The sequence below is a fragment of the Nyctereutes procyonoides genome, unplaced genomic scaffold (genome assembly GCF_905146905.1).
Source record: "Nyctereutes procyonoides isolate TBG_1078 unplaced genomic scaffold, NYPRO_anot_genome, whole genome shotgun sequence".
Lineage (NCBI taxonomy): Eukaryota > Metazoa > Chordata > Mammalia > Carnivora > Canidae > Nyctereutes > Nyctereutes procyonoides.
The window spans coordinates 46,476,194-46,618,431 of NW_026575120.1; the positions used below are offsets into that span (position 1 = coordinate 46,476,194).

Below are 142,238 nucleotides of genomic sequence, written 5' to 3' on the forward strand. Positions count from 1 at the left end.
GCGGCTTCCTGCTCCACCATGGTCTTGGCAGTTGGCTTTCCTTATTTCTACTTCTGTCTTCTGCAGCATTTTTGTATGGGGAAGAAACATCTGCCAATCTCTTCCAGGTTATCAGGGCATCTGAATGGAAAACAGAAGCCACTGCTCCCAATACAAGATAAAGGAAACAGAACCCTTCCAGAGAGACCTGAAAAGAAAAAGAAGGTTAAAAATTTGTTCACACACCATTTCAGGAAGACTCCAAGCACGAGTCATCATCCCTTCATAAATCCTTGAAGGGGCACCTGGGTGGCTCATTGGGTTAAGCATCTGACTGTTGGTTTCAGCTCAGATCATGAGATCAAGCCCTGCCTTGGGCTCCCTGCTCAGCAGGGAGTCTGCTTCCCCTCTACTTCTCCCTCTGCCCCTCCCCTAGCTAGTGCTCCCTCTTTCTCTCTGAAATCAATCAATCAATCAATCCCTTGAGGCAAAATCTTCTTTCCCAAGAACAGGGCTCTATGACCATGATAATTTTGACATGGGTGTGACTTCTCATAGACAATTTTCTGACGAAGGTACTGGCTCTGCTGTGTCTCTGTGCATACTTGTTCTTGAAGAACCAGATAGCTGGACACTCTAATTTGTGGCAGAGTGACTTGGGTCACTGGATGTGTTCAAGGGGAAGGCTGTTGAGGGTTTTGTGCAAATGTGTCTCTACCCCAAGAAAATAAACTAGAGACCACTGAAGGTCAGTAGTTACCAAACAGAAAAAGCAACCCAGAGGCCGTTTGTTTGCTTTTCATTCTCCCAAATTATCTGATTCATTGAGCATTTGAGCTTAGGTGAGAAGCGAAGATGCAATGAAAGGGTAATTATTGCTTTATAAACATTTAGTCATCTGAGTGCTATCATATGAACATGGCAAAGTTATACAAACGAAATTTACAGTATTATTTCATATTTTTTGCTGTTTTCTCAAAACCTTCTCTCTCTTCTTCCCTCTCTCCCTTCCGTCCTTTTCTTTATCTTTTTTTTTTATCTTTTTCACTTCTCTTTTTTTTTTAATTTTATTATAATGACTGTAAATGTCAAGACAAATTAAAGGAAGGAGTGGTAACCAAGTGAATGATGCTAAAGCTCACCCACACTCAAAAAGATGTGACAGTGAACAATATACTCCTGATGATTTCCCTTGTAGAGAGACTACACAGGAACACACACTGGCAAAAGCTTCCAAGATGTATGGAATGGGAGCCCTAGTCCTATTATGAGTTTCTCTAGGTGACTGAAAACCCTACTGATTCTAAAAGGATATAAAAGACAGCCAGGATTTCTATCCTTGGAGTAAAATGAACCCTATTTCTACTTAGGAAGGCACGGTACTTAGGCTTTAAGCATAGACACTTTGGTCTTGCCATGAAATAGCAGTGGAGCGTTACCCACCGATTTAGTCCGTTAGGCTGAGTTGAGAAAAAAATGAAACTGAGAACTCCCTTAAGATCTTCTGCACCTTTCATGGTAAAGGGAGAGTATTTAGTTGGAATGAATGATTCAGATAATCTATTTAGTCTGGAAAAAATTAGTGAGAAATTTCAGTCTATCTGCAAATTACTTCAAGCCTCTTAATTCTCAGGTCCCTCTTACCTGGAGCAGGTGACGAGAGTAAAACTGGTAATATGAAGAAGAGACAATGGATCTTCATGGTTGACAAACTCAGGGACTAGCTAAGGATGGAGAGCAAGGTGATTTTCTTTCATTTTTTGTAAAGATTAAGGGAACTTGGTTACTTGCAGAAGCAATGTTTGCAATTCTAGTAAAATTACACGACAATGAAAAGGTTGTATCTTTCCTTCTGTCTCTTGTGTCTTGACAAGACACATAACACATCTCCTGAACCACAGGATCCTATGCCTCAGAAATTGCTATCATGCTTCCATTTGGGATGCAGAAAGCATATGCACAATTGGATTCTTTCTGGCAGTGGATCCAGATGGTGTGGAGCTAGGCCTGGTCTGTCTCCATTTGGTAGCCATCCTAGGATGCGGAGCCTGGGTTTAATCTGTTCCATTGTGGTTCTTCTATGCTCCCAATTTACTGTGCTCCCTGCAAGGGACAGGAGGCAGAATGAGGCCAAAATGGTTTTCAATTCAGTATGCCTAGGGGATAGTCAAGCCTGGCTGTGAATCAGGACTTGGTCAGACCGAGTATCTCTATGGATACTCTGGGAGTTTGGGCAGGACAAAATAGGTTAACTATTGGAGCTGAGAGAAGACAGGAAAAGTAGGTTACCTTCAGCAGGTAAAGGACCCCATGACACCTGAATTTTCATATATGATTGAATTTATGTGAAGAGCCTCTAAAATTCACCACCAATTACTATACAGACTATGAATTAGGATGATATCTTGTTTCTCCTCTTCAAAGAAATACTGTTGGGCCAAAGTAACTGGATTGTTACTTCTTGATGTCACTTCTTGATGACACTTTCTATGCAAATGAGGATTCTAGGAACCTGCCTTTGTGACTTCAGGTTATTCGTAGAGTATGATCATTCTTGTTCAGATCCCAAGTGGCATTTGAAGATGTTGAAGGTAACATGGTGTTTTGTGCGGCAACAGTTTGTTTTTCTTCGAGTAGCCTTCTGGGGGTATGTGATGAATTAATAATTAAACCTCCAATCGTAAGAACAAGGCTTCAGTGGTGTAGACCTACCGAGGAAATGCTTTTTGGGGGAGAGATCTTCTTGGAGATTTGAAATCGCAGGACAGAGCGTGTGCTCCACCTCCACCAGGGTGCACCTTTTCCAAATAAATACAAACTACATACCTGAAATAAACAGGTCTTTTTTTGCAATGGTGAGTGCAGGGCCCTTACTCAGGGAAGGAAATCTGACACATGAACCATGGGCATTTCTATGAAAAAAGATACATAAATAAAATGTTGACAATTTTTGCAATTTTTTTTTCACTATACAGTGTAGCTTTGGATCTTTTGTGTGGCTGATGAAAGGAGGATGGGACTATGGCTAGATGGACCTCCTCAGAGCCTGAGGATCACACAGAAGTGAGTGGCCATGGAGACGCTTGTAAGCCCCACTTTACTCGATTATTCAGGCAACCTTAGCCATTCAGGGTCTTTTGTGGTTCTATACACATTTTATGATAGTTTTTGTCTCTGTGAAAAAATGCCATTGGAACTTTTCTAAGGATGATCATTTAAGGTTAATTCACGTTTTTCATAGGAAAAGGAATAACATCTTTGTTGGAGTTAACCAAATTCATCATTAATACTCATCTGATAAGGTAGAAATAAGACTGAACATTAATTTGATCATAAAGACATCCCTGAGTGCTGCAGACCATCTTTTTCAGTAAGTTGGGAAATCTGTATTTCTAACAGCATTTTATAGCCCTCAATCTATTCTATTTTGTTTTTTAAAATAAAAATTATATATATTTAAAGTATACAAAATGATTTGATATGTATCCATAGTGACATGGTTACTACAGCCAAGCTAATTAACAAATCTCCTCACATAGTTACCGTCTCTTGGTTGTATGGCGAGAGCACCTGAAATCTATATTCTTAGCAAATTTCTGGGGCTCAACACTGTATTACTAACCCCGGTCATATGCTATACACAGGATCACTAGACTTTCTCATCTTACATAACTACCACTCTGTACCCTTTGGCCAATATCTCCATTTCTCTCAGGACCCCACCCCTAGTAACCACCATCTGACTCTCTGCTTCTAGTATCCAGCTCTTAGATTTAGATTCCACGTGTCCGTAACAACAGGCAATAATTTTTCCTTTCTGTGTCTGTCTTATTCCACATAGCATAATGCCCTCAATGCTGTCCACATGGTTGCAAATGACAGGATTTCCTTCCTTCTGTGTGTGGCTGAATAATATTCCATTGTATGTATAGCACACTTCTTCACCCATCCATCCACTGATGGATGCGTAGGCTGTTCTCATATCTTAGCTATTGTAAATACCACTGCAATGAGCATAGGAGCACAGATAGCTCTTCAAGATTCTGGTTTTGTTTCCTTGAGTCTATACTCAGAAGTGGGATAGTTAAATCACCTGGTTATATCTTTTTCTTGAGGAATCTGCTTACTGTTTTCCACTATGGCCATATCATTGTGGTCATATCAATTGACATTCCTATTAATAGTGTACCACAGAGGCCCATGGTGGCTCAGTTGGTTGGGCATCTGCCTTCAGCTTGGGGTCATCATCCTGGGGTCCTAGGATCGAGCCTCGTATTGGCTCCCAGGGAGCCTGCTTCTCCCTCTGCCCCTCTCCTTCTTGCGCCCTCTCAAATAAATAAATAAATAAAAATCTTTAAAAAAAATAGCATACCAAAGTTCCTTTTTTTTTTCCTACACCCTTACCAACATCTGTTTTATTTTTATTTTATTTTTTTATGCTGGCCATCCCAGCAGGTGTGAGGTGATAGGTGGTTTTGATTTGCATTTCCATGATGATTAGTGATGTTGAGCATCTTTTCATGTGTCTGTTGACCACTCAGAGCAAAGGAAACAACAAAATGAAAAGACAACATACAGATTGGGAGAAAATGTTTGCGAATCATATATCTGATAAGGGCTTAATATCCAAAATATGTAAGGAAAACATACAACTCATTAGTAAAACAACATACGAGCTGATTTTAAAATGGACTGAGGACCTGGATAGACATTTTCCAAAGAAGAAGTACAAAGGGCCATTGGAGTTTTGATATTGATTCCATTGAATGTGTAGTTGCTTTGGAAGCACATCTTAAACTTAAGAGAAAAAAGGGGGATGTGACATGCCCTTGCAGGAGGTAATGGTGAGGGTGTGAATTACCATCACCTGGTGGCAACTCTTTGTCTAACTCACCCCAAGATGCATACATGTTTTCGTTTTCCTGCCTGCTTAAAGGGAGTGTGTATATCCAAGGCATTTTATGAGTTCCCCCTTTTTTTTCTTTTTCCCTCTTAATAAACTAACAATGTCATGGTCCTCTCAAAGATTACCAGGTGTCCATTTTCTTTTTATTCACTTTTATCCTCTTTACTTCGGGTTACTTCCCTTTGTTCTAGCTCTTTAGGGTAGACATTTATGTGGTTGATTTGTGGGATTTACTCCCGTTTACCTTAAAAGCATTTGGTATTATAAATTTCTCTCTAAGCACTGCTTAAGCTGCATTCCCACAAATTTTGGCATACTGTTTTCATTTTTAAGGAGTTTAAAATATTTTCTGACTTCCTGTGTGGTTTCTTCTTGTACCCATTAGAAGTATGTTGATTAATTTCCACATATTTGGGGATTTTTCAAGATATCTTTGTAAATTCCACTGTGAACACACACAGTGTAACACTGAATAATGTTAAATTGTTTTCATTTTTGAGACTTGTTTTATAGCCCAGTATGAGCTATATTGCATAACATTTTAATGGATTCTGTGATTATTGGGTAGAGTGTCCTATAAATTTCAATTAGGTCACACTGAATGGTAACGTTGTTCATGTCTTCTGTATTATTGCTTATGTTTTTGTCTGCTTTTTCTTTTCATTACAAGTGAAATAGTGGCAATATCTAATTGTATTTATGTATTGGCTTTTCCTCTCATTTATATCAATTTTCCTTTAAGACTTTTGGGACTTTGTTATTCAGAGCGTTCTAATTTAGTATTAATATATGTTCTTGGAGAATTAACCACCTTATCACTGGGGAAAGTATCTCTTTTTATCTCTGGTAATGCTCCTTCTAAAATGAACTCTGATTTATAGGTAATTCGCCAACATGGCCAATTCCATTTTCTTTAGATAAATAGTTTCCTTAGCATACTTGCTTCCTGTCTTTTATTTTTAATCTATCTTTGTCTTTCCATTTGATATCTCAAGTGGGTTTCTTATAGACAGTACATATCTTTTTTTTAAGGTTTTATTTATTGATTTGAGAAAGGGAGAACGAGTGGTGGGAAGGGGCAGAGGGAGAGAGAGAAGCAGACTCCCCACTGATCGGGGGACCCCAACGCAGAGCTCAATCCCAGGACCCTGAGATCACAGCCTGAGCTGAAGGCAGGCATGTAACCAATTGAGCCACCCTGGCACCTCTGTATCTTATTTTTTAAGAAGTTGGCAATCTCTTCCTTTGAGATAGAATCTTAGCCACACTCTCTTGTGCAACCTATAGAGCCAAGTTTCCAACTGTCGTTATTTTTCTTCTGCCTGAAGAATTATTATTATTATTATTTTTGATAGTTGAGGTTGTCTGGTGAGGAATTTTCTTAGCTTTTTGTTATTGTTTAAAAAGTTTTACCTTGGGCAGCCTGGGTGGCTCAGCAGTTTAGCACCACCTTCAGCCCAGGGCGTGATCCTGGAGACCCAGAATTGAGTCCCATGTCGGGGCTCCCTGCATGGAGTCTGCTCCTCGCTCTGCCTGTGTCTTTGCCTCTTTCTCTCTCTCTCTCTCTCTCTCTCTCTGTGTGTGTGTGTGTGTGTCTCTCGTGAATAAATAAAAAAAATCTTAAAAAAAAAAAAGTTTTACCTTTGGGCACCTGAGTGGCTCAGTCGGTTAAGCCATTGCCTTCAGCTCAACTCTTGATCCTGGGGTCCCCATATCGAGCCCCACATCAGGCTCCCTGCTCAGCTGAGAGTTGGCTTCTCCCTCTTTTTCAGCTCATACTCCCTCTCTTGCTCACTGCCTTTCTCAAAAAGATAAATAAAATCTTTAAAAAAATAAAAGTTTTACCTTATTTTTTTTAACAGATTTTATTTTTCAGGGCAGCCTGGGTGGCTCAGCAGTTTAGCGCCACCTTCAGCCCAGGGCATGATCCTGGAGACCCAGGATCGAGTCTCACATCAGGTTCCCTGCATGGAGCCTGCTTCTCCCTCTGCCTGTGTCTCTGCCTCTCTCTCTCTCTGTGTGTGTGTGTCTCTCATGAATAAATAAATAAAATCTTTTAAAAAAATAACTCTCAGATTTTATTTTTCAGAGCAGTTTTAGGTGCACCACAAAACTGAGCAGAAAGTACAGCTATTTCCCGTCTACCCTCTGTCTGGACACATGCACCGCCTCCCTCAAGATCCATATCCTCCCAGAGGATCTATTACTTACAACTGATAAACCTATATTGCCACATCATTATTCCTGGGAGTAGTTCCAGACTGGTTCCCTTTAGAGCTCAACAGCGCTACTACAAAGGCAATCCCTTTCTGAGGACTCTCATCATGTTGCTGTGGGAATGCACAAGTTCCAGCCTGGTATGTGTTCCTTGAACTGTCCATCCAATCCCTTTCAGGTGTTTTTGTTTCCCTGTGGGTTTGCCAAGTTTTACCCCAGACGTGCTCAGACCAGCACTCAGGCCAAGATTCAAAGGAGCCCTTTGCTGCACTTGGGAGCTCCACCCCCATCTAGATGCCCCTTTCTGCTTTTCTGCCCCGGGAATGGGGGTGCTATGCTGCCTGAACTTTGATTCCATCTCTTGGACTCAGAAGGATTGCTGGTCTGCTTGGGTTTTCCTTCCCTGTGCTTTGGCCTGGAGTCTGCTTCCTGCAGGAGACTGGAGACAATGGATCTCACTCATGTGGCCCCCCTTCCAGCAGCCACAGTCCCATGCTGCTGGCCGGCCGGTGTCTAGAAGGCTTGTCTCACATATCTACTTCCCTAGTTGCATCCTGTTGGAGGGCAGTTTCCACAGAAGTGCATGATTTTTGATAAAAAGTGGGATTTAAGTTCTTCTTTTTGGGAATTTGCTCACTCCCCTCTTCCTGAGAGCCTGGTTCTCTTGTCTTTCCATAGGGCTGATGTGGGGCAAGTTGGGCCTCCCATGCATCTCCTGCAGTCCTTCCGTATCCACATGGAGAGGACACTGAAGAGTTAAACTGCAGAGCCTCAAACTGCTGGAATGTACTTCAGTAAACACTTTCTGCACAGCTTTTATGCTCAAGACACTTTCCTAGGCAGTCCAGCAATGATTAAGACAAGGTCCTTGCCCTTAAAAAATGATGCAACCGAATATAGAGATTGGAAATATGCAAATATATGCACCGCAGAGGTCAAACAGATTCATAGAAGGAACACTCAGTCAGAACCCTGCAGTGAATCAGGGGAAAGCTCCTATTCTTTTGGGAAAGCGGCTCTCTTTGTAGGGAGGAGGTAGGATTTGTGATGTTCCCCGGGGGATGGGTGAGAGTTGGAAGGGCTACTATATGCCAGGTATGAGGTCAGCAGGAGCAGAGGCGTGGGTGGTAGGAAAGCAAGGGGAATATTTCGGGAGGAATAGGGAGTTCAATCTCACTGGGGCACATAATTTGCAAAAGAGGAGTCAAATCTGATAACGCTTGTAAAATGAGTTTAGGCCCCTTTGGAGATTCCTCCAGAGATTATCCTGTGTTTGAATTAAAGATGAGTCCGTGAACACTTTCTAAATTATCACGTGGTAACAACTGCCACAATAACCAGACTTTAAAAAGAACGATCAAGCTTCTAATTCTTTTGAAAAAAATATTTAATTTGGTTTTTCTTCTATAAACTTCCAGGAGGCATTTTCACACTTTACAAAACTCCCATCCCATTTCTGGATTTTTTTATTTCTTTCTTCGGCAGCATTTTCGGCCAGTGGAAGAACAGCGGCCTATCTGCTCCTCCTTTGGCAGGCAGCTCAGCAAGGCGCACCGACCGCTCCTTATTCTGCAATAATACCTCTGCAGGGTATTTATAATTCCCCCATTTCCTGCAAAGAAAAATAAAACAGAACGTGCCGGAAAGCTTTAGGAAGGCTTTGGTCCGAGCTTTTGGAATTCCCCAGATAACTGATGTCTTCCTTTTCTCTTACTCTTCCCCTGAGCCCCAGTACACACTTCTCCTTAGGGTCAGGTAGGGAGTTCAGTTATAATCCTCATTGTACACCTCACAAGGATGAAGACATACATCCATTTCTTTAAATTAAGAAATGAAGAAACACATGGTATAAAGATACTGGTTAGGATTTGGTAGATAGGGATCCCTGGGTGGTGCAGCGGTTTGGCGTCTGCTTTTGGCCCGGGGCGCGATCCTGGAGGCCCGGGATCGAGTCCCACATCGGGCTCCCGGTGCATGGAGCCTGCTTCTCCCTCTGCCTGTGTCTCTGCCTCTCTCTCTCTCTCTGTGACTATCATAAATAAAATAAAAATTAAAAAAAATGGTAAAAAAAAATTAAGAAATGAGGAAACACATGGTATAAAGATACTGGTTAGGATTTGGTATATAGGGATCCCTGGGTGGCACAGCGGTTTGGCGCCTGCCTTTGGCTCAGGGCGCGATCCTGGAGACCTGGGATCGAATCCCATATCTGGCTCCCGGTGCATGGAGCCTGCTTCTCCCTCTGCCTGTGTCTCTGCCTCTCTTTCTCTCTCTGTGTGTGTGACTATCATAAGTAAATAAAAATTTAAAAAAATAAAATAAAAAAGGATTTGGTAGATACCAGTTTGTAATTTCCTTTACACATAAAATATTATTCTGATCACTATTAATCCTTCAAGGGAATTGTTTGTTTTTCTTTTATTTTAGGGTGTTTTCTTTCTTTTTTTAAAAAAATTACTTTTTCTTTTTTCTGTAAAATGAGAAAGTAGAGAAAGGACTATGCAACCAACTGTGCTTCTATAGGCTTTTATAGGCCACTGCTCAGCCCCACAGGGGCGGTGGGGGAGGTGCATGGCCACCCCGGGGCCCAAGCCTTGGAGCCTACAGGTGCAGGGGCTGGTCACAGTGGTCCCCTGGGGGCTTGCCAAAGACTCTCCTTGCAGTCACTAAGCTAGTAAGTGGAAGTCTGTGCTTCTGATCTCAGATTAAATCCATCTCTCCTGTTGGTGTTAAAGTTTTTGTATCACTTTCTTTATGTCTCATGAGTAGGTAAAATGGTTTTTCCATAAAGGGGTGGTCTTTGTGAGCTATTTAGTCTCTGGGAAGATTGGAAAAATAGCTTCAAGATCCTTGATGAGTCTCACCAGAAAAAAAAGAAGATGATGATATCTGTTCCCATCCAACAGATATACCTGGTCTAAAGTTCCCTGAAGAATGGAGAAAGGCAGACTCTGAATGACATATTTGCGATTCCTTCACCCCTCTGGCCTCCCCACCCCATCTTACCTGGAACAGGCATCAAGAACAGCAAGGGCAACAGGAGGAGAAGGTAATAGATCCTCATGACCAACAGGCTTCGCGACAGGCTGAGACTGGATGGCAAGGTGCGTGCACTCGTCCACTTTATAAGGTTGCAGGACACACAGCCATAGGTACAAGTAAGCAGCGGCTGCAATTCCTGTAATAGTACAATGATGACAATATGACGTGTTTCCTGATGCTTCATGCCAGTGTCTCTTACTCCACAGACCACACCCACTCACCCCGAGTTAATTGCAAACCAAAAGGGTGAAGCAAACCTGATGTGAGCACACAGCTATCCTGATGCCCTCTAGGCTCCAGGAGTGCATCCAGGTCTGGCTCAGAGCTCGCTATAGGTGTAGGTGGGAAAACCCCCTTCCTCTTGGGAGCAATCTTAGGGCATGTAGTTGAGAGCTCCTTGCCCCCACTGTGGTACTTCTAAGCTATCTTCTGAAAGTCCTGGGACCATTGCAGTCCAGCTTTGGACATGTTCAGAATCCAGGTGTAAACTCAGGCTGGGTCACACCTCAGGTGCGCCTGAAATGGAAATTAGATATAATCAGCTTCTAGGCAGTAGGAAAGGGAGGGAAAAGTGGGCTACTTTCCAGAGTCCCTGACCCTATGCTCCTTGGCGTGTGATGTGGGCTATAACATGGGTGAAACATGGCTTACATTTCATCATTATCTGAAAACTGTCAGATTCATGAGTCAAGGTGTCTCATTTTCCTTCATCAGAGGAGGAGAATGCTAGGATGATGTATCTGGTGGACTGGTACCTCCTCCTTGTTGATGACACTCCTTATACAAATAAGGGGCTTAGGAAGGTACGTTCAAGACTTCTGGTTACTTACTCATGGCTTGGGAGCATTCAAGGAAGTCCAGAGATCAGGTGATTTCCACTGGATATAGATTCAGTGTTTAAAGTTTCAATGTTTTAAAAAAAATTATTGGATTTAAACGTTAAGGAATCCATTAGTGGTTTGTATTTGTTGAAAGACAATTTAATTGGGAGCTGAAGTCACCATGATGTAGCCTGGCTGTGAATGCAGTTATAGCGGATCCACCGAGGTTCCAGGTATATTAGTTCTAGGAGTGTGTATCCAGGACTACAGTACCCATGGAGTTCTGTAAGCAATCTGAGCACACCTCCTACCAGATAGACAAGTGCCGTGTGCTTGGGGTCAGTGGGAGGCAAGAGGGTGAGATGCAAAGAGGGACCAGATTGGGTTCTTTCTCTCAGAAAGCACCTGTGATATGCATGCAATTAAATAAGCTATAGAGGGGGCATTTTGACAAATGTCATAGCAAGGGTTCTAGCACAGGGCTATGGAAACGTAGAAGAAAGGTAATTCACAGTGAACGGCAGGTTTAGATGATTTAAGAAAAGTCTGGAGTTGTAGGCACTTCATCTTTTTTTTTTTAAACAACTTTATTTTTTTAATTTTTATTTATTTATGATAGTCACACACAGAGAGAAAGAGAGAGAGGCAGAGACAAAGGCAGAGGGAGAAGCAGGCTCCATGCACCGGGAGCCCGACGTGGGATTCGATCCCGGGTCTCCAGGATTGCACAGTGGGCCAAAGGCAGGCGCCAAACCACTGCGCCACCCAGGGATCCCCACTTCATCTTTTTAAAAGCAAAATTTCCTCAGAAGTTCAGAATTTAAGACAAGGCAGATATTTTTAATCATTATTAGAGAGAGGAGGGAGGAAGGGCAGAGGGAGAGAAAGAATCTTAAGCCCACGCGGGCCTCAGTCTAATGACCCAGAGATCATGACCTGAGCCGAAATCAAGAGTTGAATGCTTAACTAATGAGCCGCCCAGGTGCCCCCAAAGAAGGTATTTTTAAATGAGGGAGGAAGCGAGTGTGGGGCGGGATGGGTGTTGGCTGTGCAGACAGCCTTGCTCAGTCTTACTTCCATAGGATAAAAGAGAGGGCGGGGTGGGTGTTGTAGAGAAAGACAACCTGCTCTCAGCCCGGGTGCTCGGAGTCATCTGAGCATCAGGTCACTGGAGATGATTTCCACATGGAAAACAGATCTCCACGGTGAACTCTTGGTCTAACTGGTTCTTTCAAAGACTGGAAGGCATTTTAAAGGCAATGCCACTATTTTATGAAGTTCTTTAGAAGCCCTTTACCTCATCAGCTAATTTGGAAGGTGGGGCTTGGGGATGGGGCTCTGGCAGTGGCTCCCCACACCTCCCCAGCTACACAATGAAAAATTCATTGAGGAGCATTTTGAGAATGTTTACAAAGTCATGAATGTTTGTGGTAAAAATTCAAATAGAAGAGTTAGACAATGTTCTTCACTTTTCCTCTACTGCGGGAGCCACTGGTAACTATGATGTGCCTTCTTTTTGGCTTATCATACCTTTTTTTTTTTTTTTTTTTTTTTAATGTCAAACAACTTCTAGCTTCTCCAGTCCCGGCAGTTACAGATCTCCCAGCTGATAATGAATTCGGGCCTGTGGTGTCTGACACATGAGAGAGAGTTGGTGCCACTGCCTGGCCCTGGAACCTCGAGTCACGGAGCTTAAAACAGCAGGCCGCACACACTGAGGTGCCGGGCGTGCTCGATTTTTTCTCAGCCTTGACGGCAGTTTCCCAAAGTTGATAAGGCTGACGAGGAGAGATATCAGTTATTTAACTTTTTTTGTGTTAGACTTTGTGCTAGCCTTTTTTTTTTTTTAATTCTGTTTTGAAAATATGAAGCAGAGATTTGGTTGATGCAAGTTTGGGGTCCAGGAGCAGCACGAGGTGGAGGGCAGAGTGCTGGAACAGGGTTTGGAGAGTAGAGTTAGCAATTGAACCGTCAGCCCTTAACACTTCTTATTTGGGTTTCCCTGAGTAAGTGCCTTAGTCCTCTGAGCATCTGCACCTCAGCAGTAAGCCCGGAGAGGAGCGGTGGCGCTGGCCGATGGTGGAAGCCCTGGGAGTGAAGGCTGTGGAATTGACTGGAAACTGCAAATTACCAGGTGACCCAAGGATCACCCTTGCGGCCCTCAGGAAGCGTAACCAATGAGGGGATGGTGAGTGATGTTCAGGCAGCTTAAAGATGATGGTCTGGGCTCCCAGCAGGGGAATCCAGATATCCACTCTTTTCTTTATCTTATCATAGTCGAAGGGTGGCCCAGCCACTCTCCTTTATGGCCATTTTAGTCTTGTCATGACCACTGCTGGGGGAGTCACCCAGGCAAAGAGACACATTATCCCAGTCTTACAGCTGAGGAACCTGAGGCAATGGTTGAGTGACTTGCCCTAGGCCACCCAGCTAGTCAAGGCCGTGCTGTGAACTGCAGGGAACTGTATACATTTTCCAATAACCTCTCAAGGTACCATATACATTGGCCAAAGAGATGCCTCGGCATAATAAGGGAAGGCAGGAGGTGGTGAGAAGCCAGGATATTCCTCTACCTCTATGTTAGGAGGCATCTCCTCTGTGCCTCCAAATCCTACCAGAAAGCTGCTTCATCAATGGTCCTAACTTCCACCAAACAGGTCTGCCATGACCTGTTGGGTGCTCCATATCCTAAGGTTTGGAGATATTATCTCCATCCTCCTTCAGCCCCTCTGGTCCTAGGGAAGAGTAAGAAGCAGGTGGGGCTAGTTAGGGAGAGATAAGTAGGTGGCTATGGGATCAGGCTTACAAAAGTCCCCAAAATGTGGAGGTGAAAGTAAACCCGAGATAAATAAACCAGATCATCTTGTCCCAGGTGTCAGAGGTGGGGTCTTGTTAGAACAGCTACTTATGACTGACAGAAAATCACCAGACCCTAAAAGGGAAATGGGCCATTAAAGAGGTTATCACCAGTCCTTACTCAGTGGTGATATCAATAGAGACATTAAAAGGATTTAGGTTCCCTGGTTGGCTTTCAATAAAAGACCAGCCCTACAAGCCCCCATTGACAACCCTGTTGGGACCCCTCTCACTCCTGAGAGCTCTCTCTGTACCCTTGGTTACTAAATTTCTATCACTTCACTCACTCTCCTTTGTCCAGGAGATTCGTTCTTCGACTCCGTGAGACAAGAACCTCGCTCATCCTGCTTCAGGGACAGTAGTGCCTTTCTGCTGTTGCAAATTCTGAGGTGACTCACCATACATTTGGCTTCTTAGCTCTCTTAAATAACTGTCTATATTGAGTTCTCCCCATTTGAGGTTCTTAAATTTTTTACAGTTTCTCTGGTTGGACCTTGATTATACTCAAAGTCCATGCTCAACATTCACAATATTCAAGTCCTGTTAATTCTGCTTATGATATTACGGTATTGTCACTAGCTAGAACAATGCTTTGCTCTACAGTGTCCTCCTGTATACCTCATCAACATCCCAAAATGTAGCATAAAGTAGGATCCTTGAGACAGTGGTGGGGGGTTGCACATCAATGCCAGCTTGTCATGGTCTCTTGTTGACCTGTTCTCTCTCATAATCCTGTATGTTTCCACTGTAGGTGTATGGTTTTTTGTTGTTGTTGTTGTTCCTTATACTTTTTATTTAAAATATCTTTACAATTGACATATGTATTATTTGTAAAGGGGAGAATCCAGTGTTTTCAAGGGAGAGAGAAAATCATCTGGATTAGTAAAATAGAAACTTCTCACTCAAACTCTATTTCAGGCTTATATGGACCAACATCATGAAAATTAGTCTGTTATGTTTAATTGTGAGTTTAATTTGCTTTAAATTCAGGAAAACCTGTAACTTCATCCACAGGGGAGAATGGACGACAGCAGTTAACTACTTTACAGGTTGGACTTTGTGCTTACATACACCTACAGTGTATCTAGCACTCTGATTTATCACCGCTATTTTAGATTAATTTTTCTACAAAATAATGTAAGCAAGGAAACAGGAAAAAGAAAACCTGTCTCCAGCTATGTAACCATAGATTATCTTTACTTCCAGAAAGGTAGCAAACTGGAGGCCTCTAGTTGGGGACCATCCATGGGGGTACTTTGTTTTGCAGGTGAATTAGGCCTCCAGGGAGGTATTAAAGCACAGCTGAGCATGTGGTCCCACCTGCCCTGCTTTGTGCCTTGATAATGTTTGCAGAGTTCCTGTGGGCATCTGAGCTCTGCCTTCCTGCTTTAGGAGATACTGTCTTCCCTCCAAACCCAAATCAGAGAGCTACTTCTCTCTGGGCTAGGAGAAGCAGAGGCTTAATTTCACACAGGCTAACTGGGTTGTCTGTTTTCACCAAATCATCCAGTGTGGACAAATATCATCTTTGCTAGCCAACTCTTGTATCATCTTTGCTAGCCAACTCTTGTCCCTTCTTTGCACGCTTCCCCTTGCCTTTCTGTTGATATTTTCCCCCTCTTTTTTTGGTACAGCAGATAGAGCACAACAGAAAAGTGCTCACAATACAGTGAGAGGGGTCCCAATAGGGTTGCCAATGGGGATTTGTAGGGCTGGTCTTTTATTGATACAGTAATAGCATAAGCAGAAGAATTAACAGGACTTACATATTGTGAGTGTAGAGCATGGCTTTGCTAGCCAAAGATGACACGAAGTATTTGTCCTTCTTGGCATTTTTATATCTAGCAGACATGAACAAAGATTGTCCTTCCTTCAGCTTCTGGTAAATGCCCCTGTATTGTGAACACTTTATTTTCTGTTGTGCTCTATCCACTGTACAAAACAAAAGGGGGGGGGATATCAACAGAAAGGCAAGGGGAGGTGTGCAAAGAAGGGACAGGAGTTGGGCCTGAGTGTCTCACCAGGAGTCACAGGATGTGGTTGGGTTGATGGGGTGGGACAGAGAGTCAGAGCCACCACCTAGATGGTGAAGCATAGAGCCAGTTAGGGAGCAGTGAATAGTCTAGTTTGGCCAAAGTCAAGCAGACGAGACTGTGGACAGGTTTGCATTTGATTGGAGAGATATGCCGTGGATTTATGAGAAACTAGATCTAGGATTTAATTTCTCAAGCATGCTGACCACCCACTGACAGCTCCTTCAAGAAAGGCTGAGGGGAAGGGTTGAGAATGCTGTGCACATACAATCCGGCCAATGAGCCTGGTGGTAACTCTTTCCCAAATTCTTGTGTCATAAAGGGATTTACATCATCTTTCTGCAAACGGTGTCAGTAATGGCTCTGGGAGCTCAGCCACTGTGAGGTGGATACTGATGCCCAGGCACCTTCACTGGGTCCCCTGCTCCTCTACACCACAGCAGGAATGTGGTTCTCTAGCAGCGAGACACAGTCTGGAGGAAGAAGGTCTCGGAGAGGCGCTGCCAATTTTCTCTGCCCAGAGGCTGTGATTTGGGGAACAAAGGCAGGAGGGAATGTGGTAAAATTAACTTTCCTGACAACCTGCAGCCCATCGACGACTCCTTGAGACAGGCAAAGTGTGACATTCCTCCAGGAACACCAACTGTCTTCAAATGAATGCCTTAGCTTGAGGATAGCCAGACCTCCAGGATCCTGTGAGTCTCCTTTAACAAATGCAAGTCTTTTTGGAAACTTCCCGTTGTCTTTACCTTCCCTGGTTCCAAAGAGCCACTGCTCACAACCCCAGGGCAGCTCTTTCTGCCCAGGGGTCCTGTTCTTTCTCAGGAATTCTTTCTTGGCCGAGTCTCCAAACCCCAACATTTCCACATCAGCTGTGCCAAAATTCTGACTCAGAGCCTGTTGGGGAGGCCAACTGAGCATACCACCTCTGCCGTGGTCTCACACTGAGACTCACTGAGGCCCTGGATATCATCCACAAATTAAAATTGAGGCAGGAGAGCGAGGTTCTTGTCTCATGGAGTCAAAGAATGAATCTCACAGACAAAGGAAAGCAAGTAAAATGATAGAAGCTCAGTAAGCAAGGATCCAGAGAGAGCTCTCAGGAGTGAGAGGGGACCCACAGGGCTGCCCACGGGGGCCTCCAAGGACAGTCTTGTATTTAGGACTGACCAGGGAGCTTGTGGCCTTATCATCCTTGTGATGTCTTGGTTTGAGTAAGGACTGGTGATAATATGTTTAATGGTTTCCTGCTTTTTAGGGTCTGGTTATTCTTTCTTGGTCACAGGAGATTGTCATAATAGAAGACCCCCCCCCCCCCGTTTAAAAAAAAAAAACCCAACCCCCTTCCCCACCTAGGCCAGGGTGGTCTGGAGTGTTCCCTTATCTCTGATTTCCTTAACACTCTGTATTTTAGAGATTTCTGTGAGCCTGATCCCGTAGCCCCCACCTCTCTCTCCCTCCCTAGCCCTGCCTGTCCCTTACTCAACATCATCCTACACTGCCATTTCTAATCCTCATTTCTTTAGATGCAGAATAAATTGCTTTGAAGAGACGGTGCTGCTTTTCTACTTTCCCCACATCCAAGGTTTTACCTTCACATAGCCATGGCCATTTCCCCATTCTTCCTAAACTGGACCACTCTAGTCCAGCCAGGATCCCGGGCTCCCCATCATTGCCCATGCTGAGGGACCATCCCTCAGGATGTTACTCATGGGTCTAGCAGACCCAGGGAGATGCTTAGCTCTGGGGAAGGGAGAATAAAATAAAGTGAGTCCATATCCACATTCCGCACGAACTCTCCTCAGAGAGACCCTGTCATTGCTTCCTTGGGTTGTAAGTCCAAATCCCCCCAAATTACCCTCCTTGACTGTCCTTTGAGTGGGTGCCAGGTTCACCTGATGCCATCTGAGAGTGTTATGAGAACAAGAAGAAATGAGAGTCCTTGTGTGGTAAAATGGAACCTCTCAGGAGACTAGAGTTAGAAGATTGTGTTGTGTCCAAAGGGAAGCCCTTCACCAGAGCCTGCTGTGTGCTGTGCTGGAAGCGCCTTGTGGCCAAGTTCCTGGGCCCACCACCTTCACGTTATATTCAGGGAGGGACTTGAAGGGTGGGCTCTTCCACTTGTGCACACACCCAGGTCAACTCCTGCAGGAAAGAGAAGAAAATGTCTTCTGAATGAATACAGCTTTTTTTTTGGGGGGGGGGGTTGGATGGCTCTTCCTAGCTTACATAACTTGATGATACCCTTTCAGAGAAAGAAAACACCCAGATGGTCCAGAAGGCACAATTTTAGTCAAAGATGTAAAAGAGCTATACAGGGCTCTAAAAATTAATTCTTCCCAGCTAATGGGGATAGAAGGAAAGAGGAACAAATCCTCTCCCTAGTGGGTCACCATGTTCCAGACTCTCCCTTGAATTTTTCTTCTTTTCACTTATTCTTATTTCCCCCTCTTGGTTAAGAGGAAGTTTTTCTCCTTCCTTGGCTCCTCTCTCCATGCTCTTTGAACCCACTGCTTTTAACCACACACCATTACGTAAACCCTTCTTTCACCACTCTCTTACTCTTGGCTCCTTCACTGTAGTCCACACTCACACTCAATTCTCTATTTAAAAATAACCTGTAATTGACCCTTCTTCTCTCCTTAAACCATTATGTCACCCTCTTCTTTCATTCGTTACCAAATTTCTCAAGAGTGGTCTGTGCTCATGTGGCCTCCTGTGCCCTCCACCCATTGCTCTCCAGTTGATTGCTTCCTGGTATCTGTCTCAAGAAATTCATTCCAAATAGAATGAAATGGGGTTGGTACTAGCATTTACCCAAATAATGAGTGGAAAGAATTAAGGTGGTGATACCCCCAGGCACTGAAGGGAGACGTGCTGTGGAGAGAGAGCCAAGCTGAAGAGAGGACACCTTTTAGCAGGCTCAAACTAGTTCAGGAATTTGAAGCCTTAGCAGTGATGTGGTGCTGTGTGCCTTTCCCAGAGCCTAAAATCACACCTAACAAGGTAGGGGATGAATCTCCTGACTCCTGAGGGCAAAATCAAGAAGGGATTAAGTACATAAAGATTCATATGAAAGGCTACCGGACCATCCTCCTACCTATCTGTCAGCAATTTTTTATTTCCAAATGGAATGATGTGTGTATGATGCATTACTTTCTGTTTATATCTTTTACACTCTAATCAGATTCTTTGACTGCATTTCATGCTCAGTCCCAGTGAAAACTCATCACATAGCAACTCTTGCGACAGGCCTACATGGTCTGCTGCCTGCTTCTTTGGGAAGGACTTTTAGGGTATAGGTGGCTCTTAGAACTCATCAGTGGGTTGGGGGCTGGGATGGAGGAAGAGCTGTACCCAAAGGCAAGAGGTGGTACCGCAGGGGAAAAAAAATTAAAAACCTAGGACTCCTGCCACTATTAGGTAATCAGAACCAATGTTTTGAAATAAATCTATCAGCTGCAGTTGCCATAGGCAATGGGAAACCATCAGATGTTTCATAAATAACGAGTGGCATCTACGGAACTGTCATTATGTCCCTAGTGGATGTACATGTTTGTAACTGGCACTTTAGTGCATTTTTGTGACAAAAAGGTGTGTGGTCATTATTATAATCTATATTTTTATATTATAATCTATAAACCTATTTTTATATAATCTACATTATAATCTATAAGGAAATTGAGGCTAAGAGGAATGAAGTAACTTAGTACAGTTCAAGTTTGGAGCCTTGATCCGTCAGGTTCACAGATTATGTTGAATTACGGTCATGCCACTCTATCACTTGAGGTCATTATAACTATGGGTTTTTGGTTTGTTTGTTTGTTTGCTTTTATTTACATTCCAGTTAGTTAACATACGGTGTAATACTAGTTTCAGGAGTACAATTTAGTGAACCACCACTTACATATAACTCTCCGTTTTTTTTTTTCCCAAAGGTTTCATGAGTGGGGTTTCCAGTAGAAAAGTGTATGATGCTATGAGGTAGAAAAGAATGCAACAGGACTGAGGGAAGTGAAGCCATGCCTCACCCACTTGACCCAGACTACAGAGCTGCTTCTGCTTTGATAATTCCCAGATAAGTGTCTATGGAAGTGTTCATCATGGCATTTATGATGCCAGAGCATCGAGTGAAATGCAAGCAAATGATGAATTTGGCATCTCTATTTCAATTTCCTCTTCTGTATTAAAAAAGGGGGGGGTTGGTTGCATGAATAAGGAAGCAACAAACTTTTTTCTGTAAAGGGCTATGCAGTAGAAAAGTATGAGGTTTTGCTGATCATAGTTTCTGTTGTAACTACTCAGGCCTGCAGGTGTGGTGCAAAAGCAGTCACAAGCAATATGCAAACAGACGGGGGCATGGCTTTGTTTTAATAAAACTTTATTTCTAAGAACAGGTAGTAGCTGGCTTCAGCCAGTGCACCATGGCTGGTGGACCCCTGGCTTGCATTTGTGAGACCATGAGAGCTGAGATGGCCTCTGGCGATTCCTAGCTTCTAGTATTCATGTTCTTGTGTCATCCCCTCTTTTTCCTTGTGGACTAGCCTTATTGACTCATTTCTAACACATGGAGTAACGCAGTAGTGATGGATGCCACTTCTGGGCTTAGGTTATAAAGAGACAATAGATTCAATTTTGGGTGCCCTCTTCTCTCTGACTTGCTGACTTTGAGGGAAGCTAGATGCCATATTTACGGCTGTCCTATGGAGAGGCCCATCTGTCAAGAAACAAAAGGAAACTTTTGGCCAACCCAGCAAGGAATTTAAGAGACCCTTAATCTAACAGCTTTCAAGGAATCTACTTCTGCCAACGGCTGCTTGAGTGGGCGTCACAAAACGGATCCTTCTCTGCTGAGCTTTCAGATGAACTACAGCCGTGGCTAACAGCTTGACCAGAACTTCGTGAGTCCCTGGATCCAGAAACGCCAGGCCAAGCTGTGCACAGTTCCCACAACCCACAGAAACCCAGATACTCAACATTTGCTGTTGTGCAATGGGTAACTACTACACCGAGGTCGAGGAGAAACATTACAAGACATTCAGAGGCCTGTGTTCTGGGGCCAGGGTTTGTGTGAATCGAATTTAGGTACTTACCCATCTGGGCAACATTTAAAGGAGTAAAGATGGGGCACCTGGGTGGCTCAGTAGGTGAAGCATCTGCCTTTAGCTCAGGTCATGATCCCAGGGTCCTGGGATCCAGCCTCACATCAGGCTCCCTGCTCAGTGGGGAGTCTGCTTCTCCCTCTGCCTCTGCCTGCAGCTCCCCCTCCTTGTGCTCTCTTTTTCTGTCAAATAGATAAATAAAATATTTTAAAATACAAAAAGAATAAAGGAGTATTCTATATAAAAATCCATATCTCTGGCTTCGTTAGAAAAACTTAGTGATTTTCACCACTAGGGCCCACGTTCCTACATGGGAACGTCAAGGTGTATCCAAAGATCTCTTGCCCCTTCCCATAGAACAAAAGCCCCCTAAGTCAGAGCCCCCACTTGTTATCTTTCACTGGTTTGTCGCACTTCTTCGAAATGCCTGGCTCTGATGAGTCTGATTTGCTTTGAGATCTTTCCTGTAATAGAACAAAGGTGTTCTCTTACCTCCCGGTCATGTCTTGAGTCTGGAACATTGGCCCTTTGTGCGATGCTGGCTGTGTCACACTGCCCGTGCCCACAAGTTCTGCTGCACGGGCCTCAGGGAAGGCCCAGCTCAGAGCCTGGGCATGAGGTACGAGTGGTTTGCCTCTGCGCCTGTCCTTCGCTCTCTCTTCCCTTCCACATCTGGAAGACCTCTCCTCCCTCGCACAGCCTTTAAGGAAAAACACTCTTCGGCACTCAGGTGTGTGCACACACGCACCTACACACAATTGTAGAATTCACTGTCACTCAGAAGCTACATTTCCCTATATTCCCTGTTCTTGACATATAAGAACTAGAACAACTTTTCCTTCTTCCACCTCATGCAAAACCTCACTGCCCCTCTTACCTGATGTCATTTATCTCTGACACAGTCTCTGTGAACCCTTAACTCTCTTCCCTTTCTCCACCCGCCTCCTCCCCTTCACCTTCTTCAATCGCATGGTCTCTATTTTTCTGTGTTGCCTGTGTTTGGATTCTCACTCTTTTGAGTGTCAGGTACTATCAGCTCATTAAAAGCACAGTCTACCTCAGATATGGATAAATGTACCTACTGATTTAAACTACCATGACTCAAAATTTATCTTGTGTGGAGGACATATTTGTGTTTGTGTTATAAGAATTTCACAAGATGCATGTTTTAGGTAACACTCTGGCCTTGGGCCAAATCTTGGCTTTAGCATGCTACTTAGGTACACATAGCTCAGGACACCTGCTCAGACCTGCCTACCCAGCTACGGAACTTGTCCACCGGACGACAATGTATCAAAACTGGGGTGTGAGGAGGGGAGGACTAGCAAAGCTGTTGTCACACGTAGTACATATTTGAGAAAAATAACTTAGATAATGGCCTGGATTTTATTTCTCCTGGAGACTGACATTTGGCGACCACCCTCCCTTGTGTTCATAGCGCTGTGAACATCATGGCTCACTGGACAAGGGAGACCGGGTGGCCAGGACGGGGCGCGCAGCTTTCCAAAGGGCTAGCGTTGCTTCCGTCAGTTCCCTGTAGCTTCTTGGGAACTAGATTTTCTTCTAGAGAATTGGTGCCGAGAGTCACAGTTTGCCTTGTTCAGTTCCCCGACATTTTTTTTTTCTTTTTTAAGATTTTATTTTATTTGGGAGGGATAGGGATCCCTGGGTGGCGCAGCGGTTTGGTGCCTGCCTTTGGCCCAGGGCGCGATCCTGGAGACCCAGGATCAAATCCCACGTCGGGCTCCCGGTGCATGGAGCCTGCTTGTGTCTCTCCTCATTCTCTCTCTCTCTCTCTCTCTCTCTCTCTGACTGTCATAAATAAATAAATAAATAAATAAATAAATAAATAAATTTATTTGGGAGAGATAGAGAGAGAGCGTGAGAAGTAGAAGGAGCAGAGGGAGAGGGAGAAGCAGGATCTCCCTGAGCAGGGAGCCCAAGGAGAGGCTCCATCCCAGGACCCTGGGATCATGACCTGAGCAGAAGGCAGACGTTTAACCAATGGAGTCACCCAGGTGCCCCCTTTACTGACTTAATATTTGCCTCTTCCTTGGACAGATGTGGAAGCTCCAAGTATGAGCCTGCAGACCCACAACATAGCTGCACCCACTTTTTCAACAAACAAAAACGATGCATTTCTTCATACTTTGGAGAGAGTTTCTTACAAAGAGGAAAACCCTTTCCTCTAGTGTGAGAGATCTATTTCTATTTTTCTTTCTACCTGGGCAAGTAAGCAAGACGGCTATTCATTCTCCTCCCCCCCTTATTTTATTTGCTCTTCTTTGAAGTTCCCAATGTTCCCAATGTGCCCTCCTCACCTTCTCCAGGAGGACAGACCCGCTGGTTGGATCCTGATTGGAAGAATCCAGCTTCACTTCCTGGGACAAGAAGGGAGGGGAGATGCTCTTCCCTGATCCCAGGGAGCCTCGAGGTGGAGCAGGGCAGAAACCAAATGCTGCTTTGTTGAACAATGAGCTCCTGACTCGACGGAAGTGAGAAACATCTTAGCAATTAGGGAACTGTGTCCTTCCTCCCTCTGAGTTAAGCCTGCGTCGTCCTGAAACGCTGATGTCTGGCCTGGGGAGCCGTGTGTCTAACAGGGTCAGGAGCTAGAGACTAGCTGTGCGCACTTCCCCTGCAGGCACCCACGAGCCAAGCCTGAGGTGTGCGGCCACCCACACCTTCCTCGGGAAGCCCAGCCCCTCCCAGCTTAACGTTCTCTGGAGCACAAGTGTCCCCAGTCTCCCTGGTTGTCCTGTTGCTGCCCAAGGGGCCCGTCCAGCATGTTCCAGGGAATGGGAAGAGGTGATGGGTGGAAAGAGGGACACCCCTCATTGTAGGTAGGATTGGGGGAGAGCTTGAGGGTGGGCGGGAGGATGACGAGCTGGGTGCAGGAGACTGAAGCTGGAGTGGGAAGAGTACAGTGGAGTAAGACTCCCTTTTTAGTTGTTTATTTTTTTATTATTTTTTAAGATTTTATTTACTTATTCATGAGAGACAGAGAGAAGGAGAGACACAGGCAGAGGGAGAAGCAGGCCCCAAGCCCAATGTGAGACTCGATCCCGGGACCCCAGGGTCACGACTTGAGCCACCCAGGTGCCCCAAGACCTGCTTTTTAAAGGATCTAAGCGAAGGGACTTTCCTTCTGGAATGTGGGGAAAACATTAATTTGCCAGACTTTAATTTTTTGCCTTTCTCTGGTAAAAATTCTAGAAACATGAGTAAAATATCCTATTGGTACCTGAAAGGTCCATTGCAAGAGCCTAAGGGGGTCAGCAGGAGCATCGGTGAAGGGAAGGGCCTGGAGGCCCATGACCCCCCCAGCTGTGTGCTTGTGCTTGTGTGCATCCCCCGGGGCGTGGAGGGGACAGCAGCAGGGACCACGGCCAAGGGGCGCTGCGTGCCGGAGGGACACCCTGGGTCTCAGCCCTGAATGCACAGCAGCGTCACCCAGGACCTTCACAGAAGCAGCGAAGGACCAGCCGGATCCCTGCAGGTGGTGCCTGGGGCGTGATGAGTAACTTGGAAACGCTGCCCGCACGGCACCAGGAACCACTGCTCTAGAGGAAGACGGTTTCCCAAGGGGAGGCCACTCCCCTGGCTTAGGGACACACCTCACCTGTGGCTGCTCACCACCTGCACGCCTCCACGTCCCTCCCTGTGGCGACACAGGGACAACGATCAAGTGAAATGTGCAGCTTTTCCAGTTCCTTCGGTCATGTTCACCTGTGACAGGGACCGCACCCAGCAGGGAGCATCACCCGACACCCAGCTCTGTGAGTCACTGCGACTCCAGCTCCTCCGACTCCAGCTCCTCCGCGAGGCAGGTGTGAACCAGGGCGCTCCGGGCTGCTGCCCGCATGGCCTGTCCGCTGGGCCTCTGCTCCCTCCCTCCGGGGTGTGAAGCTGCATCCCTGGTGCCTCGGGTGGACGCCCTCCTGCCCTTCCTCCCCGTCATCCTGCCTCTGCAGGCTTTGTGCACATGGAGGGAGCTGTGTAGACAGCCAGCTCCTCCTCCAGAGGCAGAGTCAGTCTGGAAGGCTGGTCTGATCACCCTTCAAGATGCCATCGAGTGGGTTCATCCTTAACTTCCTTCATTTCTTCCTCTACCCTTCCTCCCCCTGCTCCCCAGACACACTCACTCTCTCACTGGTCATTTACCATCACTATGTTCCATCTTCTGTGGGATCCAGTTCTGCTGTAGAGGGCCCCATTCCCCCTGGGGACCCAGAGCCGCCACCCCCAGCTCCACCAACTTCGAGTCTGTCCTCTTCCCCATCTGTGCACCTGCTGTACAGACCCACCCCGTGCCCTGAGAGCTGCTTCCCTGCGTCGGCTGCCCTGGCAGGTGGCTCTGGTGCTTGCACCCACCTGCCCCCTCCCACCCACTGTCGGAGCTGCAGAAGGAACACCGGCTTCTGAGGACTCCCAGGGTAACAGAGGGCCACACTCAACCCCTGTGGTTGGCTCAAGCCAGAGTGTCTGCGTCTCTAGTTCCTTTCAGGTTCCCAAGAAGAGAAATGCAAACAAGATTCGAGCGTGTCCTTGGATGCTCAGGGGGAAGGGTGAAGCATGCTCATGCTGAGATGGGACAGGGAGATGGAGATGGTTCAGTGTAAACTCTAGAACTCACTTCCTACCTTGTCCACATTTAGGGATACAGGAGCCTTGGCAGTACCCCAGGCTCCTTTCACATAGTCACCCAATGGGCAGGAGAAGAAAGTATGTCCAGCAGCCCCTTCCTGCCCCTTCGTTAGCTCTGTGGTCTGGGAACTGTCTCTTCACTAGGTAAGTTTTAGTTTCTTCCTCTCTAAAATCTGAGTAATGACACACACCTCAGTGCAGATCGAGGGTGTAACATAAAAGGCCATTCGTAACGGATGGACTTCTACTATCACTGCTATGACCACACTGATCTTCACATCATTATTTATTAAGTTAGGGAGAGCTAGAAGGGACATTGTGGGTGGATACTGCTTCCTCTGTTTTTTCTAGGATGAGGGAATGGGGGTGAGGGGAAAGGCCCATCATCAATCTTTCAGCAACTCACTACGTGACCTCAGGCAAGCATTTGAAACCTCAAAATAATATACCCTAGTCTGCTGGCTCCCTGGAAGATCCCAACAGAACTTCCTCCCTTAGAGCTGTGTGGCTCTGGGTAAGCAGCTTCACGCCTCTGAGTCTTGGGGATCTCCTCTGTTTTATGAGCACACTCACATCTGCTCCCTAGATGAACCAAGAGAGGTGCGTGTGGAGCCCTTAGCATGGGAGGTGGCACCAAGGAAGCATTTAGTAAGCACCAAGTAGCTGCTGTGAGGTGGTGCTGCCGAAGCCAGAGAGCAAGGTTCTTGTCTCATGGAGTCAAAGAATGAATCTTGCAGATAAGGAAAGTGAGCAAAGTGATAGAAGTTCAGCAAGCAAGGGTACAGAGAGAGCTCTCTGGAGTGAGAGGGGTCCCCACAGGGCTGCCACTGGGGGCTTGTAGGGCTGGTCTTTTACTGAAAGCCAAGCAGGGAACTTAATCCTTTTGACACCTCTATTGATATCACCATTGACCAAGGACTAGTGATGACATCTTCAATGGCTTACTTCATTTTAAGGTCTGGTTATGTTCTGTGGACCACAGAAGACCATTATAAATAAGACTCCCCCTCCCCCCCATCACCTAGGGCAGGGTGGTCTGGAGTGCTCCCTTATCTCTGGTTCCCTTACACCTTTGCATTTGGGGGATTTCTGTGGGCCTGATCCCATAGCCCTACTTTCTCCTTACCTAGCTTTGTCTGTCCCTTACTCATTCCTCCCCCTGGAATAGTAACCCTAACTCCTGTTAGGGAATGGGACGATGACCGCTCTGGCTGTTTCCTGCTGAAATGGGGCTGTGGGCTGTGCAACAGAATCTATCCAGGGATTAGTCCAGGGCTTGTGGTTTGGCTCCAGGGGCTCATGATGGACAAAAAATGGTGCATGCATTAGCATTAGCACACGCAAAAAGATAAACATATGTAAGTATGAGGCCCAAAATTATGATTACATCCCTTAGATAAGATCCCCAATTACCAATTCTGTCAAATAGATTAGTGGATATCTTGATCTCATTTAATTGGTCATGAATGTCCCCTATTAATTGGGACACATTGTGGGAATTAACTGTAATGTCAAAACAACACATGCGAGGAAACTCCTCACACCCCAAATGGTGTAGCAATAGTAGACAGTCAATAGTGGCGCGGTTCCTGAGAAGTCCTTCGCTGACTTCACTTAATTCTTGGTTGAGTGTATCTAGTACCTGGGAAGTATCATTCAGAGTCCTGCTCAGCAAGCATACTGTTCTGTTTATTTTATGTTGCAGTCCTATCATAAGTTCTGGAAGTCCCGTAGCAAGTGTTGAGTCTCTTCTTACCAGGAGGGTTGTTAGATGCGTGGCTAATGCCTTTATAGAGGTAGCTTCTAGAATAAATATGACTAAGGGATAAAGCCATCAAGAAGCCCTCTTTGTTTGAGGTCTAGCCTTAACAATATCTTTTTTTTTAAGATTTTATTTATTTATTCATGAGAGACAGAGAGAGAGAGAAAGAGAGAGGCAGAGACATAGGCAGAGGGAAAACCAGGCTCCAAGCAGGGAGCCTGATGTGGGACTCAATCCTGGGTCTCCAGGATCACTCTCTGGGCAAAAGACAGGCACTAAAGCACTGAGCCACAAGGCATCCCTAGTCTTAACAATATCTTAATTATGAGGAATCACTGTCAAGTAGAAGAAAACTTGTCTCAAGACATAAGGGCATCCATCCCGAAGTTCATCATCCAATCCAATAATAAAGAAAGCGGGGCCATCCATTATCTGCCTAAGTCCATAGTGAACTCCATGCAGCGGGGTATACTCTGGCTTTAAAGGAATGATTTTGTCATCCCAGCCACACTGAATTGATCAAGGTTAGTTGAGTCATACAATTATTGAGTAATTAATCCGATTTTCTAGTTGTTTAAATAATCACATGCCCATGGGGTTCTGTTACAATCCCCACAGAATAAGAAGCAAGAAGACTGCCTGTATATGAGCTATTGTGGCAATTTCTCTGCAGTTTACCTCAAGCTGTCTAGCTTAGGCAAACAACAAACATTTGAAGACAATCAGAACTAGAATTTAACATCTGCCAAGATATTTTATTGAAACATAATTTTTCTCTCTAAAATCATCCTCATTGGACAGCCCGTGTGGCTCAGCGGTTTAGCGCTGCCTTCAGCCCAGGTTGTGATCCTGGAGACCCGGGATCGAGTCTCACATCGGGCTCCTTGCATGGAGCCTGCTTCTCCCTCTGCCTCTCTCTCTCTCTCTCTCTCTCTCTCTCTCTCAGTCTGTGTCTCTCATAAATAAATAAATAAATAAAATCTTAAAAAAAAGTTTTAAAAAAATAAATCATCCTCATTTTTAATCAGAGATAGCCAAATAAAGACTATTTCATTTGCAAAACAAGTCCAATTTTAACAAACTTGGCCTATTTACATAAGCTGAGCAAGAATAATGGTTGACCATATAGATCTTTTAGAATCTGCTTTGCTGGAACTTTTTATAAGGGATCTCTACGTTGAACTTTCAGTAGTCTCCTTAGGCCAGAAGCCAAGCCAAGTACTTACCGTCAGACATGCCTGCAATACCTATAGATGTGGGCGGATTCCTCTTTTCGAGGTTCCCAATATATCTTGAGGTTCCCACGCCTTCCAGGAAGTGACATTCTTTACCCACCTGGTGAGGCTGCTGGGAACTCTATAAGCAAGGTATCAGGCCAACATTTTCAAGGGGCTTTATGGCTCCATGTTTCATAGGGTCAACCTTAGTTCCTTAAAGCTGTCTAGTCATATCTGAGCCTACACGTGTCTCTTAAATACGACATTTCAGTCAAAGCCTTGGTAAAACAACCAATGTTTCCAATGGTGTCCTGCTATGAAGACAGATTCTTACTGAACTTAGGTGAATGACTATGCTTGCCATGGAAGAAAGAATACTTACTGAGACCTTCAGAATTTCAGAGGGTTCAGGTAGAGAGAAAAGTTAAATGCTACAATTTGTTCACAAACGAATACTTTATCACATTTCTGTGAGTCATAGATATCTCAAGAGAAAGTTTCCTTAGTCTGGGAGAGCAAACATTAGAGAATTAGCAGTGTTTCAAACAAGAGTCACAATTCAATTAATCCCATGGAACTATTCTTCTTTAATTTGAATGCAACTTTAGTTAATTTTGGACATTCTTACCCATTTCAGTTTTGATTTTAATGATCTCAAAAGCCTGTATTTGTCCAAAAGTCCTTTTTATGAACCCCCTTGATGATGAAACTCATTTGGCAAGACAGTAAGAACAATTATACATGGCAAAGACTCAGAAATGGACATTGTTCATGACTTAATGAGAATTTACAATACAGTTGGCAAATAACCTGATGAGGTTATTTCTGTGACACAGAACACTTCAATGATCAAAATACCAAGTGATGACTTTATATTGAAATATATTAAAACTTTAGGAATTGCATATCATCTCTAGAGTAGTTGTAGCATTGACCCAAATGTAAGGCTTACTATTTGTTTAATAGTGCTTCCAGAGTAACTTAACACATCAAATAAAAAGGCCTAATGAGCCAAAGAGATTTCATTTACAGTTTAAATCTTGGGAAGTTTGTTAAAAGCTTAGGTTTAAAGCACATGCCTAAATAAAATTACAAGTCATTTACGAAACAATTTATTTAACCAAGGTGACAGGGAGAGATTCCAAAGGCAAATATGGAGGCTTATAAAGTTGTTAGCAAAACTCATTTGCTTTAACATTGAGAAGTTTTAACTCAGTGACCAAACAGCTGATAAAACATAGAAACTAGTTTTCTGGGCAGGCAATGAGAAAATGTAAACAATTTTCCTATCAAGAGCAGACCAACAATCCAACAAGAACTTGTCTTTTGAACAGAGAGAAAAGCATAATTTCAATCTTCCAACTGTGTACTTTTAAAATCCCTTCATTTTAACCTTAGTCTGTCCTGACCACGCGTAAAATTCCAAAGATTTCCCTACAACAAACCTTCTACAGTTTTCCTTTACATTAAGATTTTGTCCTAAGCCATTTCTCTCCAAACAATCAGTCTTATTTAGGGTAAAATTACCTTCTTTTACCTTCAACAAAAATGTATTTCCATTCCTTGAATCTTTCTTGCACATAGTGTTGTTTCCCTTATTTCCATCAGTTTTCATTACATTTAGCAGAATTTTAACTCTTAGAAGCCTTAGTTTCCAGTGAAGACTACGCAGTTGTGAACTGTCACACCAGAGTCCTTTAGATGGCAATTTATGAATCAATTAAGCACAAAACATGTTTACAAACAGATTTAAATATCCTTAGTTTCTCTGCAATAAGAAGTCAAAAGCACAAACCTACATCCAGTAATCAATGCTTTAGCACTTTATCCTATTTGGGAAAGACCTAGATGTCCAATGAATTTAATCCCATTTATCATCCAAGCAAAATTTTTAAAGTTTCAGGTGAGTAAAGATGGTCATGACTTATTTTACCTTGCCTTGAAGAACCTGCCATTTTCAACCCGTGGAAAACACTAGAGGAGTTTTACAAGGGAAGATTACCCCATTTTGCAGTCCCCGATCCAGAGGAATCCCCTCACAGGATGGTCTGTTTCCCATCTCTCGATTCTGGTGGGAGTCTTTTACCCCACACCTGTTAGAGAGAGGTGACTAGGAAGGCGTCCTGCAGCTCAGCTCTCCCCTGTGAACCGAGGCCTACCTGGTTTGCCTCTCCAAGGTCAAAGAGTGGTCTGACATCTTGGGTTGGGAGGTGTCAGGCCAACGGTAGTAGCCACTCTTACCCATCCGTCATCTGATCCTCCTGGTCTCCTCTGGATTTTCCAAAAAAAAAAAAGTCTGGCCTAATTATAGGATTTAGCAGAGGTTAACAACTGAACTTTGATATTCTCTTTAGAAAGCTAAGAATGTGAGCAAAACAGCTAAAGTCCCTCAGTGGGAGGTGTGTGCTGCCTATGGATAAGGCTTCCCCGGGTGTGAACCCCAGGGCCAGCCTCCATCTTTTACGTGTCTCAGAGACCCCCCAGGTCACAACCCCAATGGTAACCAAAGGGCAGGTTCAGAGCTCTGGATCGTCAGTCCTTCTGTGCACTCCCAGATGAACCTTAAACAAAGAGGGAACCCTTTCAACGACCTCATTCTTGGGAGCTCCCCTGAAAGAGCTCTCAGTGTTTGGTCATGTAAATTCACTCGCATTCCTGGCCCCAAGGGGCCGGATTAGACAGGCCAATTACAAATCAACTTCAATTGTGCTTCCTTGCCTTCCCCCTGGGCACTTCTTCTGTCCACATACCTGAGGTCCTATTTGCAAGCATGGCTCCGTTGAGGGATGTGGACCCCAAGATTTAGCATCACCATATTTTCATATTTTTGTTGTTGGAGCAAGAAAGCCTCAACTAATGACCCATGGAAGTCTTGGCCGCTAATGCAACAAGTCAAAGACTTGGCTGGGGGTTTGTAATTCCCTCCTTGATGCCAAGGGGGAGAAAATGCCCAGGAAACATCGGACTTCCTCCAACATGTCATTAAAGAGATAGCTTTAATCCTTCTTGCTGATTAATTGGGTTTTAATTCCTGGCTGTGATTAAACCTAAATTATATCTAACAGAAAAAAAGTATGTCTTAATCGGTCAATACATTAATCTGCAAAATGAAGAGAAGATTTTCCTCCTGAACTAAATTCTCAAGAAAAACACTTTTAAGTGAAAAAGCCTTATATCTACATAGGCAACATTCGTCCTGAAATGAATCCCTGATTAAAAGGGCACACGGAGGGATCCCTGGGTGGTGCAGCGGTTTGGCGCCTGCCTTTGGCCCAGGGCGCGATCCTGGAGACCCGGGATCGAATCCCACATCGGGCTCCTGGTGCATGGAGCCTGCTTCTCCCTCTGCCTGTGTCTCTGCCTCTCTCTCTCTGTATGACTATCGTAAATAAAAAAAAAAAAAGGCACACGGATCATCCGGGATTGCAAGTTCCCTACTACAGGCAAAGTCCCCGAGGTGGGAGAAAGTCATTCAAGAAAAGCCAGAGGACAGAAAGCAGAAAGCAGAACCGGGTAGGGTTAGGCCAACATTCTCTTCTTTTGAGGAAGGAGGACTGACCAAATCTTTCTCCGGAAGCCTGTCACCTGAGACTCTAGACCAGTGACTGCTCTAGTCACTTGTGACTGGCCTCACCCTTCCGGGGGAGTGATCGTGGGTTTTGGCACCAAAAAGAAGCTGGAGAGCAAGGTTCTTGTCTCACAGAGTCAAAGAATGAATCTTGCGGGACAAAGGAGAGTGAGCAAAGCCACAGAAGTTCAGTAAGCACGATACAGAGAGAGCTCTCTGGGGTCCCCACAGGCCTGCCCCTGAGGGCTTATAGGGCTGGTCTTTTACTGAAAAGCCAACCAGGGAACTTAATCCTTTAACATCTCTATTGATACCACCATTGACAAGGACTAGTGATGACATCTTCAATGGCTTACTTCTTTTCAGGGTCTGGTTATTTTCTGTGGACCACCGGAGACCCTCATCACCTAGGGCAGGGTGGTCTGGAGTGTTCCCTTATCTCTGGTTCCCTTATACCTTTGCATTTGCGGGATTTCTGTGAGCCTGATCCCATAGCCCCCTCTCTATCTCTCCCTCCCTAGCCCCATCTGTCCCTCACTCACAGCCTGGGATACCTTAGGAACAAAGCTGGGTCTCCCAGCATTTAGCACAAGAATTCTTCTGGACCTGGATGCCAAGCAGACCCAGCCTGAGTCGTGCATCCCCCCGGGGCCCCAAGCTGATGTTGTCTGTACCCTCCCAGGGGCCTCCCTCTGGTGACCCTGGTGATCACCACCTCACTGACAGGCCCCTCCCCTGTGTGAATTCTCAGACTTAGCCAGGGCAGGCACATGTTTCCCTGCAGATGAGACATGTGACAGTCTCCTGTGGAGTCATCTGGGGAATACCCAGCAGGCAGGTGAGATTCCACCTATCTGGCCTCCAGCAAGGAGGAAGCCTGCAGAGCACAGGATCTCCTGGCATCCAGCCACACTGAGGACACTCTGGACGGCAGATGCGCCTGCCCTTCAGGGTTTCTGAGTCTGGCCGATGCTTCCTTCTCCCTCGAGTGGGGGAGGTAGCCCAGGACCATGGGTGGATTTCTGAACCCCCAGCTGCCCCAGGGGTAGGGGTTTAGTTTCCTTGGCTGCTGGAGTTGCTAATTGTGTTGAACTAGATTCTTTCTGAGCTTTATGGAGGAGGATTGCAAAGGCATTTCCAAAAGAGGAATTTTAATATGTTGAGCGATTGCAACATTATTGTTTAAGTGTATGGCCTGTGGCTTTTCCAAAGGACTCTTTTAAAAGGTGTTCTTGTTTGTTTTGTTAAAAACCCATTCCATCCCTGGACTGTTTCATTCCTCCACAGAGAGGTGATGTGTAGACGGTAGGCGGTCCCTCTGTGGGCGCTGTGCTGCCCGACTCTGCCCAGTGTGAGGACGCAGGGGGCCCGAGAGACTACTAATCATATCAGCCTGCTTGTCTCCCTTGCTTAGGGTTGTCATGGCACAGGGTCTGGTGGCAATACCTCACCTTCAGAGGTGGCCATAGGGCAGGCTTCTCACCTTTCTCTGCAGCTTATCTGCACTGTTTGGTAGAGTTCTAGTTTTTTTTTTTTTACTTTTTTAATTTTTTAAAAATGCCAGTTCTTTGAATTGTGGCTTTTCTCCTGTTCCCATGGCAGAAGGATCTGTTCCGGGTCTCAGCGTTAATTTGGTGTGTAGCATGGAGGAGGTGCATTCAGAGTCTTCCTACATTGCCATCTTGAACTGGAACTCAAACCAAGCGCAGCTGTTTTGGTTCCTCCTCCTAGAGTCTCCCCACAACACCATGCTGCCTTGCAGAGGACACGGTCTTTATTAGGTGATCACTCGGGTCCCTTTATTGTCTAAGGCTCTGTGACCAACAGACAGGGGACAGCAGATGAATGCTCCTTGTGGAGACTCCTGAGGCTTCTCCAACCCTTGCTCTTTCCCTCCTGCTGCCCTGAAAAGGAGTGGGCTTGGAGTTCAGTGTCACAGAGCAGGGCTAGCAAGGCTCCGTCATGCTCCCTGGCTGGCTGTGATGGGAAAGACAGGGCTGCAGGCTTCAGGGGGCATCCGGGTTCCCCGGTGGCCCCACGTTCTGCCCTTGAGCCAGGAAGGATGGTAGCAATGGACTGAAGATCGGTGTTTGACAATTGTATTAATTTATTCATTTTTCCCCACCCATTTCACATTGTGCTTGGCTGGTTTAAATAGGAGTAAGGCCCAGACCTCTGTGTGCAGGATTTCAAAGTCTAGAGGGAGACCCAGACATGTGGCAGATGGGGGCAAAGCCTATAAGAGGAAGGCACCAACGGCCAGAGGGTGCACACAGGGGCAGCCATGGGACGCAGGGCAGGGGCCAGGGAAGCTTCCTTGGGTTGGAGGGGCGGGGGTGGCATTTGAGCCTATTTGATTGTAGGGAAGGAATGCTTTGTGATTCCTAGTCATCTCCAAAGTACGGGGGCTGAGTCTTGGAGAGCTACCTTGAGGAAGACTATATTTGTCTCAGGAAAGGAGCTATGGGGAGGGTATAAAGAGTTGCCAAAACCCTGGACTCTTGGACCCGGCCTGGCCCCCCGCCTCCCGCTGGCCGCTTGGGGTCCCCAACCATCAGGAAGCTCAGTCCCTCCTTGGCTCAGGAAAGGGTTCTTGCTCTGAACACCATCCCACCAAGAGAGGAGGCTTGCACTCCCCTGAGGCCGCTGCACCTCCTCCCCGCAACCCCTGACTGGGTGAAGCAAGTGTCTCAGAGCAGAATCCCGGGGTTGGAACAGATCTGGGGCCCACCGTGCAGGATGCAGTGCATCCAACTGTTTGTACAGGGATGTACAATCCTACCGCAGTGTCTCCTATAAATCCCTGGGGGAGGCCGTCAAGGAGCACAGCTCGGTGGCAGACTCAGGTTAGGACCCAGGGACCCTCTCCTGAGTGCCTGCCTTTCTGTTGCTTCCCCAGAGCAGAGGGTGCTCAGGGCACAGCCACTGTTGGCGTCAAGACTCCAGGCGACAAGCGGCAGCAGGAGGCAGGCGAGCTCTGCTTTCATTATTCACAGTTCTACGACCACCTGCCCCCTCCCTTAAGGAAGAGCTGCCAGGTGACGCTTGAGTACCTGTTCTGATCCATTCAGCTAATCCCCACAAGCCTGTGGTTGGTACTACAGGGCAGGAGTGAATGAGGCCCTGTAAGTAATGCCAAGAAATGCAGGCTAGAGGGTTGGCCCTCAGGCTCCCTTTGTTCTCAGCCCAGATTTGACTCCCACCTGCTGCTTTGTGTAGCTAGGGGAGCAGCTCCACACCTGGTTAGGGAGTCGGCAGGTTCGCACCCACTGAAGGCAGGAGCGCCCCACCTCGTGGTAGGTTCTGGTATCGATGGGCTGCCTGCCCTGCCAAGGTGGCTTCTGGCTTCCGGAAAGGAAATGGCATTTGGGGGAGCTCATGTCATCTCAGAACCGTACCACGGCTCTTAGGGACCATGCACAACTGGGTAACTTCAAAAATGACCACGCAGATGAGGTAATTGGCTCAATATTTCGGAGAGGCAGAGCAAGAACCTGAATGCAGGTCCTTGGAAACATCCAGGCACCTGTGCATCCAGGAACCCCGGGCTGGTTCCTTCTCAAGTCTTCCCCAGAGGCAATCTTTACAGAATAAAGTAAAATGAAGGGAGACCACCGAGGACATCCTGGACCCCTCACCCTCTTCCTGGTCCTCCTTACCTTCCCCTCATATGTGCCCCTCTGAGCCTTGGCAAACGCTCAAGGAGTCGGCTCTGTGCCAGGCAATGCTGTAGGTTCCGCTCCCATATCTCACACATCCTCCTTTCACATAAGTTTCCCATCCAAGAGAGATAACATTTTCCACGTTGAAAGCCAGACCAGGCCCAATTTCCCTTTTAAAAATATTTTATTTATTTATTTATTTATTTATTCATTCATTCATTTATTTATTTATTTATTTTAGAGAAAGAGAGAGAGAGAGAGGGTACAGAAGGGGGAGGGAGGGACAAGCAGACTCCCCATTGAGCATGGAACCCCACATGGGGCTTGGTCTCAGGACCCCGAGATCACAACCTGAGCTGAAATCAAGAGTCAGACTGAGCCACCCAGGCACCCCACACCAGGCCCAGTTTCCACTAGAAAATGTTTCCATCAGGAAAATGTGAAGAGCAGAGTTTAGGGCTTTGGGCAAAACCCCTGCTGACCAGTCCTGGACTCTGCTGCGGGTTCCCAGTGGCTGTCACCCAACAACACCACGGAGGAAGGAGGCAAGGCTGGTCTCTCTCCTTGCTTCACTTGGTGGAGCAGAACCCCCACCTAGGATCACGGGTGGAGTACCAATTCGACCCCCACAGACTGGTGAGATGTGATGGGGTCTCAGGGGTCCAGAGCAACTCCCACATTTTATTTTTGAGGAAAATCAGATCAAGAGAAGAGATTGTCTGGCTGAGGGCACATGGTCAGTGCAAGAGGTAGCAGCAGGCTCCAGCTCCCCAGCCTTCTGGGCACTGGCCCATTCCTTCGTATATTTATGGAATATTTTGGTACTGTCTGGTGGACAGATGTTTTGAGCATGGGGTGCTGGTGCTCCTGGCAGAGCGTCTGCTTGTCTGAAGCATGAAGCTTTGTTGTGTTTCACTGAAAACCTAACTGTGGAGTCCACCTCACTTCCAGACAGGCATTCACACCAGGTCTGGAACAGGACCTCAACCCTCTGAGGAGGGGCTCCACAGAGATGCCTGCGATCAAGAGAGGCTCCAGTCCATGCCACCCACAAGCCTGTCTGGTTATATTTAGAAAATAAAAAAAAAAAAAAAAACAAAGAGTGAGTTAAAAGGAGTGTGAGGAGAGGACCAAGGCAATACTCCAAATGTTAGTTGAAACTTGACCTGGGAATCAAGACAGGAACCCAAGAGTCTATTTTCCAGGTGACCCTTCATGTTCAGCTTATTGAGGAACAGACTGGATTTAGGCAGTGAGCAGGAATACTGAAACGAGGCCACTTCTTAAGCTATTAGTCTAGAAAAACCTTTGTGCAGGGTTTCACACATCCAACAGCACATTTGCTTCTCTTATTTTCTGACATTTCTTTTTTTAAAAAAATATTGGTATTTATTTATTTGAAAGAGAGACAGAGAAAGCACGAACAGGGACGGGGGCAGAAGGAGAAGAAGAAGCAGACTCCCTGCTGAGCAGGGAGCCTGACATGGGACTCAATCCCAGGACCTTGAGATCATGGCCTGAGCTGACAGCAGATGCTTAACTGACTGAGTCACCCAGGCACCCCTATTTTCTGACATTTCTTACCTGTGATTACTGTTCACTGCTCTTGGGGTGCCTGGCTCAAAGATGTGGTATAGACAGCATGTGTGAGTGGGATCCAGAGAAAAGCAAAGGGCAGTGAGTTGTATGCGCTCAAGAAATCTTCATGAACAGAAGCTCTACCTCGCTGCAGGTGCTCAGAAGTATGTTGTTTAGAAATCACACAGTGCTGTGAGTGCATCGAAATCCCTCAAACGAACTGCTGACCTGGGCAGTCCACTTAACCTTTTGGTTTTCATTTTCCTTCCATCCTCCAAATAGAGCTGCTTATCCATCCTCCATGAGATTGGGTTGTGTTCATCAGGTGGGATAACCTAAGAGTAAAGGTTGGGTTCGGTTTTTGCAAACTAAACTCCTATGTCACCCAACGTGATGATTACCTGAGGAGGCCAGGAGAAGGGGACAAGGCTCGTCAGGACTGGAGCATCCATAGGTAGAGGCTGGTTTGGGTTTGATGAGAAGGCAGATGGCATTTGGTGGGAAAGGGGCCATCAGACTGACTGCATTTCTGTCCATCTATGGATGAGATCAGCCTGGACCTTGATCTCTAGTCTACTCCCATCTATGGGTCAGCGAGAGACTCTCAGGAACAAGGAAAGGAGGTAGGCTATTTTATAAAATTCTGAGACTCTTTAGGAAAAACAAAACAAAACAGAAAAAGGTAAAGTAAGCAAGCTTTTAGGAAAATTCTTTCATCAGACCATCACCCTTGCTGCTGGATTCATTCAACAAACATTTATTGAGCACCTGCCATAAACCAACATTCTTCTAAGTCATTGGGATGCTTCAAGAGCCCTCCTGCCTTCCAGAAGCTTACATGTTAGGTCTTAGCTTTGTTGTTCCTGTCATTTGTCTCTTGTTTATTTTTAATTTCTGCTTCTGTACTTGGTAGGCAGCACCTGTTCCAGGGATCGGAGCAGATTTCAGCCTTTCTCTCACCAAAATGGCAGAAGAAAAGTCTACATGTCCCATGTTGTGTAAGGCAGATAACATCTCTAATTCCAGGTGGCATATCCCCTGTTGATACAATAGAATAGAGTTGATGTTGAATTCATATTGTACAGAGAATAAAAGATGACCCTGGCCCACAGCCCAACTCTGAATACTTATTATATTTTTCCAAAGTTCAGGGTCTTTGGACAAGTTCTAGTTTAACCAAGCTTTGGTTTCTTAGTTTTAAAACAGGAACAATTATCTATACCTCAAAATTTTTCCAGAAGGGTGTATATTTTATCCTATATTATTATATCAGGATTCTCAAGCCTCCTGGTGACAGGAGTTAGCGGATTAGGGGAAAGCAAAGGGAATTTCAGAGAACAGAGTAGAATAAAGGAGGGGTGGATGTCAGTCTCTAGGAAAATTGGGAATAGCTCTGATTCCCAGCTTGTGGCTTCATTTTTAGTTTTATGTCTTATAATGAAAAGAAGAAAAGAAAACCTTTTTCTTCACCATGACTTGTGAAATTGTAAGTCAAACACAACTACCCATTTATGGAAAGTGTTTTCTATTTGTCCCAAGAAAAAGACAAGTGTAATTATGTGTGGTGATGGACATTTACTAGGTTTCCTGTGGTGGTCATTTCACCATGCATACAAATATGGAATCGTTATGTTCTATGCCTGAAACTAGTATAATGTCCTATGTCAATTCTGTCTCAATTAAAAAAAAAAGCACCTCCTATATTTGGGAATGAGATGGTTGAATGAAAGCTCTTGTGTCAGGTCTGCAAATGTCACCTATGATGAGTAAAAAAAACAACGAAAACCACAAAATGCCCATAGTGTTGGTTTTGCATGATTTAAAAGACAACCTTGTGCAAGATCTCAGCAACACCTGGGGCCTAGCCTGTGACCCCGTATCACCTGGGCTATGGCATGGCTTGGGGAGGGCAGCCAGGTGAAGACATGAGCCCCACAGCAATGAAGGTACCACAAGCCTGGGAACCTAGAGATCTGCATTCTAGTCTCACCTCCTCCAGTAGCTAATCAGCTCTCCTTGGATAATTTGTTTAACCAGCCATGCCTCAGTGTGCTCCTGTAGAACTGACCACCCGAGACAGCTGGAGGAACACTAGCCTAGGTCTGAGTCACGGCTCAGGCTGTAATGGTAAGTGCACAGCCATACACTGTCACTCTGCTGTGAGCTGGGTTTCCTCTCCCTGGAGAGCGCAGGACTGCCATGAAGACTATGGGCCCCTATGATGGGACCCATAGTCCCTTCCAGCTCTGATATTGGTCCGTCATTACCTTCTGGAAACTTTTTTTTTTTAATTTTTATTTATTTATGATAGTCACAGAGAGAGAGAGAGGCAGAGACACAGGCAGAGGGAGAAGCAGGCTCCATGCACCGGAAGCTCGACGTGGGACTCGATCCCGGGTCCCCAGGATCGCACCTTGGGCCAAAGGCAGGCGCCAAACCGCTGCGCCACCCAGGGATCCCCCCCTTCTGGAAACTTTTATCAGACTGTGGTGAGTGTTTCCTATGTGTCTCAGAACTACGGTGCTCCTCTGTCTTGTATTCTATGACCTGGTAACCCATATTTCACTTCTTAAAAAAAAACTCTTCAGAGGGAAGATCCACATGGTCCAGAGCTGAGCCCCAGAGGGGTCCACCTGCACCCATTAACAACACAAGACACCCCAGCCTTCCACATGGGCAGTCATCCACGGGGTTCCTGCCCTACCTTCCCTGGTCACCACAAGCAGCTCTCTGCACTGGCCAGGAGACATTTACCTGAGTTGCCTTGGACCAGACAGAAGAGGACAGCAAAAAGAAAGAGGGCCTTCATGTTTCAAGGTTCTCTGAGGTCTCCCAGCCCTCCTGTGCAGAAAAGCCAAGCCAAAGAGACAGTGGCGTGGTATAGAGGACACAAAAATGGGACATTTATAGGTTTTTGGGAACACTGATCAGGAATGAGCATATTTATCTGGTCTACTGAGTAAGGTTGTGGGCAGAAGGTGTTGAGGAGAAATTATTTGGGAACTAAATGTTGCTTTTCTCTCTTTGCCAACAAAAGGTCACCCTATCAGTAACTATGACTAAGCAATCATAAAATAGATATCAAGGTGTGTCGTATGTGGGGGTCAAACAGTAAAGAGGAAATCTGTTAAAATTTGGAATTCTTTTTTTCTGGAGCATTTGTTCTGAACACTTCTATGTATTTTGCCATTGTGAAAAAGGCATAAGCATCTTGATTCGATCCTTGAGAAAACGAACTTCCACACCAAGAACACATCCTGAGTTCATGATTCTCAATGAATGATTGTAATTCTGAATCCACCTCCATGGATGGGGAAAGGACAGCTCTACGGTACAAGAATTACTTTCAATACAAACTCTAGCATGTATGTATCCAAATGTATGGGTCATTTTTAAAAAGTCACCTTGGTAGGTGAAACCATAAAAGCATGTTTTGTACTTTGCGTTCTTTCCTGCTACTTAGACTTACTTGATTTAGAGAAGATTTAAGATAAATGTGGATGATATATTTTTTCTAGCAGTCTAGCCAGCACTCACATAGTTGTGAGATTATAGCTTAGAAATTGTTTTCTATATAGTTTGGAAATTTCATGAGCTATGTTGGAAAAGTAGCTCACCTGGGAGAGAAACACATGAACAGTATTAGAATTTATCACCCACTTTTCTCTTTACATGCAGATCTATTATTTCCAGGTCACAGATTCAGATGCAACCACTAAGGAAGAATTCCATAAATAGTGTTGGAGACTCAGGCATGTCATTCCAACAGCATACAAACTAGGATATCCAGCTTATTGAACAATCTCATTAATATGGTCATAGGGTCATTGGTTCTTATAATTACAGGGCTGAAAGGAACTAAAGCTCAGTTTGTCCCAGCACAGAAGGTAATTATTCTGGTGTGCATTATACTTATACAGAAGAAGATGGCATTAGGAAAGATAAAAGATACCCTTGGGTTTGAAAACATTTGAGTGTGGCAAAACATTTTTATATATTAAAAAAAATACCTTGATACAGTTCAACAATAATTAGGTAAACAAGTCCATTTAAAAGTGAGCAGAGGACTTGAATAAACATTTCTCCAGAGAAGAAATGCAAATGCCCAAAAAACCACATAGAAGGTGCTCAAAATCATTAATCATTAAGGAAATGGAATTCGAACCAAGAGATGCCACTTCCCAGGCAGGCACTAGGATGTCCATTGGAATAATAATGATGATGACAACAATAGCAAAGTGATGTTGTTACTTAACGACTTGGAGAAATTTATTTCCAAATTCAGTCTAACTATTTCACTAAACGAGTACTAGATGGCTAGAATTTGGCTGGGAATCCCATCCACCTGCCATCCTGTGACTCTGAGATAGGGTTCCACTGCTCTTAAATAAACTGTGAGTGAAACCATTTACTCTTTCCACTTACTTATTTACCCCATGAGAATGTAAGCTCCATTCAGGCAGAGGTTTTGTGTGGTTGATTCTTTATCTTTAGGACCTAAAACAGTGCTTGTCATACAATAGAAGCTCAATGGATAGTTGTTGAATGAATTCACACATTTCCCACTAGAGATAGAATCAAATCAACACAAAGCATAAGAAAAAAAAAGTACAAAATAGAGGTCCGGGAATATTACTGGAAAGACTAAGCAAGCCAGCTGTCTTGGGGAAAAGATTCAGTTGTGGAAATCAGAGGACAATTCTGTCTCATGTATTAAAAAGAAAGAAAGAAAAAGAAAAAATAAAGGAAGAAAATAGCCATTGCATCTACTAGTTAGAAGCAATTATCTATAAGGACCAAATAAGGTGAAATAGAATAGAAGGCTAAGACAAAAACAATGAATTGGAAGAGTAAAAAAAAGTATGATGGCAGGGCGAAATTGATACTTTAGAAGTTGAATTACATGGCATGACGGTCAAATTTGAGTTGGTATTCCAGGTGGAGGGGAAAAAGACACCGTAGGAAAGTTATTAGAGAAGATGAGACACCATAGAAAAGCAGGTGATCCCTGAGGTGAGAACAAAGTTTTCAAAGAAGAAATGAGGTGGAATGGTGGTTATGAGGGGCTAGAGGAAGGGAGAAATGGGGATAAATGATCAATAGGTATAAAGTTTCAGTTATGCAAGATGTATAAGCTCTAGAGATCTGTTGTAACACTGTACCTAAAGCCAACAATAATGTACCCTTAAAATCAAAGAGGATAGATGTCGTACAAAGTGTTCTAATGACAATACAATCACAAATTTTTAAAATGCAAAATAATTTTTAATGAGAAATGTATAGGGGAAACCAGAAGAAAGGAAGCGACTTCTACTGAATTATTACTGCATGTTTGCTTAGCACTGGGCTCAATGTTTATATCTCAACAACTGTTAGCGTCTCAATTGTCAAATACTTTCTAGCCTTAGTACTTTTGCAACTGATTTTGACCATATGATTCACCACTTCTCATATTTTTATTTTTTTAAAGATTTTATTTATTTATTCATGATAGATACAGAGAGAGAGAGAGAGAGAGAGAGGCAGAGACACAGGCAGAGGGAGAAGCAGTTTCCCTGCGGGGAGCCCAACATGGGACTCGACCCCGTGACTCCAGGATCACGCCTTGAGCCAAAGGCAGATGCTTAACCACTGAGCCACCCAGATGTCCCACATAGTTTTATTTTTAAAATTTTAAAAATTGACATTTTTCTTTTAAAAAATTAATTCTGGTATAATCCACATATAGTATTACATTAGTTTCAGGTGTGCAATATAGTGATTCAATAATTCCATACATCACCCTGTGCTCATCATGACGAGTGTCCTCTTAATTCAGTTTGCCTACTTCACCTATCCCCTCAACTCATCTCCCCCCTTTTTAAGAAAATAATGTTAAAATACACTTTTTATATTGTTTATAAATGAGAATGTTATCAGAGTAAGCCAATTAGAGGGTTTAGTAATTTTTCAGATGAAACTAATAAAACGAGAAGTTAACCGAGAAGACGACGAGGAGTCATGGTTAAACATGACTAAATGAAAAAAAAATAAACATGACTAAATGAAATGTTAGAAGAATAAACAAAAAGAAAAGAAACCCACAAAAATCAGGTATCCTGCAACAGAACAAAAGCAGACCTGCCTCGTGTGTGTTTGGCGCTTCTGACACTTTAAGATGAAAAGTGTGTTGCAAGAATTGGTTTCATGACTGATTATTTTTCACGAGTAAAGGAAAAAATCGTCCTGAAATATTCAAGGAGTCAGAAAATGTTTCATCCAAATGCGTTCTTGAAAAGATGATAACATTTACATTTGTTTCTATTCTACGTTGTCTTTTTTTTTTTTTGCTTTCTTTTTTTTTTAAGAAAAGGAATGCCAGATGCCAGTTTCTTCCTTTAAATTTGCCATGTTCAAAGCCATGTTCATGTGTCCCAAGGACCAAAGCATGGCTGTACCCTTTAAAGGTTAAGACTCTGTGGCTTTGCCATTCTGTGGATTCTGAAAGTTACATCCCTTAGTGAAAAGCAGACAGCAGGTTGGCTGGATTTGGCCTTTCCCTTCTCAAAGTAAGATTTAACATTCATACTTAAGTTTCCTCAAGCCAGATTGGCTCTTCAACTTTACAGAACCATTTCTTCCTCCCCATGTGTCTGTTTCACTACATACTGTGATCCATGTCTTCCTTTTTATTCCTGGAGCAATAAACAGAATTTCCAGCCTCTGCTCTCCCAGTGGGACCATCTCCTGCTTCCCTAAAAACCACAGGGGAGTGTCTTGATGGTCTAACGTAAGACCACTGTCCCCATTCATTAGAGGCTTCACCAAGGGCACGGTTCCCAGCCACTTGAATTAGGTCAACACAGCCCTTGGGTTTAGACCAAGAGAAATAATAAACTGGATCTCCATCACCCAACTTGGGCTGCAGGTAATTGTTCTTACTCTTCGGCTAATGATTCTGACCACAATATCCCCTTGAAATGATCTTCCCACCAACTTCCTCTTATCCAAGAATCTATGTAGGCCCTTGCTCACATGTCTTCCTCTTGTCTTTATTCCTGCAGCTTCAAATAAAGACAAAAGTGACTGATAAGCATAACCAACCTTCTTTCCTCCTAGATCTGGAAACTCCTTTGGGACTTTCTTTCCACTATCCTAACTCTATTCTGTTGTTGGGCCTCTATATGACAGCCCCCTGTGTGGCTAACAATCTCACCAGAACCTTGGCTAAACCAACGGAGAACGTTTGCCATTTTCCCAGAATCCTACACCAGATTCTTGTCTCATTTACTTCACAGGACTGTCTCTTCTAGGCTCAACATAATTCATCACAGGAGAGAGAGCATCAAGCTCCTGCAGTCACACTCCTTTGTCTACTGTACTTGGGTCACGTACAGAAATAGCTCTCAGTTTTCCTTTATCTAGACACGCTGGTTTTAATTTTTTTTTCTTATAAATACAACCTGTTGATTGTCATGAAGAGCTTGGGTCTAGAAGGGCATGTTTGTCCACTGTGCTCATCAGGAGTTATGCAAACCAGAGACACAATGATTGCTACAGTTGGGGCTAAGATCCAAGCATCAGCGTTCCTGGGGAGTGCTATTTCCTCTGCTCACCCACCCACATCTAGTGGCATCTGGGACTCACAGAGTCGCATGCCCACCTACAGGGACAGGGCCTTCCCCCAGAGCTGGAGCTTCGTCCTGACCAACATCCATCTCTCTGAGGTTGTGGCCAGGAAACATTCTGAAAAACAGATGTATGTTCTCTTAAAAATGTCAGGGTTGTGTAAGACAAAAAAAAAAAAAAAGCCCACACTTGGACTTTTCTTGCCTGAAGGGAGCTGTGTTAGTGTCCTGGATATGTCATGTGATCACCACCTGATTTGGGTTGGATCACTTAGTTCTCTGCCGTTAATTTGTCCAACAATGAAATAGGAACAATGACTGGTGCATTACAGGTGCCTTGGAGAGATAGGTAGGAAGTAGTAATAGATTCTCTAAGGGAGAGATAGGTAGGAAGTAGTAATGGATTCTCTAAGGGTGTTCTCAGAGCCCCCAGTGAAGAAGAGCAGAATGAAGGCAAATCACAGAGGGCACCCATAGGAAGCAAACGGAAGAGACTGAACAGACCCTGATGCTTTCCAGCTCTTCTGAAAGCCACATGTTTAACCACAGCATCCATTGATGCACGTAGACCCAACAGAGACATTTAATCAGACTTCTCTGCCTCCTAACTGGGCTGGACATCCTTTCCCTGCAGCCAGGGTTGATCCCTATCCTTGCTGTCCTCACAGGCAATGCTAATACTGGTCATCCGACTCCCAGGACTCCTTTTGGTCTATCAAGAAAGAGGCAGACACCGTGTTTATGATCTCAGTTTCCCTGAGAACTGGACATACTAATTTTTGGACATACTAATTTTAATTTTTGTTCTTATGATGAGGGGCCTCCCTGGGTCTAGTAAGGCAATTTGCTATGACTAGAGAGCTAAGTGGAGTCAGTCCAAGCCTGCACGCTGTGGTGACTGCCACATGTGTGGACAGGTCGAAAACACTTGGGGTGGCTGTTATTAAAGTTATGAGAAGTCAAGTCATAGGATTCAACTGACTGAGCCTGCCCCCGCAGCGCCCACCCCAGCAGAGCTAGAGTGTCAAGGAGAGACTAGATCCCCTGAGGTAGGGGCACTCTGTGGGATGGATAGGTCTCAGAGATCAAAGCTCACAGAAGGTCCAGGGATGTGGTGGGATGCAGGACGCTCTGTGTGCAAGGTGGGTGTGCAGAGCAGAAATGGAGGCAGCCAGGCATGGTATGACTGGCCCTGTAGTGACCTAAAGCAATCTCTGGCTCAAGGGTGTCTTCCCACCAGGGGTACAACTGGTGTCCATAAAGTCTCACCCTCCTCGGGGTGCTGCACGAAGAAGGCTTCTGTGAAAAGAACAACACAAGTGTAACCAACAAAGCTGATGACTCAGAACTTGCCTGGAGAGCCCAGGGTGCTCATTCCCTTGTCTCCAAGCAGGACTGCAAAAATTACTGTAGGGGGTAGAAAAATATCAGTTGTTACCTGATGCTTATGAATTCCAACGTTGGTTCCAAAATCTCTGGGGAATGAGCTTGAATGTTTTATAGTCTTAATACCCAGAAGTTCTGTCTTATTGTAGATTTAGAACTTTCTTGGTACAACGTCTTTGCCTATAATCAAAGTACACCTTTGTTTATACGTACATGCATACTTATCCTCAGGCACATTCATTTAAAATGTAAGAGTCACGCAGTACCTTGACAGGATATTTTCAAAGATAAAATAAAATCACCAATAATTTTAGTATTTGAATCTGACATCCTTTTTTTTTTTAAGCTTTTGGACATACTTTTCACAATTAATTTTACATCAGACATATGAAATTTTTACCTTGTATCTTCTAAGAAAAATTGTCTTAAAAATCATTACCTTATGCATTTTCATGGTTTTTATTTGCTTTTCTGTTTATTATACCTAAGGGATATATAATAGCCCTTTAAGAAGATATACCATAGTTTGCTAAGATAACTGTTCTAGTCTGAACATTTAGATTTATTTTAAAAAGTTTCTCAAAATATTTTTGTTGTTTCCTTAGAACATTTACCTTTTTTTTTTAACTTGAGGTAAGAACACGTAAATGGAGACTCAATCTGTTAATAAAAGTTTAAGTGCTCGGCACAGTAGTTCAACCACAGACACAGTGTTGTACAGCAGCTCACTAGAACTTACTCATTTTGCATAACCGTAACTTTGCACCCACTGAAGATGGGTCATTTCTGAGAATCAGAACAACTGAGCCAACAAGCACAAGTATCTTGCATACATAATTAAAAAAATACTTCTAAAGAAGTTACATAAATTGACAATGCTTCTGGCTTTACATGTAAGTAGTGGTTTTCAACATGCCCTCACTACCCCTTAAGTATCAGCCTAGACTGAGTGTGTGTGTGTGTGTGTGTATTAAGTATGAAGCACATTCATCTGGAAAGAAGCCCAGAAATGCAGCATTTTGGAAAGATGTCTATTTATGTACCTAGCTTTATCTGTATGAGCTGTGGATGCTGGACTGTAACCCAGATAGATACCCACATGCAACAACAGTACAAAAGATTTATTCATTATTTTATACACAGCATCTCCTTTATTTTCCTGCTTTATTGAGATATAACCGACGTCAGAAATGATCTTTTTTCTCTTTTTTCCAGTTTTATTGAGATATAATTGACATATACATATAATTGACGTACAATTGACGTATAATTTATAGTACAATATAAATTTAAGGTGTACAACATAATGATCTGACGTGCATATCATAAAATAATTACCACAGATTTAGTTAACATTCATCATCTTATATAGAAACCAAAAATTGAGAAAGAAAAGAAAAAAAATGAATTTTTCCTTGTGAAGAGCATAGGAGCATAGAGGATTTGTAACTCATGAAAGCTAAAAAAAGATGCAGAGAGAAGTAAGGGCTCAAAAGTTTGTAACATGAAAAACAGTTTGTAGCATTAGTAGGCAGCTTACTAATAATTACTTTGAGCCTAAAAATAATCACCGCATCTACATATTTCATAGCAAATTCCTTGATTTCTTCACTATGGATCTATTTTTTTTTAAAGATTTTATTTATTTATTCATGGTAGATACAGAGAGAGAGAGAGAGGCAGAGACACAGGCAGAGGGAGAAGCAGGCTCCATGCAGGGACTCGATGTGGGACTCGATCCCGGGTCTCCAGGATCGCGCCCTGGGCCGAAGGCAGACGGTTAACCACTGAGCCACCCAGATATCCCAATTATGGATCTATTAAGATGTCCCTGAAACTGCTTTTGAGTGGGGATGCTCCACATAAAACTCTAGGACAAACAGCAGAGGGGGTGCGTCCATGGAGCACATCCTGCGCTTCCTACTTAGCTGCCAAGAAGACCTCTATGGCTTGGGTTGGGAGAGTAGAGTTAGTGGCTGGTATGAAACTACTACAAGTTTAAGGAGAACCAGCGTTTCAACAAAGTAGGAGAGACTGAACTGAGCTGGAATAGGTGCCATTTCAACTGAGAAAATGCAGAGAATTTTTTTTTTTTTTAGAGTTAATGGGTATTTATTCTTGATGAGATTTGAGAAGACATAGTTTGATCAATAGAATGAGAACGAGATCCCATGAGGGAGACATACTTCGAGAAAGAGGAGGACTACTTGCACACATAGCAATATTTCAAAATAAATGAAAATCTCATATCGGAACCTGAAAAATCCCCAAATAGTGAAACACAGAAAGGCACTACCAAAGAGAGATTGGTGATCTTAAAAAAAAAAAAAAAGAAATTAATGGAAAGTTTTGAGCGAAAATGGAAAGACATGGAATATGGGCGAGAGATGACACATGGGGAAGATGGTTCCAGGATGGCTAGGGGGTTAAGCTCCTACCTGGCCTTGTGCGGATGTGACGTCCTGTCACCTCCATGGCCCGTCCGCTCTTGGCTCTCACCCGGGTCACTGCAAGAACCTCCAGATGAGTTTTCTGCTTCTGCCTCTCCCTCCTCTCTCCTCAGCACGGAAGCCAGCAGTTCCTCCCTGGCGACCCTGCGGTGGGACCCTGACCATGGAGGTGGCCAAGGGGAGGCGATGGGGAGGAGGAGGGGGGTGCTGGGAGGGGGGCTCTGCAGTGGCCCCTGAGGCAGGCAAGAATGTCTGAACTGGAAGAAGCCCTGACTAGACTCAAGAACCTTGGCAAGAAGGGTGAGATGAGGTGGTGACCTCCAAGTCCTGTTGTCACCTGAACCCCTGTGAAACACTTCAGGGGCTCGTTAGACTCCCCCAGAGCGAATCCCAGTGAGGATCTCTCCCAGCGTCCTGCCTGTTGTCCCAGCCCCAGTCCCTTTCCTGGACTGCCCACCCTCCGTTCCACCAAACACCCCCCCCACCCCGTGCTCATCTGCCCTGAGGCTGCGTCGTGCCGTTCATGTCTCCTTGCAGAGCCCCACTGTGTCCCCCAGTGGCTCCCCCTGTTCTGTGCCTCCCTGCACCATTAGCATCGCTCAGTGTGCTCCCTCTGGGACCCGAAAGCTGCCCCTGCACCATAAACGGCGAGTCTTCCACCCTAATTGCTTCTCTCCATGTCTCTCCTGGAATCCGCATGGGCCCCTTCAAGTCCCCGTGGACCTGGGGAACATCTCAGGTCTCGTCCACGTCCCTCCTGCTTGTCCTCCTCCCCAGTGTGCTGCCTTAGTTACCATTATTCTTGCCCGCCCCACGTCCTGCCTTCTTCTCCTTCACCAAACCTGTGACCTCCGCATCCTTGGGGGCCCCCGTCCCCAGTTCTTCCATCTTCCTAGAGAGGACCTCCACCTTGATCACTGAATGGCTGTCCCTGGGCTTGTCCTGTTCCCTTCAGCTCTTACCTGGTATTCCTGCCTCTGGCCTCACCCATTTCCCATCCATCCCCAGTTCTTTCATTAGAAGGAGCTTTCTAAAATTGAAATTATGATACTGTCACTCTCCTGGAGCACCTGATAGCCTCTTCTTGCTTAGCAGCCCAAGGTCTTTAGCATACTTGTCGTCTTTGACAACTTCACACCATTTTCCTACGCCATAGGAACCAGTGATCCTTATAACAAATCCCTCTCTTTCGGAGTGACATTGAACTTCTCACATCTGCTTAGCAAACCACGTTCACGTCTCCATGCCTTTCTTCAGACCATACCCTTTGCCTGCGAATCTCTGCCAGTCTCTTTCAATTAACGCACTCCTAGTCACCCTCCAAAACCCTGGTCACATTTCCCCAGGAATCCTTTTCCTAAATCTCTTATATTTATCTGCTCCACCTATTGCCTTGGATATATGCATATTATACAACATGTGACATTTTATTGTTTTTATTCATTTGGGTGTTTATCTCCCCACTTATTTGTGTTTCCAATTTGTTACATTTCTCCCTGCGGAGGGGGAAAAATGGGTACTCAACAAATATTTGTTAAACAAAAGAGGGAATTACTTGAATGTTTTCCTGTGAAAGTTTATTGCATTAAAAGCTGTGTGATTTTTGGATATTTTGTCCAGTTCCTGCTAAGCCACTTTCTCTATAGTCAGGCGGAGCTGGTTTTTGTCCTTTCTTTTGCTACAACAAAATGTCCAGACTGTCTGGATCAAATGATAGCTCTGCAGCATGCTTGCTTAACCTCTTCTCCAAAAACACCTGTGTCTGGGTCAGTGCTATGGCCCCAGAGAGCAGCCATAGGGACCGAGCTTTGGCTTCTATACCAACACGTTCTGATGCAAACAGCAGGCATATTTTTTTTTTAAGCAGTAGCCTACTTGTGTTTCCATGTAATTACAATATTCTTGACAGTAGCCTTCACTTTTCTTGCAGTTGACAATTTTGAAATCCGGTTCAGGTTCTGTGTAAAGAAATTTCCAACGTTAGCATCTGAAGACCATCTCAAGAATGGAAAGGGGGTCCTTTTAGCCCAAAGGGATATGATGGAGACCAGCAACAAGTAGGACACAGGTTTTTTTTCGTAAATGAGCATTCGTATCTCCGTGCAGCCATCCTGACCATGCAAAAATCAGATCTTTGATTCTGGCTTAAAAGTTACCTTTACTCTCCCTGAAAAAAAAATGAGCTGCCCGTTCAGAGGTGGTTGGGAAGAGAAAGAGTAATAGATGTGTCACAGTACAAATGTTCTACTTAAACCAATTTAGGATTCGGTCCCTTAAGGGGACCACTGGGGACTCTGTGAGGCAGACTCGGGATGACCCGGCCTGACCAAACACGTACATAGGGGAGATGGCCCTCTGGGCAAGGTGGCTTGGAGCTGAGCCGTCTCTGTAAGGGAGGTGACAGGTAGCTGAGGGTAGGTTGTAAAGAGTGAAAAAAGATTTCTTTCCCCCCTCATCCTGAGGGAGCTTGTGGGAGGCTATTTGGGGCCTCATAGATGTGCCAGTTACCTCACTCTCCAATTCAAGTACTGAGATTATTAAACATGAATTCTTGTCTTAAATTATATATTATGAAGACAATTGATAGAAAAGGCAAGGGGCAAGGGTTAAAACAAAGAAAAAGATGGATGAACACCGTGAAAGCAGAGATACAATATTAGACAACGTGCAGTACGTGGCTGGCTGGGGACCCTGCTGATGGACCCCACGCTGAGGCTCCTCTGCTCATCACGAGCTCCGCCACCGATCTGAGCTGGGACCTTCAGACGGATTAAATGCCTAGATTGATGAATCAATTGATCAATTAAAATTATTTTCTTGTCACTTCATTTTGACCAGTAGCCATCCTTCCCTATAGATGCACATAAATGTACAAAACCTGCACAGGTTGAATGTGAACAATCGGATGCATTCGGACATCTGCACAGCCCCATGGTACCATCACCACCACCAGGGCAGCAAACCTACCTATCACCTACAAAGGTCTCCTTTTGTCTCTTCATTTCCATATTTTGGTTTATTTTGGTTTTTCTTGTCATAAGAGCACTTAACACAAGATCTAGCCTCTCCACGTAGTTTCAAACACACGATGCGGCATTGTTAACCACAGGCACTTGTACGTACGGCGGGTTTCTAGAATTATTCATCCAGCATAACTGAGACCCTGTACCAAGCAACTGACAGGCCTATTCCAAAGTAGCACCAGCTGCTGGTGAAGCTCACCTGAGCAACAACTACTTGTGGGTTTTGGAGGCAGAAGCAATGCAGTCCTCCTGTAGCCTCACCCTACAGCAGGAGACACATGTTAAGTTCTCCAGGAAGCCTTTTTAAATAATATTTTATTTATTTATTCATGAGAGACACACACAGAGAGAGGGGCAGAGACACGGGCAGAGGGAGAAGCAGGCTCCATGCAGGGAGCCCGTCATGGGACTCGATCCCGGGTCTCCAGGATCACACCCTGAGCTGAAGGCAGCGCTAAACCACTGAGCCACCGGGGCTGCCCTCCAGGAAGCCTTTTGAAACCCATCTCCCTAAGAGCAGGGGCTCCAGGCCTTTGCCCTCAGGAGAAAGAGGGGCCTCTCCATGAGCGAGTGGCCCTAGGATTTAAGGCTTGTTTCGCTGGATTTTGTTTACCTCCTCCCTGGGGGGTGGTCTGCCTCCCTACTGACCAGTGTTCTGACTCTCATCTAAAAATTCTGTTTTCAACTTTGTTAAACATGTTGTTACATATGGAAAGTTAAAAACTCTTGAAAGAGAGAGGAGGTCATAGAGAGAGAGACAAGAATACAGATGGACGGGGCCCTACAGATGTCTATTCTCTTGGTAAATTAATTCACTTGCTCATTCCTTCAAGTTAGAATGATGTAGAACATTGTAGCCTGCTATGACAGTTAGGGGACATCCTCTGGATCAGGAACTCTTGGTCTGGCAGGGGAACAGACACATAATCATATATTTAAATTCAATGTAATCAATGCATAGTTGAGTGTGCACAGTGATCTGGGAACATAGAGAACAGAAAAAAGGTCACAGAGATGATTAAATTTAAATGGATGTTAAATGTGGCATCTAAATGGGTCTTGAACTAAGGCTAGACATGCTCCACAGAGCTGTGCAAGGACGTGAAAGACTGGAGGGACACCTGGGTGGCTCAGTGTTTGAGCATCTGTCTTCAGCTTAGGGCATGATCCTGGGGTCCTGGGATTGGGCTCCCCACAGGGAGCCTGCTTCTCCCTCTGCCTGCGTCTCTGCCTCTCTCTGTGTGTCTCTCATACATAAATAAATAAGATCTCGAAAAAAGACATGAAAGAGAGGAGTGTTTTCTAGGAATCATAGGCATGGCTTGAGGACTATGGCGATGATGGATAATGGTGGGAAATGTGGCTAAGACAGCTTGATGCCAGTCTAACAGAGACTTTTACAGCTCACTAAGCATTTTAGGATGTATTATCTTACTTTACTTATCGATATTTAAGATACTCTTGGGGACGCCTGGGTGGCTCAGCAGTTGGGAGGCTGCCTTGGGCTCAGGTCGTGATCCCGGGATCCGGGATCGAGTCCCGCATCGGGCTCCTGCGAAGAGCCTACTTCTCCCTCTGCCTATGCCTCTGCCTCTCTCTTCTCTCTCTCTCTCTCTCTCTGTCTCTAGTGAATAAATAAATAAATCTTTTAAAAAAGGATCCTTTGGGGATACTGTGTTTTCTAGACGCAGATTGAGGTATTATGCCAATATAGGAAGTAATTGAGACTCTTTTTCCCAATTCAGAGAAGGAGCAATTAAGAGAGAGAATTTTCTTCATAATTAATATTTTTCCAACACTTTCAAATAAAGTGGGAAATAGAAAACCAGTAGGGAAATAAAAATGTTTAGGAAAATTGTACTGAAAAAATACTTGTTGTGGAGGACATTCTCTCTCTTAATTGCCTCTTTTCTGAGTCGGGGAAGGAGGCAGAGGTGGTTAGTGTTTCATTCCGTGTGTGTGGCACTGGACTGGAAGGGACAGATTCGGGCCAGCGTGAATGTGACGAGTCTCCACACACAGGATGGAAATTACAAGTAAGAAGAGCAAGTAAAAATGCACCGTGAGAGACCAAGGCAGGAAGTGAGCACGGAGTATCCAAGGGAAGAGAGAAATGGGTAAGTGTTCGAAGGAGTGCATGGGGACAGCTTCCTAGAGGAAAGCACTGGGAAGCCTGGCTTAAATTCTTGAAGGTTCTACCCTTGACTACCATTCACCATTGACCTCGGACAATTTATTTTACATCTCCTCAACTTTCACATAAATCAAGTGGGAATAATAACCCTGTCTCATAGATTTGCTATTAGAATTAAGGACCATTGCCTCGTACTGTTCACATATATGTTGTGCAATCATAGTATTTTCTCGTTCCCTTCCCTCGGGAGGAGAACCAGACTAGGGAGTCCCTGGAAACCCAGGGCCACCTCCAAAGGGATCAAAGTGAGGAGAAGACAACGCAGGGAACGAGGTTGCAGGATTTGAATCACTGGCTTCCCTTTGCCAACGCCCTCATGTGGGTTCCCTGCTCTTGCCCACTGTGTGTCCAGCTTCTTATTCCCTGGTTCAGGGTCAGGAATGAATTTGGGATTAAGGAAGCATTTTGGAAATGATTGCCTCCTCTAGGCCCCTACGGATTGGAAGCTGGTTCCACACGGGGAGTCAGGACTGACCAGAAAAGTGGCTGAGGGCTCTTTGGATTTGTCACTTCCTGTACTCCTCATCCCAGCAGCCCATCCTCTGCACCTGTCCTGGGGCAATCCCTATGTGGTCATTGCTCACCTGGCACTTAGCAAGTATCCAGCAAATTCTTGAGGGCCAAAGGAGTGGGGTTCCCACCTAGCAGGAGGAGGGTGTCTTGCTTGGTATCATCTCCTCTGGCTATCTGGTGTGGGTGAAGTCAGAGATTATTGAATACTTTTACCTCTTTGGCCTCATGCTCCCAAGTCTCATGGGACCCTCAGTCATCCTTCAGAGGAGGCTGTCAGACTCCTAGACCTTTCTAACAGATGAGGCAGCCCGAGCCATCTACCCCCTATTTTCATAAACACAGTCCATCCTTATCTCAACCACTGCGTGGCCCTCCCCACCCGCCCAGACACCTTCCCATCTATCCATTCATCAAACATTCCCAAAGTGGAGGGACTTATCACCCCCCCCCTTTTTTTTACTTACCCAGGTAAGGGGGGGTGCGTGGTAAGAGGCGACGTTTTTCTCGGTGGTGTAGTAAGTAAGACTCGTTTTTTCCTTGTCCAGGAGACTCTTCCCAAGGTTCTCTGGGACCCTCCGTACCTTGGTGGTTAATATTTCTGGCCCTGGATGGTCCTGTTTCGCAGTAAATACACAGCAGAGCATTTTCAGAGCTCTCTCTTGAGCAGACCCAGGAAGATGTGGTGCATCAGTCTAGGGGGTGAGGGAACGTGGAGGGTGGAGGGGAGACATGCGGTTGCTGCTCGATGGGTGTAAAGTTTGGATCCTGCAACATGGCTGTGTGTCAGAGATCTGTATAGCATGGTACCTGCAGGTAATGATGCAGTATTGTGCACTTTAAAGTTTAAGAGTATAGATCTTTTGTTAAGTGTTCTTAACACACACACAGACACACAGAAACACACACATGCAAAGGGACACAAGAAAACTGTGGGAGGTGTTGCATGTGGCTATTTCCTTGGCTGTAGTGATGGTACCATGGGTGTTTGCAAACAAACTGACAGAACTGTACGCATGAACTATGAGCTCATTTTTGTACACTAATTATACCTCTATAAAGCTGTAAAGAAAAAGAGCAAGTGGACAATGAGATGAAAGAGGCAAATGTTATTTGTGTGTGTATGCATGAGACAGAGGAGAGAGAGGTGAGTGACGATCAAAGAGGGTGGGCAATGGAGCCTGAGTACCTGATGGAAGCCAAGCGAAGCCTTCCCCTAGGTTATCACCAAATAGTCATTGAGACTCCCTAAAATTTAAGGTTCCTTGTGATGCAGCCTGTCCTTCCTTATAAGGAGCAGGTGAATATTAAAAGGATAAGAAAGTGTAGTCAGGGTTGGGAACTGGTCTCCTGGGAAGCCAGTGCCAACAGCATATTGAAATTGTCACTTACAAACTACAAACCCAGCCAAGAGACTCCTAAACCCCCAAACCCTGCCAGAAAGCTCACTTGCAGGGCTTAGCACCTCGCTGCCCAGCCAGGACACCCAGCCTGAACATGGTCATTGAGGAGAGACCCCAGGACCGGGTCACAATTCCCATTTACCTGGAAACATTAGGGCCACGAGGAGAAAATTGACGAGGGGAGAGAGAGGTGACTTCATGTCGCCAAGGGAACTGCCGGCTGAGAAGGTGCTGGGCAATGGGCAGCAGGGCTCCCTTTATAGCCCTGAGCTGTGTGGAGGGGGCCTGAAGCAGGGGAAGAGCTGCATTCTGGAATAGTGGCTGGGTCACAGAGGACACATGGGGATGCATTATTCTCCCACTGCTAGCGGAACAAACAGTGGAGCCACTTCCCTCAGGAAGTACATAACATGCCTGAGTGCCCTGGGTGGGTTTGGTGCATGAGAACTACAGGGCAGGAGAAGAGGAGCAGAAAGAGGGAAGAGGTCAAAACAGGTGCCCTTAACCAAAAAAGCACCACTTCCCTCAAGTGCTTATTGGAGGGTTATTAGGTGTCGAGATGGAGACATGTGACACCCAGAGCTCATCCCATCACATGTCCTCCTTAATGCCCATCACTCAGTTACCCCATCCCCCACCCACCTCCCCTCCAGCAAACCTCTTTATTTCCCAGAGTTAAGAGTCTCTCATAGTTTATCTCCCTCTCTGATTTTTTTCCCCACTCAGTTTCCCTCCTTTCCCTTATGGTCCCTTTCACTATTTTTTATATTCTATATATGAGTGAAACCATATGATAACTGTCTTTCTCCGACGGTCTTATTTCATTCAGCATAATGCCCTCCAGTTCCTTTCTGATGGCTGAGAACTATTCCACTGTGTACACAGACCACATCTTCCTTATCCATTCACCTGTAGATGGACATGTCCGCTCCTTCCACAGTTTGGCTATAGAGGACATTGCAGCTATGAACACTGGGGTGCAGGTGCCCCTTAGGTTCACTGCATCTGTATCTTTGGGGTAGATCCCAGCAGTGCAATTGCTGGGTCGTAGGGCAGGTCTATTTTTAACTCTTTGAGGAACCTCCACACAGTTTTCCAGAGTGGCTGCACCAGCTCACATTCCCACCAACAGTGCAAGAGGGTTCCCCTTTCTCCACATCCTCTCCAACATTTGTGGTTTCCTGCCTTGTTAATTTTAGCCATTCTCACTGCTGTGAGGTGGTATTGTGTTGTGGTTTTGATTTGTATTTCCCTGGTGACTAGTGATGTGGAGCATTTCTTCACGTGCCCGTTGGCCATCTGTAGGTCTTCTCTGGAGAAATCTCTGCTCATGTCTTCTGCCCATTTCTAGACTGGATTCTTTGTTTTTTGTCTCCCTCTGCTTCTTGGTCTCCTCTGCCTCTCCTTCATCTCTTTTTATCCTCCTCATTTTTGCTTTTAATCATTTCCATTCTTTTATTTTCAGACACCTGGCTATTACTGCCATGGGGTCCAATTCAATTCTGCTTAAAACTAAAAATGCTGTAATTGATGCTGAGTTTTCTCTTCTGGTAATAACTACGCCAAAGGCTCTTCTTCCTCTTCTCTTCCATCTTCTTCTTTCTAGCAGGCATGAGTTTTATGTTGCTGCATTATCTCAGGTGCACACACCCCAGGAAATGTGTCCTGGATGTGACCAGAGAAACATGGACTTTGGTTTGACTGTGTTATAACCATCAAACTTTTGATACAGCTCCAGAGATGTTGGAAAGGGTAGTGCTTGTCACATGTGTCTTATTTGCAGGCACACTTTGGTCCAAAGAAAATGCCTGAGATCATTAGTGTAAATGAAAATTATTATCTTCTCCCTGGAGACAGGTGGAAGCAGATGAAGAAGGCAACAGTGGCCCCAGTAGGAGCTTGAGCATCCAGGAAAACAAGAGGGAAGTAGAGAAGGTTTGGAGTTACCAATAAATGTGCACAGGGCCCCAGTGTGATCATGCTGTGGCCTCTTCTCTGGGGCTTGGGGCAAATTCAATATTATAGAGCACAGAGGTGCTAGCATAAGATCATTCACATTGTTGATTTTTAGACATTAGAAAATGTTCAATTCACAGAGGATGTTGAAGACACTAGTAGAGACAGGAGGCAATGGGTCCCTGATAAGAGTCGCTAATCACCAAGGCCACCAGGTGCTCACAATTAGATGCTGGGAGAAAGTAGATGATCAAGCAGGGGATGAGAAGTTTCTGTGATCCTAACTCCAAATAAAGATGCTCTTATCCCCTCACCTGTACCCCATTACTTTTATATTCTAGCCCAAAAGCTATGTTTACAGTTGTATTTATATTTATTTCTAGGAATTGGAATCTCTTATCAAAGATGCAAATTTTAGTGTATATACCCAACTTATTTCTACAGATGTTTGCCTTCCCCGTAAGAAGAGAAAAGAAATACCAGTCAAATATCCAGACATAAAGTGATGAATCATGAATCATATAACAATATTTTGATAACCATTACTCTGCTAAAGGAATGTTCTAATTCATTAAAATCATTACATCTAATTGGATGAGGAAATTGAGCCAAAGATAGTCACATCTCACTTCCTGTGTCCAGATCTGAAGATAAAAGAAGTCCTGCCCAATACTTGATAAAAGAACAACCTTAAAAAGGAGGGGCTGGTGAAAAGCTGGTTCTGCTCTTTGATCAACAAAGCTGGGTGAAATCATTAGAAAGGCAGTTGGTGTTACATTTGTGCCGACAGGACCATGTTCTGGGCTCTAGTCCCCTTCTGCTAGCATTCTGTGTTCTAGGAAAACCATAAAACAGTTTACCTACTGAAAGCCACATCTATCCCGAGGAGAAGGATAGTAGAACCCCAAATACTCTAATTATTCATTATTATTATTATTATTATTATTATTATTTATTTATTTATTTTTGTCCATGCAACTAATGAAGAGTATTGTTTTAAACTGCTTAGTATGGGAAATCTTGATTCATTTGAACGAGGTAAATGGGCCAAATGAAGTGGAAGCTACATCACCAGAGATGTTCTGCAGGCACATCCCTCCACACCTCATATCCGTGTCTTACAGGATTTTATGGAATACCATGTGAGTGAGAGGCGAAAAAGGGAGAGGCCAGGGCTGATTGTTTGCAGGCTTCTTTTTTCTGGTAAGGGCCCAGTGGCAGATCTGCTTATCCAGATGTTTATCCCACTCTTTCTCTCAACTTCAAATCATACATAATATATAAATTAGAATTGCAAAATGCCCCTTGAACTCCTTTATTCTTTCTGTTGATCTTCATTAGGCTAATTTCACACGATTATTGGTCTTCCATTTTAAACCTCAGCCTTCAACTCTGTATCCACCCTTCAGAAAAGTGGTGATGTTTTTGAGTTTCTGGATGTGTGTATCTTACCTCAAATATTTCTTGCTAATTCTGCGGACAGCAGAATAAAAAAAAATCTGACTTTGTTCTTTGGCTATTACTCCAAGAAATTAAAATAGTGTGACTTTGTAATTTCCATCAGTGCTTAGAGCAGCAATTCATCAATGTGACTATATGGATTATACATGAGCGTAGGGTGGGGGCTATTTCAGAATCCAGTCCCTTTCCAAAGTGAAAGGTTGGGACACCAGGACAGCAAGTGAAACCTGAGGCTCCTCAGGACAAACCAGGTTGTAAGGTCACTCTAATTTTCTCTCCTGATGGTGAGATAGTTCTTCCCTCTGTTTGCTATCATCACCCTGACCATTACTATTTGTGGAGTTAATAAAAGTCTGCGTCTCTCTATTGTCATAGGGAAGCACAGCATGGCCTCTCTCTTGAAAAAAATGTCCAATTGAAAATTAAAGAGACCAAAGGAAATTGTAGAAAGGGGCCAGAAGGTGACTCTATGCTTGTACATGTTGAGTGGCCGTATCACCCATGGAGGAATCAAGGTAGAAACTATCTCGAGGTGATCTGCTAAGTGGGAGCTGGAATTCCAGCTCAGCATGCTGTGCTGCCTCAGATTTGAGCCTGGGGTGTGGGAGTGATCCTGCCTGGTCCTGCCTAATATCCTGACCGACTGGGAAAGGCACTCGCCTCTCTGTGACTTTGTTTCCACATCCAAAGAAGGTCGGGGTGATGTCTCTTGTCTCACTAACTTATCACGAGGATCAAAGGAGATTATGCACATGAAAGTACCTCGGAAAATACAGTGTGTGAAATTCATGAAGGGCGACACCAACGCAGGACAAGAAACAACTTAAAATTGATGTTAGATTGTCCTAAAGCACATTCCGCAACCTGGCATCTAGGGTGTTGCCTCCCCAGGAGCTGCTTTACAGGCTCTGCTGCCCCCGTAACTGCCCTGGTGAGATCAGAGGCTCATCTCTGCACGGAATGTTCAACACAGAATTTTACAGGTGGAACAGCAATGGTACGACGCCCACAAAGGAGGCCTCGGAGGCAGACAACCACAGTGTGTGGACGGACCTTTTAGTGCCCCAAATCTAAGAAATCAGTTCTGACAAAAGCACTTAGGAAACAACCAGGACCATTTGAACACTGATTGACTATTCGGTTGTAATAAGGGATTTGTTTTGATTTTTTTCCAGCTATAGTCATAGTACTGTTGTTTTGTACATGTATTGAAAATTATATATATAAATATATAATTATAAATATATAATATTATATTGTATATTATATAATATATAATATTAATATATATTAATAGTATATATATTGCTAATTTTGGGGACAGCAGAATAAAAAAAATCTGACTTTGTTCTTTGGCTATTACTCCATGAAATTAAAATAATTAATAGCTGAAGAAATAAGTCAGATTTTTTTTATTCTGCTGTCCCCAGAATTAGCAATATATATATATATATATATATTAAAAGAATCATTTTCTCTGAATTATATATTCTGAAGTATTTTCGGATGAAGTGACATGGCATGTTGAATATTCTTTGAAGTTATCTGTGAGGGGGAGCTCATTAGGAAGGGAATGAGATTAATCACATGAGTCTGGGGGATATTTACACCAAGGTTTGGTGAACTGTTTTGGTAAAAAGAGAGCAGCTTAACCGCTCCTGTGTGGTTGTGTGTACATCCCCAGAGGGCCGTCAGGTGGTTGTTCTTGTTTAGTGAGGGGGGTTATTGGCATTCATGGGCTAGATGATTATTTCTCTAGGTGTTTGAAAATAATGATGTTCACCTTATGTTATCATTCCTGGTCATTTATGGGGCGGGCTACTTTTATAGAGAGAAGCTTCTCCCCACGGACCATTTGCTCATCCTGAAAGAAGGTTTGGAAAGGAAAGCCAAATATTTTATGACTCCCTTTTGTTTATCAGATCTCAAGGCAGTGAGTGTACATGGTGGCAATTAAGCAGGACGAGCGAGGTTCTTGTCTCAGGGAGGAGTCAAAGAATGAATCTAGAAGACAAAGGAGAGTGAATAAAGCGAGGGAAGTTTAGTAAACAAGGATACAGGGAGGTCTCAGGAGTGAAAGGGATCCTCACAGTGCTGCTCCTGAGGGCCTGTAGGGCCGGTCTTTTATTGAAAGCCAACCAGGGAACCTAAATCCTTTTCACACCTCTATTGATCTCACCATTGAATAAGGACTAGTGTTAACACTTTCAATGGCTTACTTCCTTTTTAGGGTCTGGTGATTCTTTTGTTGGTCACAGTAGCTGTTCTAACAAGACCCCACCTATGACACCTAGGGCAGGATGGTCTGGTTTGTTTCTTTATCTCTGGTTCCCCTTCACATTTCTGGGATCTTTGTGAGCCTGTTCCGATAGTCCCCTACGCATCTTTCCCTCCCTAGTCCCGCATGTCCCTTAGGAGAGCTGCTCTGTGCTGCTGTCTGCAGGACGTGAACCTCTAGGGACATGGGGGGGGGGGGGGTGTCAGCCTTTGGTTATCACATAGCATCTCTTCTGTTTCGCTTCCTGGAAGTCTGTGCTTTGAATTACAGCGTATGCCAAATGAATTGCAACTTAATATTGATTTATTTCCCCATTTTAATTAACAAAAGACATACATAACTGCTGAGCAAAAATTCTGATTGGAAAAGAAAACTAATGCTATCAAGGTAAGTTGATACAATTCAGGTTTAAAAAAAAACCAAGATGTTCACTTAGGCTTGTGGTCAATGAAATGTATTTTTTCTGGTTTGACTGTTAAGGTGTTGAAACTCTCACTTTAACCCACGTTGCTTTTCTCCCTTATCCCAATCGCAGAAGGCCATCTTGGGGCTCCTATATTGGCTCTGCACTGGGTGAAGGTACAGCAAATTCTCAATTATCAAATTAGTGGCTGCTGCTGGGAATATTCTAGCTGTGAGGTCTCAGGAAGGGAAGGCTCACAGATCCAGCTGTCAGCTGCTCTGAAGACCAGGCACCACTGGGTTTCAGTGTGTCACAGGATTCAGTGGGTTGGTGTTCATCTTTTTCAAACAGCATGCATAGACATTGGGGCATATTCCAATGCTGGATTCCTCTGTTTTACAACTCCTCCGGCAGCGGGCAGTCCCAAAACCACATATCTTGTCTGTGTCAAATTCACTTCTCACTGAATAACAGAATAAGAGTGATTAATTGTGTCTGAGGACCGGGAGGTGCGACTTAGGCAGTTTGGCAGGAGTACCTGAACCAACTGTAGAGAATGCCCTAGAGCACTTGAAAAACAGGCCCACGGTGGTGGTTTTCCCAACCATCTCCTCCCGCCGCTGTCCTAGCTCATGGACTCCACCATCTGATTCTCTTCCAGCATGATTAAAAAAAAAAAGTTAGTTGGCACTCATCACACCTCTTCTCAAAATCCCTAAAACCGTTTGCTATTACTTTTGGTTAAATCCAAGTCTGCCCCTTACCAAGGACTTCAAAGCTGAGGTGCCCTGACTCTGGGCCCCCTTCTACCTCATGTGGGACCCTGGGTCTCAGCCTTCCCGAGTGGTAGTGTTGGCCTCCCTTCAGGACCCAATGCTCTTGGCTCTCGATGCCTTCACTTGCCCTGCTCCGTCTGCCTGGAATACTCCTCTCCTCCACCCAGGAATGACCTCCCTGACCTCAGTGTCATGACGCTGGGGAATCTCCCTAGAAGTGCCCTGGAACTGTTGTCTTCCTTATGCAATCTTTAAAATTCTCTCATCACATCTTTCCCAAGTTATTACATATGTTTTTAGTGACTTGGTCTTCCCAATGGAATTCTAAGTTCCCCAAGTGGGAGACAATGTTTATGTTCCACTCACTATTATATGCCTGCCCAGTACCCGGTGCCTGACATGTGCTTCATAACCAACTGCCTGTTGAGTGCATGGTGCAATAGAGTGGACGAGTATAAAGCAGAAGCAACGTGAGCAGGGGAGAGTAGAACAGAATGAAGGAGAGGATACACCCCCGCTCACCTTGCCCCTGGCCTAGAGCGGTAAGCAGGAGATGTGGTTTAGCTACTCACAGTCCCAGGGAGTGCTCTCTGCAGCTCAAAGTAGCATTTAAACCTGCAGCTCCCTCACCAGCTGGGAGCATCTCCCAGCAGTGCCAGGAGAGGCGAGAAGCACGGTCATGTGGAGGGGAGACGTGGATGGCAGATCCAAAGAGTCCCCTTGTAGAGAACAGTGTTTGAGATGGTTCTGCAGACAGGGGCCTCCTGCACTCAGCAGGGACCAGATCTCAAGAGAACTCTGGGGACAGGAGGGTCTAGGCTGCATCAGGCCCCCTTTGCAGAGCTCTGGGACTTTGGTTTCAGTTTCTACAGGTAAAATACCTGGAAGTAACCACTCTTGCCCTTAAAATTAGAAAAACTCTGAACAAACTGTGATTTTTCTTGAACCCCATAGAGAACTGAGGTCACAGGGGCAAACCACCGCTCCTAAATTTGGAGAGTCACAGCCAAGATGTGCTAAACTGGGGCAGGAGTCTCTGGAGCCATAAACTAGTAGGAACATTTGTGGTGATTTTGACAAATTGCCAGAGGCTGAACGAGGACAAGCCTAAGCCAAACTACCAAGGACCACGGGCTAAGGGACCCACTCCTTCCTCGGTTTTAATTCCAGGAAACCCATGAGGTTCTCGTGGTGAAGAGCCAAGAAGTAACTCCCAGTGGCTCTGGCAAGGAAAGGAGGAAGTAATTGTGTGAAATATGTCCAGAGATTTCCACAACAAGAACTTACTCTCCTGGGAAAATGATTTTACTAGAGCTTTATTTGGGGAAAGGGCATGTCCCCCACCAGCCCACGCAGCTTCCTCACTCAACTGTTGGGGAGAACCTAGGGAATGTTTGTGAAGGTCACACTGCAGGGACACCCTGGTCAGGACAAGACTGGGGTTTCTGTCAGTAGGATGGAGTCATGATCATGGATATTTATTTTATATTCTGGGTTATGATCCAAGGCTACATTTTTTTTTGCTCAAATTAATTCAGTTTTTGCATTCTTTTGGCATACCCTTGTCATTGTGTGTTTGTTTGAAGTTCTTCAATATGCCCTGGCACTACTGGTTGCTCTGGGATTATTTTGTACATTTTCCGCTCCAGTCTTAGAATCAGCCACTTCTCCAAGGATCCCTGGCTCCTTTCACTAGTGAATGGAATTAAAAACCATTATTTGAGTGCCGGGTGTGCTCAAAGTTACTGGAATGTTCTTGTTCCTGGGACCTCTCAGCTGACAGAGCAAGGAAATACATATTTGTTTAATAACCCACATACACACATAGCAATAAATATTTGTATATGTTACCATCTTTATCTAAGCCATGTCTCCACCTCTCATCCATCCCTATGTGAGTCATTCTATTTTTTTCTTGCTTATCTATAAACTCCCTCTCCAACCCTGGCTCCTGCATCTGCCAGCTATGCATTTAATTGTTTAATTCCAGCTATACGTGTAATAGGATCTGAATCACTAAGTTTGTGTTACCTAAGAAATACATCATCGACTAGAGTACTGTGCTTTTGTACAGTTTCTTTAGTCTGTAGACTGAGAGATGACACTCATTTCCAAAATCACCTAGGCCAGTATCACTGCCTCCCCCACATTCAGTGAAATTGCTTTATATGTTTATGATACAGTTAGATAGCTTTGTCACATTCCATCCTGTGGTAGCCCTGACTTCCTAAATTAACTCTTTTAATTTGCACAGTGAAATGTAATTCACTCTTTATGGTACAAAGTTCTCAGGGTTTAACAAAGGGATAGAGTTTTATATTCCACCCTAACACTTTCTCTGTTTTTACATCTGGCCAACCCCTGGCAACTATGGCAAAAGATCACTTCTTTCTAGGATTTCTAGGTTTTCCTTTTCCAGGATGCCTTAAACCTGGAATCTTGCAGTATATAACCTTTTCAGACTGGCTTCTTTCACACAGCATTATGCATTTAAGGTTCCTCTGTGTCTGTTTGTGACTTGATAGTTTATCTCTTTTTATTCCTGAATAATATTCCATTAACTGGATGAATGACAGTTTGTTACTAGTTCATCTATTGATGGACATCTTGGTTGATTCCAGTTTGTGGTGATTATGACAAAAAGCTGCTAAAAACATTTCAGGCAGGAGTTTGGACATAATTTTCAAAGTGGTTGAATACAAATCCTACAAACCAGTGTTTGACAAAGGAGCAACTGGAATCCAATGGAGAAAACAAAGCCTTTTGAACAAACACTGCTGGAGGAACACCCACAGATAGAGAAATGGAAACAATAAAACTTTGACCCGCTGTCAGCTTTTAAAAAAATTAAATCAAGATGGTTCATGGATGTAAGTGTAAATGTGAAACTATTAAACTTTTAGGAAAGGATATGGGAGAAAATCATCTAGGGCTACACAAAAAGTTCTTATACTTGACCCCCCAAAGCCCCCACAATCCATAGACATAAGTTGGACTTCACAAAATCTAAAGAGAAATTTGCTCTGCAAAAGATCTATTAAGGGGTTAACAATTCAAGCTGTAGATTGCGGGGGAAAATATTTGGAAATTGCATCTCTAGCAGGTGGCCCATATTAAGAATATATCAAGCACTTTCCAAACTCAACAGACTTGATTTTTGACTTTGTATGTGATCTATTCTGGAGAAAGTTCTGTGTGCACTAGAGAAAAATGTACATTCTGCTGCTTTAGGATGGACTGTTCTGTATATATCTGTTTCTAATTACAAAATAAGTGTGAGACACACATTTCATTGAAAATGGCAAACAGGACAAGGTGATTAGATTTTAGAGAAATCCGAATTAAAAGCCCATACGAGCTGTCAATACACACTTACCGAAATGGCAAAAAAAAAAAAAAAAAAAAAGGAAAGAAAAAAATCATGACAATTCTTTGCAGCAGATGTCAACTAGAGTGTGGATAAGCCAGGCCACACTTAATTCCAGGTAAGAGTGTAAAATGCAGCAGCCCTGGAAGACAGTTTGGCATTATCTCATAAAAACCTAAACTCATAACCATAGGATTTGGAAATTGCATATCAAGACACTTACCTCACAGTAATGAAAACTTTTGTTTGCTCCAAAACCTATTAACATAAGTGTTGACAGCAGCTTGACTTATAATAGTACCAAACTGGAAAGAACCCAGCTGTCCTCCAGTACCCATTGGAATGGTTAAGCTGTGGTACATCCATACTGTGGACTATCACAGAGCAACAAAAAGGAAAGACATACTGAGGCATGCAACAACCTTGAAGAATCTCCAGAGAACTATAGTGAGCCAAAAACCAATCCCCAGATAGTACCACTGTATGATCCCATTTATTTGACATTCATGAAGGGACAATCTGTAGAAGTGGGGTACAGGTTAGTAGTACCAAAAGGAGGTGGAGGTGGAGGCAGGAGGGAAAAGTGTATGGCTCTGAATGGACAACATGGTCTCTGTGGTGATGGACTCATTTTGTATCCATGTCATTACCTAGTGGTCATATTGCACTCTGGTTGTGCTATTGGGAAAAAATGGATTAAAAAGTAGAGATGTATCTGTGTGGGTTTTTTTGTACAACTGTACATGATTCTATAATTGTCTCAAAACAGAAAAATATCAATAGAAAAAGTTGTTGATTCCAACAGAATTGAATACGTTGACCTTGAGGAATCAAGAGGGAAATAAGGCTAGATATCTGATCCAACAGAGAACCAAGGCTGGACCTTAGGCCCTGGGGAACATGACCAGGAATCCTTATTTGAAGGAGGTAATATGAAAGGTTAGAGTCAGGAAATAATTTGACAAATGGTAGAAAGTCGATCTGGGATCAGGATCCAGGTCACTGGAGCTACAGTCGATTATAGACATTTACAATCCCATCAGCAAATTTGCTTCTAGACTTATGGATAGGGGACAAATCCATAGGGAGTATTTAACTGTTTCTAATTAAAGCCATGGGGTCAAAATGATTAATTTATATGTGTGTATGACACACGAGAGTCCTTGATAACTAAATGTATCTAGCTATCTATTTGTCATTAATATAACTATCTGTATAATATGTTCATTTCTCTACCCATCCATTTACCTATCATCTATCTCAACAGGTGGTTGGGGCTGACTGTCTGAGGGCAAGCTAGAGGTTTGTTAACTTAGAGTTTCTACCAGTCTCCTTTAAGAAGAAACATCACATGGTTTTGGGAAAATTCTCTTACCACAAAATTACAGAAAAATAAGCCAGTAGGCAGGGAGTTTAGCTATTCACATTTCCCTTCTAAGTGAAGCACTTGACAAGTTGATAAAAGATAGTCATTTATTTTTATTGAAGTATATTCTCACTGAAGAAGCCAGAGTAAAAAAACAAAACAAAACAAAACAAAAAAAACTAGGTCATTTATATCCCTCCAGAAAGCCAGAGTCTTCAGATTTATCATCTTTACTCATCCAACATGGCTGGAGTGTCAGGCAGCATTTCAGAAAATTCTGGCAGAGAGCCACCAGTTCTTCATTTTTCTGGCAAGAATTCACGCACTTCCCGTTAAGCTTGAAGCATTTCCCATCAAAAAATGCATTCCTGGCTATATAAGGGAAGGAGTCACCTGGATTAATTCTCTCCTCAGATAGATCAAGTTACCAGGTACAGTCATGTAACTAGTTAGTAAAGATTTCTTTACGAGCTGCCGTAGTGTCTCATCTTGCTAGTAGACGAGATGGCAGGAAACTATTTTCTCTCTGATTTTTCTGTCTTTTTGTCACAGGAACTTAAAAACCAGGAAGAACAGATTTGTCTTCCAGCATTTGGCGTTAGGCCTTGTGGGGCCTTAGGGAAGCAGAAGCTAAGACATAATGATCACCTTGTTCCTGTAAACCCCTCCAGGGTGGGTAACTCACCAGCTCACTGTCAAAGTGCTACTTGGTGAGAGCAGAGCAGGTCTGAGGCTGGGCAGATGGCCCAAGATCGTAGTGAACAAGGATAAATCTAGAGCGGGGAAAGTTTGCTGTGGTGGGTGAAAGGAAACGGGTTGCTTAGAAAGGCTCGATCAGATTCATTTCCACATTTCATCAAATGTGTTCAAGAGGTAGAGATGTATATTGGGAGTGGATCTCCAAGACTCCTCTGTCTACTCTGCACAGAATACCAGCTCTGGCCTTAGAACTTTATTGTAGCAATCATAAGAGCAGCCCACTTTAAGTTAAGGACAGACACATCTTATCAGACACACAACATTTTAGGGTTTTACTTAATCCAGGGATATGTAAGGATAGTGTTGGATGTACACAAATTGAAATTGATGTCAACATTTAAAGGTGGCTAATTCACATATATGTAAAATTAAAACTAGGTGGTTCGGTACCAGCATGTGTGCTAATTATTTCTAGCATCAGCATATAAGTTCATAAGGACAGATACTCCAATATTTCAAAGCTCAGTGAGCTATGGTTCCCATTGCAGGAGACAATACTCTGTCCGTCCTCCTAGTGTTATTAGGTCAGCCCGGGCTGCAGGTACAGGACCTCACTGTTGACAAGAGTCTCTGTATTACATCCAATTGATAGGGATGGTCGAAAAACAGAAAGCCTCCACAGAGGGTGAGAGCATCTGTGTGTACAAGGCTTTGAGTGGATCATCACACACACCCATCTAGGGGTTCATATAACTCTGTGTGTGTGTGTGTGTGTGTGTGTGTGTGCGCGCGCATGTGGCACATTAATAGGCCAGCTCCATTTGCTTTTATTAGACATTTTTATCTTACATTATCACATATTGTGTTGACTAACTATATAAGTCTGACTGGTCTGAAAAGGAGTCCTTGGTCACTTTCCAATGTGTACATCGAGGACAGTGGGGTGAGTAGCTTGCCATAGGTCCTGGACCCTTGTATACCCGGCACAGAATCTACTCACACAGGCTTATTGCAAAATAGACCAGTGATACTTGTATCTGGTGTGAAGATTCTGAGCCACTTATGGGGACACCAATAGCATTTGGCACCAATTTGGACTCATTGTAGGTTCTCAAAAATAACCTTTCTCCCTTTCTTCAGCTCTCTGGAACCTGGGATGAATCTAATCTTGGACTTTAATTTTGAGGAGGATCTGACTGGAGCCATTGGAGGCTTCAGCCAGCAGGAGAGTGTGACGAAGAGTCATGATAGGAACTCTCAGGTCCTGGCTTTATTCCCACTCATCTGCATGACTTTGAGAAGCTAACTAACCCAGCTGAGGCTTCCTATCTGTGTCTGAAAAAATATATGTAAAACAGGCCTTCCAAGCTGAAAGCGTTGCTCTGAATCTCACTAAATTAGAAGGACACAGTTGGGCTCCTCAGTTTCTCAGTCAGTTAAGTGACTGACTCTAGATCTCAGCTCAGGTCTTGATTTCAAGGTCATGAGTTCAATCTCAAGTTGGGCTCCACACTGGAACCTACTTAAAAAGAAGAAAAAGCAAGAAGTGCCCTTAAAGGCCCACTGGAGAACTACTTGCATTTTACGGTGTGATGTGTTTGTCAAGTACTCAGCCTCAGGGTGAAGGAGTGGCAATTACAGGGTACCATTTGATCTATGCCATGACTAACACAAAACGGTGTCTGACTTCTATCTCTTTTCTTTTTTTTCTTCTTTTTTTTTCTCTTTTCTTGTCCAGCATTCCTTTCTCTGACTCTTTTCCTTACCTGTCTCATCTCTATCACAGCTATTTTTTAAAAAAGATTCATAGATATCTACCCTTGCTTTTACATCTTCCCCCAATTTTTGTTTTTGTTAGTGAGCATGGAGCTGGGGACCAAAGGACATCTTTCCTGGCATAGCTTGCTTTCTTCAACCCTGTGATACCCAATCCTAGACAATAATGAAAAATGCAAGGGAATTCCGGAAGAGGCATCAGAGGAAAGTCACCTCCTATAGCAAATATTGCCTCGCAGGGCCACAGGGCTGAATGCACACAAGAGCTCACTGCAGCAGACCCTTTCTCTGGGCCACCTCTATAAAATTCCCTGAAAAGATGTTCCTTTTACCTGGGGCCAGAAGGAAGAAAACAGCAAAAAGAAAGAGGAACGTCCTCATGACTCACAGGGTCCTGAGAGGTCAGCACAGTGTCCATGATAAAAGAGCAGCAAACACCACATTTATACATTTCCCTAGACCAAAGAACATCTTGATCAGTGAGGCATCTCAGCAATGAGGACATGTCCATGCTCTGCCAAGTAGAGCCCACATATATCAGTGGGTGTCAGTCTGTAGCTCATTGTTTTTCTGACTCTGGAAAGTTCCCAAGAATGACAGTGGGGAAGAAGGTAGGATAGAGTAGAGGGTGTATTGATGACCAGGGGTAGAAACATGCACCAGCAGGAATGAAAGATCTGGAATCTGGAAGTTTGGATTTCTAATCCTGACTATGCTCCTTAATAGCTTCTGTTCACTCATATGCAAATGAGAGTAACTATATAATATCACAATGGAGTCAATGGGGTCTGATTTCCAGCTCCAATATTTATGAGTTGTGGCAAGTTGCTCAACTGAAGCATATGTTTTATTTTTCAAAAAGTGCTTCACAGGTGCGCCTGGGTTACTCAGCAGTTGAGCATCTTGGCTCTTGGTTTTGGCTCAGGTCATCATCTCAGGATCCTAGGATAGAGCTCTGCACCAGGTTCCTCTCCTGGAGGGAAGTCTGATTGTGAGTCTCTCTCTCCCTTTTCCTTTGCCCCTCCCCTTGCTCTCAGATAAATAAATAAATCTTTAAAAAAAGTTCTACACACTTTAAGTGCTACATATATTATTTTATTTAATCTGTAAACAGCTCCCTAGGGAGTTGTGAGCTTATGGGATATTTGACTAAGACTATACACATATATATCAAATATCTGTATATTCTGAATGTCATGGGATTGCACTAATTTGATTACCTCTTTTTCCTAATCTGGAGTAAATCAGCTAAGTAGTAGAAAGACCTGAATTATTCACTTTAATTCTTCTCTCTTGCGGAATACCTCTCTTTAATGTGATAACAAGCAGATGAACCTCCCTCATCATCACCCCCCTATTATGATTGCTACTAAATGCTGAAATACCTTCGAAGCATTTGTTAAAATAATCACAAACTCCCCAAAAGCAACAAATGCTTGCTGTGTTATTGAAAACACGGTTTTTGTGTGCAATCTGGACAAGACCATCCATTTAATTCCTCATACCATAGTGATATCAGTAAACGGTTAAATACATAAATCACTCTGTAAAAATGGACACATTTTTACAGAAAAATTGCAGATGGTCCAAGTAGACATCCCCCTGTAGGAGGTGGAGCATAATTCCAAAGAATAGCATGTAGGAGAGCTATAGCATCAGGAGAGGGTGGAGAAATCGGGTACCGTAGGTGAGTGAGCTGGGTGACCATCAGGAGTGACCAGACGTGTCCTCATCACATACCCCTGATAAAAGGACAGGTTGAAAAGACCCTTAGCTCTGTGCTATGCTTCTCCCAAACCCAGAACCCCACTCTGGTTGTGAGAACATATCAGATAAGCTAGAAATCTGTAGTTTGGCTAGAAGGAATATGATATACCTGTGGCAATTTCTCAGTTTTGACAAATACATAATGGTTATAATATTAATAATTATTAGCTTGAATGTTAACATTGGGGATACTAGGGGAAGGGAGTGTGAGAACTCTGAACTGTCTGTGCTGCTCTTTGGCAAATCTAAAATTGTTCCAAACTACACATTTGATATTTTAAAAAACTATTAGGGAATATCCCATGCATCCTCCAGTCACCATGAGGTTTTTGTTGGCTGGCTGTGCGTGTGTGCATGAGCGTGTGTCTATGTGCTGATTATATTTCACGAATAATCCAGTTAAGAATGATAGATTGAAAATACACATTTCCTCTGTTCCCTTCCAATCCTCAATTAAAATGATTTCAATCCATAAGAAAAGACAACCTTCCAAACCTTTTCAATTACCCATGGTCTCATTGGGCTTATTTATTGTCTCATGTAATTTATGTCTGCTTCTTAAGGTAGGTCTGATTAGTAAGGAAGTGAAGGTTGCAAACATGAGAGAAGTTGAACCCTTTAACACAAAGAAATGTTGGTAAGGCGAAAGGAAGTCCACTTCATGGAATTTCAGAATTTCACATGGCTTCTCATCTAAACTCAGATCATGTCTCAGTCCCTTCAAGCTACTGTCACAAAAATACAGACTCTGTGGCTTGTAAACAACAAATACTCATTTCTCACAGTTCCAAAGGCTGGAGGTACAAGACCAGGCACCAGCATGGCCGGGTGCTGGTGAGGACCCTCTTCTGGGCTGCAGATGGCTGACTGTTCGCTGTGTTCTCCCTTGGAGGATGGGGCAGGGAACTCTCTGGAGCTCCTTTTATAAGGGTGTTAGCCTCATTCACGAGGACTCCACTCTATTAACCTAATCACATTCCAAAGCCTCACCTCCAAATACCATCACTATGGGGATTAGGTTTCAACATGAATGTTGGGGGGTCACAAACATTCAGACCATGGCATATGTGATCTTGTCTGGTTACAGTCCAAATGCTAACCAACTCTCTTAAGGCCACGTAGTGCTGTAATGGCCAAGAGCCACCTTGTTCACACCTTACTGTGGAGAGTGCAGACGCCTTTGAGTGGGTGAATTCTAGGGGCAGGAGGGTGATAAGTTCCAGGGTTGGGTGGCTGCTCAAGGAAGAGGCAGGATCATGAGAGGTGTCATCAGGGGGCACCTGGACAGGGCTCCATGGCGAGAAGGGCTTCCCAGAGATGGTAGCATGAGGCATCCACCCTAAGGGGGAAGGGAACTCTCAGGGGAGTGGTGCATCAGAGAGGGGCTCATATGTCTACATGATACCTCTCAGCAGCAAGGTGAGGAGTCCAGGGATCACAGCCCTCAGGAAGGCAGCGGCAATTTGCAGTGTTACAGCTATGGGATTTGTCATATCTATGTTGCCAGATGTTGTGGCAACTTTTGTGTCGTGTGCAAAGCAGACAGGCTTAAATGGCTAAGAAGATACTTATTTGCATCATACTCGAAACAATCATGTATGGAAGAATCTGAGTTTGGAGCAGGGGGCTTTGAGCTACAGCAGTGAGCACCGTAGGGATCACTACACAGAGGCATCTTTGGCCCATTGATGTGGCCCCATGACAAGGACCAACACTTTAATTTGAGAGTTTCAGAGTCCTCTTATTTTTCTAAGGCCAGAAGTTCTCTGCAGGTCAGGATCAGCTCCACAATGTGCGGGTCCTAGTTCATCATAAAAATGCAAAGGCCCATGTTGAAAAAGCAGGAAAAAGGTGCCATTAAAGGCACCTAGTTCTTCAATCTGACATAGAAATTTTTCTTTGCTATTTAATATCACAATTCTTCAGGCACAAGGATACATGCAGGACACTTGCAGACTTACCCAGGTGCCTGCGGATCCCCACACTGCCAGTGCACATCTGTGTGTGGTTCACCACGTCTGCTGGGTTGCCCCCTCCTGCCAGATGCTGAGGGACTGGCATCCCATGCTGCAGAGAGAGTCAAGCTGGGTGTGTTTCCTCCAGGAGCCTGCCACTCTCACCCATGGTGACCGGGAAGCTCTTCAAGGATATCTCAACACCTGTGCTGGGATGCAGTCAGTATTGAGTTGGGGCTTGGGGAAAGGCCTGTTCCTGCCAAGTTGCCCACCTATACCATGGCACGCTTATCCCAGGGAGGGGTTAATGGTATGCTAGGCCCTGAGACACCCCAACCCCATCTCTAGGTACATCTGCACTGAGTCCAAGCGAACAGTCTGGTAGCCACTATATATTCATTTCAGTGAGTCTGTTTAAATATCCTGTAAAGTACAAACCTTTATTACATCCCCATTTAAAGATTTAGAAACAAGTTCAACAAACTAAACAACCGAGGTCACACACTTGCTAAACCAATCTGACTTTAGTCTACGTGGTTCAGTGCCCCCACCTTGCCTTCCCAAAATGAAGACCAGAGCCTTGAATAAGCAGAGGCAATAGGATGGGACTCATTTGAGGGTACCAGGATATGAATGTTAATTTTGATACCCAGGTTCTTGAAGAATGAAAAGGATGTGGTAATTATGCCTTCGTGCTGTCAGGTGACATTGGTACAGGCTCAGGGATTCAGAGCTTCTTTGGTGAAATGACTGCCACCCCTTTCCCTTTGCTCCTGGGGACATTCACAGGTAGCACAAAGGAAAGCCAGAGAAGGAACAGTGCCTGCTTCTGGGCTCTTCTTACAGGGCAATCCCTGTGTTTCAAGCATGTCACAATCATCATCACTAGAACTGGACACAAACCCAAGGCTGGCAGAAGGAACTGTGTTGTCTCTCAGTAACTAGAGTTGCTCCTTATTCTTTGGGGGAGAAAACTGAATTGTGAGAGAGAAGGGGAGTAGCAGGCTGCTACTTGCTGGGCCAGGAGGATCAGTGGGAGGCTCCTGCTTTTCCAGCTCCTGCCTCGTGTTCCTTGCACTCCCCCAGCCAGAACTCTCCCAAGATAAGGCTTTATGGAGACCATCACATCGGGCCTTGATCCTGGGAAATGGAGCATATAAATGTGCTTTTTTCATTGATTCACTTCACTGACCAAGAACGTTCCCCATTTCTCACAAATATAAGTGAGCCTTCTGTCCTCTCAGAGGCCCCAAACCTCTGCTCTGAAGAGGCTTCCCTCAGAGGTGACCCTGAGCAGAAAGATGTCTTGTTTTGTCTTTGCCTTTCTCTTCGTTTTGGCTCCATTTCTATCAGGTAATCGCAAATGGATGGAATGGTGAAGAGGCAGGTGATAAAGCCGCCGGCTCTTCTGTGGACCATCGTAAGACTGAAGGAATGGTCGGCTCCCCATTGAGCTTCTCCTGGGATTTTCTTGAATCTGCGGTGGCATTTTCTAAGCAAACTGCTATTCCCTCCCCCTCCCCTGTTTTGTAAACCTCCCTCCTGGTTCCTGGGAGTGCTGACCTTCAGAATTAGAATAAAGATGCAGCCTCTGTGCTCTGCTGTCCCTTGACAGCAGATGGGTGGAGCTGGGAATACTGTTTTATGCAGCTTTATTTCCTGCACTAATTTTAATATCCAAAATGTGATGATTTGAATTTAGGGTGCCAAGCAGGACTTGACTATTCCCAGCCATTTCCAGGAGGTAAGTTGAATCCCTCACATATAATTTCTACTTTTAGGACCCCTAGCTGGTCAGCTTCCTCTGACTTCTGGAGACAAGGAGTGATGGCAATGATAGTGAGAATAGAGTTGCCTGAAATCCAAGATTTCTGCCTCTGCCTTCTCTTCCTCTTGTAGCCAGCATCATGCCTGATTTGCCTTTTCATAGAGAAATCTCTTTGTTACTGGAATGGAATTTTGGCCATAGAGATTTGGACCCGGTGGCTGGCCTCATTAGCTCAGGGTGCTAACTAAAGCAGGTTTAGAGGATCAAGCTTGTACCAGCCAATGAGCAATGTTTGGGGAACATGCTCATCCATCTCTTACCGGCTCTGCTCCCAAACCCAATAAAACGCATCCCAATCTCTGCTATTGGTCTAAGAAGGATCAAATAAAGGGAGATCTCATAACCATTATGGAAGATCTGTCCACGAGGAAGAGCCCCCAATCCCTCTCTGTGCTCTCATCTTCTACAGGAAGAACATTAACAACAACACAAATAACTAATGGGCTACATACTGTTTGGTGAAATAGTCTCACCTAAATTACTCCATGTGACCACTAGAATAGTTTACAGTGTAGACAAGCATTTCTAGAATGTCTATATGACAAATGAGAAAGCAGAGACCGAGCAGTTCACTGAGGACACACCACCACTGCCAGGCCCAAACCAGAACTAAACCTAACTTCACCTCTACTTTCAAGGATCTTTTAAAACCAAAATGTCGCCCTTCCACCTTCATCTTGTAACATTTGCAGAACTGTCAGGTATGTATTTTTATGGTTCTATCATATACATGACACCTCATCCCCCTGTGCTTACTTTTGACCCATGCAAGGGCCTTAAACACGTGGAGAACAGAGATGGGGCTTATCCCTCCTTCAACGTTACCTCTTCCCCAACTCCATCCTGAAAAAAGCAAAGCTCTTTGAAAATCTGGGGCTGGTTCTTAAAAACACTCTTTACAATTGTACAAACCACCCCCACCCTCATTCTTTTGTGGCTGTTAACCTTCTCCTCATTTTCAGGGAGTTCCTGGAAAGGTGTATAAGCTACTATTTCTTGAACTAGGTGATTTTGCTGTTTGTGAGCCGTGCTGGCTTGGCCGGGGCAAATGCAGGAGGATATGCACCGAGGATGAGAAGGTTGTTGGAAATTGCAAGATGAACTTTTTCTGTTGCCGACGGAGGATCAGGTGAACCAGACCAGCCCTCCCCTGGCCTTCAAAGTGGGACTTGGTATTCAAGGGAGGACAAGTCGTGTGCCTTACCCAGGTCACACTGTGAGTGAGTCTCAGAATCAGTCTCCTGTCTTTTTCCCTTGGTTTTGTTTCTTTGCTTATTTTTTAAGATAATCCTTAAAGAAATCTAGGTCCAAGTGGGCATCTAATAGCCCAATCAGATACTACTACTATGTATTTGTAGAGTCTCTTTTAATTTATAAGTCTTTCCTCCATACTTTCCTCATATGACTCAAGATCAACTTATGATTTCATTATCTCCATTTATATTTGAAGAAACTGAGACCCAGATAAGCTTTCATTTCTTCAAGGTCATAGCCTGGAAGCTGGAAATGGATGTGCACAACCCTGTCATGTTCTGTGTATCTATCTTTATATAATAATTTAAACCAAGTAGATAAACAGAAATGACATCTGCATCTGTGTTAATGGAATTACAATTCTATAGCATACAAGAAATTATTCACGTCATTTCTTGGTATATCAATAAGCGATCAGTCATTGATTCTAATATTTACACTGTATTTTTAGGCAACTCATACCTACTCAGTTAATGCCCATGGCCCCAACTTTGCACTTCTCTTCTTGCCAACAAATGAAAATGTTAGAAGTTTACTTAAAATGCTCAGCATGGATTGTGCATGTATGATTGACTATCTATAGCTTTTGTTTATGAAATAAAATTTGTAGCTTCATATAACAAGAGTGAAAATTATTCATCTTACAGCAGCTACTCAAATTTGATCACTCAGTTTTCACATATGATTTTAATTTCACATAATGATTTTGTTTACATTTGATCTACCATTGTACCATTTTGCACAGATACATTCCCTGTCCTTTCTCTGCTTTGCTCTGTATAACTGGCACAATTATCTGCAAATTATGTTCCTTTTTTTTCTTTTTTTGCAAACTATGTTCTTCAAGTGTCCTGGCTTATGGTTGATGTCAGTTGAAGCAACTTCAAGCAGTTGAAGTGTGTGGTGGCAAAAGGGTAGATGGGAAGAAGGGAGAGCCGCAGATTTCTCTCCCACACTCTCTGCTCCACCATTGGTTTATCTCCCATAGCAAAGCCCCTGCTTCTATGTCCTTGCTTCTCCCTCAGCCCTGATGCTGCAGGCACAGCTCCTGCCAGCCAGTCCTAGTCCCCGGGCTCACACTACAGACTCCTGCTTTTCCCCCTGCCATCGGGCAGTGGGGACCTCCAGCTAGGACTAACATGGGGGCCGCCTCACTGTTCCCTTTTTGCATGTTCAGCTTTGCCAACACTTTATCACTTCCTCTGCATTTAAATCTTCCCCATCAAACTACCTGGTGTGGGAGCCGTTTTCATGCTTGGAGTCTGACTGACAGGGCTTTTCTGTTGGTCTTACTGTCAGATCTATTTACATTTGCTCAATTGTTCTCCAAAAGGATCTGAGTCATCACCTCTGCCAACCCCGACTGCTTCCCTTATTTTCGCAGGAATTAACTCAGGGAAGTGGGCAATGGGGCAACATAAGAATCTACAGTTGAGTGATCATCTGTCGGTGGGTACTCCTCCCCAGTTCTTCACAGCAAGAGCACTGTGGATGGTTTAGAGATGACCATGAGACCAGATATTCCCTACTCATTCCAAACACTGCACTCCTTGATTACCCAAATTGAAAACACTTTGGACTCTAACTGGTGTCTCTTTTATGGAAGGATTCATGCGTATGTCTCAGTCATACAGAGAGGTGGACCAGTGGCTGTGCCCTGATATTCCCTTACTAATAACATCCCATAGATGTATAGCATCTATGTATAGCATCCCATAGATGCTCACCTACTCATCAATCACCCCTCTCTATTTCTCTTGCTCTCCCCGATTTTCTTCACTTGGCTTCTTTCTAGGACTTTGTTTTTTACCCATCTCCCTTCTTCCTGAGACAAGCAATCTTCCTTATAAAATAATAAAATCTCAACCCATAGCAATTTCTTATTAAAATCAGCACTTTATGGGGTCAAGTGGCTGCCCGTGGCTTCCTCAGATAAATTTCTGTTAATTTCCATAGTAATTCATGGAGATCTCTGGATGTCAGTCTTCTGCATTTTCTGAAGAAGAAAGTCTTCTATATGGTGTATGGGTCAGAGGGAAATGGTCAGGAAGAGACACTGGTTTTCCCCTGAAGTATCTCCACTCTAGTCTACATAATGCTCCTGCTTAGCAGGACTTTACCTCCATTAAGTTTGAAATTGTGGCTCTGGTCTTACTATGCTAACCATGTATTGTCCCTTCTTGATGCGGGTTCCATTTCAAAACCCCCTCACAATAACATAAAGGGAATGGCAGTGTCTGTAGAACAAGATTGATCAGTTTGTGCTGAACTCCCAAATGGAAAAAGACAAAACATTAATAATCATCTTCTCTCATATTCCCCAACTGAATTACTGGACCCCAGGTACAGCAATAGCGAAGAAGTTGACCTCAAAATGTGCTCTGAAACACTTAGCCTTGTGTCTATGCCTTGAGAGTATAAAAGAAAGATAGAGAAGGCAGAGGACAAATTTCCTTGGAAAATGTGTTAGTGGGCTGGGATTGGGACCTCGCTGTGGCTCTCAAGGAGGACGGGTGGGGAAGACAGCACTTTTATACAATCCACACAACCCACACTATATTGAGGTGAGATTCAAGAGGCTACTTGGAAAATTCAACATGCCGCCCTGTGGTTCTATACCTGAACGTGTTAAAGGGGAAGAACTCTGCTAGAGTTGTCCACGGTGGCAGGACAGAAAGATCAGCCATGGGGTCACTTATAACTTATGATATTAGGTAGGGCAAAAGGGGCATGGCTCCCATGGACCAAGTGAATACCACACAAGATCACTGGACTGGGTGGCCCGGGTGGTTCAGCGGTTTGGTGCAGCCTTCAGCCCAGGGCATGATCCTAGAGATCCGGGATCGAGTCCCACATCGGGCTCCCTGCATGGAGCCTGCTTCTCCCTCTGCCTGTTCCTCTGCCTCTCTCTCTCTCTCTGTCTCTCATGATTGAATACAAAAAATTAAAAAAAAAAAAAAAGACCGCTGGGCTGAAACCATCCTAAAGGGAATATTCCCAAATAATGTGACCTGCTAAATCAAAGGGACTCAGTAGTAAGTCATTTTTGGATACAAGGCTGGGGTGGAGGGAAATTCATAAGATCAACTAGAAAGAACATCAACCATTCACGAAACTGTGCAATGCCACGAACCAACAGAAACCTTGCAAGAACACATAAATATGCTCCCCCAAAGAGATCTACCTTGGGACACTGCTGGACTCATTTATTTCACTGTGTCACAAAACACCACAAAAGTTAGCTGCTTAAAGCTGCACACCCTCTCTCACAGTTCTGTGGGTCCAAAGTCCAGGCAGTATCTGGACCCCCTGCTCAGGGTTTCAGGAGACTGGCAGCATGGGGTCAGCTGGGACTTTGATCTAATCTGAGGCAAGAGATCCCCTTGCATCCCCCTGGGGCTGTCGGGAAAAATTGTGTCACTTGTGGTTGTTGGCCTGCAGTGGGTTGCTGTCTTGTTGCAGGATGTCGGCCGGGCATGGTGCTGAGCACATAGAAGCTGCCTGGCATTCCCTGACCTGTGGCTCTTTCCATAAAATGGCAGCTTTCTCCTTCAAGGCCACCCAGAGTGTCTCTTGTACTTCAAAACTCCTACTTCTGTCTGACAGCACAAAAGAAAGGGGAGAAAACCAAGCTATACAGAATAATGCTTTTGTTCGCCATTGGAATCTAGTTGTTTAAAATTAATTGCAAATTCATTTACAACATAAACATACATAGTGCCATAATTAATTAAACAAGGGAAATATCAGTAGAGAACAGAAAATAGAAAGAAATGTTGATACTGAAAGTTATAATACCTGAAAAAGATTCACTGAATAGATCTGAGAGTATAGAAAATATGACAGGATCAAGAGTCACTGATATTTGACAAGGAAATTCAAATGGTACCTCAGGAAATATCTGTTTAACACAAAAGAAGTCAGTAATGCAGGAAAGGGGGGTGGAGGAGAAATTTAGAAAACAAATAGCAGGGGCACCTGGTGGCTTAGCTGGTTAAGCTTCTGCCTGTTGATTTTGGCTCAGGTCATGATCTCAGGATTGTGAATCTGAGCCCAACACAGAGCCTTATTGGAATTCTCTCTCTCCCACTGTCCCTCAACACCCTCCACTTAAGCTCTCTCTCTCTCTCCCGCCCCCATAGATAAATAAATACATAATAATAAAAAAGAAAACTACAATAGCAAATGGCAGATGTAAATCCTACCTCATCAATTATGGTATTAAATGCAAATGAATTAAATACTCCAGTTAGAGTCTAGCAGAAAGGTTTTTTAAAAATTTTTTTAAAGATCCAACTATATGCTGTGTGCCTGTGTGAAAGGGACACGCTGGATTCAATGAAATGAAGAGGTCAAAAGTAGAAGGATGGAAAAAGATGGAGCTAGAGACGAGAACTGCGTATCGTGGTAGACAAGTCAACCCCTTAAGAAGACATGACCATTATAAGCGTGTATAAACCTAACAGGACCCACGAAATACATGAAGTGGGAACTGACACACTGAAGAGAGAAATCAATAGTTCAACAAAAGTATATGTGCTTTATAGCCTAGCATGTGACCTGTGGTGATGAATGTGTCATAGGTACTTGAAAAAGGTGTGTATGTGTGTTTTGCAGTCATTTTGTGTTGTATTCCATAAATACCAATTCAGTCAACGTGGTGGTAGTGTTGTTTACATCAAACCTGTGTTTATTAATTTTGGTTCTACCCTTTGCTGGAAAGAATGACATCACAATCTTCTGCTCTCCTTGTAGAACTGTGTTTCCCCATTTTAATCCATCCAGTTATTTTTTTTAATTTAATTTTATTTATTTATGATAGGCACACAGTGAGAGAGAGAGAGAGAGAGAGGCAGCGACACAGGCAGAGGTAGAAGCAGGCTCCATGCACCGGGAGCCCGACGTGGGATTCGATCCCGGGTCTCCAGGATCGCGCCCCGGGGCCAAAGGCAGGCGCTAAACTGCTGTGCCACCCAGGGATCCCAATCCATGCAGTTATTGTGTAAAAGTGTACAGCAGCATCCCACTCTCCATTTGATAATATTCTTTTTTTATCTGAAATGAATATTGGCACTCTAGCCTCCTTACTCTAGATATTTTCATAGTTTATGTTTTTCCATTAATGTGTTTTCAGCCTGTCTTTGTCTTTTGCTATTTAATGCTTTCCTTATAATTTGTGATCTGAGGTTACTTTGCCACTTTATTTCCTACCTTTGACAATTCAAAATTATGGACAATGTCCCCAATGGAGTAGGCTGGATGATGGGTGCCTAAAACCTCTCTGTACCACTTTTGGAACTTATTGTGAGTCTATAATTATCTCAAAGGAAAAACATGTTTGGAGAGAAGATTCCTTTATGGATACCATGTAGTTTTGTCTTCCTATTTAATCCATATGATTATCTCTGCTGTTTAAGGAGAATATTCAGTCCCTTAACATTTTTACATAATTAATGATAGATTAGTAAGATGTTGGTCTATCAATTGACTATTTTTGACGTGTTTGTTCTCCTTGATTTTGTTCCTCTGTTATCTCTCTCTTATCTTCTTCAGATTACTGGGATATTTGTGTCAACATTTGCATTATAATATATGTATTATGATTAATGGCTTCACTGGTATTATCAATACACATTCAACTTAGGGTTGATGTTAATCCACTTTCTTTAAAATTTGGAAGGCTTGTAATCATATAGGCAGACCTATTTCATCCTATTCTCGTAGTCTTTTTGCTATATTTTTTGTATGTATCACATCCACATACAATATATAAACCCACAAGGCAATGTTACAGATTTTGCTTTAAGAAGTCACTTAAACTTCAAATAAATTAAAAGACAATGTATTTTTTAAGCACTTACACTGATATTTATCATTTCTGATGTTTTTCATTTTCCTTGAAAACCATATTTCCTTCTGGTATTTCCCTTCAGCCTGAAGAATTTCCTTTTATAGTAACTGTAGGGAATCTCTCCTAGAGAAAAACTCTTTCAATTTTCTTTGCCTTGAATACATGTTTATTTTATCCTCCCTTTTTAAGGGAATCTTTCCTGCAGATGGAGTTTGGGGCTGTGGCAGTGTTGTGCTTGTTTTCCTTCAGCTGCTGCAAGGTGTGTGCACAGTCACCTGACCTCTTTCAACTCTGAGGAGAAGCCAATTGCTATTTCCCTGAACTGGACGTGTTTTTTTTTCTTTGGGTACTTTCACCGTTTTCTCCCTTTTCTGGACTTTAGAAGTTTGACTGTGATGTGTCTGAGCATAGTATTTATATTCTTTGTGATTCAAGGAGCTTCCTGGTTTTGTCAGTTGTGCCTTTCACCAAATTTGAGAGTTTTCAGCCATTATTTCCTCGAACTACTTTTTAATGCATTCGGTTTCTCTCCTCATTCTCAGACTCCAATGACCTGTCTGCTCCAGCTTTTGATATTATCCCTCACACCCTCAAAGGTCTATTTTTCTCAATATTTTTTCTCTCTGATCTATAGGTTGCATAAGTTTATTGAATATGTGACTCTTGATCCTGTCATATTTTCTATGCTATCAAATTTATACAGTTAATCTTTTTCAGGTATTATATCTTTTAGTATCAACATTTCTTTATATTTTCTGTTCTCTAATGACATTTCCCATGTTTAATATTGATTGCAAGTGTATTTTCTATACTATTGGAGCATGTTAAAATGAATATACTAAAGTCATTTGTCTGATTATTTCAACATCCTCGAAGTCCTGGACACTGAGAATGTTGTGTTGAAGAGGATATGAATATGCTACATCCTCTGAAGAAGGCTGACATTTTTGTTATAACAGGACAGTAACTCTATTAAACTCAATTTACAAGTATTACCTAGTCTGTAATGAGCAGAAGCTCAAATCTCAGAGGTATTTTTGTGTTTATCTTGTTTTGTTTTACCTTAATTAGATGCATGCACGGTTCAGGAGTCAACAAAACTCTCCCTCAGGGGGAGAGTTCATACAAAGAACCTAAGCTTCCTTCTCTGAGTCCTCATTTGCAGCAGCCATGGTGGTCCTTGACTCTGCCTTTATAAGTTTAGAAACAGGATAGATATTTTTGTTTGTTTTGAGTTAGCGTCTCCATGCCACATTGCAATCAGAAAGAATGTACTCTTTGCTGTTTAATTTTTCCAAGTTCTAATTTTTTTCCAAAATGTTAAATATGCCTGTACTTATTTCAACTTTCATATTCTTCAGGTAATTTTTTTTTTCTTCCACAGTTTCACTTGTTATTAGTGGGAGGGTCTACTTGTCAGGAGCTCACTTTGCTTTATTTGAAACGGAACTCCTCATTTGAGTTTTAATCTTTCAAATAACCCCCCTGCTTAAAAATCCTTCAATTGTTTCCCTTTGATTTTAGGATAAAATTCAAAATTTCTTAGTAAAATAAAAATAAACATATACATAGTTCTCCAACCCATATTTGTTGAATGAAAGCTATTCCCATAACATATGAGGTATGGTCATATTTTGTCATAATACCATTATCCTTAATAATAATATTTACAAATGTAAAAACTTTAAACATTTAGTAAGATTTCTGAATTAATTGTTTGACTATTCATGAATTACCCTAATTAGACAGCTATCAATTAAGTCAAAGAACCCAGATATTTTGAACGGCTACTGCTGCAAAGCACTTTATGAGGAATCAATGGAAAGAAAAGGATGGAAGGAGAATTGGTTTCTTCTGTTGAGTTGATAGTCAGACTGGATGGATAAAAATTCTTCACATAGTATAATTTTTGAAACGCAATTATGACAGGTACCCGTTAATGACTGCCAAGATAATCTTATAAGAGACCGAGCTGCAAGTAACATCTTAAAGAAGAAAAGGAGTGGGGGTTATAGATCTTCTGGAAGTGTAGGCACCTGAGATGGGGCTTCAGAGAATAGATGTGTAGGCAGAGACATAGAATGTAGGAATCCAGGCAGGGGGACTAGCTGTCTGCCTTACTCTCCGACAGACATCATTGAGGTAACACCTGATCCAGCAGCCCACTCGTTACTCAGCGGAGCATGAAAAATAGTTTCCGTTTAATGGACATTTCAAACTGAAGTTGTCTTCCAGCCCTTTCAGAGCTGTAGAACCTGTTTTAATCAACTTCCCTTGATAAAAGAGCTGGATTCTAGCAACTACACCTCCTTTATCCTCTCTCTACTGATGTCTGGAGCCATGAGAATTTTTTTCTTGGTTTCTGCTGCTCTCATTGTCCTTGCTCACATTTTCTCAGGTAAGAGGGAAATCCTAATAGATGTAAGGGTGGCAATCTGTCTTTTGAGAAGAAAGTTCAGGCTTTAGAAAAGTGCATCACTCATCCCTGTATTGTAAAAATGTCCCAGCACAAAGCAGTTACTAGAAATCTTTTCTTGAGCTTAAACACAAAACTACTGAGCTGGACTATCTCCACCCAGACGGGTATCTGGTTAATTTCCCCCAAAGCTCCACCAAGGGATTCAGACTTCTCTTTACAGTTAGCTCTCTTTCCATCTTCTGTAATCGTCCACTCAGCTTCAGCGTGTGCCAAAGTGATAGCTCTAAAATGAGAGAAAATTTCAGAGGCAAATTTCAAGCACACTTGTTAATTTAGAGAAGTATAGCTTTTGTAGCCTAAATGAAACAAAACTTACGATAAGAGATTCTTAGTATCTTCTTTACATTTTTTTCCTATTTTTATGTTTTATTAGTTGGCCCAAACATCCTAATCTTAGATTACTTAGAATTTCTTTCTAGTTCTCACATTCTAATAGAAAATTATATCATTTAAACAACTAACACCTTGATTGGTTTGCTTTTACATCTTAGAGAGCTTTGAAATGGTCTCTTTTTGCTCAGTACTGCCAAGACTCTATCCCTAAGACATTTTTAAAAGATTTACTTATTTATTTTAGAGAGAGAGAGAGAGAGCTGGAAGAGGGGCAGAGGGAGAGAGAGAATCTCAAGCAGACTCCCCAGTGAATGCAGAGCCTGATGTGGTGCTTAATCCTATGACCTGAGATCATGGCCTGGGCCAAAATTAAGAGTCTGATGCCCAACTGAGACACTCAGGTGCCATTGCCCCCCACCAAGAAACTTTTATATCCATCCCTTCTCAACTATACTTCTGTTATTAAGTCATTACTAATGGGGTTTCCTCGTGTATTATGAAGCACTTTACTACTACATGATTTCCGGATTTCTGCACTTACTTATTACACAATCAGGCCTCAAAAGGCCTACCAAACCAATCCATATAACACTTAATAAGCAATTGTTAGGGCACTATAGAAAAAGTAGGTAAAATGGAGGTAAAAAAATGTAATTAGAGTATGATCTTCATGCTTAATTTACTTGAAGTTTATTATTTTATTATTTCTGTGTTGGTAAAAAATAGGTTCCCCAGAATAGTAAATAGGTATTTGATAAATTTCAAATATACAAATAAGTGAATGGGTGAGGTGGAAAGATTCATAAAAACAATAACACAAAACAGTTCTCATAAGTGCCATAAATGATGCAAAATATAAAGAAAAGCCATGGAAGAAGAACCGTGGTTCTAACTATGGGATCAGAAGGGCCTTCTTGGGAAGTGTTCTTCACCTTGCACTTTTGAAAACAGGTATAAATACATGCCCTTACATTTCAAAGTCTCATTTATCAGGTCAGTTACCTGGTTTCTGCTCCAGTCTTTTCCTGGAGGTCAGACAATGGATCCAGGTAGAGAAACACATTTTAAGCCAACTTCTCCATTCCCATTCAACAAGTCTCTGATTCATTAAGGGTTCCTTGTTCCCAAACTCAGCGCAGGTACATTTGAATCCCAACAACAAGCCTAGTGTGGGCTCAAATTAGGAGCGGCACAATCACAGCAACCACACAGAATCTCACAGCTGGAAGTGAGTTCAATGATCAGTAGAAGAGATAATGAACACAGATTTTTTTACACCAAAACACCTGAAGTTGGATCTCAGGTCTAATCCTTCAAGGTTGTGTGAACCATTCTGCTTCAGTTTCCTTTCTAGAAGTGGTAATAATAATAATTAATAGGATTGTTTGAAAGATTAAGATACTTGTTACATTAATTAGAGGCAAACTTATTTTAACAAAGACATTTAAAAAGAGAGTAAATGAAAAAATAGTTTATTTTTCTTTTAGGGAAAAATCCAAAAAACAGGTAAGTTGACTATTATGGTTAGAAAGAAGACTCTTCTCCACCAAGTTACTTTGAGCCTAGGGAGGAAGGTCAACCTTGTGTCCTAAACATGTGTCTTTCATCTGGTTCTAAAGATGCTCTGACAGGAAGGGCTGAAAAGTAAGTAAACCTCATGATCAAGAGGATTGCACAGAAGCATCTACATCATTTGATTCCAGTTTCATTGGTCCAAACCTATCCATGCAACCATACAGAGACACGGGGCCTGGGACTGATGTCTTTTGCTGAGTCTCCTCGTGTTATCCAGAGATTCCATTACTAATTGTTTGAAGTGAGAAATAACTGTTTGGGGAAGGTTTAACAATCCCTCTGTTTCTATAATCTGCTTAAACAAAGCCAGGCACATCCTCTGTGCCCTGAGAAAGTACACTATTATTATTGTCTGCTTATCATTGTTTCTTTAATCATCATTCTCATTATCTGCCTCAATTAGTATTTAAACACCTTATGAGTATTCCGTGTCAGTTGATTGGCTAGATGCCTGATGAACTTCAGTAGTCTATTACAATATCCCAAGTTCAACTTTGGACTATTTTAAAAATTTCCTCTTACTTTGAGCAGAAATCTAAGGCTGTGCAATTCCTTTCTGTTGGTCTGAGTCCTAACTGGGGTATGAACAGGTTCAGTGTTTCTTCAGCATGGCATTATCTCAGGTATACGACAGCAATATGTGTTTTCTCCTCCTCAAAGCTGTATTTTCCAAGAACATGTTCCGTTTGGGAGCGACTGCCAGTTCTTTGTATTATTTCTCCTGAGAACATCTATCACCAAAAACTTTTTTCAATCATTTTTCTCAAAATACCTTTACTCTATTTAGCTTAATCTTTGTTCAGAAGAAAAACTCGTCCACATCACTCTGAATTCCAGAATTAAACCCATTATTCATTGACATTTCTTACGGAACGGATCAGCCTCAGGTTTCTTTTATCTTTGCACCTAAAATCTTGAAACTCCACAGCCACATGGCTGTGGTCTATCGTTGCATGTGGTCTATCGTTGACCTGCCTACAGTATAAACGGCACCATCTTTACCTTTTGTTATATATCTGAGACTATTAATTTGGAGACATGAAAACAATCACACATTGGGAAGGAATGTTATTGAAATTAGAAAGTAGACTGCCTCCATCCCAGGAAGACATGCTCTGCTTCTAGATAGCCTAGAAATGAGTATGGCAGAGGGAATTGAATACCCAGTAGGGACACTGTGTAAGTTGTGCAGGGAATCTGAGCTCCCATACAGCTGCTCAGGTGACATGTGCTTTTTCTGATCGCTAGGCGTGTACTCTGTGTCTGCAGGAGACTCGGTAATAGGGAATTGTGATTTTGGCCTGGGTGATGTTATGTTGCTTTCTGGTCACCAATTACTGGATAACTGAGGCCTTGCTTTCTTCACTCAGCCCATGGAGCTATACACAGAAGGATGCAGTGTCAGAAGATGGATGGTCGCTGTGAAGTTGAGTGCCTTTCCTTTGAAGACAAGATTGGGGGCTGTAGAGCTGAACTGACACCACTTTGCTGCAAAAAAAAGAAGAATAATTAAAAGCCAAGCAGTAGCTACAGAAAGTGAGAAGCAAAGATCCTCTGGCTGTGAGCTCCATGTGGCAAACATCTCTGGATTTTTCTCTCTTGACCTCCAACATGGGCATTCTTTGAATGAAGCTGTCAATCCAGCTTCTGACACAGCAGAGAAATAGCCTCTGTGGGCCTGGGGGAAGGCACTGTGTTATGTTGACCTTTGGAATACCCACTTGCTGGCAGAGGCCCCATTAATTATTTTATTCATTGATAAAGTGAGTGAGCAGATTAACAGATTAAACAGGTAGAATGGAAAGGTGGGACCATAGTTGAAAATTTCTAAAACCCTGGCTTCAGACAGAGGTGTGACCATGGGTCTTTGTCGTTCAGACCCTGGTCTCTGTAATATGAGACGACTCAACCACATAGTAAATGGCCCACGTGATGGTCACAAATTGTGGCTGCCTTAGCAGTACTGCTGGCTCATGCTTCTCCAGCTCCTTCACAGATAGCTGTTAGCATGGCTTCCCCTCCCTGTTCAATCTGGGACATCAAGTGTCATAATGAAAAGGGCCTGTGTCAAAGTTGAAGCTGGCCAAAGATTGGGTAGCATCTTCATGCTGGCCTCTTGTAGTGAGAATGTAGCAGTCATGGCCTCTTCAAGAGCAGAGTTCCTAGAGATAGTCTAATTCAACACCTTCATTACAGCGGAGGAGATAGAGACCCAGGAAGATGCCACTGTTGCCGGCTTAGTCACAGCAACACTCCTGGCTTTTGGTCTTATGTTCTTAGCATGTCCACAATATGGGGCCCTGGCTGAGAGCAGTAGCCTGAGCACAGAATACTTTTTAGCAGCTCCGGTGAGCAGCTGGGTGGAAGAAGAAGTGGAAACAGCTGCAGAAGAATTGGACACTTTCTAAGATCCCTCCTGTGTCCTTGTGATCCTTGCTTGTCCGGGCTGATAGTAACGGCAAACAGACTGTAAAGTACGAAATAAAAACCTGTTTTTAAAAAATGTTCTGGTGCTGCTACATATCTTCATGGCTAATGGGCTGATTTTTTTATTCTGAAAACCACGCAAGAGCCGAGTGTGTGGAAGAAGCTCTCGTTTTGCAAGTAGCACAGGTCCTGGGGTCTTCCGAGAAGTTGTTTACCCAGGCCTCGGATATAACTAACTGCCTTTGAGAATCTAAATGTATTTAGGTCTCATCCCTTGTTCTTTCTGGTTTTTTTATTCTCTCCCCTTTCCTTGCAAAATTAACAGTGGTGTGTATAATATCTTCCTCTGCTTCTCAACTTACAGAAATATCCTCTACCACCTTCATGCTGCTGGAATTTCACTTAATGAGGAGACCATGACCTCTTAGACATGTGTCGGTCACCATGCTCTTTGTAAAGACTCCAGGGGCACCCTCAGCAATCTATGGTTGGCATTTTTTGTTACCTTGATACTTCGCAAGCATTTCACAATGTGGTCTGTCTCCTCCTTCATTCCTGTCTCCTCTGCCCTCGAAGATAGAAGTCTTCCAGCTACTTTCTTTCTTTTCCTCCCTGTTCTCCTATGTTCTCCCTTTCCTGGGTTTGCACACACCCTGGTTTCGTCCATCTTCATATTACACATGTCTCTAAGCAATTCCATGAGATCCCGTGGTTTCAGCCTCTCCTGTTGATGTGGCATTACCTACTCACCAGCCTTCCAGGCTCCAAGCCTCCATTCTCTACTCCACTCCATGGCAGTGCATGGATGCCCTGCACACTGCATCTGCTAGACCTGGAGGCCAGTTGCTTCCCATTAGCCCCTTTAATCCAAGACTTTGGCAGGCAGGAAATTAAGATGAAGGGTGAAGCCACTCCCTTCCATTTTCAGCTCTGGCCAGCAGCACCCCAACGGCAACAGATGGTTGGCTCCAGGCTCCAACTACTTTTGGCTTTCTCAGCAGTCTTGCAAGATCCCTTGAAGGAACAAGCAGCACCCAGGGGGTGCACCCATTAAGAGGCCCAGCTGGGCCACAACCTGTTTTGCTGTGTACCCTGGTTCTCCATGGCCCCTGTTTGGCCGTATCTTCTCCTTAAAAGCCTGAACATTGGCTGCAGGATGTCCCCACCCCACTTGTCTGGGCCCCAGTCATGGAGCACTCCTTCCTTAAAGTCTTAAGCATCATTCATGCGCTGCTCCTGACTTAGAGGTCTGAGCACCAGCTGTGCTGTGTCCCATACTCATACATCCAGCCCCAGCTGTAGGTAGCTAACACCAGGATTTCGGACCCCTGCCGCTGATAGCGCCTTTCCCATTTGCTCCTCCGGGCCCGTAGTTATTACTCTCTGTGGACTTTTGACCATCTGCTTCCTGTGTAAGCAATCCTTTGCATTAAATTTCGTGTTCTGAATACCCAGCATGATTTCTGTTGACCTAAATGAGCTTTGTCTGATAAAAATCCTACACTGTCTTTCCGACTTTAACTTCATGCTAAAGTTTTACAGGGCTTTGGTCTTCCCTAACTGGATCTCTGATGGGCACCCATAAATAACTAGTTTTTATTGCACTTTATCCCTTTCTTTCCAAACTGATCTTCATTTACTATTCCAGATCTTAGTAAATATTGTTACCACTTACTCAGGCACTCCAGTTAAAAATGACTTCTTCAGGCTTATTGTCCCTTACAAATCACACAATTCCCTCACAGCATAAATGTACATAGGTTATTCCCCAGTATGTGCAAATTGTGCCATAACTTTTCCTCCCTTCTCTCTCCTCACTAACATTGTTCTCATTTACCTAGAATTGGGTATTGGATATGGTTCTACGTTTCATGCTACATATTATGCATATATGCACACATGTATGCACACACACACACACCGTGTTGTTCAATCATAAAAACTAAGGATAAGTGTCACACTCAGATTTACAAGAATTCATAGAATGTTAAAATGTTAGAGCTAGAAGTGGCCTTGGAGGTAATATAAATCAGTGTTTCCAGAGCCAAATTGATTCTAGTCACCTAGGGATGCCTGGGTGGCTCAATGGTTGAGCACCTGCCTTTGACTCAGATCATGATCCTGGGGTCCTGGGATCGAGTTCCACATCGGGCTCCCCAGAGGAAGCCTGCTTCTGCCTCTGCCTGTGTCTCTGCTTCTGTCTCAGTGTCTATCATGAATCAATAAATAAAATCTTTTTTAGAAAGTTGATTCTAGTCACCTAGAATATTTTTGAAAATCAGAGGTCTGTTCCCGACTCTCACACTTTCATATTCGGAATTCTTAAGTTAAGAATCTGAATTTTTAAAACCACATGTCCATTCAAATCTCCGCATAGTGATGTTTGCCAACTAATGATCACTGACCAGAGGAGCATCTGATATTTGAAAGTGCCCTGGTTCTGTGCCCCATACTTCCAGTTAGAAGCCAGAGTGGAGCTTCAGAACTCAAATCTAGAAGTTCTGCCTTTGAGCCCAGTGGTATTTCACTGTCCTGCACTTTTTGAAAAGGAGATATTGAGAGGAACTGAACAAATGGCTCACCTCCTTGCTCAGGAACAGAAGTGCAGACTTTAAAGATAGATTTATTTATTTGTTTGTTTCTTTGTTTATTTACTTATTTTTTAATAAATTAATTTTTATTGGTGTTCAATTTACCAACATACAGAATAACACCCAGTGCTCATCCCGTCAAGTGTCCCCCTCAGTGCCCGTCACCCATTCACCCCCGCCCCCCACCCTCCTCCCCTTCCACCACCCCTAGTTCGTTTCCCAGAGTTAGGAGTCTCTCATGTTCTGTCTCCCTCTCTGATATTTCCCACACATTTCTTCTCCCTTCCCTTATATTCCCTTTCACTATTATTTATATTCCCCAAATGAATGAGAACATATATTGTTTGTCCTTCTCCGATTGACTTACTTCACTCAGCATAATACCCTCCAGGTCCCTCCACGTTGAAGCAAATGTTGGGTATTTGTCATTTCTAATGGCTGAGGAATATTCCATTGTATACATAAACCACATCTTCTTATCCATTCATCTTTCGATGGACACCGAGGCTCCTTCCACAATTTGGCTATTGTGATCATGGCTGCTAGAAACATCGGGGTGCAGGTGTCCCAGCGCTTCACTGCATCTGTATCTTTGGGGTAAATCCCCCTCAGTACAATTGCTGGGTCATAGGGCAGGTCTATTTTTAACTCTTGAGGAACCTCCACACAGTTTTCCAGAGTGGCTGCACCAGGTCACATTCCCACCAACAGTGTAAGAGGGTTCCCTTTTCTCCGCATCCTCTCCAACATTTGTGGTTTCCTGCCTTGTTAATTTTCCCCATTCTCACTGGTGTGAGCTGGTATCTCATTGTGGTTTTAATTTGTATTTCCCTGATGGCAAGTGATGCGGAGCATTTCCTCATGTGCCTGTTGGCCATGTCTATGTCTTCCTCTGTGAGATTTCTCTTCATGTCTTTTGCCCATTTCATGATTGGATTGTTTGTTTCTTTGGTGTTGAGTTTAAGAAGTTCTTTATAGATCTTGGAAACTAGCCCTTTATCTGATACGTCATTTGCAAATATCTTCTCCCATTCTGTAGGTTGTCTTTGAGTTTTGTTGACTGTATCCTTTGCTGTGCAAAAGTTTCTTATCTTGATGAAGTCCCAATAGTTCATTTTTGCTTTTGTTTCTTTTGCCTTCGTGGATGTATCTTGCAAGAAATTGAGAGAGAGCTGGCATACACTAGTGGGAAGGCAGGGGCAGAGGGAGAAGCAGACTCCCTGCTGAGCAAAGCAGGGGGCTGGATCCCTGGAATCCAGGATCATGACCTGAGCCAAACGCAGATGCTTAACCAGTTGAGCCACCCAGATGCCCTAGAATCTCAGACTTTCATTGGAAGATACATGTCCAGCAAACTAACATAGAACATGGCAGTTTCCACAGCCTGATGGGAAGCCTGTGGGAGCTCAGAACAGAATGACTGAGTTTGACTGTAGTTAGCAGAGTCTGAAACAAGTTCACAGACAAAATACCCTGTCCTCATTCAGACCTACTTCTTGTCGATCTAGTCAAAAGCACTTTGACCTGAAAGATCGTTGTTCCATTCTATTGCCAAAGTGTCCGTAGCTTATGTTCCCATTTGACAATTACTTCCATTCAAAACTGCCCACTTCCATGAGCATCCAAACTAACAAGGACTCTCTGTCCTCCCTTGAAGGCCATTCTGCTATCATAGGACACCCCTGTCCCCAGATACCTGTAGGGAGGTATTGAAATGTCCTCATTATGCAGAGACATTCTACTAGTCCTGGTGAGTGTGGACTGAAATGAAGTCATTTTCCACCTGTCTGTATGGACACCTTCACCCATGAGAACCATTATCATCTTCCTTTGCCAATCTACTCTTTTTTGAACCAAGTCTCCTCAGGTAACAAAACAAATTTATAAAAGACTTATTCAGTTTGAGAAGCTGAGCACTTGAGAGAATCCTACACATAGGCCAAAGTCTCAACTACCTACACTACCTACATCCCACTATGTCCTATGGGATAGTCAGTGTTGGAGAGAACCATAGTTCCCTGGTACCTGAATGCTCCCTTCTGATTGTGTGCATCACATCCTAGGTTTGGTAAGATGGATTTGGATGAACTGCAGTCAGGGGCGGGCTTTCTGGGTGTTTAGTACCATCTGTGCTTCATCACTGAAACAGAACAGGATATGGGTCACAGAAAATGGGACATTTTCCTAACAGTGATTTTGTCTCCAAACCTCTTCTGCTTATATTCTCCAAGAGTTAGTGACTTTCAGATAATGGCATGACAGAGCCATGATACCCCTCTTGGGCCCAGGCAGAGGGAAATGATAAGGACCTATTTATAAGAAAAACTGATTCTAAGAAAATTAGCTCCATACAACTGACCTTTGGGGCTTAACTCTTTTTTATGGCTTTATTCCACCCTTGGCTCCCCCTGTTACCTTTCAACTCTGGTCTACTCAAATGGATTCCTCCTGAGATTCCAGCTGACTCCCAAACCGAATGTGCCCTCTGCATTAAGGGTAGAAACAGGAACTAGAGGTCTTAACCATCCTGTCTAGCGTTGCCTTACCATAGCCTGCATCAGACTCCCTGCTTTTGACCAAGGAAATATCTGGAAGTATAAAAGAGAACAGCCAGTATCTAAAAGTCCTGGCCAAGTATATTCAAGGAGGAATAGGCGATATTATTACACTTTAGGTAGGATATGTATTCATTTGTTTTGATGAACAAAAACCTAGGGCTTGCTGAAATGTAGGAAGTAGACACAGAGGAAACAACAGGGCTTAATTACCAATGGCAGTAACTCAAAATGGGGGAAGAGTAATGATGAAGGTCGTCCTGGTGATTTGATGTAACACACATTGCAGACATATGGACAAATGGGGCACACTCTCTATTCTCAAGGAACCTGCTAGATCTTCAATGAAACAATTCTGTATACATCACTTCTGTATTTTCTCCATATATAATTTTACTCGGCAAAGTTATTTGATTTTAAAGAACCAAGGCCAATTGTGAAAACTGCAGCAAAGTATTTCCATCAAATGAGACAATGAAGTATGTAAGAAACATGGAGAATCCACAGGGGTTTCTCCAGTGAGATACCACCATACGACTATTAAAATGACTCATTGTAGGTTTTAGGCCTCCAAAACTGTAAAAAAAATGAAGTATTTTCTGTTGTTTTAGTTACTAAGTGTATGGTGATTCATTACAGTGACAATAGGAAACTAGTGGAAAACTCAAGAGAACACTCTCGTGGGAATCCCAGGATGAGAGCCAAGAGACATCTCCATGTGCCAGTGAGCAACATGCACAGCTGGCAACAATATTGGTTGTGATTCCTCAGAAATCTCTGAGACAGAGTTCTACAAGAAAATGAGATTGAGGGATCCCTGAGTGGCACAGCGGTTTGGCGCCTGCCTTTGGCCCAGGGCGCGATCCTGGAGACCTGGGATCGAATCCCATATTGGGCTCCCGGTGCATGGAGCCTGCTTCTCTCTCTGCCTGTGTCTCTGCCTCTCTCTCTCTCTCTCTCTGTGTGTGTGTGTGTGTGTGTGACTATCATAAATAAAAAAAGTAAATAAATAAAATAAAAAAATAAAAATTTAGAAAATGAGATTGATAGATATACCTGATCAGACTGAACTTTTTAAGAGGGTCGAACAATAGGCAGAGAGGTTAGGATTGAAACATAGAAAAAGGGGAAACAAAATCAGATATATTAAAAATGAGAAAAGAATGAGCCCTGGGGAGAATGTCACGTTGAGCAGGACAGGAACTCTGTAGCGCTCTCTAAACAGCACCACTTCCAAAGCAAGCACTGACCGCGGCTGTGCCTGAACACCCAGGGGATCAGGACTGGGGGCAGGGGGGAGGGGTGGGGAGATGTGCTTGTCTACTCTGACAGTTGGGGTTGCTGGTCCCTATTCATGGAGCTCAGGTTCCCTCCCCATGTAGCTCTACCTTCTCTTTTTATCTACTCCATCTCTACTCAATCCTCATTTCAGGGAGTTAACTGGGCTATGCCTGGTTTTCCCTCTGAACCCCTCCCAGAAACCCTCTCTACATAGCAATCTGCGGCCATTTATGGGCATCCTTGATCCACCAGAACCTCCACAAAGTTTTTAAAGAACACTTGGGGGCCCAGGGATCACTCACCTCCGTGAAGATGATGGAGAAAGTTATCCTGAACTGAAGCATCCTCAGAATTATCTGCTTCAGCTCAGACCCTGAGAACCGATCGTGTCAAAACTTGAAATCCAACCAGGCTACCCATGACCTAACTGAATCTCTAATAAAACTTTATGAGAGCTCCTGTAGGTCCAGATAACTCCTGTGATGAGCTGGAAGACATAGGGATTTTGTTCTTGGATGGCCAGAGTCGTCAAATGTTTTTGAGTCTCTTTGGGAACCAAGGAGCAGCTCTTGTCTTCCTGGAGAGGTTTCAGTTGACACCTGCCCAAATATCCTTAGAATTTTATTCTTCAGCACAGCATCAGGGAGCCACCATTGGGCAATCTCAGCCAGCCTGAGTCCCTGGAAATGTTTAAAGTCCTCTCCTTGTTCCAAAAAAGGGGAACTTGCCTTTGAAGGCACTGGGTGGTGACTGCCCACCTACTCCAGCAACTTCAGCACTTCCTAGGTTCACCCAAAAGCAGTATGAAACTCCTCTGCTGGCCTTTGTCACCCCTGCTGGTCTGGTTGACAGAGGCTCACACTCCAACAGCCCAGAGCCTCTATATGCAAATATGCTTACCTGGACCTCCAGTAGTTGGATGGAAGAGGTGGAAGAAGGGCAATGGGATGCTAAGGCTAAGAAAATGCTGGGGTTTAGTGGGAGTCATAGCATGGTTCATGGACACTGGCTGTGGGTCTGGCTCCTGCCTTCTTTGCATGCACCCAGGGCTGGCCAAATGCTTGAAATCTGATGGGTATCATGTGGCTGGCCAGCCCCAGGCAGCCCTCCTTCCACCTCCATTCTTTAAAGCCCCCCCACTGGGATATGCACACAAGTTCCCAAGATCCCCCATTACCTGGACCTAGTTGGCTTGACTTCCTACGCCACAGGCTGCCTGTTTTGGCCTTAGGAAATAATTTTCTTGATCAGAACATGGTGCTCAGAGCCTGAGATACCCTGGGAAGATGTTCCTGATATCTTGTCATTTGACAAGGAATTTGAGAAATATGTACCGGAATCTCCCAACTTCTTAGGTTTGTTGTAGGAGAATTGACAGTATTAATTGCTTTAATAGCGTGAAAGTCATTGTGATCGTCCTCCAATCATTACATTGCTCTTGATTATTACTTTTACTGTTATGTCTCTTATTATGGATTGTTCATGGGTGGTTGTTATAAAACACTGACTACACTTTCTATTCATGAGGAGGGTCCGATATTTGGAGACCATTTCTGATTGTTCCCTGGAAGACTTTCACACAACGAGGCTACAGTTCTCCCACTCCACTGCTTGGTTTCCTTTCATGCATTATAAAATACTGACTACATTTTCTAATGGCAGATAGTGACCCAATGGCCCATGAGGTCCTGTGTGCACACACGTGGGCACCGGTACCGTCATTCTGGAGGCCCAGAAGATGATAGTCCCACCGAGGCAGGGATGGGCAACAGATTCCCACGATCCTAGGCTCCTGAATCCAAGGCTAACCCTACAGAAGCTGTCGGGGTCTTGGCCTAGAAGGTGTGAGGCCGTCCTCATCCTGAACCCCTTCCTATCGTGTGTTACGGGCCCTTCCCTGGTGTCCACTGGGTGACCCACTGGGTGGACAGCGGTGCTTCCAGTGGGTCGACCTGACCTGGGTTCTTCCTCAGCCTGGAACGTGCTGGAATGCCTCCTATCTGGGCTGTCGATGCCCACCACCACCCCCGTCACATCTCCATGTCTGTAGCCAGTTCCATCCACACAACCTTTCCCAGCCCCTCAGGAAGGGAGGGTCAGCCTTGGCCCCCCACGGAGGACACAGAGCTGGCTTCATGCCCCCTTCTGCCTCCTTCCCAGCCTGTGGTCCTGGCGAGGCAGTGGCCCTGCTGGGGTCTTCACCTCCTCCCCTCAGTGGCCCCAGGAGCCCCAGCTGCTGCGTTTGTCAAAGCCCCACAGTTGGTCACAGCCTCACCTGTGGAGCTCAGGACCCAGAGGTAGCACCAGGCTCTCTTTCTAGGGAGCAATTGCTCTTCTCATTCGTGATGATGTTCTGATTTGGTCCATCTTCCCCCCTGGAGCATGAGCTCCGAGAGGGAGGATCGGGCCTGCTGATCAGCTCCAGCACTATCTGTGCTCAGGGCTCAGCAGCTGAAGGAGCAGGTGGGAAGACCCATCCCGCCTCGGGCCAGCTCAGCCATGGGAGCCTCATTAATGTGGGACATTTATAAATACTTGTGCTTTTCGTTTTTTAACGGAAACTCTGTGCCCGATGGGGGACTCAAGCGTCCACTGGTCATTTTAAAACTAGTAGACTGATAACTATTTCAGTTAATTTGGTGTCCACATTTGTAGGTCTATCCATTGTTATTTGCTCTAAATTGTGCAGAATCGTGATAACATAAAAAAAAAAAGAATTCAGCAGACTTGTGGCCTGAGCTTAAAACCCACAGTAAAATCTCCCAATATAGGACTGTTTGTAGGAACTTGGTATTCACCAAACTCCTCAGGGACTTACATCACTGGTCACAGAGACACACACACATGCCCACGCTCATAGTGACTGAAAGGGTCTCATGAGGACGTTCATTAGCATCCTCGCAGCTCCCTGCAGGATTGCTGCTCGCAGCTCCCACGGGAGTTTCTGCAGTGCGCTCCACCCACACCTAAGGAAGTCCACCCTCTTGGCTTCATGCTGTCCAGGGACCACACCACAGGGCGTCGTGCAAGGAGCCCTTGGAGCAGCAGGGGCGACGCCGGCAACCAGAGCCATTTCCTCAGCTTCCAGGAGGCTTTCACTCTGTGCAGGTGCCCAGGGAGGGAGGTCTGCACCTCCATGGCTTGGGCTGCAGTGTGAGCATTTCCTAGGGCCTGAAGGGGACAGTGGATAATTACTGAATATCTGGGGACCTCGAATTCCCCCCTGGGGACGCTACTTTGGAAACTGCTGGACCCTGGGCTCTGACCTCAGCTGAAAGATTTGGAGGAAGCTCAGGCAATGGTATTACGTTCTCGAGCCTTTCCAGGAAATTTCCTTCCAGAATGTATATGCAACTCAGTCAAGACTGCTCAATAACAACGCAATGACTGGCAGGGTGACACGGGTTGTGGGCACACCAGAAGGTGCCCTCACATGGACCAATATTTGAGCAATTACTGATGCCAAGTCAGTGAATTTTGTTTTGCCCCTTGCAGTCATCCTAAACACCCACATTTCTAAAGGAAATATTCACTCACAGAAATAACACTTGTTTTTATAAGAGCATTGATGTGACTATGGTCAGACAATATAATATCTCATTTAATATCATGAGTAGAAAAGATGTATTTAAGGAAGGCAAGAATCTCCTTGTCCTTTCGGTTTCCATCACTCATGGAGTCATGTTTGGAAGGATTAAAGTTAAAATAGAACGCTGTTATTGCCGAATTTGTTAAGAGAAAATGATGGGTTATCGGATGAGTGTTAATTTTGCTTCTCAAAAAAAAACAAAGATGTACTAATGTGCCACATCATTTCTCTTTCCGGAGTAATCCACAGACACATCCAAGTAACTAACCGCTTGTCCTCTTCTTTAAATATGTGTTATATGAGTTGTTTGCTCCAAAATGTGGAACAACATTGAAGCAAAAAGTGAGGGGGTAAGACAATATCTGGAAAACCATTTGTCTTTCCAATTCAACAAAATTATTTAACGTGTGTGTGTGTGTGTGTGTGTTTGACTGTGAGTGTTTCCCAGGGAGGAAGGTCTGCATGGAAGAAGGTCGGAGGCAGAAGGTCTATGTCTGGACTCCTGTTGTGATTCTGAGTCTGGGGTTGTGGATTTGCTCCCGAATGGGACCCTCTGTGCCCTGTGACCTTGGGTCAGGTGTTCAAAACTGCAGCTATTTCAGAAAACCGTTCTTTTCCTCAACCTTCGATTCAGGAGTTACACATCCAAGAAGACTGACTCCACACAAATTATTCCAAATTAAATGATATCTATGTTGACACGCATGTTCACTATCTCATGTGCTATTTAGAAGAGTCCAGAAGGGGGTGGTTGTTTCCTATGTCTTCTGGAATGCTTGGTTTCACAGAACTGAAGCTCCAGTGCAGCTCGTGTGTGCTGTCTGTGTCACAGCGATGCGGAAGGCTATGGGCCATGGGGCAAGCGCTCATGAGGACAAAGGATCAGGCTCTGGGCTTGGCCAAGTGCACACATCTTTGTTACAAAGTTAGTGGAGGATTTTGTGGTGTTTCTCCAAACTGGGGATCCTGTACTTTCCCTTCTGATGCACATGGAGTTATTCACCAGGAAGTAGCAGCCTCGCAGGCACAACATTCTAGGAGAGATAGGAGTCACCATTCCTGTGCCAATGTCATTTTCAGTGGATTTATTCACAAGCGAAGTCATTTGAAAACCCAAGACAGTTACGTTTGAAAACTACCATGTACTGGGCCAAGACAGTCCTGCCTTAGTAGTTTCTGTGAAATCAGGTGCACAGCGGCAGGAAAATCATCTCATCTCCTATTATGCGAAATTCAATATGTACATTGTGAGGAATGAGAAATTCCTAGGTGTATGATGGGGAGATGTTGGAGGGGAGATGGATTACAGGGAGGCTCTTCAGCGATAGGTGGACACACAGTCGATGGAGAAGTAGATACGGAGTAACACTGCTCTTGAGAGCTACTCCTCAGCCCTCCTTCCCTGCTTGGAAGGTCCTGGCCAGGGGTGAAGCATGAGGAGCAATTACTAGCAGGGCAATATTATCAGAAACTTCCTGGCACTTACAGGGTCACAACCTGATCTCCTCTTTTCCAAACCAATATTGACCTCCCAGTAGGGCCTCCAGGCTTCCGATGAAAATCACGGTTTCCACAGGTGCAGGGGCTGCACAGGGGATGAGCAAGGACTGCGGAGCGTTGGAAGCACAGCACATGAAGGGTATTTCACCTTTCCTCAGCAGGCAGTGTCCAGCTGTGGCAACATTAGAGTTGCAAGGTGGGAATACCACGTCCCCAGACCTTCTGTCAGTACTCATCGTGCCTCTGCAGCTCTGGCAAATGCACACGCTGCAGCCCAAAGTGTGGAGCTGCACACCTGCCAGCCTGAGCAACTGCACAAAGTGAGGTCCTTCTGGAAGCCTAGGAAAAACTTGGGCTGGCCAGCGTCGCCCTCTGCTGGTCTGAGCTCACGGTGCAAGGCTCCTTCCTGTGACCTCCCCTATGGAATGGGAAACAGGTGTGTGGACTTGCTCAGGTGAGGGTAGCACAGGTGGGAGAAGGTCATCCAGGAGACATCCCCTGTGAGGATAGGCCTTCCCACCCTTGGACCTCTGGGATCTTCATAGGCTTCCAAGAAAGTAGGGAACATTTCTATTACTGCACACATCCCATGAGAGCCCAGGAAGCTGCATTTCCCTCAGAGGCCATGAGATAGCAATAGGGCAGCTGCATGGGATGAGATGGGGGCCTGTGGCTCAAGGGACCAGACTCTGATCCGGGTCACATAATGATTGGATGAATGGGAGTTCCTTAGGGCTTGGGGGTGGGAGAACGATCCCACATCGTGGCTTCTGTACTGCCCTCTGACTTTTAAAAGCCCAGTGAGCTCATGGAGGAGCTGCTCTACCCTCCACTTACAGGCATCTGCACAGAGAGAGGGAACACCCTTAAACAGGTGCTCTGGAGTGAGGAAAGAGCAATCAGTTGTTTCTCAAAAAAAAAAAAAAAAAAAAAAAAAAAAAGAAATCCTCTCATAATGACTATGGATGTGCATTGGTTTGGTTTGGTTTGAGGTCATGTCATTTGGTTTCATTTGGTTTGGTTTCACATGGTGTTGTATGGTTTTGTTTCCATGAGCCCACGTCAGAGATATGCCTGAGTATGAGGGACAGAGAGAGAAAGAGAGAGTCATAGGGAAGCAACCGGTCCTGGGTCTCGTGCTATTGGACCACTACGTGCCCACTTGTCAAACACTGCCTCCTTGGGAAATCATCTGGAGGGTGAAAAATCTCCATGCCCAGGCCTCAGAAAGGACGTATCATGATCCAGCATTTAAGTGGGTTCAGGATATGTATAGAGGGCAACGTCAACTCATCCCATTACAGACCATGTGCGACCGAGCCCCAGGTGGAGCATATGGCACCCACACTGGATGCTCAGGGATCGATGTTGCCTGTGCAGTACTTCACGCAGAACACTGGGTGTGCAGGAGACCCTCAATGCCTACGTATCCCCTGAACCGATCAAGCTGCTTTCTCCCATCAGGTAACTAAGGCTGGAGGAATTAATATAACTATGGAGAGGTTCAGAAATGTGGAGAAAAGAAAAAACCCACAAAACAAGATCAAAAGAGAGACATGCACGCTATTCATCGGTGCTAATATTTTATTAAGGGAAATAAAATACTACAAACAATTCTAAATTAACACTAAGGAATAAATGACCTGCATGGGTTAAATATCGACAATCACGGTTCCCACAAAGCTACAAGCATTGACGCAAGAATAACTCATCTGAACGAGAAAACACAATGTCCATTTGCAGAGCCCACAGCGGGTGCTCGAACCTGAAAACCCCAATGCAGACATGTGTATGCCAATGAGAGCTTAAAGTCTGAGTTTCTATTTCCATCGGAGTGACAAGTGCTCATTTGAAATTCCCTCCATTTCTTGGAGAATCTATTTGCAGAAGAAAAAATTGACATTCCAGAGGGAAGAGTAACCTTTGCCACAGCACACGGATTTCCCTAAGAAAAGTGCAAGGTGTGTCCTTGGGGTTCGGTGTCTGTGCACGGCCCCAGGGGCATGAGAGGCAGCACTCTGTGGACCCAGGAATTCCCATGCAAAGCAGCTGATCAAGCGCTGATTCCCCACATGAGTCATGGAGGGGGCCACGTCCTCAGGTCCACAGTCACCCCGTCAGGGTGCAGTGGGGTGGAGGACAATGTCCGAGGCCAGGAGCTGGCTCATTTGCTCTCAGTGTCTTCTGAGGATGAGGACACCTGTAGGTCACCATGGAGGACACCCCAGGGGCCAAGAACACAGGCTCTGTCTGACATGTGGGGGGCAGGAGGGCCCTGAGCAGGGCCTGGCTTCTCGGGAGGAAGGAATGAGGGAGCTGCTAGGAACCCGGAGCTCCAGCAGCTTCTGTCCAATCTGGTGAAGACCATTCTCAGGGGCTGAGTGGGGGCCCACGGAGAGGGTGGCCGTGGGGGCTCGGTGCACGGCTGCAGCGTTCCCAGGTGAGGTGTGGCAGGTGTGGGCTGGGGGCCCTTGCTTGGCTGGAGGGCAAGTGTCTTCCTGGGCTGCGGGGGCCTGGCTGTGCATCCACGGGCACGTCTGCTTCCTGGAGGACACAGACTCCCCGAAATCCCCACAGGGGCTCCAGAGTGATCCCGGAGGTGTGCTGGGAGGGGCTGCATGCCGATTTCTTTCAGGGGTTCTGGGAACTGTCTAGGGCCATCTGGGCACATTTCTTGCCTGGAGTCTGGAGGGGCATTTGGGAATTGTCTGCCAATGCTTTGCTGACATTGGGACGGGTGTTCTCCTCAGTATACTTGGGTGGTGCCTGGGTGTGCCCCAACCCATGGCCCTTGGAGCCAGCCTGGGGTCCCTCGAGGTAGACTCTGCAGGGCCTCTTGGCTCTCTGCTGCACAAGCAGGCTATGAGCCCTGACACAGGGTTGCCGAGCCAGCTGAGGGGTGTCAGCGATCGGCACTTCCTGGGCAACAGGAGGTCCACCAGGTGGCCTGAGGCTAACTTTAGGGCTACTCAGAGGAGATGTGGAATGAGACTGGAGTCTCATGTCAGGGGTCTCCGTACGTGGCTGCATCAGCAGGGCAGGCTCAGGGATAGAAGGCCTCCTGGTGGTGTAGATGGGCATCGGCATGTGTGGACTTTGTGGGAAAAGAGAACACACGGGACTGCATGAGTTTGGCCTCGGCACCAAGGCAAAATGAAGACTCAGGAAAGAAAGAAAGAAAGAAACCAACAAACGGCCAAGCGCTTCGACCACCCCCTCCCCCGGAACAGGGAAAGAAAGAGATGGGATCTGTTGACCTAGGAGTAGGGAATGCGGCTCCAGGGCTCGTCCAGAACAAATGCGTGACAGGATGCTGTTGACGTACTTTTGACATAGGAAGGTCCTGCCCCACATCTATGCTTGATCCGTTGGACCAGCTCTTCCATCTGCTCTGCTCATGAGGCGATAGGAGTCCTGCTGCTGGAGAGTCACAGTGGCAGCTCCTGAGTGGGGATGGCCAGAGTGGGATGATGTGTCACGAAGGACACACCTGTTCTTCTCTGAGGTTGGTACATGCTCCAGGAGTGCCCGCCAATGACCTTCACATGCCAACCAGCCACTGTTCACACACATAGAAGGTGTAAAGCAACATCATGGCACCAAGGGAAAAAAGGGTGCAAAGACCACGCTACTCAAGTGCCACTGGTCAGAGAGGAAGTGGAGCCCCACCTCCCCCAGGAGGCCCATGGAGCCCAGCGAGTCCCCAAGGGCACAGCCCGGGAAGCAGCGCACAGTCACCCTCACATAGTCACAAGATTCCGTGTCTTCCTTCCAGGCGCGCTTCTGCCCCTCCCGGGGTCTCCTGGGGAACCTGTGGAGCAGGGCCCTCCTCTGCTCGGCTTCTTGCCTGCACGAGAAATCAAAGCATGGAAAGGAGAAGGAACTCCCTTCCCTGGCTTCCAGCCGGACACCTGCTCGGGGCTTGGGCCAACCTGGTCCTTTCCCTCCGCAGCCACTCTCCGCCCACCTCTGCCCCTCATCCTAACTATAGGGAGCTGAACAGGTGGTCCAGGCAGTTTCTTACATGCAGAGTCTGAAAGGGTCTGCCTTGGCATGTGCCAAGCTCCATACATTCACTGGTGCAGGGACACTTGTCCAGCCACAAACCCCCACACCAAATCAGCAGGGACAGCTCCATCACCCAAATGTGGACCCTGTTAGCCTGGCAGCTCCTCTGCCTGCCTCGCCCAGCCTGGCTCTGCCCGCAGCCGCCCTGCACACTGTGCATGCACACGGACTCAGGGTCTGTCGTATCAGCCCTGGCGTTCGGGTCACCAGCCCCATTCCTCACCTTCGTCTCCCTGCCTTCTCCCTCTCAGCCTGGTTCAACAGCCCACCCAGGTGTTTCGGGTCCCGCTGACTCCCTGGCTCCACATTCTCCTTCACCCTCTTGGAACCGAAGGCCACAGGGCGGAGTAATGCACCCCAATGTTTTATGGGGCATCTGATGCTTGATGCCTTGTGTCCAAAGACCCCGCAGTACCTGCACTTTACCTGTGGAGGAAGGGGCAGAGGTCAGTGCATCCACTCAAATGCCAGTGAACCTGCCAAGCACAGGAATGGGAGGCCATCCTCAGGGAGTGGCACATGGGATGAGGACAGGGGACATCCTATCTGGCTAGTGAGGTGCCAGCATAGTGAAGACCTCTGGATGCTTACTCCCTGTAACGTGGACGGGAGGGAAGGTGAAGAGGGAATAGAGGTGTCAGGTTGAAGACAGGTGGAAACATCATTAAGATTTGGGAGAAACACAAGCGTGGATCTGATCTTATGGTGCCCTGGGGCTGATGCTCAGAGCCTCTGAGTGTCCCAATGTGTAGACTGCTGGGATTCCAGCCCAGGTCAGGATGGACAACAGGGTCTGGTCAATGATCTTCTGGGAGCCTAGCCTGTCTCAAGGCTCCTGGCAGAGCTCCTGCTTCAAAACCCATGCCAGCCTCCCCACTCACCCTGGGATCCTCCTCCTCTGGACTGGGAACTCTGAGGGCCAGTCCTGCTGTCGGTGGCCTCTTGCCTTTCTGCAGTCTCAAGGGAATGTCAGGCCCAAGCTGGGAGTGACCAGCCACCATATGTCCCACGTCCTGGAGGGACAAGTCAGTCTGCTTCAGGGATGGGTTTCCGGTAGCCTGAGGGAAAAGAAACAAGAGAGACCTATTCACCATGATATGGGCCTGCTCCCTGTACCGTGTTCCCAAGGAGGCCGTAGCGAGCTTCAGGACAGTCTTGCCAAACACACATTTCCTCCAGTCCCTTCTCTTTCCTCCTTCCTGTCTATGCCCTCCTGGCCAAGCCACATCCCTGCTCTGATGGATGCCACCAAGAAGGAAGGTTGTGAGTCTGCCTTGAAGGACCCTTGCCGACACTATCATTAAGTTTCTCCAAAATCCCTTTGGAAGCAAAATCAGGGACAGAAACTCTCCCAGTTGAGGTCCAGAGGGATCCACCATGGAGGACTCAAAGTGAACAGGCTTCAGGAAAGTGGACTTCCCTCTCTAATATCTGAATGCCCCACCGGGGCAAGCCATGATTAAGTCCCAAGTCACTTGGGAAACACATTCTCCTCGACTCCATCGGAAGCTGCCCACCTGAGCATATGGACACTTCCCTTTCATGTGTTCTTGGCAATGTCCACAATACAGCCCCACCAAATTGACAAATATATATATTTTTAGCTTGTGGGAACCAGTAAATTCTTCTTTTGAAAAATGTAAATTATTTACGAGAAAGAGTGTGTGTGTGTGTAATGGAGAGTGATCACCTGAGCTGTAGGAAGGACAGAGGGAGAAGCAGACACTCAGTTATCAGGATAACCAGGGAGGGCCTGGATCCATCTCCAGACCCTGAGATCATGACCTGAGCCAAGTCAGTCCCTGAAACAATGGAGCTGGCTAGGTGCCCTGATGCTGCATCTCCTCTAGGTCTGAACGGCCCACTGAGACATTTACGGGCCTTCTGTCCCTGCTGGTCCACCACCCCACACCAATGTGACACCCGAGGCCCCATTCCATTGACATTGGAACCTCCGGTGTCCTGGGCATTCACAGCCATGCCTTGGCTCAGTCTCTGTTCTCAGAACATGTTAGACCAGAAAGAGTCCTTAACCCGTGGAGGAAGGGCCAATCCCTCCATCATTTCCTTGCTGTCACATGCTCGGTCAGGAAAGGTAGGACCAATGGCCCGAAAACTCACCTGAAGTGCAATTGTGGTCCTCACGCCCGTCAGGAGCGGCTGAGAACGGTCCTGGACAGACTCCACTGCAGGAGACTGCGTGTCCCGTGGGAGAGAGGGATGGTCAGGAATGGCCACTTCCGTTGCTCCCGGACTTTTATACTGCCCCAAGGTCACGTGAGGTGTCAGCCACTTGAAAGACATCCACCTAATCCTTTTAGCTGCTTCAGGGATTGAGCCAATCAGCAGCTGCAAGGAGGCTAGTGATGCCCTCATGAGAACGATTTCTATGACTCCGTGTGTGTGCCTGTGTGTGTGTGTCTCTGTGAATGGAGGTGTGAGTCCATGCGGATTTGGTGGAGATTGAAATTTCTGCAAGTGAAAAAATATTGGTACATTTCAGCGTGGAAATTAACCTCAGGACTCATGTTTCCTGACTGTTGGTATTTTACCAACACTTCTGCTCAATTTAGAGCTAATGGCAATAAAAATGGAGTCAAACTTTGAGGATATTCATGAGGTAATATTCATTTTGTCAATTAAAACTTTCATTTAAATATGGAGATATCATAAAGAGCATCCTACACAAAATTGTTTTTGGACTCCGTGGTTACAGAATAAATATCCTAAAACATGGTGGCTTAAGAGATGACACTTTTATTCTCTTAGTGTCCAGGGACGACAAGTGAACATCAAGAACTCAGCAGGGCCCCAGGGCTTGTGAAGCCCAGTCCCTGACCAAAGCCTGGCAAAATGCCCCTGTTTGTCTTGGCCTCTGTTTAGTAAAGAAGACAAATGGACTTAGGTTTCCGCCTTTCCTAAGACTTATCAAAATTCATAAACTGGAAATGGTCATAGTCACAAGTAGGAATGAATTGTCATTTCGACTCAAATGTGTTTCAGCAGACACTCCCAATTCTGTAAGCGGAATAAGCCATAATGACACTTCCAAACCACGAGCTAACCCCGTGCCTTCCTCCCTGCATCTACAACTGCCAAAACCATAATGTGTAAAAAAGGTGCAAGCCTACGACATACTCCAATTAAATCAAAAGTATGTAAAGAATATTGGTGTAGAATTACCTGAGGAAAAGGTAAAATTACGCATATAAACACTGGATTTAAGATATAGACCTGTCGGAGGAGCTTTAAAGGAATGTTTCCCAAAAGCATAAAACCAGCCAGAGGATTTCACTTGTTGTAGACCCGAGACACACCTAGGCTGACAATGGTATTCATCAAGACCTTCATCGTCTTTGTATATTGGAATCATAGTAGACAGAGATGGACGTGAGAAGCAAAGCAAAGGATGCCATATTCCCAAATAATTGGGAATACAAACATTCTGCTGGGGAGGGGAACGTGTTCCTATGTGATATCTCAGCTCCTTTGGGAAAGTGATCTTCCCTGTCCTAGAGCACTAACGTCTAACACTCCTTGGCTCCCTTGGGGTTACTCAAAGGAAAGGACATTCAAAAAGGTTTCCTCTGAACATAGAAACCCTGAACAAATTCTGTTGAGAAAGGTGCAGGGACAGTTAAGGAGGTTGAGAATAATCTGAAAGTGTTGCCTGTTGTGGGAGGCAAGATTAGGAGCTGGGTTGACCTGAGTGGTCTCCTTCAGAGAGGGCCCACACCCAAATCCCGTAATCCAATCAAGCAATTAGAGTGGATTAGAGGACTTTGTGCCTTATCCCAGGGCCCAAAAGCCATAAAAGGTGGAGGTGAGGGTCGCTATCTGCCATTTGGAAACCGGCTCAGAGAGAGGAGCATCCCTTTGCGACCTGAAGCTCCTGGTTGAATGTATCTTGTGGACACTGTTTCTGCAGACATGGAGGCTGCCCACCTCCCCCGCTCAGAGGAGTCTCAGTTCAGCGCCTCTCCCAAACCCCAATCGTGCTGGTCAAGGAGAGGCGGTGCTGAAGTCCACGGAGGGCCCTCTGTGCCCGAGAGGACATCCCCTGCATCAAAGACACTCTCCTCCCCGACTGACCCGTTGGCTCCCGCAGCAGCAGGGCTGCCTCCCACCGAGATGCCTCTGAGTTGGAAGAGCCTTTCCCAGGTGGGAGCCGGGCTTCAGAACATGGGCAACACGTGCTATGTGAATGCGACCCTACAGTGTCTGACCTACACAGAGCCCCTCGCCAGCTACATGCTGTCCCAGCAGCACGGGACCACCTGTAGGAAGCAGACATCCTGCATGCTGTGTACTCTGCAGGCTCACCTGACGCGGGTTCTCTGCCATCCTGGACGTGTGCTCCGGCCCCTGCCACTCCTGCTCGCCGCCTACCACAGACACAAGCAGGAAGATGCCCATGAGTATCTCATGTTCATTCTGGATGCAATGCAGCAAGCATGCTTGCCTGAGGACAAGCCCTCAGACCCTGAGCGTCCTCAGGACAGCACCCTCATCCAGCAACTCTTTGGGGGGTACTGGAGGTCTCAAATCCAGTGTCTCCACTGCCAAGGCGTTTCCAGCACTCTGGAACCCTACCTGGACATCAGCCTGGACATCGGGGCTGCTCACAGTGTCAGCCAAGCTTTGGAGCAGTTGGTGAAGCCCGAAATGCTGGAAGGTGAAAATGCCTACCATTGTAGTAAGTGTCTAGAGAAGGTGCCTGCGTCCAAGGTGTTGACTTTGCACACTTCCCCGAAGGTCCTCATCCTGGTCTTGAAACGATTCTCAGACTTGACAGGCAACAAAATGACTAAGGAGGTGCAATATGCTGAGCGCCTTGACATGCAACACTACCTGTCTGAGCAGAGGGCAGGACCCTTGGTTTATGTGCTCTATGCCGTGCTGGTGCACGCTGGGAGGAGTTGCCACAGCGGACATTACTTCTGTTTCGTAAAGGCAGGAAATGGCCAGTGGTATAAAATGGATGATGCTAAGGTCAGCGCCTGTGATGTGACTTGCGCGCTGCGCCAACCTGCCTATGTCCTCTTTTATATGCAGAAGACCGATCTGGAAAGAGACCTTGGGAGGGAGTCAGTCGAGGGAGGACTCGCATCTCCCGAGGCAGACCCCACGGTGGTGGGTGAGGCCTCAGGAGAGCCGGCAACGGATCCCTCCGTGAACCTTCCTGAGTTGGAGGAGCGTGGGGAAGAGACCTCAAGGCAACAAATGACATTAGACCAGTGGAGATGCCTCCAAGAACGCAACCGACCTAAGCCTGAACTCAATGTCAGGAGAAGAGAAATTGCTCTTCCTGAGAACGCAGTCATCCTTCACCACTCCAAATACAGGCCTGAGATGCCGAAGAATCATCCTCAGCAGACCGTCGACCTGCTCAGCACTGCAGCTGGGATGATCCCACCTCAGGTGGCCGGGGACGTGGCCAAAGTCCCGCGTGTGCCAGGGAGAGCCAGACCTACCAAGAGGACGAGCAAGAAGGGACAGAGGTCTGGGGAAGCAGCCCAGAGATGTGTCTCCTAACTTTGGTGCACAAGGGCGCACACACCCACACACACAGCGACACTCACTCACCAAACCCGAACACAGTCCCATGCTGGAAATATTTTGTGTTGTGTGAAGTGTGTGTTCTGTATGTAGGGAAGAACCATCTATCTGGTGTGTTCATGGGATATGGCCTTCAACTGAAACTAGACAACACTGATATTTAAACCTGGTTCTTTGTCATGGTCTTATATTGGGATAGTGTGGATTTCATATGGGGTGTATCGAGGAACCTGCCTCTCCTTCAGCCTTGGGGAGAGTGGGGCCACTTGCAGGTGAGAGTCAGGGAGCAGTCAGGGTTGAGAGTGGATATGATGCTGAGACCTGGGGTTGAAGTGAGTATGTTTGACCCTCTCGTCATGCTCCCCACTTCCCGTTGCTTCTCTTCTATTTATATTGAAGGAATATTTGCCTGAACATAAGTATTTGTGGGGTCTTGCTACTGATGTGTCTTGGTCATTGCTTGGAAATTCTAAGAAAGGAATTAAATGCTTATTTTTGGGGCGATAACTGCATCCAGCCTGATTGAACCGCGGTGATTATATTATGTTCCCTTCACTCTCTCCCACATTAAGACTGAAGAGAAGCAAACTAACAAGGACTCTTATTCCAAGGGGAAATGCCCAGCCTCCCACTGAACATAAGTTTTTACGACTATTTTGCTACCATCTGCTCTGTGGCACCTCCTGACACAGAAGTGGACTCTGGATTTCAGACCAGTTCAAATTCAAATTTGGACCTGGGTTGATACCTCTGGAAAACAGTGCCAAGTTCATGAATCTAGCAAAATGGTTTTTGAGGTCAGGTTATGGGTGCTCTGCACTGTCTTTTGATTTTTACAGAAGAGATTGACAAATTGATTGTAGAATGGAAATTATTGCATGACCACCAAATGCCTCTGAGTGTGACTGTAGATGTGCAGTTGTAACATCACATCACAATGTTATTTTCACTCTGTATTCAAACTTGGACATGCCACCCTTACTGGAGAGTAAGGGACAATAGAATCTGTGCAGAAGAAATCACACTTTTTTGTAGATTTTCATGTACGAAAGGCAGATTAGACATATAAAGTGTCAAGGTTTCTTTCATGTCTGGGAATTGTGTTTCTTTTGACCAATACAGTTTATTGTGTCGTAAAGAGTGAGGGAACCTGTGTGCAAGTGTTGCCAAGAGTTCCCTAAGAAGACCTGCAGGTATCCCCGTCCTCTGCTGACTGTCACAGGGGATGAGACAGCTCATGGACTCGGGGACTTGACCTCCACAGCAGAAGACCCTGAGGAGGTGTCTGTTGGAATGAGGATATGTCCCCACCTGGACTGATGTGGTGAACCAGCAATTCCTCTGCTGAACTGGATGGAAACGGTCAAGTCCACAACGTGCTGGGTGTCATGCTTTTGTGCGCCTACACATACACTCCCCCCACTACACAGATGCTGCAGTTTTTCTTTAGGTAAATCTATAGGAATGTCAAAGCGTGCTTACCAAACCGGAATGTCAAGTTTGTCTTAGTGAAATCCATTTTCTAACACATGTAGGGAAATCAACCTGGCAATTTGTCAATTGGTTGTAAACAGAAATTAACAAGTTAATCTGAAATTGTTTTATAAATGTCTGAATTTCTGATTTAGAAAAAAGATCCCATCCAGAGTTCTGCAAATTACACCATGTTTTCTCTTAGAAGACATTTTCTGTACTTGTTGATATTATTTTTCTGAAATTGTTATGCAGAATATTGCATCTGCTTTGTTTGTTTTTGCTCTAAAATGTTATTAGGAAGTTGTGTGTTTTTTTATTCTTAATTAAAAAATTCCCACATATGATTTGGTGTGCAGGCTTTTTCTCCCCAGTATTTCAGAACCTTGAAATAGTTACTTTATTTCCAGGCTGGCTCCTCACAGAGGCTCCTTTGCCTGCTTCCCCTGAGTGGAATTCCCACAGCCACCTCTAGGTCACCTGCAGCTCAAATTCATGTCCTCCCCCCATGGGAATTTCTCACTCCTACTCACTGGCTCAATATAGGGGAAGCACCAGCAGCCCTTTAAGAGGAAATGTAATGGCACATAGGGACATTATTCTTCAGGGTCTCTTCAGTTATGAGAGCTCTGACCAGTAAGATGCTTGTTGAGAAATTAGGGGGGAGGGAGTAGATTGAACCAGAAGCACACCATCTCTGTCCAAAGCTAGCAGAGACCCCTAGGAGGGATGACGGGAGATGGTTGGATAGCACACTGTGGGGACTGTGGAGGCTGGACAGTCAGCAGATGGATTCTCTGGTTAGGTGTCTGGACGTCAATGCTCATCCTGTCCAGGCATCCATTAGTCACTCGAGGGGTGTCTCTCTATATCAAGATCTATTAGTCATGAGGACAGACCAAAGAATCTGCAGAGCCTCCCACAGAACAGATTCATGAGTTGTTTTTTTTTAAGTTATTTATTTATTTATTTATGATAGACAGAGAGAGAGGAGTTGGGGGCAGAGACACAGGAGATGGGAGAAGCAGGCTCCATGCCCGGAGCCTGACATGGGACTCGATCCCGGGTTTCCAGGATTGCGCCCTGGGCCAAAGGCAGGCGCCAAACTGCTGAGCCACCCAGGGATCCCCAGATTCGCGAGTTCTTTCCTGGGAAACCGGAATTGCCAATCCTGGATGGAGTTCTAGGTAGACCTCCTACCTGTTTCCAGGTTACAATGTGTTCAGTCCTGGCTCCATCAACCTGTGGCAAGATGTCAGGCTGGAATTGTTTTCACAGTAGGGATCTGGGCTGAAACTGGGTTTTGGGGACAGCCCCAAGGCTAGATTCCATGGCAGTATATGGAGGTTTAATCTGGGAGGCCACATGCAATCAATGATCTGTGAGCTTGACAAGGAGGGTAGGTTCCTGGCCATGGTGGGTGAATGTAAGCTGAAGGATTACCTGACTCCCCTTCCTGAGCTTTTGTGTTGTCCAGCAGGAGAAAACAAAGTCAGGACTCTTCACAGGAGATATCCTAGGGCATGTGTCTCGTGGCAGGTTTGAGCTCAGGCAGGAGACGGGGAAACAGCTTCTAGGGAGATTGCCTCATCACGTGAGGCGTGCATCATCCCATTACCAGCTGCTCCAATAGAAGACACCACAGATGGACCACATCTTAGCTCTGCCTCTCCACTTCATAGAAATCAAGCACAGTAAAGGCATGGAGATGAGAACAACCCATTCCATGGTGATATTATTAAAAGTGCTCATTTTAATGGGAAAAGAACCCCACCCCCGTGGTGATAAGGGGACATACACTACATTAGCCTCCTGTTATGAGAGGGCGAGATGAGAAGGTTTCAATACAGTGTTTTAGTTTCTTTAGAAGAAGCCATTGCATTCACTCTTCTGGCAGTGGACCGAGCTAATCCTGTCTTCAGAGTGTAGGATAGAGGGGACATTCCTCAGCATCTTAAAAGCCATCTACGAAAAGCCCACAGCAAACATCATTCTCAATGGGGAAACACTGGGAGCCTTTCCCCTAAGATCAGGAACAAGGCAGGGATGGCCACTCTCACCCCTGCTATTCAACATAAGATACCTAGGAATCAACCTACCCAAAGAGGTAAAGGATCTAAACCATAAAAACTACAGAACACTTTGAAAGAAATGGAGGGAGACACAAAGAGATGGAAAAATATTCCAAGCTCACGGATTGGAAGGAGTAATATTATGAAAATGTCAATGGTACCCAGGGCGATTCACACAGTTAATGCAATCCCTATCAAAACACTGAGGACTTACTTTAGAGATTTGGAACAAATCATCTTAAGATTTCTGTGGAAGCAGAAAAGACACCGAATCGCCAGGGGAATATTAAAAAGAAAGCCATAGCTGTCTTTAAATTTTTAGTGATACTGTGTGTGATACATGATTCGGAATATATATGGAATCAATACATTTTGCTGCATTAGGGATCTTTCCATTTGGAGACATCTCAGTAAATCAGTTCCACGTGGTGGCTCTAGCATGTTGGGGCTCACATGCCAGTGATCACACAGAAGCAAACAATTGAAGGAAACATGGAACCTGAAGACTCCATAAGCAAGGAAGGGAACTCGGGGAGAGAATGGAATTTTAAGAAATCCCTCACAGAGGAAGAGCATGGAGTGAAGACACTCTGGGTGCAGAGACGGGAGACGGTGGTGGATAAGGAAGAGCCCCACCATCAGGAGGGAATCCGATGCTGCCAATTCCTTCCAAGGTGGCTGCTTTTGCCCTTGGAGTGTCCTAGATAATGTCTGGTTGAGGGCCTTGCTGTCCCATGCTTCTTACCTGGAAATGAAAAATAAGGCCAAACATGTGGGTCTCAGGAATGTGGGAGGGAGCCCCGAATCCAGCAGCACAGCCACTGGGGAGTCTCCCTGAGAATCTCTCTCCCTCTCTTTTTCGGCCCCCCTCTCTCCCGCTACTCTGTGGTCTCTCTCTGGTCTCTCCCTTTCTCAAATAAATAAACAAATAAATATTAAACAGAAACAAACAATGAAACGTGTTCATGTCTTGGCATCTATGTCCCCACATCCAAGTCGATTAGATCCGTGGAGCCCGGTGCTACTCAGTATTTCAGGGTGTGGGAAGCACTGAAGTCCTTTGCACTTTGCTACACTGACCTCCTCTCTCGTGTCCGATCCACCTCCCAACTCAGGGACATTTTCAAGACTTTTCCAACAATGTGGTTTGGTTTTTGGGTCTGCCGTGCACAGTCTGGATCCCTGCTCAGTGAGAGGCTCCATCTCACTCTCCAACTGGCACAGATCTATCCCCTTAGCTCTCTATCTCAATCTGTCTGATGAATAAATAAAAATTTTAAAAACCCTGATATTAAAAAAATTAAAAAAAATAAATAAAAACCCTGATTTTTTCTCTACAAAATTCAAACTGTCACATTATTTTTCTAATAACTGTGATTCGTGAATGTTATAATTCATTCGGAAAGGAAATAATGGAAACACTAAATGCACGTGTGGGTGACAAAAGTTTAAAACAACATGAGAATGGCTACCCAAATCATAAGAATCTGCATAATCACGCATTAATTACCTTTCAACAATGCATTAGTCAATCTTGCCCCTAAGAAATATAATTGTTACATAGCACCCATTAGTTAACCTCAAAACGCACATTCATTCAGTTGAGAATGTCTCTCTGAGGTGTCACCCAAGGACCAAAATTGGAGCGGAAGTGATCTGAAATCCTGTGCCCACCTCTTCTTTGTCAGGAGATTGTCACACAGACGGATGACAGTAAAGTGTTCTGGACAGGTTAGAGTTGCTGGGATATGGAGCAATTCCCTGAGGGACATGGGTCCTTGCCAGGCACCTTCTCTTCAGTCAAAGGTGGGGGTGGATTGTGAAGGGGCTATGATTCAATCAACGTGATCTAATCAGGCAGGATGCATTTAACTCCTGAAATATAAGCATTTCATTGCCTCTTTGCATTTCCAAATATTATCAAGCGCCCGGGTTTATGGGTTGACTTCTCAATATGTATTTTGTGCCCATAATTTCCTGAAAAGAAGTCTGTCGCCATACAAGGCTGTAGGTCATCGACTTACATGGCAGTTTGTCATTTCTTTGTGTAGGTGCCCTGGGTTTTCAAGTCGGTGCTGGTTGTATATGACCAAACACATTGCTGCCAACAGTCCACCCATGCTGGTTTGGACAAATGGTCTTTCAACATAAAGAGAAGATAAGCAATGGGATGAGGGATGCATGAGGACACGGTCAGACATGCTCACACTGAGCCCAGGTCCTCAGCATCATTTCCACACTCAAAGCTGGCTGCTCACTGCTTCTAATCCTTTCACCTGCAGTTGGCTCCATTTTTCTCCAAGGCTGAAGGAGGGGAGGATTCACCCAATGTGCATCCAACTGTGCTAAATACATCTATTACTAATATCCATAACCTATACCTGTTTGTTCAGGTAACTCTGTCGTCTTCCATATCTGGATGAGAGTGGATTTTGCTTTGGGAAGATAGGTTTGGCTCTGTTTGGTTGGGTTTGCTTTGCTTTGGTTTGGTTTGGTTTGGTTTGGTTTTTTGATGGCCGGGAAGCAAAAGACACGTGAGGTGACTAGAGGGGGAGAACAGGCCTGCTCAGGACTTCTTCCGCTGGCCTTTCTCCCTGGTCTCCCTGTGCACATGGACGGAATCCTCTCAATTGCACATGAAGTCCAAATTCTGCTGGAGAGCACAGCATTAAGGCCCTTTGCTCAAGCCTGCCTGCCTCCTCACCCTTGTGCCCTATATTCCTGCAAGTCCAAGAATTCTTAGGCTACTTTGCTAGTTCCAATCCCAACATCCCCCCGTGAGGATAGGCCTTCCCACCCTTGGACCTCTGGGATCTTCATAGGCTTCCAGAAAGTAGGGAACATTTCTATTTTCTATTTCTGCACACATCCCATGAGTGCCTAGGAAGCTGCATTTTCCTCAGAAGCCATGAGATAGCAATAGGTCGGCATTCATGGGATGAGACAGAGGCTTGAGGCTCAAGGGGCCAGACTCTGACCTGGGTCACATAATGATTGCACGAATGGGAGTTACTTAGGGGTTGGGGGTAGGAGAAGGATTGCACACTGTGGCTTTTTTACTGCCATCTGACTTTTTAAACCCTAGTGTGCTGATAGCTCCTCTACCTCCACCTATAGGCATCTGCACAGAGAGAGGGAACACCCTAAACAGATGCTCTGGAGTGAGAAAAAAGCAGTCAGTTGTTTTTCCAAAAAAAAAAATAATAATAATTCTCTAAATACAAGTATGGAAGTGCTTGGTTTGGTTTGGTTTCATTTGGCATGGTGTTGTATTGTTTTGTTTCCATGGGCCCACATCAGAGTTATCCCTGAGAAAGAGAGACAGAGAGAGAATGATGAGAGAGAGAGAGAGGAGAGAGAGAGGAGAGAGAGAGAGAGAGAGAGAGAGAGAGAGACCATGGCCTTGGTCTCGTGCTATTTGGACGACTTGTCATACATTGCCTCCTTAGGACATCATCAGGAGGGTAAAAAATCTCCTTGCCCAGGTCTCAGAAAGGAGGCATCATGATCCAACATTAAAGATGGATCCAGAATATGTTTAGAGGGTAACCACCACTCATCCCATTAAAGACCAACCTGTGACCCAGGGCCCATGGAGTACACAGGGCTCCCTCACAGGGTGCACACGGTCAATGTTCCCTATGCAGTACTTCACCAAGGAGACTGGGTGTGCAGGAGACCCTGAAAGTCTACATATCTCCCAAAACTATCAAGCTGTTGTCTCCTCTCAGTTAATTAATGCTGGAGGAATTAAATTAACTATAGAGAGTTTCATAATTGCTGAGATTAAAAAAACCCAGAAACCAAATCAAAAGAAACACATGCACGTCATTCATCAGTGCTAATATTTTATTAAGGGGAATAAAACACTACACACAATTCTAAATTAACGCTGAGAATAATCGAAATGCGCAGATGAAATATTGCCCATCACAGTGCCCACAATGCTTCCACCACAGTCTAGAAAACTCATGTCAGGAGAAAACACAATGTCCATTTGGAGAGCCCACAGCGGCTGTTTGAAGCTGAAAACCCAAATGCAGACATGTGTACGCCAATGAGAGCTTAAAGTCTGAGTTTCTTTTTCGATTGGAATGACAAGTGCTCATTCAAATTTCCCTCCATTTCTTGGAGAATCTATTTGCTGAAGAGAAAATTGACATTCCAGAGGGAAGAGTAGCCTTTGCCACAGCACACGGATTTCCCTAAAGTGCAAGGTGTGTCCTTGGGGTTCGGTGTCTGTGCACGGCCCCAGGGACATGAGAGGCAGCACGCTGTGGACAAGGGAATTCCCATGCAAAGCAGCTGAGTAAGTGCTGATTCCCCACATGAGTCATGGAGGGGGCCACGTCCTCAGGTCCACAGTCACCCCGTCAGGGTGCAGTGGGGTGGAGGACAAGGGTCCGAGGCCAGGGGCTGGCTCATTCGCTCTCACTGTCTTCTGAGGATGAGGACAGCTGTAGGTCACCATGGAGGACACTCCAGGGGACACAGACAGAGTCTCCATCCGACATGTGGGGGGCAGGAGGGCCCTGAGCAGGGCCTAGCTTCTCGGGAGGAAGGAATGAGGGAGCTGCTAGGAACCGGGAGCTCCAGCAGCTTCTGTCCAATCTGGTGAAGACCATTCTCAGGGTCTGAGTGGGGGCCCACGGAGAGGGTGGCCGTGGGGGCTCGGTGCACGGCTGCAGCGTTCCCAGGTGAGGTGTGGCAGGTGTGGGCTGGGGGCCCTTGCTTGGCTGGAGGGCAGGTGTCCTCCTGGGCTGCGGGGGCCTGGCTGTGCATCCACGGGCACGTCTGCTTCCTGGAGGACACAGACTCCCCGAAATCCCCACAGGGGCTCCCTGGATGCTCCTGCAGGTGTGCTGGCTGGGTCTCCATTGCGCTTTCTTTCGGGGGTTCTGGGACCTGTCTAGGGGCATCTGGGCACATTTCTTGCCTGCAGTCTGGAGGGGCATTTGGGAATTGTCTGCCAATGCGTTGCTGAGAGCAGGACGGGTGTTCTCCTCAGGAGACTTGGGTGGTGCCTGGGTGTGTCCCAGCCCATGGCCCTTGGAGCCAGCCTGGGGACCCTCGAGGGACACTCTGCAGGGCCTCTTGGCTCTCTGCTGCACAACCAGGCTATCAGCCCTGACACAGGGTTGCCAAGCTGGCTGAGGGGTGTCAGCGATCGGCATTCCTGGGCACCAGGAGCTCCACCAGGTGGCCTGAGGCTAACTTTAGGGCTTCTGAGATGAGATGTCGAATGGGATGGGAGTCTCATGTCAGGGGTCTCAGTTCATGGCTGCAAGAGCAGGGCAGGCTCAGGGACAGAAGGCCTCCTGGTGGTGTAGACGGGCACCAGCATGTGTGGACGCTGTGGGAAAAGAAAAGACACAGGGCACCTTGAGTTTGGCCGCGGCACCAAGGCAAAATGAACATTCAGGAAAGAAAGAAAGCAACAAACGCCCACGACCTTAGTAACCACCTCCTCCCCCGGAACAGGGAAAGAAAGAGATGGAATCTGTTGACCGAGGAGTAGGGAATGCGGCTGCAGGGCTGATCCGGAACAAAGGATGTTTGGATCCTCCTGGAGAATGACAGGATGCTGTTGATGCACTTTAGACATGGTGGGGGGACACGGAAAGTCCTGCCTCACAGCGATGCTTCCTCCATTGGACCAGCTCTTCCATCCCTCTGCTCCTGAAGAGATAGGAGTCCTGCTGCTGGAGAGTCATGGTGGGGGCTCCTGAGTGGGGATGGGCAGGGGGGTGATGTGTCATGAAGGACAGACGCCTATTCTCTGAGGTTGGTACGTGCTCCAGGAGTGCCCGCCAATGACCTTCACATGCCAATCAGCCACTGTTCGCACACATAGAAGGTGTAAGGCAACATCAAGGGCACCAAGGGAAAAAGGGTGCAAAGACCACGCTGCTCAACTGCTTCTGGTCAGAGAGGAAGTGGAGCCCCACCTCCCCCAGGAGGCCCATGGAGCCCAGCGAGTCCCCAAGGGCACAGCCCGGGAAGCAGCGCACACTCACCCTCACATAGTCACAAGATTCCGTGTCTTCCTTCCAGGTGCGCTTCTGCCCCTCCCGGGGTCTCCTGGGGAACCTGTGGAGCAGGGCCCTCCTCTGCTCGGCTTCTTGCCTGCACGAGAAATCAAAGCATGGAAAGGAGAAGGAACTCCCTTCCCTGGCTTCCAGCCGGACACCTGCTCGGGGCTTGGGCCAACCTGGTCCTTTCCCTCCGCAGCCACTCTCCGCCCACCTCTGCCCCTCATCCTAACTATAGGGAGCTGAACAGGTGGTCCAGGCAGTTTCTTACATGCAGAGTCTGAAAGGGTCTGCCTTGGCATGTGCCAAGCTCCATACATTCACTGGTGCAGGGACACTTGTCCAGCCACAAACCCCCACACCAAATCAGCAGGGACAGCTCCATCACCCAAATGTGGACCCTGTTAGCCTGGCAGCTCCTCTGCCTGCCTCGCCCAGCCTGGCTCTGCCCGCAGCCGCCCTGCACACTGTGCATGCACACGGACTCGGGGTCTGTCGTATCAGCCCTGGCGTTCGGGTCACCAGCCCCATTCCTCACCTTCGTCTCCCTGCCTTCTCCCTCTCAGCCTGGTTCAACAGCCCACCCAGGTGTTTCGGGTCCCGCTGACTCCCCGGCTCCACGTTCTCCTTCAGCCTCCTGGAGTTCTAACAAGTAACATTTATGGTGTGCTTCCTGTGGTCCAGGCACTGATCTTATGGTTTTATATACATTGGCTTATTGAGTCTGAACAAAATCCCTATGAAATAAATCACTGCTGCTACACTGCAACTTAGGCAGTGTGCTATTCTCAGAGCAGAATTCTTGGATATTTCTGTCCTACTAGGGCTTACATCAGAGGCCTGCTATACCAGAGCCCTAGCATCCCCCAGCACGTGATGGTTGTGTAGGAGGAGATGGTGCTGCAGCTAGCTGCCCTCGTTCACCCCTTTCCAGCCATGTAGTAGCTGGTATCCCAAACCTTTGTGTTAGTAGGTGAGTAGGGATTGGAAGTAGAGGAAGAAATCTCCTTAAAGCAAAGGACCAGACCATATGTGAAGATGGGACCAGTACATTGGGCTGAAGATATATTACTGGGTCCACTCCATTGGTAAAAGAAACTATACATATTATAAATAAAAATTTTTAAAAAGTCATGTGGCATGAGCACACATATTACATTTATATATAATCGCATGTGTATGTTAAATCATTCACTTCACTTGGAGAAAAAAAATTCACTAAGAAATAGGATTATTGGTATATGTTACTGAGAGAGAGAATTAGCCACAGGGAAGAAAGGCCTGAAGAAAATATCCAGATAGAACTACAGAAACATAGAATGGAGGAAATTCCTTCTTCCAGGAAAGAAGATCTCATGAATATACAAACAGACTATATGAAGCATAGTAAAAGGGTCTAAGGTTCAAAAAAAAAAAAAAGAAAGAAAGAAAGAAAAGAACGGGGCAGAAGCCATATTCAAAGAGTTAACGGTGAGAGTTTTCCAGGACTTACAAAATACAGTATTCCTCAAGTTCAAAAAGTAAGAAGGCAAATAAGAAGCAAAATAAATACCCCACTCCCCAAAAAATTACATCTGTTGAAAAACAAGGGCAAAGAGAAAGACAATATAACAAGTGAGACTTGTTAGAGGAAGCAAATAGTAAGATAGTACATTGAACCAACATATCAGTAATTATACACATAAAATGGAGCAAAATCCTCAATTACAAGACAAAGACAATCATACTGAATATTAAATGACAGTCATTAGCCTTTTCTAAGAAAGGCACTTTAGATACAAAGCTATGGAATGGCTGAATGTAAAAGGATGGACCAAGTTGCCCCACAATTTTGTTTGCCTTAAGCATGTTAAAATATTCCACAATTGCGCATCTGAAACTCTGAAATCCAAAATTCTTAGTGTACCAAAAATTTAGATAATGGTTTCAGCTCAAATATTTGTCACACTTTTGGCAGAAAATCTGACCTTAACTGACCTAAAGTCACCTTTCTTTACATTCCTTTTTATGCTTCCTACGGTGAAGGTTCCTATTGTATAAGACGTATTAATGAATTTGTTTGCAAAGTTCTGTTTCCCCCCCCAAAGGAAACATTTCATAATATAGAAATTGTGAGAAGTTACATTTCATTTGCAAGTAGTTCTTCTATCTCCCCTCTCTTAAGATAGCATACTTCTCTGCTCCCTTGATGTAGGGCCTGACCGTGTTACTTGCTCAGCCATTCTGACGTGAGCAGGTAAGATAAATCCCATCTCTAACCAGAAACTTCAATCTGAACACAAATTTGCATGGATCATTTTCTCCTTCCCTTGCACTTCCATTGTAAGCAAGAGAAAAGTATGCGTTAGATAGAACCCATTCTTTTGGCCTAGATCCTCAAATTAAGAAAAAACAGGCAGAATTACCCCCATTAACCCATAGCTACCAACAATTTTCACGTACAATGAGTAAGAAATAAATAATGTTGATAAGCTGTTCTTTGCTTTGCCATGACCATACTTTGTCTTGCTGTGCAAAAACAGACTAATAGTAATATATCACGTTGTGTTTTTAAAAATCCATCCTAAATAAAAATAAAAATCCATCCTCTTCTCAGTACTAAAGCACACTAGCCTCAATGGCTTGGGGTAGGCAGTGAGTGTATTCATACGAGTCAATGCGGTCTTGGTCCAACTAGCTCAGCAGCTTGGTGGAACACTGGAGAAGGTCCTTGGCTATATCCACCCAGGTTTGGTGTGTACACAGAGAGTAGGGTGACAAAATGGTGAAGGGTGTTTTTCAATATACAGAAGGAGACTTTTTTTTTTTTTCATTTCCAGAAAATTTCTTTTGCCTGTCTTCTTCCTTCCCATTTTCCAGCTATCTCTCCCAGTCCCCAAGACAAAGAACTACCTACCTGGATTTGAAATAATCAGACATCTTGATTTTGCTGGCAGGAAGGATCATTGTTAAAAGACAGAAACTCGGGATCCCTGGGTGGCGCAGCGGTTTGGCGCCTGCCTTTGGCCCAGGGCGCGATCCTGGAGACCCGGGATCGAATCCCACGTCGGGCTCCCGGTGTATGGAGCCTGCATCTCCCTCTGCCTGTGTCTCTCCCTCTCTGTGTGTGTGTGTGTGTGTGTGTGTGTGTGTGTGTGACTGTCATAAAAAAAAAGAAACTCGTGATGTAGTCTCTCCTCTTTGGTTACATTTTCAAGTAAATTGTCTGATTTTTTTTCATTTTTTAAATTAATTGATTAATTAATTAATTAATCTGAGAGAGAGAGAGGAAGAGCACTAGCAGAAGTAGGGGCAGAGAGAGAGGAAGAAGCGGACTCCCCGCTGAGCAGGGAGCCACATATAGGGCTCCATCCCAAGGCCCCGAGATCACGACCTGAGCAGAAGGCAGTCCCCTCATCAGCGGAGCCGCCCAAGTGCCCCCTGGTGTCTGATTCTTAGAACAGACTCAAATCTGTGTCTCTCATTGTCTCTTCTTAATCATGCTTGAAAACAATGGTTATTGCACCAGATTCCTGAACAGAGCAGGTGATAAGATGCCAGCATGTATATTTGGAGGAAGAAGGACGTCTCATTTATGTCTTATGTATTAAATTCATGTCCTTACTTAGTTTTATCATCACAATTTCTGTTAGGGTGAACACATTGTAATAATAAAGTATTAATTATTTCCCCCATTGTAGAACCCTGTTGGTCAGGGATCGCTGTACTAATTCCTCCCTTTTTTGATAACTTATTTTATCATCAGGATCATTGATAAATACAGCATAAGACTTAATTATTGAAAAATATTCAGGCAATACATTTGTGTTTCTCTGTATCTCTCCTAAAATCTGAAATCTCCTTTCCTAAAAAATATGTTGATCAACATAGTGCCTTATAACAGAAAGCATTTTATGTGGTATTTAAGAGTGAATGCATTGGAGTCAGACAGGTCTGAAATTGAATTCTGAAGCTTCTGTTTATTGTATGTGAACTTAGTGATTCTTTTAGCCCCAGTAACTTCACTTGTTGATAAAATTGGAACAGCAGTATATATCTTATTGAGTTGCTGGGACAATTTTATAATATAATGATTTGGAACAATTAACTATATATCTGGCATTTCACAAGTATTTTAATTAATCTTTGTCATTATTGTCATGAAAATATCTTTAAAAATAGATGTGCTATGAGCACCTGGGTATCTCAGTGGTTGAACATCTGCCTTTGATTCAGGTTGTGATCCTGGGGTCCTGGGATCAAGTCCCTCATCGGGCTCCCCTCAGGGAGCCTGCTTCTCCCTCTGCCTGTGTCTCTGCCTCTCTCTCTGTGTGTCTCTCATGAATAAATAAAATCTTAAAAAATAAAAATAAAACAATAAAAATACATATTCTATGATTTCTTCTTCTGCATTTTATTTCAGTTTAGGAATCTTCATTTTTAAAAAATCTCACAGCAATACAGAATTTTGAAACCTCGTTTACTTTTTAACATCGATATATTAGAGCTTGTTTGGAGTTGCTATTTTTTTTTTTTTTTTGGTTTTGGGGTTTGTTTGTTTTAGATATTTCTTAGTTTATCCTCTGTTGTTTTCTTTTATTTATCATCCACTTTACCTCTCTGTTAATGACTGATATTCCTCATCATCTTGGCTTTTCTTATTTAGCATCAGGGTTTTGTTTTCCCTCACCTTTTTACATAATTCCACATAAATTCCATTATATTTTTTCTCAGATATTATCTTTATTAGTTTTGAGGTTTTACTACATGTGGGGAAAAAGTCTCCTACATTATTATGACTGGAGGGCAAATTACAATTGTATCATGCTAGTAGTGTTTTAATTAAATTGTACATAGCAGGGGTAAGGACCACATAGACTTCTCAGAGGACTCTCCAGGCATCCACAGAGACCCATTCATGGCAAATGATTTTATACTTAGTATAGAGGAATATCATTTTGAAGACTACACCTGGTTAGTGGTATTTTTTCAAGCATCTGTTTTTGCTATTTATGCCATTAAACTTCATTTATGCTGACTAAAAAGGTAATGCTTAGAATTTTGTAGAAATAAGTAACATCTTAATTTACTTATTTGTTTAAAGACTTATTTATTTGAGAGAGAGAGAGAGAGAGAGAGAGAGAGAATACATGTATGAGTGAGGAGGGTGGGACAGAGGGAAAGAATCTTCAAGGAGATTCCCTGCTCACCTGGGAGCTCAATCCAGGCTCCATCTCAAGAACCATGAGATCATGACCTGAGCCAAAACCAGGAATCATACACTTAACTGCTTAACCCATTTCTTAAAATGAAATGCTATTTTATTTCATTATAAAATGTTACCCTTATTACAGTCAGAGGGAGTGGGAAATACAACTCATTCTAGTCTATGGTATCCTACAATAAACATTTCTAGAAATCAAGCAGAGTGAATTTTGTGTTCTGTGACTATGGCTCTGAAAGTTTCCTCTCCATCTGTGATTTTTCTCATTTTACAGGAACGTTTGCTTCTCTGAAAGAAAGACAACTGGAGGATGATTGATGTTCCAGGTAGTCCATGCTTTTGCTCACAGATTTTTGACTGGGTATCAACAAGTGGCTCAGTCAACTTAACTACACTGGAAGATGGGGAATATGCAAGAGCACATGGGTATTTGATAACTAGTGAGTATCTCAGCCACAAAAATTTTTATCAGATTTTTCAAGGTTTCATTCTATTATCCTTTGGCTTGGGATTTTTAAAAAGATTTTACGTATTAGAGAGGGAGAGAGCGAGTGAGCAAGAGCCAACACAAGCTGGGGAAAAGGCAGAAGGAGAGGGAGAAGCAGATGCCCCACTGAGCAGGGTGCCCCACGCAGAGGTCCCTCCCAGGATGACCCTGAGATCATGACCTGAGCTGAAGGCAGATGCTTAACTGACTGAGCCACCCTGGTGCCCCGATTTGGCTTGGAAATTTTTAAGGTGGGAGCCCAACTGTATCGTTTGCTTTTTCTGAATCTATTAGGATGTTCATGTCTTTTATTTCTTCTGTTTGTATAATAAATTAAATCAATTGATTTTATAATAGTAATTCTTTGTTCCTTTCATTCCGTGGTCATATCATTATTTAAATATATTGCTGGATTCGGTTTGCTAATGTTTTAACATTTTTTCCCTCTTTGCTAATAAAATACGTTAGTCTGTATTTTATGTACATATAATGTTTTGTCAGATTTTAATATTAAAATTATGTTGGCTCACTGTAGCAGGGTTTCCTTTTTTTTTTTTTTTTGTCTTTTTCTTCTCCAGGAAAGCTTACATACAATTGGTGAAATATTCTCTTTAAATATGAATAATTAATAAGACAAGCCATATGTGAATAGAATTTTAGTTTAAAATTCAATTTTTAAAAACTATACAGCAAAGTTTTCATTTTTTTTACTATTTTTACTTAAGATTGATTTTCAAACAACTTCTATCATTTATTTTTTTTATTTTTTTTAAATATATTTTTTTTAAATTTTTATTTATTTTTATTTATTTATGATAGTCACAGAGAGAGAGAGAGAGGCAGAGACACAGGAAGAGGGAGAAGCAGGCTCCATGCACCGGAAGCCCGACGTGGGATTCAATCCCGGGTCTCCAGGATCGCGCCCTGGGCCAAAGGCAGGCGCCAAACCGCTGCGCCACCCAGGGATCCCAACTTCTATCATTTAATTATAAGTTTATTATTATAAAAGTTGCTCTAAAATACTCTGAGTTTTGAAATGTCTACAGAACTTAAAGTGAATTTCCAATTTTTATTCTTGATATTAGGAGCATGTTTCCTTTCATTTTTTCTTAATTAATCCTGCTGTGTTTTTGCTGTTTTGTGTATATGTGTGTGTGTGCGTGTGTTTAAGCAATTTTTGAAACTATTTATTTTGTAATGTACCCCTAGTCTAAAGTAACTATGTTTAAAAATTGAGGGCCAAAAAACTTACAAAAATCTATTCAGTTCCACCTAAAAACAATGGTACCTGGAAAATACTCCTTACTATTAAGTCTGGCCTATGAGGTTAAGATTCTAAGGCATTCCTAAATCATCGTGCTCTGAAAAATATATGCGTTTCTGCTGGTATTGTGTGATATTTCTGTTTGTTTCAAATTTAACCCTTTAAATGAATAATTTATTCCTTTGGAGATTTCCTTATTGTAAGTTGCTTTCTATATACTTAGTTATTGTCTCTGTCATCATAACTAACTTTCTTCTTTAGGCTTACTTATGTAGTTTTACCTGTTTTTTTTTTTCTTTTTATTATTAGCCCTTAATTTCTAATATGGACATTTAAGGCTGTAAATTTCCTACTGATCACTTCTTTTACTGAATTGGAAAAGATGTTATATTCATTTTTTAAAAATTTCAGCTCATTTAATATTAATTTTAAAAAGTATACCAATGAATTTAAAAACTTGAGCAAAGCTAATATATTTCAAAAATTTTCTCTTAAATTTTTTTTCTCTTTAACAATACTTAGGAAATTTGGTTATATCTTTAATAATAGTATTACATAATATTTCTTTTGGAGTTTTATATCAAAAATAAAACAGAAATTTTAATATATCTAATTATTTTGTAATGAAGTGTCAGGCAAATACCAAGCAACCTTGACTGGTAATTTCACTGTGGGACAAAATCAAATTTAAATTATTTTCATCCTGAATTATTTCAGATGAAAAACATCTTAGTTTTTAAAATGTTAAAGAAATTCAGAGATATTTTAAAAGATATACTATTAAAGAAAACTAGCATTAATGACCACACCTCTTGCATATATAAGGTCCCTTCTCTATTATGTAAGTTAGTCTTTCACAGAAATTTTACCTTTTGATTATTTCTTTATCAAACAACGTGTCGAATAATATCAGATGACATTTTTAAGAGTAGAACTAACTGGGAAACAATTATTTATTCTTCACTTTGTGATTCAAGTGGTTATCTGGCGATAAAACTAAAATATATCAATAACTATGGGAAGCAGATGAAGTGCTTACAATGCTTGTGCTCTGGCAGAGTGGCTTTTTTTCACATTCTTTTTAAAATTTTGATTATTATACTACTGTTCTATAAATCTATCTTTCCCCTGAACCTTTTGTTAATATCACAAAAATATGAATACAGATGAAAAGTCTTTATCGAAAAATGAACAAACCAAACCCTACAATATATAAACATAATTCTACATCATGATCAAGTGAGACTTGTGAGGAATTCAAAGTTTGTCAAAATCCAAAAATTTGTTAATGAAATACATCGTATCAATAGAATAGAAAAAAAAATTATCTGATCATTTCAATAACCACAGAAAAAGCATTTGGCAAAATCAAACACCTTTCAAAAAAAACTTCCTCTAACCACAAGAGCATCTACAAACGATTCACAGTTAACATCACATGTGATGATTAATGAATAGTTGTTTTCCTCCCAAAACTTAGAATAAGAAAAGGATGTCTGCTCTATTTCTATTAAGCATCATATTGGAAGTTCTATTTATGGCAATTAGGTAAGAGAAATAAATAAAGGCATCCAGCCTGGAAAACAAAGTGTAAAACTATCCCCATTTCTGGGTGCCATGATCTTATATATAAAAAATCTTTTTATTATTATTTTTTTGGTGGAGTACAATTTGCTAACATATAGCATATCACCCAGTGCTCATACCACCAAGTGCCCCCCTCAATGCCCACCACCCAGTAACCCCAATCCCCTGCCCACCTCCCCTACCACCACCCCTTGTTCATTTCCCAGAGTTAGGAGTCTCTCATGTTTTGTCACCCTCACTGATATTTTCACTCATTTCTCTCCTGTGCTTTTCTTCTCTTTCACTGATTTTTATATTCCCCAAATGAATGAGACTATATAATGTTTGTCCTTCTCCGATTGACTTACTTCACTCAGCACAATACCCTCCAGGTCCACCCAAGCAACCGGTGGGTATTTGTCATTTCTAATGGCTGAGTAATATTCCACTGTATACCTAGACCACATCTTCTTTATCCATCATCTGTCGATGGACATCGAGGCTCATTCCACAGTGTGGCTATTGTGGACATTGCTGCTAGAAACATTGGGGTGCAGGTGTCCCGGCGTTTCACTGCATCTGTATCTTTGGGGTAAATCCCCAGCAGTGCAATTGCTGGGTCGTAGGGCAGGTCTATTTTTAACTCTTTGAGGAACCTCCACACAGTTTTCCAGAGTGGCTGCACCAGTTCACATTCCCACCAACAGTGCAGGAGGGTTCCCCTTTCTCCGCATCCTCTCCAACATTTGTTGTTTCCTGTCTTGTTAACTTTCCCCATTCTCATTGGTGTGAGGTGGTATCTAATTGTAGTTTTGATTTGTATTTCCCTGACGGCAGGTGATGTGGAGCTTTTTCTCATGTGCTTGTTGGCCATGTCTATGTCTTCTGCTGTGAGATTTCTGTTTAAGTCTGTTGCCCATTTCATGATTGGATTGTTTGTTTCTTTGCTGTTGAATTTAATAAGTTCTTTATAGATTTTGGATGCTAGCCCTTTATCTGATACGTCATTTGCAAATATCTTCTCCCATTCTGTAGGTTGTCTTTGAGTTTTGTTGACTGTTTCTTTGCTGTGCAAAAGCTTCTTATCTTGATGAAGTCCCAATAGTTCATTTTTGCTTTTGTTTCTTTTGCCTTCGTGGATGTATCTTGCAAGAAGTCACTGTGGCCAACTTCAAAAAGGGTGTTGCCTGTGTTCTCCTCTAGGATTTTGATGGACTCTTGTCTCACATTTAGATCTTTCATCCATTTTGAGTTTATTTTTGTGTATGATGCAAGAGAGTGGTCTAGTTTCCTTCTTCTGCATGTGGATGTCCAATTTTCCCAGCACCATTTATTGAAGAGACTGTCTTTCTTCCAGTGGATAGTCTTTCCTCCTTTATCGAATATTAGTTGACCATAAAGTTCAGGGTCCACGTCTAGGTTCTCTATTCTGTTCCATTGATCTATGTGTCTGTTTTTGTGCCAGGACCACACTGTCTCGATGATCACAGCTTTGTACTACAACCTGAAATCTGGCATTGTGATGACCACAGCTATGGTTTTCTTTTTCAGTATTCCCCTGGCTATTCGGGGTGTTTTCTGATTCCACACAAATCTTAAGATGATTTGTACCAACTCTCTGAAGAAAGTCCATGGTATTTTGACAGGGATTGCATTGAACGTGTAAATTGCCCTGGGTAACATTGACATTTTCACAATATCAATTCTGCCAATCCATGAGCATGGAATATTTTTTCCATCTCTTTGTGTCTTGCTCAATTTCTTTCAGAAGTGGTCTGTAGTTTTTGAGGTATAGATCCTTTACCTCTTTGGTTAGGTTGATTCCTAGGTATCTTATGCATTTGGGTGTAATTGTAAATGGGATTGACTCCTTAATTTCTCTTTCTTCAGTCTCGTTGTTAGTGTATAGAAATGCCACTGACTTCTGGGCATTGAATTTGTATCTTGCCACAGTGCCAAATTGCTGTATGAGTTCTAACAATCTTGGGGTGGAATCTTTTGGGTTTTCTATGTACAGTATCATGTCATCTGCGAAGAGGGAGAGTTTGAATTTTTCTTTGCCAATTTGAACGCCTTTTATTTCTTTTGTTGCCTGATTCCTGAGGCTAGGACTTCCAGTACTATGTTGAATAGCAGTGGTGAGAGTGGACATCCCTGTCTTATTCCTGATCTTAGGGGAAAGGCTCCCAGTGCTTCCCCATTGAGAATATTTGCTGTGGGATTCTCGTAGATGGCTTTTAAGATGCTGAGGAATATTCCCTCTCTCCCTACACTCTGAAGAGTTTTGATCAGGAATGGATGCTGTATTTTGTTAAATGCTTTCTCTGCCTCTATTGAGAGGATCAGATGGTTCTTGTTTTTTCTCTTGCTGATATGGTCAGTCACATTGTTTTACGTGTGTTGAACCAGCCTTGCATCCCGGGTATAAATCCCACTTGGTCATGGTGAATAAACTTCTTAATATATTGTTGGCTTCTATTGGCTAGTATCCTGTTGAAAATTTTTACATCCATGTTCATCAGGGATATTGGTCCCTAATTCTCCTTTTTGGTGGGGTCTTTGGTTTTGGAATTAAGGTGATGCTGGCCTCATAGAGGAAGTTTGGAAGTATTCCATCTCTTTCTATCTTTTAAACAGCTGTAGTAGAATAGGTACAGTCTCTTCTTTAACCGTTTGATAGAATTCCCCAGAGAAGCCATCTGGCCCTGGACTTTTTGTGTCTTGGGAGGTTTTTGATGACTGCTTCAATTTCCTCCCTGGTTATCGGCCTGTTCAGATTTTCTATTTCTTCCTGTTCCAGTTTTGGTAGTTTGTGGTTCTCCAGAAATCTGTCCATTTCTTCTAGATTGCCTAATTTATTGGCATATAGCTGCTCATAATCTGTTTTTAAAATCGCTTGTATTTCCTTGGTGTTGGTAGTGATCTCCCCTTTGTCATTCATGATTTTATTAATTTCAGTCTTTTCTCTCTTCTTTTTAATAAGGCTGGCTAATGGTTTATCTATGTTATTCTTTCAAAGAACCAACTCCTGGTTTTGTTGATCAGTTCCTCAGTTCTTCTGGTCTCTATTTCATTGAGTTCTCCTCGAATCTTTTTTAACCCTCTTCTTCTGCTGGGTGTAGAATCTATTTGCTGTCTTTTCTCCAGCTCCTTGACAATTGTCTTTCTGACATTGAATTGTAATCCAAATTTTGTAACTCTGTGGGAGAGAGGACTGTTTCTGATTCTTTCCTTTGAGGTGAGTTTTTTCCTTCTAGCCATTTTGCTCAGTGCACAGTGGCCAACAACAAGTTGTATTGGGAAAAGGAGAAAAAGAGAGAGGAGAAAGAAGAAAAGAAAAAGAAAAAAAAAGAAGAAAAGCGGGAGGGGAAGCAAACAGAAAACAAAGAACAAGGGAGGTATCCTCTGATTGTATATACTGTAAATCCCTCGACTTCCCCTGGAACTTTCCAGTGCTGCTTGGTCAATAACTAGCTTTTCCTCTGACCTTCTAGCTGGTCTTCTGGGGGAGGGGCCTGCTGTGCTGTATTGGGAAAAGGAGAAAAAGAAGAGAAAGAAGCAAAGAAAAACAACAGAAACAAACAGGAAAGAAAGAACAAGGGGGAGTATCCTCTGATTGCATATACTGTAAATCCCTCGACTTCCTCTGGAACTTTCCAGGCTGCTTGGTCAATAACTTGCTTTTCCTCTGACCTTCTAGCTGGTATTATGGGGGAGGGGCCTGCTGTGCTGATTCTCAGGTGTGTACACCTGGAGGAGCTGCCCAGCCCTCTGCCAGGTCTACGGTTGAGTGGGACTCTTTATCCTGTGAGGCCCCTGCTCAGGCCCAGGTACAGAGTGACACCAGGAGGGACAACCACAGTGGCGGCGGCCAGCTGTCCAGCCTAGGAGTCAGCTCCCACAGTAACTACTGCAGCTCCCAGTGTGCAGGGGTCCGGGTGGTCCGCGGTAGGGTCGCCGATCTACACAGCTCGGGGCCACCCAGTGGCAGGAGAGACCTGGCTGTCCTGTGTCCTCCTGGCCTCTGCCTGTCCCGGGGGAGCCCGGATCCTCGGCTGTGTCCCCCGGTGCCCTGGGCTCCGGGCCTGCGACACTGTGAATGGACCTAAAGTACCACGATGTGTAATTTAAAAGCATCAGAGTCAATTTTGTGTGAAGCTAACTTATCCTTTATTACAATAAAACTCTATAAGCTATTACACAGGTTAAAGAATATATAGAAAATATATAGAAAATATAGAAACAGTGAAATGACATGGGAGGGCAAGCCTCTGTTGGGCTGCAGCCATCACGAGCCCCGTGGTGGGAGCTGGGGCGGGCTCCCAAGGTGGTCAGGGGGCTGCTCAGGGGTCGAAGCCAGTTGTTCGGGAGGAAGATGGTGGCTCTGGCACTCTGGGGACCCCTATTGCAGGCGCCGGGGCCTACTCCTCCGGGGTGGCCGCGGGTGCAGGTGGCTCCTCCTCATTGGGGCAGGGAACCATAGGTTCGACCAGCTCGTGCACTACTTTCACCTCAGGAGCCAGCATCTCGGCCTTGAGCAGGTCCTCATCTCCAGAATCCAGGATCACCTCAGACCCTGAGCCTTCCCCTGGCTCCACATTCGGAGCTGGGGCGGGCTCTTCGGGTGGTTCAAGGGGATTCTCCGGCCCTGAGGCCGGTTGCTCCATCGAGATACGAGGTGGCTCGGGCACATCCACAACCTCGAGAGCAGGGGCTGGCGCCTGCTCCTCCTCCAGGGCTCCCAGAGGTGCAGGGGGCTCCTCCAGGGCAGAGCAGTGAACTAGAGCAGTGACCACTATCTGCAGGGGCTTCGCCTCCCCAGCGGGCACCTCAGCGCGGGCCGAGCCCTCAGACTCAGCAGCCAGGATGGCCTCGAACTCCCCAGGCCCCGACGGGGCAGTAGGCCCCACGGTTGTAGCTGGGGCGCGCTCCAGAGCGGGTTCAGGGTGGTTTCCTCGGGCCGAAGCTGCAGCTCCAAGAAGACAAAGTATCACCACCAGGATGGACTTTCCATGTCCCTCCCAAGTCGAGGCCACTCTTCCCACCGCTCCACGTGTGTGAGGGCAAGAGCCCTGGGAGGTGTCCTCAGCCCGTAGGGTGGGGTGTGAGCCCACCCCCTGCTCCCGGCCCAGCTGCACAGAGGCTGGATCCACGGGGCCTCCCGTCCCCAGCTCGGCCACCCCCAGTCCTCCTCACCCCCAGCCTCTGGCTTCGCTGCATGGAGGCGTCTGAATTGCCTGAGGCAACGCAGGGCCCGGAGTTCCATGTCTGAGCCTGGCATGTTCTGTCTCAGGAATCGCAGAAGTTTCATGAGGGAGGGAAATTCTGGGAGCTGACAAAAGTCGTCCCGGTAATGACCCAGCCATATTTCCAGCATGCAGGTGATGGCCCTGGGGAGGGACAGGCAGGCACAGGCGTCAGAAGACAAGGCTCCATCACATGCAGGTGTCCCGGGGAAGCCCTGCAGGACCCAGGGCCCGGCCTCCCACGCGGGGCTATCGGAGGCCCGTCCTGCTCCTCATCCCCCGGCCACCTGGCGGTCCTGCCTGCCACAGGCCTGCTCCCCGAGGAGGGGCTGGCACGCAGCCTCTGTGCTGGGAGCCCATGCCCAGGGGGTGACCATCACCATCTCTCCTGGGGAAGCGGGGCTCCCTCCTCAGCCTGGTCCCTGCCCACCTGCCCCTTGAGTCCACCGGCAGGCGTTCGGGGAGGGGGGGCGTCGGGCCTGTCATTGCCCTCACTGCACACACTGTCGCTCTGGGAAGGTCCAAGCCAGGAGGGCTCGGGCTCTGTGTCCTGCCAGGCCTTGCCAGGAGCCGCCCGGGACCACCACTCTTCCCTCCCTCCCGAGGGGCCCCCAGGGGTGTCCTTCCATGACTCTAATCTCCCTTCTCCCACAGGGCAGGGGCTGCCTGGTCCAGGAGCCCTCACCAGCTGTCCTGAGCACCTGCTGTGCCCCCGGGTCCAGGTGCCACCAGATTGGGGATTGCGATGCTCCCCACCCCCTCTGCTTGGGTCCCAGGTGTGGGGCAGAGAGAGGGTTGGGGGGGCATGGAGAAGGTCTCCTTAGGGGTCCTAGTGCCTCCCACCAAGCCCGCACCCCATCCTGGCTCTCCTTCGCTCTTTTCCTGAAGGACCCTTAGACCTTTACCGTGTCATGGGAATTGCAGATGTGTGGGGTGAGGGTGTAGCCCCCCCACCCCACAGCCCCCTCCCTGCCCTCCTGGAGAGGGAAGGCCCTCCTGCAGGAGCCGGAGTCACTCACAGTTTCCAGTGCTGCAGGACCGCGACGTCGTCACCACTCGCAGCTATAGTGCACCCATACCTAGAGGAGGGCGGGTGTACCCCATGAATCATCCTGTGGATGCCACCTCTCTTCATGGGGGCTGTCACCCTCTGACCCTCGACTAGGCCGGAGCCCCGGGGGCCGTCAGCTCTGTGCATGGGGCCACGGGCAGGTCCCGGAGAAGCGCCCGCACCTGCTGGGGCCTCCTGAAGGCTTGAGCATGAAAGGGCCCATATCCGAGTGGGCCTGGGGTGGCCCCGGGGTTCCCCAGGCTGATTGCCCCAGGACACAGACCCCCGGTGGACTCTCAAACCTCCCTTTCAATGGGGAAACAGGCCAGCTCAGGACCCTGGTGACAGTGGGGAGGAGGCCCAGGCCTCGACACGGGGGAGGAGGTCGGCTGCCGAGCACAGGCACAGCCCCTCTGGCCGACCCGCCACAGGCCAGGCCCCGGGGCTGCCCTCCAGGACCCCGCTAGGCCCTGGGTGACCCTGCTCCAGGCGGGGGAGCAGCCCGAGGCCGGGAAGCTCACACCATCCCCAGCCTCCCCACCAGCAGGTGGCCCAGCCCCGGGCTGCGGAGGGGCAGGTGCTCACTCGGTGAACAGCAGGTCCAGCACCTCGTCTGTGGTGGCGAATCCACGATAGTCATCTAAGAATTTGTAAATGGAGATGACGTCCCTGCGCAGCAAGGCGAGCATCAGTTGTCGGGCTTCGTGCTCCAGCAGCTCTGTCCGGCTGGACTTCGTAGGGGCGATCTGATGCCCCTTCCCGGCCGAGGCCCCTGCACCCTGAGGTGGGACAGAGGGGACGTGCAGCCTGCAGGGAGCCGCCGGGAGGCCTGGGATCCCGCCCTGGCAGGCCCTGCGCTGGGGGCCCAGTGGGCTTGAGGAGCTGGGGCTCCCTCTCCCGCTCAAGCTCCCTGCCTGTCTCTCTCACAAACAGGACTAACTATCCAATAAAGAAACAATCTTAGAGGATAAATGTTCAACAAAATTTGGATCAATACAAGGACCTCAAGAGACACAGAGAGTCAGAGACCGAGAGAGGCAGCCACAGACAGAGGGAGAAGCAGCCCCGGTGCAGAGAGCCCAGGTGGGACTCGATTCCGGGCCTCCGGGATCAGGGCCTGGGGGAAGGCAGGTGCTAACCCCCGGGCGACCAGGCCTCCCCTGAGGGCTCTATTTTTTTTTTTTTTTTTGAGGGCTCTCTTCTGATGTTCCTACACATCTGTGTACAGGGACTCTGCATCTGGCCCAGGCAGGGGCAGGGCCATGGGGGCAGGTATGGGGAGGAGGGGATCCAGACTCATGTGGGAGCAGGAGTGTAGGGGAGCCCAGGGGGTAGCAGGCTGGCTTCTGGAACCTGGGGCCCTTCCTGCCCCATCGGGGTCCCGGGTGTCGGGGGGCCCAGCCCCTGCACTCACCTTGAGTCCTTGCTGGCCTCTGTTAGCTGCGCAGGGCACCTCCCTGCTCCTGGAGGCGGTGGGGCAGACGACCCCTTCCTCCCACTGGCACCCCACGTCCCGGGTGGAGCTCTGTGGAGACAGTGCCCGGCAGCCAGGCAGGAGGCCTCAGTGCCCGGTCTGGCCCCTCGGCTGGGCCGCACCCCCAGCTGCCTCCACCCAGACACACCACAGCGCAGGGCAGAGCAAAGGGATGCGGCTGCAGGGCCTCGGGGTGACTCCAGGGCGGGTAAGAGGACCTCAGGAGCCCTGTTTCCCCCCTGCCCACCGTGACATCAGGGTGACCCTGAAGGGATCCCCAGGGAATCTGCCACCCTGCAGCGTCCCCCAGCCTGCATGGGACCCGCCCACACATCCGTGGTTCCCTGAACCTGCGGAGGAGGGGATGGGGCTCCCAGGATGGCGGCACAGGGGGCCTGGCTGGCCTGTGCTGTGTTACCTGACGGCGCCTCCTGATCACCACCCTGACACGTTCGCATCTATGCTGGAGCCAATGCCTACAGCATTGGAACAAGCCGCACCCCTGGGGTTCCTGGGAGCCAGAGCCCCCAGAGGTGGGAAGGCAGCAAGAGAACATCTTCCAGTAGCAGATGTCTCCAGCCAAGTGAGCCTGAGCTGGGGCTGCACTGGATGCGGGTGCCTGGTTACGGGGGTTCCAAGTTCCATTGGGCTCTGTGACACGGAAGTGACCTCACTTCCTGGGACCCCCTCCCTGACCCACTCCTGGAGGAAGCTGCAGGCACAGCGCTCTGGGCGCCTGACGGCCCCCCTTCCTGCAGGCGATGGCCTGTGCACACATGGACACAACCACACCCCTGTCCACAGGCCCCAGGGAAGGACTGTGTGCAGCAGGGCCCCAGCCTGGACACGCGCCTGGGTTCAGACACGACTCTGCATTCTTCCCCAGTTTGACCCAGGAGAAGCCATTGTGCCCATTGGTCATGGTCTGCGTCTTGCCTGTGGGGCAGGGAGTATCCTAGCAGGTGCTTCCTCCAGACGTCCCCAGGCCACTGTGGCCTCATATCTATGACCTTGGAGGCGGGTGTCACATGCAGGACATACCTCCACCCACACGTTCTTCCTTGGTGTGTACATGCGTCCAGGCCCACGAGGTCCTGTGTGCACAGGACTAACACGCTAATGTTACCTATATGGCAGGGCTGTTTAGCTGTAAAATACTGCAAAAAACTACTTATTACAATGTCTGCTATTTATTGGTGTCACCAGTGATGTTGATGAAAATAAGAGTCTTTTAAAAAGATACTTTTATCTTAAGATTATACTTTATTATACAGTTCTAAAGCCACACATGTTTTAAAATCCCAAATCCACATTGGGCCCGAACAGCTGGCTGATAAATAGGTTACATTCCAAATATGTGTCAGTAGACATGATTAGCCAAATCGAAAAAAAAATAATAGAAAAAGAGATGCACTTTCTAGGAACAGTGTCCTTTACGTCTCAAGAATGTGTCTTGTTTTTTACATGTGGTATCTTATAGTAGTTGGAATTTTTGGTATTTTAAATAAAGGGATTATTTTCCTCAAAAAACAAAACAAAACAAAAACAGAAACACACACACGTGGGCACCGGTACCCTCATTCTGGAGGTCCAGAAGCTGACAGACCCCCGGGGCAGGGATGGGCAATAGCTTCCGAGGATCCTAGGCTCCTGAATCCAAGGCAAACCCTACAGAAGCTGTCGGGGTCTTGGCCTAGAAGGGGTGAGGCCGTCCTCATCCTGGACCCCTGCCTGTCGTGTGCTACGGGCCCTTCCCTCGTTTCCACTGGGTGAGCTGTGGACGGCGGTGCCCCCAGTGGGTCGCCCTGACCTGGGCCCTAGGAAACCTGCCGTCAGTCGCAGAACTGAACGTAGACAGGAGGCACTGACTCTCCAGCCTGACCCCGACTGAACTGAAATCACGGGGTGTGTCCACGCACACTGACAGAGAAACAGAGACACGGACATACACGCAGACACAGATGCAGAACTAGGAAGTTAGCAGAGGAGAAGCAACATCATTGAAGATCGTTAAATAAAAAAAGAAATAAAGCTGAATCTCGAATGGAGAAAATGGAGGAATTAAAATAGAATCATGAAAAAATAATTCATCAAACCAAAAAGCAGAAAGAGGGATAAAGAGGCAGGAGCACATCGGTGACACAAAGAAAGCGGCAAGCCTCGAATGTGAGGATGATCGTGCCTCACGGACTCCATGGAACACAAGTCGAGCAACAAGCAGCACCTTCCAGCAAAGGCCTAAGCTCATTATTTTGTGTTGTTTGTTTTTAGTTAAAGATAATTATTTCTTTATTCATGAGAGTGACAGAGAGTGAGAGAGGCAGAGACACAGGCAGAGGGAGAAGCAGGCTCCATGCAGGGAGCCTGATGGGAGACTCGATCCCGGATCCCAGGATCAGGCCCTGGGCCGAAGGTGGATGCTCAACCCCTGAGTGACTTGGGGGTCTAGACTAAGCTACTTAAAATGTACAAGTGATTGTGTCATAATGTTTGTAATGTGGTAAAATTTCTCTTTACTAAGAAAGGGAGGGCACCCTGGGTGGCTCAGCGGTTTAGCGCTGCCTTCGGCCCAGGGCCTGATCCTGGGGACCTGGGATCGAGTCCCACGTCGGGCTCCCTGCATGGAGCCTGCTTCTTTCTCTGCCTGTGTCTCTGCCTCTCTCTCTCTGTGTCTCTCAGAAATAAATAAATATCAGTATATACCACATTTTTATCCATTTTTCTTTGATGGACATTTGAGTTACTCCCACCCCTTGGCTATGATAAAGAATGCTTCTATGAAGATCGAGGTCTCTCGAAGACTTTATTTCTCTTTATTTTCTTTCCATCTTCCTACCTTAATAGAAGCACAAACTCTTCTCACTGTAGTATTCCAGCTGTTCTCTCTTTAAATCTCAGGCCGAATTCGTAGGTTTTCAGGATGATTTGAAAGTTATCTAGGTAAGTGGGTGGGAACAGGTGACCTGAGGACCCTACTCTTCCACCATCTTGCCCCGCCTCCTAAAAAGTCTTAAATAACTGACTAAAAACTATTAGAAATGGTGGAAGAGTTCAGTAAGCATCTACATACTTTCAATGAACAATCCAAAAATAAAATTCGAAAAGCAAATCCATTTACAAGAGCATCAAAAATATGTAAATAAAATTCTTAGGAATAAACTTTACAAAAGAAGCTTATAACCGAATTTCTGAAAACCACAAACATTATTTAAGGAAATTAAAGATCTAAATATTTGGAAAAAATATCATATATTTATGCACTGAAAAATTTAACATTGTTTAATAGCACCCCTGGTCCAACTTATCTCCAGATTCCATTACTGTCCAATAAGTAGATAAACATTCTCACACACAGATGGAATTGCATGGGTGCCTAGTATCTAAAACCATCCTGAAACAGTACAAAGTAGATGGAATTCTCAGTTTCGAAACTTTCTGAAAAAGAATAGGAAACAAGACAGTGTGAGAACAGTGTGGTACTGGCGTAAGGATAGATATATTAATCAATGAAATAGGTTTCAGGATCCAGAAGTACACCACACATCCACGATCAGCTGAATTTTAGTATCCGTGCCATGACTATCCAATAGGGAAAAAAACAGTCATTTCAACAAATGGTCTTGGAACACTGGATGGCCACATGCAAAAGAGTGAAGTTGCATCTTCACCTTACACCAAATACAAAAACTAACTCAAAATGGATTAAATCTAAATACAGAACATAAACTAAAAACTCTTAGAAGAAAACATGCAGATAATCTTTTGACCTTGAGTTTAGCATAGAATACTTCAATATGGCACAAAAAGCCCTGGACTTCAGTGTTAAATGCTCTTGTTCTTCAAAGGACATAATAATGAAAATAAAAAAGCAATCCATATAATGGGATAAAATGTTTGTAAATCATATACCTAATGAGAAACTTATTTCCAGAATATATGAAGAACACTGATAAGTCAATAATATAAGTACAAAAAGCTCAATTTAAAAAAATGGGCAAAGGATATAAATAGATATTTCTCCAAGGAAGATCAGAAATTGCTGATAATTACTTGAAAAGATACCCGACACATTTGGAATTTTCATTGTATCCATTACCAAAGCATCTAACCATACTGTGACATAGACTCATATATGCACCACACCGTACATAACAGTGCCACTTTATAGATACTTAATGCAGTTGTTCCTCAGGACAATCCTATAAAATAGGTATCATGGTCCCCATTTTATAGATGAGGAAATTGAGGGAAAGGTACCTCATCAGAGTTTTACAAAGAGCAGGATGTAGAACTAGGATTTCTTCTCAAACTTTTATTAAGTCCACAAGTCCAAAGATGACTTTTAGAGCTGTAAACTAAGTATTATATTAATGTTTTGGTCTATTCAGAGTTTTTCAACTACAAGGAATCTGAATTTATAAATTGTAATTTTTCTAGAAATATTTGCTTTTTCTAAATGATCAGAATAATTAACAAAGTTCTATTCTTATATTTTCATAATCTCCTACATATGTAGGTTTATAGATCTACATCCTTTCTCATTATAATAAGGCTTCATTCAAATTTCTGTCCTCCTTCCTTTTTGGTGGATTAAGATTGATGAGATTTGGTGGATTAAGATTTCATTTAGAAATTAATAATTTTATTTTATTAATATTTTATATTTAGATACATTTTAAATAAGTACACTTAACAATGGATTTACTCTACTTTTTAATTTTATCCATTATTTTATTTCAGTTATTATTATTATAAGATGTTTTAAATAATTATGTTTTCTGAATTTCTGGGAAAGGTTTACATTATTTTTATTATTTCTATTCTATTCTATTTATTTATTTTTAGAGAGAGAGAGAGCAACCACAGGAGTTGGGGGGGAGAGGCAGAAGGAGAGAGAAAGAGAGAATTATAAGCAGGATCCACACCCAGTGTGATGTGGGACTCCATCTCATGACCCTGAGATCATGATCTGAGCCAAAATCAAGAGTAGAATGCTTAACCAACTGAGCCTTCCAGGTGCCCCTAATATCTCTATTTTAAAAAGCTTTAGCAAAATTTTTCTAAGTGAATGAATGTGTACTATTCTCTTTTTTGCCATTACTTTTCATTTATAGGGCAAGGTCAGTTTCCATCTGATGGATGTCAATAACCATAGCTGATGAGTATACTTGGTAATACACTTTGTTTGACTGCACTGTAGTAGGATCCTCTTTGCAGACCTGCGGCTGGCAAGAGAATTGTTTCAACCTCCAGTTACCATTAGGATCATATCAATCATATTTCTTCTACAGGAAGGGTGGCATCTTTCACTTCATATTCTAGATTCTATATTGTCTCTGTGTAGGGGATGCAACACTATCCCTCTTTGGATGGAATACTAGTAGAAATCACCAGTCTCCTTTCATAAAGGATTGCACTGCACTGTACTGCATATCCCACAATATTCAATCAATTCATTTATTAGTTCTGCTTTCTCACTGATTTTTTTTTCAGAAACTTAAAGATATTTAAATTGGCATATAAATCCAAAAAAGAACTCCACAGAATATTTTGTGAAAAAGACACCTGGATACAGTGCTAGAGATGGTGTTGTCACAGTGCTTCTTCAGAGATACTTGGCACAGTGCAGCAAGAGTTAAATGAAAAATGAGAAACCATTTGAACGGTGACTTTACATTTAGAAATCTATCCTAAAGAAACCATTAAAGATATT

At 44.8% G+C, this 142,238-nt stretch overlaps 8 protein-coding genes and 1 long non-coding RNA gene across 9 annotated transcripts; 3 read left to right on the top strand and 6 right to left on the bottom strand.

The window, feature by feature from the left end:
* Nucleotides 1–8,471: 8,471 nt before the first annotated feature.
* LOC129516196 (beta-defensin 103A-like) lies at nt 8,472–10,294 on the bottom strand. The gene is made up of 2 exons (XM_055335531.1): nt 10,109–10,294; nt 8,472–8,714 (listed from the first exon to the last, which is right to left on the bottom strand). Exons 1-2 carry the CDS (start codon nt 10,164–10,166, stop codon nt 8,569–8,571), a joined length of 204 nt encoding a protein of 67 aa, XP_055191506.1. The 5' UTR covers nt 10,167–10,294; the 3' UTR covers nt 8,472–8,568.
* Nucleotides 10,295–21,065: 10,771 nt separating this feature from the next.
* LOC129516197 (uncharacterized) lies at nt 21,066–23,562 on the bottom strand. Its single transcript, XR_008665710.1, has 3 exons — nt 23,278–23,562; nt 21,449–21,704; nt 21,066–21,138 (listed from the first exon to the last, which is right to left on the bottom strand). It is a non-coding gene; the product is annotated as an uncharacterized LOC129516197 (long non-coding RNA).
* A 14,669-nt stretch (nt 23,563–38,231) lies between these two features.
* On the bottom strand, nt 38,232–40,199 carry LOC129516200 (sperm-associated antigen 11A-like). Its single transcript, XM_055335535.1, has 2 exons — nt 40,145–40,199; nt 38,232–38,428 (listed from the first exon to the last, which is right to left on the bottom strand). Exons 1-2 carry the CDS (start codon nt 40,197–40,199, stop codon nt 38,232–38,234), a joined length of 252 nt encoding a protein of 83 aa, XP_055191510.1.
* A 10,449-nt stretch (nt 40,200–50,648) lies between these two features.
* LOC129516199 (sperm-associated antigen 11B-like) lies at nt 50,649–56,163 on the bottom strand. The gene is made up of 3 exons (XM_055335534.1): nt 56,106–56,163; nt 55,028–55,177; nt 50,649–50,791 (listed from the first exon to the last, which is right to left on the bottom strand). The coding sequence occupies exons 1-3, from the start codon at nt 56,161–56,163 to the stop codon at nt 50,649–50,651; spliced, it is 351 nt and encodes a 116-aa protein (XP_055191509.1).
* Nucleotides 56,164–62,363: 6,200 nt separating this feature from the next.
* Nucleotides 62,364–62,669, bottom strand: LOC129515786 (beta-defensin 104A-like). The gene is made up of 2 exons (XM_055334797.1): nt 62,600–62,669; nt 62,364–62,524 (listed from the first exon to the last, which is right to left on the bottom strand). Exons 1-2 carry the CDS (start codon nt 62,667–62,669, stop codon nt 62,364–62,366), a joined length of 231 nt encoding a protein of 76 aa, XP_055190772.1.
* A 5,085-nt stretch (nt 62,670–67,754) lies between these two features.
* On the bottom strand, nt 67,755–70,463 carry LOC129515787 (beta-defensin 106A-like). Its single transcript, XM_055334799.1, has 2 exons — nt 70,378–70,463; nt 67,755–67,942 (listed from the first exon to the last, which is right to left on the bottom strand). Exons 1-2 carry the CDS (start codon nt 70,424–70,426, stop codon nt 67,755–67,757), a joined length of 237 nt encoding a protein of 78 aa, XP_055190774.1. The 5' UTR covers nt 70,427–70,463.
* A 2,747-nt stretch (nt 70,464–73,210) lies between these two features.
* Nucleotides 73,211–76,728, top strand: LOC129515788 (beta-defensin 105A-like). The gene is made up of 4 exons (XM_055334800.1): nt 73,211–73,231; nt 75,121–75,187; nt 75,470–75,511; nt 76,601–76,728. Exons 1-4 carry the CDS (start codon nt 73,211–73,213, stop codon nt 76,726–76,728), a joined length of 258 nt encoding a protein of 85 aa, XP_055190775.1.
* Nucleotides 76,729–85,028: 8,300 nt separating this feature from the next.
* Nucleotides 85,029–88,600, top strand: LOC129515699 (beta-defensin 107A-like). Its single transcript, XM_055334724.1, has 2 exons — nt 85,029–85,098; nt 88,458–88,600. Exons 1-2 carry the CDS (start codon nt 85,029–85,031, stop codon nt 88,598–88,600), a joined length of 213 nt encoding a protein of 70 aa, XP_055190699.1.
* Nucleotides 88,601–109,028: 20,428 nt separating this feature from the next.
* On the top strand, nt 109,029–110,633 carry LOC129515789 (ubiquitin carboxyl-terminal hydrolase 17-like protein 6). The gene has a single exon (XM_055334801.1). The coding sequence runs from the start codon at nt 109,029–109,031 to the stop codon at nt 110,631–110,633; it is 1,605 nt and encodes a 534-aa protein (XP_055190776.1).
* Nucleotides 110,634–142,238: the final 31,605 nt, after the last annotated feature.

What these genes read in the sequence shown, in the direction of transcription:
- LOC129516196 (XM_055335531.1), bottom strand. Translation starts at nt 10,166, where the DNA reads ATGAGGATCTATTACCTTCTCCTCCTGTTGCCCTTGCTGTTCTTGATG. An exon ending in GTTCTTGATGCCTGTTCCAG is followed by an intron (nt 8,715 to 10,108) that starts GTAAGATGGGGT and finishes TTTTCTTTGCAG; the next exon opens with GAAATGGGGGAATTATAAAT.
- LOC129516200 (XM_055335535.1), bottom strand. Translation starts at nt 40,199, where the DNA reads ATGAAGGCCCTCTTTCTTTTTGCTGTCCTCTTCTGTCTGGTCCAAGGC. An exon ending in TCTGGTCCAAGGCAACTCAG is followed by an intron (nt 38,429 to 40,144) that starts GTAAATGTCTCC and finishes TTGTATCAACAG; the next exon opens with GGGATATGCCACCTGGAATT.
- LOC129516199 (XM_055335534.1), bottom strand. Translation starts at nt 56,163, where the DNA reads ATGAAGTCACCTCTCTCTCCCCTCGTCAATTTTCTCCTCGTGGCCCTA. An exon ending in CGTGGCCCTAATGTTTCCAG is followed by an intron (nt 55,178 to 56,105) that starts GTAAATGGGAAT and finishes ACTGCGAAACAG; the next exon opens with GACCATCCAGGGCCAGAAAT. An exon ending in ACGCACCCCCCCTTACCTGG is followed by an intron (nt 50,792 to 55,027) that starts GTAAGTAAAAAA and finishes TTCTTTACACAG; the next exon opens with AACCTGAACCGGATTTCAAA.
- LOC129515786 (XM_055334797.1), bottom strand. Translation starts at nt 62,669, where the DNA reads ATGGTTGGGAAAACCACCACCGTGGGCCTGTTTTTCAAGTGCTCTAGG. An exon ending in ATTCTCTACAGTTGGTTCAG is followed by an intron (nt 62,525 to 62,599) that starts GTACTCCTGCCA and finishes TCTGTTATTCAG; the next exon opens with TGAGAAGTGAATTTGACACA.
- LOC129515787 (XM_055334799.1), bottom strand. Translation starts at nt 70,426, where the DNA reads ATGAGGACGTTCCTCTTTCTTTTTGCTGTTTTCTTCCTTCTGGCCCCA. An exon ending in TTTCTTCCTTCTGGCCCCAG is followed by an intron (nt 67,943 to 70,377) that starts GTAAAAGGAACA and finishes TCCCTTATATAG; the next exon opens with CCAGGAATGCATTTTTTGAT.
- LOC129515788 (XM_055334800.1), top strand. Translation starts at nt 73,211, where the DNA reads ATGATACCTCTCAGCAGCAAG. An exon ending in TGATACCTCTCAGCAGCAAG is followed by an intron (nt 73,232 to 75,120) that starts GTGAGGAGTCCA and finishes CATTTCTATCAG; the next exon opens with GTAATCGCAAATGGATGGAA. An exon ending in CGGCTCTTCTGTGGACCATC is followed by an intron (nt 75,188 to 75,469) that starts GTAAGACTGAAG and finishes ATTTGAATTTAG; the next exon opens with GGTGCCAAGCAGGACTTGAC.
- LOC129515699 (XM_055334724.1), top strand. Translation starts at nt 85,029, where the DNA reads ATGTCTGGAGCCATGAGAATTTTTTTCTTGGTTTCTGCTGCTCTCATT. An exon ending in CCTTGCTCACATTTTCTCAG is followed by an intron (nt 85,099 to 88,457) that starts GTAAGAGGGAAA and finishes TTCTTCACTCAG; the next exon opens with CCCATGGAGCTATACACAGA.
- LOC129515789 (XM_055334801.1), top strand. Translation starts at nt 109,029, where the DNA reads ATGGAGGCTGCCCACCTCCCCCGCTCAGAGGAGTCTCAGTTCAGCGCC.